This window comes from Sesamum indicum, linkage group LG7 (assembly GCF_026168435.1).
Source record: "Sesamum indicum cultivar Baizhima isolate 11 linkage group LG7, ASM2616843v1, whole genome shotgun sequence".
Taxonomy (NCBI): Eukaryota; Viridiplantae; Streptophyta; class Magnoliopsida; order Lamiales; family Pedaliaceae; genus Sesamum; species Sesamum indicum.
In genome coordinates, this window is record NC_142663.1 from 10,624,794 (window position 1) to 10,766,364 (window position 141,571).

A 141,571-nucleotide genomic window follows, 5' to 3' on the forward strand; every position below is an offset into this window, starting at 1 on the left:
AATTTATTAAGAACAAGAATTAGCGACAAAAAAATATTCTAAAATTGTCACAAAAAATAATCAGTGATACATATCACTATAAATGGATCACTAATTATTATAGTGATAACCCTACGTATAATATTTATCATTAACAAATATATAATGTTGTTATTATCACTTAATATATAATTTTTAAAATAATTATAAATTATCATTCATTTTTTGTCATAAATATTATACTATAAATAATGCCCTATGCAGTGCCAAATTTGCATTTATGGTGTAGTCATTTTATGCACAATTTTAATGGATCCTCTTCTTCATGAGGTTTCCCGTGCAAATGGGCCCCATACATGTGGGAGAATGTGCTCCTGACACTGTTTTAAAAATTCAAAAATATTAATAAAATAAAACTTATTAAATACTTTTTTTTTTTTCGTTAGAAGGTACTAAAAATTTAAATGGGAAACTATGAGCAAAATCAAATGTTAACTAATACATGTCCAAAATAAATGTTTTTCAAGAATATTTTAAAAGTCTAATCTATAATTGACGAGGACGATACACTTTAGGGGTGTAAAATATATTTAACCTAAAAATAAATAACATGTTTAGTTCAAGTGTCGTTGAAAAATGCTAATTTCGTTTGAAATCAGCACATATTACGCACGTGACTTCATTAGTTCGGAAGTTGTTAATTTTTTGATTAGTTTTATTGATGTGGCATTTTGACTCTGATGACATTTGGACTAATTGTGCTAATTTTTTGTTTCCTTAAACTATAGTTCTTAATTGAAAATTTGAGAGTTGAGAGGACTAAAAATGCAACCTCTATGCTATAGGATTAAAATTGTATTTTTCTTCCTTACGTTCTTGATAACAGAGTTAGGGCAAAAATGCTACATTAGAAAATTAATCAAAAAATTAAAATTTCTCAAAATAAAAGGGCTTTATGTCTGCTAATTTCTAGCAAATTTAATATTTTTTTCGGCAACATATGGACTAAATATGCTATTTATATTCTTTACTTATAGTCTTCAAGTGCAAATTTAAAATAAAAAAGAGTGATACCATCGTATGATTATACAACAAAAAATGCATTTTTCCCAAATCATAATTATGCCTCCAAGCAAGGATTAATGGAGAACTCAACAACTGATTAACCGTCCCAATAATTAGTTAAGTAATATTAATTTAATGCAAATCAATAATTTAAATTGAATGAATTATTAAACATAATTAACCTGTAAGAGTCTGTCTATTTAGCTAAAACTTATTAAATATAGGCATAATCAATGAAAGAAAATAAATGAAAACATATGCGATTGTCATATATGTCTGATTACAGTACATTTAAAAAAATACAATTTTAGTACTGTAATTTATAGAATGTATTTTTTATTCTGTACAAATTAATTTTAGCAATTTAGTTCGAAACTTTAAATTTTAATAATTTTTAATTTTTTTAATCCAAAAATTACATGTAACTTGCATATTAGATATCATAAGGTGACTTGGACGATAAATGGGTTGTTTATTTCCATGTAGTACATCCTAATTTAGTAAAATTTAATTATGAAATCCAGTTTATTCATTGCAAAAACCCATTCTAATAATGAAATCATATAATCTCCATTTCCTTATTTACAAATTTCTGTTTTTAATAATGTCGCAATTACTTCTAACCTACCAAATCTCGTATGTATATATATATATATATTCGATTACGGTCCTTCAAGAAAAATGTCCCAAATATATTGTAGGTTTGGAATCAAATTTTAGTTGAAGATTTCTTGGACAAGAATCAATCCTGAAAGAATGTTTAATGCATGCTAAAGTTATGTTGCGATTTAGATTTTTGATCATATTTCTTGTTTTATGAGATAATACAAACTAATTATTTTATGTACTGCTAATTTTTGTTATTTTTACACACCAAATTGTGTCTCTTCTCTTTAGATTGGGTGATGTCAATTCATATGCAAAAATGGTTATTTTGCTACAAAATGTTTCCCCTCCAAAATGGTGAAATCCATAGTTTTATTAGCAGTCAACTAATGGCACGGACCAAAATAAAAGGTGGGGTAGCAAAATTGCTTAAGCTGGAACATAGAGTACTAAAACTGATTTAATGTCATATCTAGGAAACATGAAATTATCCCATGTAACTCCATATGAATTACTCACAATTTCAACATAATTGAGTACTGTCAAAAAAATCATGTTTATTCCAAAATTAAAAATATACGCATACATATATGTATCCTGAAGATATTCGAAATTGTAAGATAACCTCCCCCCCCCCCCCCCAACCCACAAAGAATCAGCATACATCTATGCATTCTTTGATGACAAACGAATCCCAACAACTTAAAATATAATTCTTGATCCAGAAATTTGACGGAATATGCGTATAATGAAGAGAAAAAAAGGAAACTAATTGATTACCATTATAAAAGGATATGCAAAGAAACTTGCAAAACCCTAGTCATTTAAATCAGACAACTTATGGTGTGTTTTGTACTTCACCTTTCCACAATAATCAGACAAATTGCTGGTTCAAGATCAAGTATCAATGGGACAAAAACTGGGATATTCTATTAAGTTTACAGAATGCTAATCTTATCTGATTGAGCCTTCAGTAATTGATGCAACCCTGCAGACACCGGCTGATGTTGTAAATGGCAAATCTTTGTAGCGGGCCACCAACTCTTTATCAGTATGCAAATCCACTTGAACTGTTTCCCACACCTTCTTCTTCGGGTTGAGGACATCATCGGGCAAGCCATCAAACCCTGGGAATGTTACTCGTTCACCGACAGCAGCCCCCTGGGGAGGCTCAACCAACTCAACCTAGCAAAGTAAAATCCATTGAATTACTAGTTCTTTACACTCTTTTGTCCAGTAGAACCACTTCGATGGCACAAGTTTGTAAATCTACAAACTCTTCCAGGACAATCAAAATTATCAACATTATCCACAATAGAACTAGTCTTTAATCAGAGGAAAGGCAAAACCTTCAGACAAGATTAATCAGTCATATATGGCAAATCTCCGCTTTGCTCTAGTGCATCACTATTAAGAAGTTGTAAAATGTTATGTGACTCAATGTTTTCCAGCTAACAGCTGTTAGAGAACTTGTCTTTAAATTTTATGTACTTTTTTCACTTCCACATTTGCACCAATGCGCAGATATACAAAAAAAATTGAACTATATAGTTGCTCACCTTGGTGTGATCACTGTTAGAAGCTGCAAGGACCATTGCTTGAGACTTTATACCCCTCATCGATGCTGGCTTCAGGTTACAAAGAACACATACCTTCCGATTCTGATGCAGATAACAAGGTCGTTCAAGTGTCAAGTAGAAGGCATATTTTGATGAGTATTCATGTAATCTATATGATATATGAAGAGAAAAATCTGCAGAAGTGAAGGGAGAAACCTGCATGTCTTCAAGTGGTATATACTTGACCAGGCCACTAACGACTGTGCGGGGCTGTGGTTCACCAACATCAATCTCTTCCACATATAAAGAATCAGCATCAGGATGTTTCTGAGCCTTTGTAATGAGGCCAACTCTGATATCTAGTCTACTAACAGATATTTCAGACTCGGCAGGAGCTGAAGCCTTGGGCTTTGAGTCAGCAGATTTTTTTGGGCGATCCTTCTTTGCATTATTACCATCTGTATAAGAACAAAATGAACGTGAATAAAGCTGATCTGTGTTTAGTAATATTAATCAGGAACCCTAATTTTCCAATCACATAATCATTTTTGACCAATAATTTTCAAGGGTAACCAAGTCTGGATGGAATTTCTAAGATGATTCATAGAATTTCAAACATATTTGAGGTCCGCAATAATGCCCTTTCTTTCCAATAATCGCAAAAGGCCTAGGGGAAGATGATCTGAAGCTCTAGATTTTACTAAGAAGACTCATGTCTTTCTACTTAACCCAAATACTATGCATAAACACTATTATCTCTACTAATTAAACAGATTGTTTAATGAAAAATCTAAATAAAACATGGTCTGGACTGGACTGCCCCGCCCCTTCTTCCTTGCTTGTCAATAAATTAAAGTTCTTTTAGCACATGGAAGATAAGTTTCAGAAACAAGAGACTGAAGCCTGCTTAACAGAAAGCCTCCAGCTGAAGCCAAGGAGACTGCTCTGGTTCTGCAACCCTAGAAGAGACCATTGCTTACTTCAAACCTTGCAAATATCTATCATACTACTTTTTTGTTTCTATATGTTCCATGCATGTGTCTTGCTTAGAACATCAGTCTAACACTAAAAAATCCTTTACAACATTCTTCACCCTCTTAACTAGAGAAACGCCTTAGCTTGTTCGGTTCCATTTAACTGCAAGGTCTATTCAGTCTTAAAAACAAAATCAAACATATCCTGTTTTCAATTTTCTTTTCCAAAAATATTACTAAAGAATCCCAAGAGTATCTTATATGTAAACTTCAATTATAATATATTTTGAATATATATTTATATATATATTTAAATCATCATATCAATTAAAAATACACACATATATATCAATTATAATATTTTGTTTTAACTCACGGACCTGGGCAGCCCAGCCAAAACCCAGGCTGCCCAGGCCATCTTCTCCATGGCGTGCCTGGGCAGCGCCGAAAAGGCGCCCAGGCACACGCCATGGGCACCGTATGGCGCAAGGGCTGCGCCTCTCGAGCCATTGACTACGCTGCACTGTAGGAAAAGGTTTCTCTAACAGAGTCCACAAAATAAATGGAAAATGCAACCACAAGGATTGCTAAAGTAAATGAGCCTTTGATCTTGGAAGGTCTAGTCCACGTCATCAATCACAGAGAACAAGAAAGGGATTCATTTAATTTCTCCTTTCCGTCAAATTTGTGTACATGGATTTATCAACTTCATAACATTACTCAACACCTATTAGAACAGTAAATAGCACAATTATACATCGTTATAGATCAAGGACCTTGTTTAGACAGAACAGAAAATCTCAATAACTATTCCATTTTGTCTTTGTAAGCAGTTCATTCACTTTCCCCTCGCCCTAATTCTCCTATTAAGATATTCCTACCACAAGATGCATCATAAAACATCACCAGCATCATCATTGAGATGCTCTTTGCCCTGGATTATCTCTCCTATAAAGATATTCCTATCACAAGATGCACCAGGACATCATAAGCTTTGATATTAGCATAAAAAAATTTTAAAAGAGAAGGCAAAGTCTGTAATTTATGGCATACAATTTAACTAGTCAGGGAGTGTTCCAAAAACATATCTGCTGAACCAAAGCACAAACAAGCAAAGCAAATGAATCATTGATATACAGAAGTTCATGTCAATAATGTGAAATTACAAGAGCATGAAAAGATGAAAAAGAAGATCCGGTTCATTGAATTTTTTATGCAGAATGAAGGCTTGGATATAACAAATTTCATATCTATGGTATGAAGGTGACATTGGGCAGAACACGAGGTAGTTCGTAAATGAAAGTTAAAGAAAGAGAAAGAAAAACGTCACCTGAAACTTTTGTTTCCTTAAGTTTTCCAGCAAGTTTTTTGGCCTCAGATTCAGCTTGGGCCTTCACAATTCTATCCGCTTGACTTCCAGCAAATTTCTCCCTATAAAACTCTACCTCCTCATCTTTCTGCATATTGTTAGGTGCATAGTTATAAGTCAGAAAGCAACAACAGAAACTTATAGTTCCCGCACACAAGCAAATTTATTAGATAACCAATAGACAGGGGACAAATGAAGAATACCAGTTCTCTGAACAACGGTGCAGGAGTCCCAATTTTATGACCAGCAGGTAGGATATCCCAAGGTCTTTTAGCCCTTTCAACATCACCTTTCTCATCAGAAAGTGAGAGTTGTGTCTCAAGTGGCAAGTTGAGCTGCTTAAGTACCTATGTGGTAGTGGCAGCACAACATAACATGAGTTGAGATTGTGTCTGACCAACCATGATGCCTCTCAAAATCAAAATTGAGGCACTAGTCATCATTAACTTACCCCAAGGGAGAAAGATGGCATAAAAGGCTCTAGGAGACATGCAAGAAGGTAAACTAGTCCAGCCGAAGTTTTCATGACCACAGAACAGGAAGGCCGATCCTCCTTGTAAAGCTTCCAAAATTGGCTTTCCTACATGATGAAATATGAAGAAATGAGTCTTATGCTAAAATAGGGTATCACAGGCAGCACTTAACAAACATTAGCATGATAATTACGCAGCACAACTTAAGCAGATTAAGAAAAGCTGCAAAATGGAAGAAGATGTACTTGCAAATAAGCATTTCCTTCACCAGATACAGTCATAGCAAGCTTCAAGCCTTGTTTTAGTTTCACCTACATCAGATGACACTGCAATGTTATTCATGGTAAAACAAGGGTACTATCGAGGATAAATTGCATCCCAAGAATAAGAACAATGGCTATTAGTCATTCGTTACCTTCTCCATTGCTTCTATATACTGCTCGACATAACTACCCACTTTCTCTCCCAATGCTTTTGTCAATGGATGAGAATCAGCACCCTGAGCATCAGGAATGATTGAACCATAGCCTGAAGCTGAATTAATGAAGAAAAATATATTGAGGATCCTTTTCAAATTCAAGTTAAATACGAAGGGCAACCCATTAAAAGGTATAAATATTCAAGAAAATAATCGAGAAACAGAAAACAATTAGAATAGAGTTCCTCATTCTAATAAAAAAGAGATAGAACTATTCTGCATCTATTCTAAAAATTTCTTATTTCTCCCATCCCAAAAATTTCATAGAAGAACAGTCAAGCTGTTTCAGCTTCTCTTTTCCTTCTCCAATGCAGACTCAATGAAAGTTTATCAAAAGAAATCTTTACTGATTTCAGTTTGCTAGTGCAAACAAAGATGATCATCCCTTGCAAATATTTCTTGGCTGCTTTAGTTATAGAAATCTTTTACAACGGAAACCCAGATTTGAGTCTTTATTCAGGAGCGAATAGAAGAATTTTCGGGGCAGAATAGTGCTAACTTGAAGGAGTCTGGATATGAATAATTTAGATTTGGATGAAAGTCGTCTATGATACAGCATCTTATGACTAATTGGATGTTCAGGAAGATGGATATAATCCTCAAAAGAGACAGAAAAATACTCAAAAGAACATTTTTTAAAACAAAATCTCTCTTAAGTAGATAACACGCTAAAAAGTATAATTCAAGATTAATGCTACAGTTTGTATGAGCAAATAACATGACATCTCAATTTGTACTTGCCTAAGAGGAACAGCCATCATATGACATAAAAAAGCAAGTGTATAACTGGAAAGAAATAAATTTGATGTCTGACAGAAGCCTATGCATGCTCAAAACAGATGTTACTTCATTCTCAGAGCAAAAGAATGGACAAACAAGGAGGCAATATAAGTCTAAGCCAGTAGCTGACTTCACTCCTTCAGCAGGAGAGTGGGGGAGGGTGTGCCAATTGCATGAATTTAATAAAAGCAAATTACATGACGCTAACTTAGGCATCATTTAACATTCTAGAATACATTGACTCAAATTATAAGATCCATTTTAAGGTACAGCCAAGACACTGAATATGTTAAACAATTTTAGTAATACCACAAGCTTGAAGAAACTATTACCACCATTCACTTCACCAAAAATTCACAAAGCAATTTTAGCTTTTGCACCTAAAATGTTCTCAGCCCTGTCATTGTCTATTGTTCACAAACACTTACGCTCCCACAAAATTTTATGGACAAGGATCTTTTGAAAGAGTATAGTCCCAATCAGATATAGGAACCGTATTTCTCGCCTCTTTTCTGTGGACTAGGAAGTTTAAATCAGATCCACCACAAGACAGAGGGTTTGGCAGTACTTAAAATAACACCACCGTTATGAGAAGTAACTTGCACTGCGATCTTGTTTGGAAGAATCACATGAATTTCCAGCCGGCATAAACATCAGACATAAAGAATAAGGAAACAAAGAAACTAATATAACATGAAATCTTTATGAAAGGCCATGTTATGCCACCTGGGTCTTTGGCAATGAAACTCAAGACTCGGTTGATAAAATTTCCTAGATTGCTCAGAAGCTCGCTATTCAACTTTGCTTGCAAGTCAACCCACGTGAACAAGGTGTCTGATACCTAAAATCAGAATTAACAATACTAATGAATCGTTAAGTGAGCGCCCACTCTGCAGGAATTGCAAGTGGGTGGATCGGTATAGTAATCCAGTGGCATACAACACAAGAAAAAGAGTCACAAGAAGCCCACCTCTGGCCTATTTGTCAACAAATAGTATCTCCACACCTCCACAGGGATATTTGTGTCTTTTGCATCATTTCCAAACACTCCCACACCCTTACTCTTTGAGAATTTCCCTACAGAATAAAGCCATGATAACAATTTGACAACAGTAAGAAGCTAGGAATGCGAGCCTTCTCTTGTAATAGCTTGCAATTTATATCTTTTATCTGCTATTGCAAATCTAACCTGTTTCATAGTTCAAGTATTCTGTAACGCTGATGGTTTTCATGAAAGTCCAATTTTCACCTGTTCCAAGAAGAGTTGAGGGGAACATCACCTATAAAACAATTACGAGCCAGTTAGGAAGTGAAAGATCACACCAGTTATAAAGATGCAATTTCATTATCTAAACCTGTCAAGAAAGGATGAAAACAAACAGAATATAGTATTACATGCAGGTGGTCAAACTAAATTGAAAAGTAGGATATTGAAGAACCATTTCCACACTGCACATCTCGAAAGAGAACATATAATGAATCAATAGATTCAGCCACATCAGCACTCAACACTTATCCTGTAAGCCTGTACAATTTTTCAAAAAAGCTAAGTTTTGAATTTATTGACTTACAGTATGAAAAGGCACATTATCCTTGCCCATAAACTGGAACAGTTCCACATTTTCAGGATTCTTCCACCACTTCTCCCATTCTGGTGTGTGGCATGACGTGATTGAGACATATCCAATAGGCGCATCAAACCATACATAGAAAACCTAACCATCACATTGCAAACAGAACATATCATGCTACAGGAAACAAATTGGCAGGATATAAAACCTGTATTTCTGTTAAATAGTCCATTCAAAAGTTAGTGCCCAGCAACAGAGTAACTGCATACTTAAGCCCACAAGTTTTATCAATTACTTCACCTTGTCCTTGAATTTCTCGTGTGGAACAGGAACTCCCCATTTCAAATCTCTTGTGATACACCGTGGTTTCAACCCTTCTCTAAGCCAAGCATGTGTTGCTTGAATAGCATTCTGACTCCATCCTCCAGCCACAGACGTGGTGCGAATGTATTCTTCTAATCTATCCTTCAGCAGAGGAAGCTCAAGAAAAAGGTGATTTGTATCACGGATCCGTGGAGTATTACGGCAGACCTGATCATGAAACAAACCCAGAATTTAGATATAACATTCTGCTCTTACATCTTTTGCAATGGAGGTGAAATTGGGGACTTCCAATATTGTTGTTATTTGATGTGAGGGGAGTAACCAAAGTCACAAGGCACCTATATTTAAAGATAATTGTTTCGATATATATCCAGACCTTGCATTTTGGGTCAAGTAGTTCTGTGGGATTTAAAAGCTTCCCACACTTTTCACACTGATCTCCACGTGCAGAATCATAATTGCAACCTGGTGTTGGACAATTACCCTCCACAAGCCGATCAGCCAAGAATCTTTTGCAAGTATCACAATAGAGCTGCATATAGATTAATTTAAAAAAAAAAAAAATCACTTGATGAACTTCACAGTGTTGCCAAAAGTTTGGACAAGCAGATGGAAATCGATGCTAAAAAGGAAGAGAGGGCAGGCTCCAAGATAACGGAGTAACCATACACCTTGAAGTGAAACAAACTTTTCAGGACCAACAGCGCACCTGTTGCATTGTATTTTCTGAAAGCCAATTATTCTCCAACAACTTTTTAAAAATTGCTTGACAAACTTCAGTCTGCTGTGGACTTGAAGTACGCCCAAACTCATCAAAGCTTATATTGAACCACTGATATACGTCTTTGTGAATAGCATGATATCTACAAAAGAAAGAAAATCGGACATCATTAAAGTTCATTGAAGGTACTGGAAACATTCCATTCTTGAGTCGAGTCACAGTCATCTAGAAATGGCAGTTATTTGCAAACTATTGTTCCAATGGAACAAACAACATTTATCAATCTGACGGGTCATCAGCTGCTCATCCAGCTTGAATAAAAATGTACGTGGTAGATAAATCCTATAATGTGCAAATACTAAAGTCTCCTACAAAGTTAGAGTAACCTATTATTTTGCTTTCTAGCTTAAGCTCTAAGTCTCATTTCCTACCATCACATTGTTTTGCACTTTTCTTCCTTCTCACCATACAGGACGAAATACAATAATTACAATTTGTATAGATAAGGCTATTGCATGCCAGTGTAAAGAATCATATTTTGAGGAAGTACACGAGCACTTCAACTTTTTTAATCCAAACGGAATAATCAAAAGCATGTACTTCAACAGAACTAATCTTTATCTGGAACCAAATTCCTTATTCATTTCCTTCATCCATAAAACCCAGAAGCCAAAAGGGAATAAAAGAACCTTCTAGTAACAAAAAGGAAGCGAAGTATAATAAAAACAGTAAACGAAATAGAAACTGAAAGTAAAGCAATATACTTGTCACAAATTTCCTTTGGAGAGCACCCTTCCTCCATTGCCTTAGTCTCAGTTGCAGTCCCGTACTCATCCGTACCACAAATGTAAATCGCATTATATCCTCTCATCCGGCAGTACCGCGCAAATACATCAGCACTCAGGACGCCTTCCAAAAGGGGTTAAGAAAAAGCAGAACTTTATTTCTCAGAAATGCAAATGAACTACATACAACCAAGAATCCCACACCATTTCAAACATGCAAACCAAAATCCAATTTCACAAACTCAACACACATAATCGCCTGCAATCACAAACATGCAAATCAAATTAATTGCCAACAAAACAGGGAGTATTACATCCGATGATGTTGCCGAGATGGGGAACGTTATTGACGTAAGGCAAGGCGCTGGTGATGAGGATATTCCGCTTCCCAGGAACAGGGAGCTTCGTGGCGGCGGGGGCACTACTGTCGCCCATCTTCAGATCTTCGGATTTTCTTCAATATGATACGAATTCTTCTAGGGTTCGGAATGGGAAATGGAATCCAAATATATATAAAGAGAGAGGGAGAGAGTGGAGTCTGCCGTCTGCTTATAGAAAGCGATATGGAGAGCCAGTGAGCGAAGTACAATGTTTTGGTCTGGACAAGATTTTGGTGTTTTGAGGGTTTCAAATAGGGTTCTCACTCTTCAAATTCTCTCCCTCTCCCCCTCTCCCTATAAATAAATAATTATTCCATTACATTAATATTTCAATAAATTCAATAATATATTAAATTTAATCAATAATAAAATAATAACTAGTTATACTTAAACCCTCTTCACAAAATATAATTTTACACTTTTCCGCAAAAAAAATTTAAAATTACACTCATCTTTATAAAAATTTACTATTTACACATGACCCTTTTTCAAGAAAATTTGGACAAGAAATATACACATCAGCACAAACTTACATAAATATTTAATTTTACCCCTTACTTATCATTCATATGTAATAATCTTGTACTTATAAAGAAAAAATGTAACAATATTAAGCTCACTTCACATTCGCTCCATTTTACAGCTTTAACTGTAAAAGTCTCACCAGAACAAAATTCTCCAACTTATTCTTTTTTCGAAGGAGTAAAGTAAAGAATTCCCGATGGGGCATGACGGGAAACCTGAGGTCAACCAATCCCAAGGGCTTACTCTTCCAGGGCCTTCCAGCCCATCAGCCTCTTCCATCAGTATCGAGGATTCATTCAGGGTACAGGTCATATCGGAAGCTTGGGGCGTGACTCCGAATGTAGACTTAGAATGCTCTATAAAAAAATAGGATCGTTAGAATGAAAAATGTATATATATTGCATTTGCTCCATATATATAAAATATTGCATTTATCACCTTATAAGTACAAAATTATACATGATAATATTAAATAAAGAGTAAAGTTAAAAATTTACGTTAATTTTTTTATTAATGTCAGTATTTTCTCTCCAAACTCTAACAGACAGATTCAAGTGTAAATGAAATTTTTTTGAAAGGGTGCAAGCATAACTTCAAAACTTTTTGGAAAAAAGTATAATTTTATATTTTTAGAAGTAAATTTTTAAATAAACTCATGTAAATTAAGACAATACTCACACATTTGATGGGATTCGCGCCAACCTTAACATTAGGCAAAAATCATTAGTGAATTCTTTTTTCTTTTTCCATTTTTCAAATATCTACAAAATAATAATAATAATAATTAAAAACAACACCAGCATATTATGGATTAAAAAATTAAAAAATAATAATAATAACATTAGATGAAAGTGAATTGGAATATTTTATATTCTTGTAGGTAGCTCAATGTTATTCTTTAATTTACTTAATTTTTTCTATTGATTGAGACTTTTGATATATTTTTCGATTAGTCAGCATCAAACTCATGCACATTGCACACCGCTATTTTTAAAATAATAAATGGTACTAAATTATGAATGCCTAGGTTAAACTTACATGAAGAAATTGGAAGTAAGAAGTTCGAGTCTCGTTTGACGTGGGTATTTATCTCATTTAATATGAATCTATTGTACTGTGATTTTATTGATTGAATCGATATATTTGTTGATTTAATAATATTGATGTAATATGTAATTATCTTTTAAAAAAATAAAAATTCAATTCGATTCTAAAATTAGCTACTAAAATAAGCGAAAAACAAAATCAGATCAGAATATACTGAATTTACATGTTTAATAATACATAATTTTTTAAAGCACGAGATTGTTTAAAAATATTATAGGCACATTAATATTTCAATGTATTTATAAAAATTATAATAAATATATATTATTTTAAAAATAAAATTTTAAAGTATTTAGATAAAATAAGACGATCAAATTCGTACAATGTTAGTGATAGCAAATCTATGATTAATTTGATGGAGATTTTAAAAATTTCAGAAAATAAGTTAGGAACTCGTTCCATTTTTTTTAAAAAAGTTCTTATGCTCCGAATGTTTTATTTTATTTTTTTGTTCTTATGCTCCTTTTATTTTTTTTTTAAAAAGAGTTTTTATGTTCCTAACATTTTATTATTTTTAATTTTATACGCTCATTTTTTAAAAAATTTTACCAGAACACTTTCGTAATATGTACTTTCAAACATCTTATCATATATTTCAAAAGCTTATAAAAATATTTTAAAAAATTTATATGTTCACGCGAACTTCTTCTATAAATGTGATATTAAAATTTTAAACGTACTAAAAGAAAATTAATATTTAATTATAGCTAATTATTATGGTGAAAAATAAATAGTCATAGTAAATAATCATTGACCACAATCACGCAATGATTGTGAATTTTGCGTGTATGACTAAAATATTTATCATGATTAAGAGTCATGATAAAAGTATTTGTCATGGCTAAAAGCTATGGCTTATATCTATAACAAAAATAATTTTCATAGTGAATAATCTAAATTTTTGCACCGATTTTTTTAATTATAATTAATAATAATTATTTATTATAATTTTAATTCCTAACCAATAGTAAATTTTCTTCTACTCTTAGTAAAAATAACACTGGACGTATTATAATATTTAACTATGGTTAATTACCATGATTAATAATAAATCATCGTAGCAAATAGTTATTTACCACGGCCATGCATCGTCTGTTGGTCGTTCTTTTATGAAGATGGCTAAACATGTGTTATGGTTTTTAAATATTTTGACCATGGCTCTAGCTATATCAAATAATTTTTTCATCATGAAAAAACTAGTTTTTCATCGATTTTATTTAAACATAGTGAATAATAATCATTTACCACAATTTTTAGCCATAGCCACTAATATTGTAGCCAATAGTAATTTTTTCCTAATGCAAGAGAGATTATAAGTAATATTCTAACTTGTCCGTATGTACTTAAAATTGTATTTATATATTTTTTACAAAATGAGTAAAAAATATTTAATTTGTGCTATATCAGAATTAAAGTAATAAATACTTAAGCCTATAGCATTGTGTTTGTTAGATAAGAATCAAAGTGACCTAAACTTAAAATAGTGTATTCCTCTAAAAAAAAATAAAATTAAATAGTGAATTATGCTTTAAAATTCATAATTTTAACGAATTAAATGCTATTTGTAGACATCAAGTTTTTGAAATAAATTACCAATTAAAAATCTCAATAAATTGGTTAATAATTAGGTTTCAAATTAATGTTCATAATAAATTTGGAATTTAAATTTGCAGTATGCGTCGATATCAAATTTGGACATGTCAAAGTCAACCGTATTAAAGGTCAACAGAAATGAGCCAAACGTACATGCTAACACTGTTCATGCCTATGAAAAACGGCACCTACCACATATTACAAGACACTACATATACAAAGCAAATCCAAGCGGCTCAAATCCAAATTGAGCAAGTGCTTAGCCACGATAAAACTCTACAAGCGTAAATGTTTCACGTCTTTTTTTATATGAAACTGTCAAGACCTTAATATAATATTTTAAAGTAATTCGTGATTTTCTCGTACAAGTTCAATGGAAATTATGCATCCGATTCAAAATACATTTTCAGCCCCTGGATCGACACTTATAGAGAAGAATCAAGAGATTATTTCATTTCAAATATGATAATACTTCCATTTTAAATTTATAAAACTCATTTGTCAATTTATAAAGTTGTCGGAATAAATCATATGCTGCTTGCGATTTTGACATTTTTGTCTTTTATCTTTCTAGGGTTTGCAAAAGAGTCGTGCACCTTTTCCACATTTCACAAAATTGGTCCTTTTGGTGCCGTATTTTGTAAAAATTGTCGAAATAAATCATGTGTTAGGTCATTTTTTTTTCCCGTCCATATTGGTAAAAGTGAACCAATCAAAACAAAGCCCAATTAAATGAACCACGTGAAGCACAACTGATTTATTCAGGCTTTTTGCAAAATCCGACACTGAAAGGACCAAAATTACAAAACTAAAAAAATAAATCAAAATCACATGATCACAAATATATTTAAAACCATAGCGTAAATTACAGTCATAATACACTACGAAAGTATCTTTCTTTCACGTTAAGTATAACTAATGCCGAATCCAACTATCCAAGTTTGCAAAGATGCTAATGTGAAAAGCAAAACACTATGCAAACTTCCTTTATTCTCGAACCAAGGGTTAGTAAATTACATTAACATCCCTTGAATTTAAATTTAAATACGTAAATAGCTCTTAATTTTTTATAAAATTACAGGGATATACCTCCTTCAGAGAAACTTTGTGTAAATTTTTATTATTAAATAAGAAATATACTTGCAATTACAACAACAACATAAAAAAAAATATATTTGTAATTTTGCGAAAAATAGAAAATATATATATATTTTTACCTAACCTCATGACGGGGTATAATGTAATTTACCCTTTTTATGATTCCTAAACATGACTTGTGAACCCTAGAGGGTGGAAGTAGTATGTAAAGGAAAATTTTCATGCAAAGTAATTATATAAGTAATAATTCTAGTGGATTTGTGAATTGTTGCAGGTGTATATAATAATGTTAATTATAAAGTAAAATATTGATTTAATTAATTCAATAATTTGTGGTTTAATATATATAAAGCGAAAGTAGGAATATAACATAAATTATGACACATTCATATAACATAAATATCACTAGGAATATAGCATGACAAATGCCATTTAATATTTTAACACTTTTTACATATAATTTTTTTTTCAATATAAAAGTGGGATTCTCAACATAATACAAAGCATATTGTCTATAGAATATGTATCTATATATGTTGTTTGTAATTCAAGATTCCCATAAAATAATCACTTTATTCTTCACTCTTTTGATTTATCAAAATTAAACTATCATAGGTTTTCTTTTTGTCCAAAATCTATATCTCAATCTCTTTCTATTTTGTAGGTAAGTTGAAATATTTAAGAAGATAGTATTAAGTTAAAATATAGCTTATGTTATAAACGTATGTATTGCATGAGAATAAATTAGATGTATTTGAAAATAACATTATCCAAGATAGGTTTTCTACAAGATCAGAAACTCTCTTAAACTCGATCAAGCCCATAAAGTCAAAACGAGTCCCTAATAGGTTGTAACTCAGTCAAGCTGACTCGTGAGCTTTGGCTGAGTTTGAAGCTGGACTCGAGCCCACTCACACTCCGAGTTCTGCATATTCTGTTTTACCTGCTCATGGCAGGTCAACTGCCATCAATTTAGGAGGAGTTTGTTGGATAACTTTTTTATATGATGTGTCTCACGAAAACACAAAGTGCTATCCCTGTTGTCCGTTGAGTCATCCTACTGGATTAACCTGATTTTGGACCTGCTAGGTTAGTATAAATAGATGGGCTATAGGCTTGATACCTTGCTCATGAGACATCAGGATCAGGCATATTATTTTAATTTCATATTGGCCTCGAGATGTTAAATGAAATGAAAATTAGAGTTTTAACTACAATACAATATTGTAATTAGCAAGCAAATCGCTCGTCTCAGTGCTATTACAACTGAAATCTCATGCATAAGGGAGTCAATTGAATCAGTTTGAAGTACCAAGCTTTAGTGTACGTGCAATTGATGTAGATGATCTGGACATTCACAAGAAGGATCCTTATCCAAGCAATCGGTGTAGCTACTAGTCCTCCAGAAAGGTAAAACTGTTTTAGTCATTATTCACAGTAGAAAAATACATGTCGTCCCGACCACCTATGAGAAAATCTCCTTTAACCCTATGCTAGTAGGCGTCAAAGAACTTTGATAGACAATGATTGATCGAGATAAATGGTTTCTCTTTGATAGTTGAATGAGAGCAAATGGAAGCAAGAGAGGAGACATGTGTTGTGTGTTATGTTATGTGTCATTCTCTTGTGGCCAAAGCCTCTATTTGACTTAATGAATGTATCAAAAATTGGTGTGTCAATTGAGTTTGTAGGTTACCTATTTATATTAGAGTCACAAAGACTTGTAATTCATTTCAATTGTATTTTTTATTATATCATTTTATCAATTAATAATAAGATAACTCATGATGAAATGAACTCAATCACATAATAATCTCTAACTGTTAATAAATCATTTTTAATCCTTTGTATTATGTTGGTGGGAAAATTCTTGCCCGAATCAGATTTGGTCAAACCAAACCAATTATAGAGCTTGCTATGTGATAGATCACTTTCCCTAAACTGTATATCAGTCACACGATAAATGTATTATACTTGCCATACGATTGGTTCAGATTCAGCCAACTTAGATCCGAACTAAAATTTTCATGTGTTGGTGTTTTTTTTCGTAAATGCATCACAAAAAGGTTGTTGACAAAATTTTGAGTAATAAAGTTGTCCTAAGGTCAATAATTCATATAAGCATTTAAAAAAATCACTATTTACTACATCAACAAGAAAGGTGGACAATCATCAGCATATCAAGAAATCATGCAAGAAAATTAAGCAACAAAATTGGTAGATTTGTTTGTCCAATCCCTTTAGCCCTAATATGACTATTTTTAATTACAAATTGATGATATTTTTTTAGTATGGCATATTAATTTTCTCTTAATGGATTCAATTCAAATTAAAATTTTGCAGTTAGTGTAATAGTTGCATTGCATTTGAACCCACTCCAATTTTTTCATACCCATCCAAAATAAGATCTAAAGAAAATCCACAGTCACATGCCAGGAATGTGCGCGCGTATCAGATTTCAACCTATTTAGAAACTCAAAACCAAAGAGTTCCTAATAAAGGAGACTTAAATTATTAAAATTCTTCTTTCAGAATCAATCAAAAGTGTATAAAAGAACGATAAAAAAGAAGGAAAATCAACGTATGTGCATCTCATTGCGCATACGAAGATATATAATTGTTGATATATACAATGGTAAAAATATGCATTTATCCACCAAAATTTGAAGTTTTCTCAGTGCTTATGGAAGACGTTGTTCAGATCTGAATTTTCGAAGGTAAATACGTATTTATGATTTTTGTGTGCATGCAATGTTTGTCATTTATTTTTCTGAAGTTGCATTTTGATTTGTGAAATTGATGATCTATGTGCATATTTCTACATTTCTTTTAATTGGTGAATGTAATGTAGAAATTCATCAACACTGTCATCAAAATTCGTTGAATTTCTCTTTTTCTCGATTAATTGAGATTCGGAGTTTTTTGTTCAAAAATTTTCTGGTTCAAGAATTGATTATGAGGATTAAAATAAATAGTTTAGTGGTAGATTTTAAATTGTGGATTATTGATTTCTACTTCTTTTATTTATATTTGTGTTTTTTCTGAACGATTTTGAGTTTGAATGTTAGTTGTGACATATTGATGCTTCTGAAACCAAACACCGGAGATTAATTATACAGAATAAAGGAAGTAGATTAACAGTTTTTTAGCTGCATAATTAGAAGAAAATTACATGTGGTTTAGCTTAAACTTAAAACATCAAACTGTTCTGAAAAACAAAGGCCCTCTTCAGCAAGTTTTAGGGTTAGAGTATTTTATATTGTACTTCATATGTTGTCTGTTTATTAGGTAATGTTGTCTTTGGGATTTGGTTTAGAATCTATCCTTGTTTGATTTCATGTTCAAAGGCCAATTTTTAATTTTATACTATTTCATATTGTATGATTATGTTTGATTCGACTTTTCTTTTTTTTTTTTTTTTCTTTTTGAGATTTAACCATATATTTTCAGAACTTCATTCTATTCGTATTCCCCCTCCAAAAGAAAGAAAAAAAAAACTATCAGATCTCTTTGTACAAAAAACTAAAAGAAAAAATATTACAATTCCAAACACAATTTCATTCTGTCACGTCTTTTGATAAGAAAATCTATCAGAAATTATTCTTTTGTTATCGTGTTAATTATTCATGTAAAATAAATCAATATATATTCATATACATACATACGTACCCTTTACGTATTTCATAAAGTTGGATGGAAAACAGAAAAAAAAAAGCGACTAATTTATTCAATCTCAACCGAATATATATACCTTTAGATTTTATTATATAATTTTTGGTTAGTATATGTAAAGATAATGCGTATAAATGTTGGTTCCCCTGAATTTAATTTATTTGTAACTAGTCCTGATATTTTAACCTTGAACTAGTTGCATTTTGCTCATATGTAGGAGCTAAATAAATACTGAGAAATGGAAGATAGATCGTCAAGTTTTTGGGGGCCTGTTACATCTACACATGAGTGGTGTGAGTCAAACTACGTCTACTCTTGCTATATTGCAGAATTTTTCAACACCATGTCTATGATTCCAGGCATCCTTTTGGCACTATTTGGGCTTGTCAACTCATTAAGACAACATTTTGAGAAGAGGTTTAGTGTCCTTCACATATCAAACATGATACTTGCCATTGGGAGCATGTTGTATCATGCCACCTTGCAGCGATTGTAAGTTTCTTTCTTGTCTTATTTCCATTATTATGACTGCATGAGTCTATATCAATCAGCTGACAGAACCTTATCATTTTCCTGCTAGTAATCTTGTTATGTAATTCCAGAAGGGATATCTTGCAATCCTCTTCTGACAATGATTTAGAATTCTTTTTTCAGGCAACAACAAGGTGATGAAACACCTATGGTGTGGGAAATGCTCCTTTATATCTACATCCTCTACTCACCAGACTGGCACTATCAGAGTACGATGCCCACATTCCTGTTCCTCTACGGGGCAGTATTCGCGGTCGCTCATTCGCAGCTTCGTTTTGACATTGGTTTCAAAGTGCACTATGTGCTGCTTTGTCTTCTTTGCATTCCACGGATGTACAAGTATTATATTATCACGGAAGACATATCAGCCAAGCGGGCTGCAAAGTTGTACCTAGTCACGCTTCTGCTGGGGACGTTCTGCTGGTTAGCTGACCGTCAGCTCTGCAAGGACATTTCACGATGGTTTTTCAATCCACAGGGGCATGCATTGTGGCATATTCTCATGGGTTTCAACTCATATTTCGCCAATACGTTCCTGATGTACTGTCGTGCTCAGCAACGGGGTTGGGATCCGAAGGTAAAACACTTGTTGGGAATTTTCCCCTATGTGAAGATTCAAAAACCGAAATCCCAGTAGAAAGATAGTAATCGATCCCTTGCAGCAGCACGAACTCAGCGCGCTTTCGTGTTAGTTGACGAGCGCAAGTTGTCGTAACTCAGTTTGTCTGAAGAATGCAATGTAAATGATAGCTTGTAGGAAAATTTCGTTGGTTAGTGGTTAAGAGTTTCTGACTGTAAAATTAGCATTTTGGTGATGTACCATACATATGGCTATATACCGTTAGTGAGCATTCATGAAGTAGGTATAATTAATTAAATTTTTCTGATCTTTGAAGGATTCTCATTTGTTTCTGTTGTGGGCTGGAACTTCTGTTTGAACTGGGAGCACCTGTTGGAAAATTTTCAGCCCTTTGTGGTCTAGTTAGAGATATGTCTAGACAGCGTCAAGCTATCCTCTTCCCAGCATCGATGCTCATAGAAGTACATACTGTGCTTTATTAACCTGTAAATATTATTCTTTCCCACTTGAACATAAAGATGAGGAGAGCATTCCTATGAGATACCTTCTCATATAAAGATATGCCTGAATATATATATAGCTCAAGGCATACAATACAAATTTATAACAATAATTATTGAAAAGACCAATTCAGAACCAAAACACTGTTCAGTCCATGATATACTGATGATTATGTCTACAGAAAGTTATTTATTCCAGCTCTCCAACAGCTGATGTCTGGCTTATGTGCGCATACAAACCCCAAAGACAGTATGATTGTAGGAGATTTATAGGGGCTAAAGGTAAAACTTTTGACACGCCTATGCAGGCATAAAACTGCTCTATAGCATTCGTCAGTCTAACTTGTTGATCAGAATTCCAGGTGAAAAGATTCAGAGTCGGACATAATCACAAATGGCGTCGAGTGTCTTCTTCTCTACTTCAGATGGACCAATCCACAAAGAACTTTGTCTTCGCAGAAGCTCATTCTTCTCTTTCTTCTTCTCCTGAATTTTCTTCTCTCTCATTCTCCAATACTCAAGCTTCTCTGCTCTTTCTTTCATCTGCACCATACCAGAAGAATTAGAACATAAGGAGTGATGTGTCTGCTAGTACATTCCAAAACTTTGAGAGGAAAAAAAACAAAATCAAAGACTGTAATGCTGACATTCTGATTTAGAAAGTTGTACAATCAAAGTTTTTCGTTTGCGTTTTCATATTCGATATGTGCAATGGAAAGGAGAAATCATAAACAATATCAAAAGATGTCTCAACGGCCTCCTGATCAAAGATTCCACTTAACTGATCAACTCATATTGCTACTTGGTCAGTATTAAAACACCTAATTCCTTATACAAACATATGAAAGCTTCTTTCCGCTCAAGAAAATTCTGTTACAAGCAAATGCTCTTGAGCATGCCACCTAACCGAACTCCACATGCTTGCTCCAATAGCATAGTACATGGGTTCAACCATCACTAGCTTCTTTCCCCTTCTATTTTTGTAAACTAATTGGGTTTGGTAAATCCTTTATTCGCCAGATTCATCAGTCAGATGTGCAATTGGGTTACTTTAAAGGATAGTTTCAGTTAGTTAATTCTCAGAGATATATCAAGCAGGCCATAACTTGCAACCAAATGATAGAAGAAACTAGGGGAAGGTATTAATTAATATACATAATCCTATCAGGGGTGTTTCTCATTGCATGTGGTAATATGCATCATCAACGAAATAATGACAATAACTGGAACCATAAGTGTTGAAGTAGATAATCTCAAGTCCGTGCATTTTTCATATCACCTGTATTACTATGAGTAACTCATAGCAAATGGCAACCTTAGTCATATAATCTGAAATTAGAAGATCATATTAAGCATAATAAAGATCATTTGTTCAATCAACCGGTTCTACTGAATTGTAATTCAAGATTCTTTAGTTTTTAATCAGTCACTAACTTGCTGAGACACCATCAGTCATTTGACTAATGGTTTGAACCAATGATGAAGCATTTAAAATGTACTTATATTAGATTAGTCACTACAGAACTCTGATTACAAATGCCCTGAGTTTCTTGCACAATGAAAAAAATTCTTGTCAGAATCATAGGAGCACAAGTTTACATGCTAAGAAATAGTGATTTTGTCTTACTGAACTTCTGAACATCTTATTCCTGCATATGACACGGACCAGAATAACAACTGAAAGAATGAAAACAATCTCACCCTAATGCATTAGCAAGACAGGATATACTCTGTTAAGCTCACTTCATACCATGTTAAATGACTCAAACAAAACAGGTAAACCAGTCCTTTTCGGGCTCAAGTAAAATAAAGCAACAATCATGCCTTATGCGCCACCCTAAAAATATACTCATAGGACAGGGAATTAGAAGCACATACTATTTCCACAAATGTAAGTCTATTTGTAGTAGCTAACCATCCAATTCTCAATCTTGTTGCCGGAGATCCCAAAAATTTAGTTAATACTACCAAACCACGTAACAAATTCTACTATGATTCAAATTATAAAGCCAAATATCAATCACAAAAAAGAAAAAAGAAATTGACAAAGAGGCAACATTTTTCAAGAAGAACCAAAACGAAACAACACCCCACCAAAAACGGAATGTAACCAGCTCCAGGAGCAGAAAAGAAATTTCACATACCAACATCTGCCTGAACTCTTCTTCGGCAGCCTTTCTCTCAATAGCCTCCGCCTTCTTCTTCGCATCCTTAGCCGCTTTCCTCTCCTCGTTCGCGATCCTCAACGCCTCCTTTCTGGCCTCATCCTTCCGCAACTTCTTGATTCTCTGCAGCTCCATTTCTTTAATGTACTCCTTACGCATTTCCTTGACTTTGCGGTCGTAGTCGCGCCGTAGGAAGGCCAACTGCGCGGCGGCCTGCTTGGGATTTCGGGGGTGCTTCCAGGAGCTTATGTAGGAGTTCGGAGGGAGGAACTCGTGCTGGATGCGTTGGGAGGATGGCGATTCAGATACGGTGGTTGTGGGGGCAGTGGAAAAATGGCGGAGGACGGCGGATTGGGACGGGACTCGCCGGAGTAGATGACGGGAGAGCGACATGCTTAGAGGTCTGTAAGAGGGGAGGTGCTGAGGGTTTTGGGGACGACGCCAAGGTGTTCTACGATTTGATAACAGTCGCGGTAACAATTACAACTTGAAAAATTATATTTATGAGTCTGATATTATTTTTATTTAATAAATAAATTTTATGTTATTTAAAATTTATTAATATTAATAAAAAAATTAAAAATAAAAAATTATATATACTGTCGATTAACTTATTTCTAACTTATCAAATAAATTTTTTTTTATTAAACTATCCCTATAGATCTTCACACGCTTATGCATATAAAGAGGTATACTTTTAGAAACTTTCAACTTTTCTTACTATTTAATTTACAACATTTTCTATAATTTATTCCCACTACAAATATAAAAGTTAGGATAAATTACAACAACTTTTCCTGAACTTTTGTATATATTATATTTGCCCTATAACAAATATAAAAATATTGCTAGAGGAATACTGACTAAAGTGTAAATTTGAAAGATTATATAAATTTTTTGTTGATATGAATATTTTTGTCAAAACCCTAAAGGAAGGAGGTCAATTGTGAACAGAAAATTCTCCGAAAAGTAAAATTTTGAATTTTTTTCCTGAATTGAGAATGTAATTTTATATTTATAAAAGAGGTCTAAGTGAAATTAACCGAAAAATGTACAAAATTGTCTGTATCTCTACCACCGAGTACAGAATTTGGCCCATCTCTTGCAAATCATATGGCAATTGGCACACGTAAATTGGTAACTGAAAGTAGTAGATCGTTAAATTTTGTGTAGTAATATCAACATCATCTACCAAGTCACAATCCTTATTATGCTCGAAACCATCCCTATGGGGTTTGCGTTCGACGGTACCCACAAATGCGAGTGCTATTTCCGTTTCTTATTGAGCTAACCTGATCGACGTGCTCTCAGAACATTTCACAGGAAAAGAAAAGGGCAACCGTCAAAACAGCATCGAAAGTCCTCTTATATTCCAAACTCCTACAAAACTTCAGTTGAGTTCATGAAAAATCAAAGATATGCACCACAATGTTTCCAATTTACACAAGTCATAGAGTCTAACGTTCAACACTTACCTATTAGTCCTTGCATCGATTCTCTGTAGACCTACATTTACCAAATTGTCCATTGTTCTACCATATTTGTCTCAAGGGGGGGGCATCCACTCATAGAAGTGGATTGTTATCAGACGAATTGCTTCAGGAACTCCGTAGCAACAAGCCTCCCTCGTGTGTTCACAGATAACTTCAGTTCACTTATCTCTTTATCAATATCCTGCGGTTAAAAGAGAGAAGAATCAAGGATCTAATAGCCTTCACTCAAGTAAGATCACAAGCAGCAGGAACCAAATATAATAGAAATGGAATTGCTTTATACTAGCAGCATTAGAAATCTATTGGCGCCAGGGTACAATGGCCATGAAAAATTCATGCATTGAGATATATACATATATAAATATATGATCAGTTGAATTTCACCTCACTTTTACAGTAGTTTATTTCATCTAGTGAGCTCTCATGAGATAATATTATTTTACATCACTTCAGAGAATACAAATTTGGATGTTTTAGGAGAAGAGAAACATTAGGCAAACTTAGACAACTAGGCAAATTTATCTTCTCAATGAGTGGTAAGTTGTGGCCGTTATATCTCTTCTTAGACTTAACATATGATTATAACTTTGCAGAATGTGGTTATACAAATTCTGCAGTACAAGCCAATGAAAAGTAATTTACAGATTTTAGATATAGAGAAAAATTTAAACAACAGATTATCGCTTTTTCTTCCTCTCATTTTGTTAATAATTTACCGAATACGATGAGTGAGATCATTTAAATTATAGATATCATCACCTTTTCTTTTTCCTTTGTAGTTTCTGTATTTATCTTTTTCCTGTTCCTTCGCGTTCTCTGCAATTATCTACCTGATACTATGGTGATATCCCTTTGTCTTAAGCCAGAAATTTGTCAAATCAAAACAAAGAAAGATACAGCTGAATCTAACGCCTTTTTCTCCATTAATCAAAAGATGACGCCATACAGAAATCTACTGTGAATTCCTGAAATAATTTAAATATTCATCTTGGTTTTCAACTATACAACAGAAAATTTCTGCATCCAAATACATTTCTCGAACTTTAAAGTTTAATTACATTAAAAGTTGAGAAATTTACCTCCATGAACTGAACAATAAAATCTATCAGCTTCTGCTTCTGCATCTCCTCGCAGTGATAATTGGTAATGAGAAAACTTATGTCATAACCCTGAGAAAGCAAACCAGTTCAAAAGAATAAAGATTACAAGAGTATTTCCAACAACAGATTGGCTTAACAATAAAAGCAAAAGCGAGACTAAAGGATTATAGTGTCCTTGAGTAAATATCCTCAATACGGAAAGAGGCAGTGTTCTAAGCATCTCTCCAGCGACCCTAAAGAAGTGTGGGTAGTTTTCGGCATATGAATTGGAGAGAGGGTTTGGAGCATATGGCAATGTATGGTATCAACCCTTCATTCAGAAGCATGCATTATAATGCTTACTCATCAAAAGTACAGAGAGACATTTCCAGTACCTCTAATTGCAAAAAACTATTAAGAAAAATCCAATCTCATATGCATTGTGGCTACGACAATTTCAAAGAGCAATGGAAAAGATAATGTTGGGGGACTGGATAATTCCAAAAGTCAATAACCTATGCTTATGATTGTCTTTTTCTCGCTATTATCAACATTACCTACAAAACTTGAGGCTACGATGTGTAGAAAAGGATCTCAAACACAATAGGACATTAACCAGAACAGTTGGTATTATCCCATGAATAAGATTTGACTTGTCAAGAACATAAAAACGTGTTGGCAACAAATGATGCTTCATATTTTACTCATAAAATATGAATATGCATCATTCTAGCTCATCACACTACCAAAAAAGCAGTCAAATGGTATAGAAACAAGCTTAATTGGATATAAAATCTACTTTTGCGCAAACATGACCAAATTCCCAATTTTGCCCACTAAATGTCCTTATAATTTTACGGGAAAAAGGAAAAATGGTACAGATTTATCATCTTAATAGTGTAAACAGTGTACAGGCTTCTATGAAGCAATTTAAACACTATATTTAACTTGAGAAGAAAATATTGACAACAAGAACACATAAGAATTTATACATGTAAATTGAAACAATCAAACCCATGTTTTTTATTTTCAATGTAAATCATGACAATGTACTAATCCCAGAAGAATGCCAAATACAAGTACTAATAATGATAATGAAACTGGTGATGATAACAACAAATAATAAAATATTAGATCAATCATTTACAACTGAACCTTTGAATCCAAATAAATAATGATTCTGTTAATTAAACAAGGTGAGACCAATCTTCAAATTAAAATTAATGGTTTCCAGAAGTTCAATGTGCATTTTACCTGTTACTCTATTATTTTCCCATTAGTATTCAAGTGCCATCATGCACTCTCTTATATCAAAATGAGAAAGGAAAGCATTCTACATGATAAAGATTTTGTATACATAACAGACGTACAGTGCAATCACAAGCTATATTGATATCACAATAAGTGTTTCATTTCCAGCAGGTTATTACTTTTCTAGTGGCAGCATTCATTGGTTTAGTAAAATATTGGAGATGCAGTATATTCAGGATCAGCATATCACTGTTCTGCAATAAAAGTTGAAAACTAAAATTGAAAGAAAAATGCAAACCTGAACTGGTTTTCTCCTCAATACTTGAAATGCCTCCGCTCTCATAGACAAAAATCTAAGGAACTTCTTTGTCAGTATGTTCTCAAGTTCATCTGCCTGCTTAACCTGTAATAGAAAATACAATAAAGACTTTGAAAGGTTTTAAGATAATTATTAAGATTTAATATGTGATAGAAAGAAATATGAGCTGTGTAATTGGCCCTCTAAATTTGGTTGAGCTCAATTGGGAGTCTTAAGTCATAATTAGGGATCCTTGCAAGCATAAAAGAAATGTAGGATGGAGAAAATAGATTTTTAAGTTCCTTCTTATGAAACCAGGATGCAGCTAATTTCACTTCATATTGTTATCTACATCCCCTAAGAGACAAGCTATGGATGTGATTATAGTGTTATACAAATTTGTTTGGCGAAGAGAACTCGCGGCATCCTCGTGTTTCCAGTGGTTCCTGCTATTTACCAAATACCTAAACCACATCTGTCCATGTTACGCCATCTTTTCCCAGTCAGAAACTATAATCTACTTCATCACTTGATCAACTTAAGGCCCATGTACTTTCCATTATTAGGTTGTATTAGCAGTCCAATACACTCACTTAATGTGTTTAGTTGCATTTCGTAGGCCCCTTTCAAATACAAGAGCCGGTACTAATTACTGTTTGGGTTGAATAACTCACCCACCTATAAGCGACCAACTCATATCACAAAGTAAACAGGAAAGACATGCCTAGAAATTCAGTAGAGTAACAATTCGCACAAGGTCACGCAAGAGTATTCCAACATGATATGTACTTACTTTTAAATTCTTTACATTAGCCTATCAATGAAATCAACCAACCCCACTGAACTCAGTAACTCGTTAGAGGCACAAAAAATCATCAGTTATTCCTGTCAATTTTTTTCTACACATTTTCCTGAAAAGGCCTCCAACTCTCATAAAGCAAACACAAGGTGGAGTCTTGTTAACATAAGACCAAAAGTAACCAAAAGTCCAGACAACCTACTATAGCCATGCAGCTGTCAGCTGACCAAAAACAAACTATTGTCATGTAGCTGGTAGTTGTTTCTGTAGATTCTGGATGAGAACGATTTGCATCTACATAACATTGTTATATTGCTACTTGTCAACAACTCTGGTTTTATGCGTTTCTCGCTATGTTCTCTCACCCCCCTTCCGTCTCAGTTTTATCCCCTCATCGACAATGCATCTTGGATCAAGAAACACAATCCATTTTGCAAAGTGGAAATACTCCCTTTGAATAATGTATGAACCAAGAACCCAACCAAATACAAAACTCCACCAAATAAATATACATGACTTGTACCACCAATATGAGGAATAAAGTACACAAATCTTCACCAAGCCATGGATGTCATGGGAATCACTATCAGAGAACTCATGAAATACTGGAAGATATAAAATAATAAAAGCAGAAGACAAGAGACAATAATTCAGACGATTTAACTCTCAAATGAGCTAAGAGTGGAGTTGAGTCATTCTCAATTAAAATAGAAGTAGAACTGATTAATATAAGAAGCTTACCACTATTTACCTTAAGGCTTATGCGCAATGAATTTATAGATGTTTCTATCAAGCATTTCTCAGCCTCATTTCTACAGATCGTAACCTGAAAGATGGCAGTTGCACAGAGTAAATATAGTCCGGATTAAAGAACGGGTGTTTGACTGAGATATATGATCATTACGGACAAGTTGACAATATTAGCAGCGGGCACAAATTTAAAAAGGAAAAGAAGACATACTTACATTCAACTACTGTTAATACATAAGACCATTCAACAAAGGCAAAAGAAATAGCAAAAATGAAAGATACACGTCAAACTTTGGACCAGAAGGAGCAAAGATAACAGATCCGTCCCAACTTTAACTCTTGATATATTATCTCTGTGGACACAAATTCAGAGGATACAAAATGGACAGTTGTAGCTTTAAATTAGAAGGAAATAGCATGACAAGACAAATTTACAAATAACGGAATCATAATTAACATGACTAACCATGAGAAAAGAAACTATCAAATGCATGAAAGATGTCGTCATTGGTAAAGAAATTCCTTAAGGAAATTATGGCTCATAAACATGGAGAAGGATGGATCATATTGCCATAGTTATTCTCATGTAAGCCAACAAATCCAACTTGAGTAACTATGCCAAGGCATTTATTTTCAGGCCAATTCTTTGTTAGCCGTACTGGGTTCAGAAATTACTGTGCAAAAATCCAGCAGTAAATGGAAAATCTCAAAACTGCCCCTCCCCCACAAGATCTTCTCTGTCACTGACACAAGTTCTTTGACTTAGTAACAGATAGGGACCAATGTGAGACTGACCTAGTACAACGATTACATATGGAAAACAAAAGTAAGCATATTGCTAGGAGAAGAACGCTTACAGGATTCATAAGAAGCTCTGGACTGGTCCTGAAAATCACAAAGCAAATATTGAAATCTTCCACATGTAATTGTCTTTATACTTAGGACTACAGCTAGACACGAATCTGATCCTACCAACCAAATAAAAATTCAGATGTCATAGCATAAGTCATAACATATTAGAAAACACACAGTTTTTGTAAAGCAATAGTAACAGATAATTCATACTTCCATGAAAAAGCAACGTGCCCAAGTTTTAGTTTACTGCCAATTCTGCAACTGATGCAGCTTAGTTAGTCACATAAAAAATCCAGTGAGGTATGCACCACAATTCGTACAATTCTAAGATTTTTCCCTATGCTTCAACGGATTACTATACATTTTGTCAACCATGATGATGTCATGGTTCACATATAGAAGATACAAACTGGCATTGCAAACTACCTCAGTACCCATTCGACGGCATAATAATTCTTTCCCCATACTCGTTCTACAAGTTCTCATCAAAAAATGCCTTGCATGCATAAGAGACAATCTCTTCAGATTCACTCACATTAAATTTCTAAGTCAGTGTTGGATTTTGCATTTTACTCTTTCAAGCTTTGAAAATTAATTCCCTGTTCTCCCTTTCTTTATACATTGAAGCCAGTCATAGTTGACAAGAACTCTCATCCGCTTCGATCGCATCCGCCTACTCTTTAACTAGTTTTACCTCCCAAATTCATATTTCAGCAACTCAGTTAATCTAATTGCACCAATCTTAATGCATCAAATACTAAAATCAAACTGCTTCATTCAATGGGAAACAGAAGACGAGAAAAATAATCATAGATACTTGCAATTGAAAAAGAATCATACTTACTTGAGTTCAACTTCCGGTTTGTTGTGCCTTTCAACTTCCTGACAGGGGAAATTCTACCAACACGGTGAAGAAAAACATTAACAAAATTAAACGAACACACATTTGAAGAAAAAACTATAGAAATTACACGAGCGTTAGCCAAAACATCATTGTTTTTCAGATATTAAATGATGAAAATGAAGAGAAACACACCTGCAAGCACATGGCGGCCTCCAGAGTGTTGCGAATACAGGTTAAGTACAATCGCAACGGATTTGCCTACAAAAGTTGAAATCAAGAATTTTTACATTGAACAAATTAGTGAGAAGTGCATAATGATGTTTACAAGGAAATCTCACCATCAATTGCGTGATCAGAGAAATGGATGGATGGATCTATGATTTCCCGACGGATTTTTGACAAATAAACGCCGGTTTGGGTTTCTACTTTCTACCACTCTCTGCTCTTCCAATATAAGTTTCTATATTTCGAACTGTATTAATAAGAAAATTAAAAAGGACTAATTCTCTGCTTGTCCATACCAATAATTCTGAAAAATATATATTTCCATTAATAATTTTATATTTCAAACAAAAATATAATAATATTAACCTCATTTTATATATATACCATATATATTTTTTATAAATATAAATATATATATAATAATATTACATGAGGACCAAAATTAGAAATTTATAAAATTTTATTTATTAATATTAATATTTTTCATCGAAATTCAGAGAATAAGGTCATATATAAATAGGTATTTTTCGAAAAGAGTATAAATATAATTCTAAAATTTTTGAAGATAAAAATATAATTTTATATTTTTAGACGGAGTTTAAGTGTAAATAATGTTATTGATTTAAATACATGCATCAGGTAATCTCTAAATATTATTAATTAAATAACAAATATGTTGAAAAGTTAAATACAAATAGATAATCAAGTTTTTTTAATTAAAAGGACAGTGTAATTAAGCACTAATTTTGTAAGTGTAGAGACTCTTTTCTTGGTTATATTAGTAATTAGTATAAATATATATATATTTTGGGAGTTGGTGACAAGTGTGAAGCACTCTTCCATTCTCCAATGGGGATCATTAGGAAAACAAGGGTCAAACAGTAAAAATCCGACCTGCCGGATTCGAACCAGCGACCTAAGGATATCAGCTTAACAGACTACAGTCCTCCGCTCTACCAACTGAGCTAAGGTCGGATGCTGGTCTGTGGATGAGTAAGAGTTAATAATTCTCTCAATTAGCTAGGGAATAGATTAATTAAGAAAATATAGCATAGGGGAAAATGCAATTTTAATCCTGTAACTTACCGGGGCGGCGATTTTGATCCTGCAGAAATTGATTTTTGCAATTTAGTCATGTAACTTTAAGATTTGGCAATTTTCATCATTTTCAGGCTAATTTGCCTGAAAAATTGCACGTGACTTGCACATAACTCAATTAAATTGTAATTTTAATCATGTAACTTAGAGGGCGTTGGCATTTTTGGTCCTTTATAAAATTTATTTATAGGACAAAAATTTCAAATAAATTGCAATTTTCTATCAAATTGGCCGAAAAAGGACCAAAATTGTCAAAATTATAAAGTTACATAACTAAATTACAAAAATTAATTTGTACAGGATTAAAAATACCACCCTATTAAATTATAGAACTAAAAATATCACCCCCTAAATTACACGACTAATATTACAGTTTTTCCCTACATTATATGTACTCAATTGCTCCTGTAAAACACGGGTTTAATTTTAAAAAATCTAAGAAGGTGTAAATGTAAAGGTTACTCTTCTCTCATTCCCCCACCTCCTTCCCCTTGCCCTACAATAAACCTATCACTAACTTAACCGCTTTATTTCAATATTTTTTAATCACAATCCGACGTCACTTACCATTTGAACATCAATAATTGATTTTCTTTTCAAATAATACTAATATCACAATAATATTTAAGTGATTCCTATAATTTTTATATGATTCAAAGCGATTTCTTTAGTTGTCCAAAACTATTTTGTTTGCAGTAACTTTAAAGCGAAATTTATTGAAAATAATGGGTTTTGATTTTTGCAGAATATTTATTTCTGGAATTGATTCTTTGGTTCCTATAACAGTTTGTAGAAACGCGTTTCTTACACGAGGAAAATATGTTTGATGTCATTTAAAAAAAAATACTTGTGTTTGGTGTCTGAATTGCAATTGTACAATTAAGAGGGTATGATTCAACTCGAAATATGCGACCACATTGAACGACCTCACATGTAATTTCCCCACATCGGTGATGGGTCCTGACTCCCGAGGATTGAAACACGTATGTTAGGCTCGTCGGGTTCATCCCAAACTAAGACCATCCGACGTTTAAGTTAGTTCGAGTCGAGATAGAAATATACAATCACAAGGTAAATAGTCAAAAACAATTAATGCCAGTTACCTCAAGTGAATTGTGCCTGAGTATTTATAGGATCCAATTTGACACTGTAGATCAAGTCACGTGTTGCCATCAGAGTGCCTCTCAACTCTAATCGAACGGTGCATGATTCTTCTTGATTTATTGGGTCGGACTACCGGTCAAAATGCGGGGCGGATCCAGGTGACCTGACCTGCGACTTTACGCGCGGATCTTGCTGTAATACTTGTTTTACCCTTAATAAAAGAGTTTTTTTTTTTTTTGTGTGTGTGTCTTTTTAACAGGTAACCCCCATCAGGGTGTTTTACTAATTTTTTTTAAAACATCTTATAAAATATTATTTTTATTACATGTCTAATATTAATTTAGTGGCAACATATTTAATAAACATATAAAAGATGTACATAAAATTATCCAAGTACTTGCACATAATCTTAGTACAATATATATACTTCCAAATTAAATAAATAATATTCTCAATTGCTAGAAAATATACAATTTAGAATATAAAAATAAAATTCAAATGTGTTATATATATTAAATAATAATTTACTCAAAAATAATTAAAAGAAATACTAAATTCTTAATTATGCTCATTTTTAGATAGATAATATGATATACCATTATATGTGTAGTAAAACATATAAATATACTTAAAAGTTGTATTTATTTCACTCAATCTTTTTAATTTAGTCAATTTATATAATATATACGTGTGTTCATCAGTTCGGGTCAATTGATTTTTTTAGGCAATTTGTTTGTTTATATTTTAGGGATAATTACACCCCTCCTATGAGATTTAGTGTAATTATATGTTAAATTCTTGTGAATTGGGAAATTATATTTAGTACTCTTAATGTTTATTTTTATTTGACAAATAGATCCACTCGTTAGTCAAAATTCACTGAATTTGCTAATATTAGCACTGACACTCCATATTACTTGATATTAACTTATCACTGACTTATTACAAGTTAAATAAATACTTTTCTGATAAAATTATTCCTGTATATGTCATATGCAGGTAGATTACCACCCTTATAAGGGTAGTTTGATTAAAAAATATTTATTTTTGTAATGAGTAATCGATATTAAGAATTTAATTCAATTTTTTTGTTAATATTAATAAATTCGATAAATTTTAATTAATAAAAAAATTTATGTATTAAAAAAAATAAATTAAAGAATATTAAGAATTTCTTAGTTCACGAAGAAATCTATATATGAGAAGATATAATTATACCAAACCTCAGGGAGCATAATATAATTATTCTATATTTTATGGTTCGATTTTTAAATTTGTCCCGACGGTGGCAAGCTAACAGGATACCATTTAACCCATCCAGTTAAGCCGGAGTGACCCGACCCGCCAGCAGTTCTGATTCGACTTCTCATCAACGGATCTCTCTGTCTCACACACACGCCCGCAGGTTCTTGCTTGCTGATACTGAAGAAAGCTGCTGAATGTAAAAAGTTTGGATCTAGCACTACCAGTAACAGAAAATGAGGAGGTAATTTGTTCGAATATATTTGTGTATCTGATATTACTGATTAATTATTATTTAAATGGAGTGCGGATCTGCTGATAGGATTTTTCGTGGTTTCCGCAGATTGGGGCATAGGCATCAACTGAAGCAATCAGGAGTTAAGGGCATGTTTGGAAGGCTATCGGTTGCTGTCATTGTGCTGGTGATCTGTACTGTTTCGCTTTTGTCCACTGTAAAGAGCAACACTCGATCCTTGTCTCAATCGGAGGTACGTATTGTTACTTAATGATTCCTTTCGAGTCATTATATGAAAATTTTAGGTTATTTTTGTTTGCTTTGAGGCATGGAATTTTCTTTCTCGTTCTTTGGTTTGTTCTGCTTTGTTATTATTTTAAGTTCTAGTAGTTAGAAATTGGTTAATTGTGTAATGGAACAATGTGTCATTTGGTTTAACTCTATTGGTCTATTACTTTACTGCTTCATTGGAATGGCGGCAATTGTTCATGTTAAACACTGACAGGTTAAACTTAGAAACTATAGTTATTTATGTTTTATGGTAGATCTGATATATACATATGCTCAGCATTATCCCTTTACATCTTACCAACACTTTATGCAAGTATGTATTCATTTGTTTTGCTTTGTTGTGTATGAGTAGGTTGATGTGGATATGCTTTGGGGACCGGCTGCTTCTGGTGGGTGGCGGCCATCATCTGCTCCAAGATCTGAGTGGCCCCGTAGGTTTTTCAAATTTGTTTAGAATTAATCTCTTTTGTTGAATTCAAGTGGGTTCATCTCGAGACAGTTTTTGTTGTTTTAATCGATTGTCTTTCCCATGAATCCATGAGCTTCTGTAGATGCACCTTCTGTGCCAGACTTGTCTGGCTGTACTGATTATGGTTTTATGTCTATATAAAAATGCAGCTCCTCCAACAGAAACTAATGGCTACTTACGAGTCCGTTGTAATGGTGGCCTGAATCAGCAGAGGAGTGCGGTATGCACAAAATCTTGTTTTTATATTGTATTAATACTCCTGTTCTTCTTTACAACTTTCCTTTTCTGTCTTTACGTGGGCCTTGAGCTGGTGATAATTAGTATCTTGAACCCTTCATATTTTGTGATTTCAAAAGTTTTTCTCCTGGGATGAAATTTCTCTGATTAGTGTAGCTTAAATGTACTCTTGATTGTTTATATAATTAGCTTAGTTTGATTCTTTTGATTAATAGGTGTACCAACTAATGTTTATTTCTTTAGTGTTTGCACTCACATTGTACCACTAGTCAATTACGGAAATACTTCAGGTTACTTATGGATGCCTATTCTTCTTTCTTAGGTGATCATTCTCTAATTAATTTATATGGCATGAAGAGAAAAGTAACTTTTATAATTTGTTTGACAATTGGGTTAGTCTAGAATTTATTTTTTCAATTATGTTCTATGTTTGGAGGTGTGTACAAATGAAGCTTGGGGATCATTACTCTGGTCCTCTCTTTAATTACTTAAGAGGTTCTGTGTTCATGGTATAAAAGTTCATCTTTAACTCTTCTTATCATACTGCTTTCAGTGAATTCATTGTTACAGTTGGAAGCATTTGGTTCAAGTTTCTGACAATGGTATATGTGTTTCAACAACAACTTGCATTTGATAGGATTATGTAACTTTAAGATGAAAGCTTAGTCATGTTTAGTTTTATTCTTCTCCTGTCCCTTTCCATTATGAGATAATTGGCAAATTGATTCTATTTTTTGTAAAGACTTTTGAATTAGACCCTTTTTCTTTGTCACTGAGTAACCTATTATAATAAACCCTTATGCTCCTTCTCTGCTAACACCTAGTCTCCTAGCTCTCGGAAATTAAACTTCAGATCTGTTAGCTAGCACATAAGGTATGGTAGGGTAATAATTTCTCATTTGTTTCCTAATTATATCATTCTCATTTGGAAACCTAAATTCAGGTATAATTAACTTGTTATTCCTATTTTGTGAGAATGCTGCCCTTCGTGTGTGCTTTTATGTCTAGACGTGAGTTTCTTTGTCTTGCCACCATGTCTAAATGTCAAATTGTCTTTACTTGGTTGATTGTCAGATATTTGTTTATGAAGCACATATGACGCCATATCCATGAAATTCAAATTGGCCTAATGGGATAAGATGGCATAGTATTTTATTATCTCTTTTCCCTTCTTTATTATTATAGATAAGGCCAATTCTCATCTTCAGTTTATCAGTTGGTGGCAAACATTTGATGTACTCCATCTCACTCCATGAACTTTTGTAATATCTAGATTTGCAATGCTGTTCTTGCTGCTCGAATCATGAATGCCACACTTGTGCTGCCTGAACTGGATGCGAATTCCTTCTGGCATGATGACAGGTGCCTGTTTCCATATTGAAAATACTACCTTTTACCTATAGAATATTATAATATTTGTTGTGTAGATTCACATGAGATTTAGGCATATTTTACTTGAGATTTCTGCACCTCTGGTTTCTTCCCATGTATTCTGGAATGTGAGGAACTGTGGTCTCAAAGTTAATTTGATATTTATTGTGGATTATGTGATTTTGGGATATTTATTTCTGCATCTCTGGTATTGGTGGTTGTAGCACGATTCATAGTTTAAATTCCTCTTGAAAGCTTGAATCTATGATGCTATTTTAGAGCCTTTTGATAATTTAGTAAGAGTAATGGCTTTGTTTAAGTGGATTTGGGTCAGCTTTTCTGGTGGTGAATGGAATGTATAATCAACTTATAGTTAAAAATGTGCACTTTGCTCCAAGAATAAAGTTTGATATATGTTGAGTCATTATCTAGGTTCAGAGTCGGTGAAGCGGAAGTGAACCTAATGTTTTGAAATGTTTCCGAAACTTTTGACATTGCAAAACTTCCAAAAGAAAACCTCATATGCATTTTCAACTTATTCCTCTCGTCATTTTAGACCATTCCATTGACTCAATTTAATTTTATAGCAGCTCAGTCGTGATGTATTTTAATATCTGTTCCTCTGTAGTGGTTTTCATGGTGTCTATGACGTTGAGCATTTTATCAAGTCATTGAGATATGATGTACAAATAGTGGAAAGCATTCCAGAAATCCGGAAAAATGGGAAGACCAAGAAAATTAAAGCTTTTCAGGTGGAGCTCATGATTAACGGATAAGTTTCTAAATAGGATTTATTTTAGATTACATTTTAATGCAAAAATTCTGGCACTCAGATGCGGCCCCCAAGAGATGCTCCTATCAGTTGGTATACAACAGAAGCTTTAAAGAAGATGAAAGAGCATGGTGCTATTTATCTTACACCTTTCTCACATCGTTTGGCTGAAGAGATTGACAATCCTGAGTACCAGCGGCTAAGGTGTAGAGTGAATTATCATGCTTTGCGATTTAAGCCTCACATCATGGAGCTGAGTAACTCAATAGTAAATAGGCTTCGTTCGCAAGGTCACTTCATGGCCATCCATCTTCGCTTTGAGATGGATATGCTGGCATTTGCTGGGTAAGTCCCTACTTTCTTACTGCCACTCCTGAAAATATTGTTCCATGGAATTGAAAATACATGTCTGAACCACCACCCATGATCTCGTCATTTGAGGCCCCTGGACATTTGAATCTCTAGGAAAAGAGCAAACAAGGGACACAAAAAGGGAAAAAAAAAAGTAAAATATTGAGGAAGAGAGCCTTTTCGTTAATTTCTCCTGTAGCCCCATATCTTTAGTTGTTTAGGCACAACTCAGTTAATTGAAGTGATTGCTAAACCCCTGATCAGGCATTGGCACTCTTTTCTAGTGCAAGGTAGGAATCCACCATATTAGTTTGACTAAAGTAGAAGTTACTGAATCTGGTGATGTTGGGGCATGGTCTACGTAGAGACAATGATAGCCTGAAATAACAGACATATGTTTGTGCGGAACTGAGTATAAATCAGTAAAATAGCTACAGAGACTTGATATCTACATGGCAATGATGTGGGATTCCAGAATCCTCGCTCAATATTACATGATAATGGTCTGGGGAAAGAAGCTTTTTGGCAGAAAATAAGAATGTTTTTTATATCAAAGAAGTTTAAAGTTATTATATATCTCATGTAACTTCTTGTAGGTGCCTTGATATATTTACTCCAGAAGAGCAAAAAGTTCTGAAGAAATATCGAGCTGAAAACTTTGCACCAAAGAAACTTGTTTATAGTGAGAGAAGGGCTATTGGAAAATGCCCTCTAACTCCAGAAGAGGTAATTCTTCAATTTTGGCTATTATTTTTGCGATCTTTTCCTCTGGTGGGTGCTATATCTTGGTTTTAATTATTAAATAACTACATTTACTGCAGATGTATATACTGCCGTGATTTACGTGAATTTCTCAAAATCTTATAATCTCTGATATGATAGACACTACATGTTGACTAGCAAAATGTTCCATCACCTGAAAAGAAATAGGATGCTTATTTGCTACCAGAAATAAACGTGGCAGGACTGCTCGTCATCTCTTGCCTATATTCATTTGCTTGTCGAAACTTTTGTTTTTCATCTCCTTTGATAAATAAATCAGAATTGCAATTTGCTTCATCATTGGTTGCGTGCTGACTGCTTCCTAGTAGTCTTCTTGGTTAGCACTGTCATTATTCAATGACATGAAGAATTTTGTACAAGTGATAGAACTTTTAGTTTGCACTCCTTGAAATAACTCTTGCTTTCTTAAATATGCAAGCTCTATTCCATGAGGGTACAAATTTTCTAACTGTTTACTTATTGAAGGAACAAACATTGTCCTCGATATTCCTATATGCAAAGTTGTTGAGGTAAAAATTTTACTGTCAATTTGCTTAACTGCTATCCAGAACAATTTTGGTGCATTTGACTTTGTATTTTTTTTATGAGGACATGTAAATCTTTCCCTTAGAAGAGTGGCAGTAACCGGGTGAAGGTCCAGGGAATGCATAGTGCCTTTGTAAGTGGCAACAAATGTGTGCCGATGCAGTAACCGAGTTTAGATGAATTGGTATTGGGTCCAATTAATTACTGGGATTTGTTCCTTTAGAGAACTCATAAATAATCTAGGATAAGTGCCTAAAATGAAGGATCCATATCAAACTTATATAGAGACTACTGATACCTGTATGAACTAAGAGGTATTTTCTTTAAAGTTGGCTTGTTTCTGGTAGCATTCATTAATATCATAGCTGATGAATGACGGCATTATCTTGCATATCAGAACATAATATAAAAATGACACATTGGACTATGCTGATCACTGTGGAGGTAGTAGGCAAACACAGTTCTCATTACAATAAATGATTCTCCAATGACTTGCAGGTTGGTCTTATCTTACGAGCAATGGGGTTTGACAACTCTACCAGAATATATTTGGCAGCTGGTGAACTATTTGGTGGTGAGCGATTTATGAAGCCTTTTCGATCTTTATTCCCTCGGCTTGAGAATCATAATACCTTAGACTCTACTGGTGAACTGGCGAAGAATACACGTGGCCTGGTCGGGTCTGCTGTAGATTATATGGTTTGTCTGCTTGCTGACATATTCATGCCAACATATGATGGGCCAAGCAACTTTGCAAATAATCTTCTCGGCCACCGCCTCTACTATGGCTTCCGTACAAACATACAACCTGATAGGAAAGCTCTTGCCCCTATCTTTATTGATCGGGAGAAGGGGCATACAGCAGGTTTTGAAGAATCTATCAGGCGTGTGATGCTGAACACAAACTTCGGTGGACCTCACAAGCGGGTCTCACCTGAGTCTTTCTACACAAATTCATGGCCTGAGTGCTTTTGTCAGATATCAGCTTCCAATCCAGTGGATAAATGTCCACCGGATAATGTTTTAGATATCTTGGACAGCCAGTTGAAGACCGGAGGAGTTGATGACTCAGAATCTGTCACATCAAATTCAACATCTGTGGCAGATAAGTAGGTTTTTACATCAAGAACTAGGTGACATGGCCCGTAATCCCTGCAGCTGCTACATCATCATGCAACTGGGCCCACTAGGGGGTATTTCTCCTATTCAGGTGCTTCTTTCCCACATTTATATTTAGACCGATAGCAATATTTAGTCTGTCTAACCATGTTGACAGCATGTCTCCTTTTATCTGCACATAAATTCTGTTTTTATCTGCACATAAATTCTGAAAGACACCAAATTCTGGTTGCATTGCCCGGAAATGACAGATTATTTTACTATGTACCGCCAACCGTCAGGCTTGATTGTTATAACTTGTTTTCTGAGATGTTTGCACGCTTGCTGAAATCCTTTTTCTACCTCCCCAGGCCCTTTTATTAAGCTAGTGCCATGACTTTGAAGAAACTAAGGACAGTGGCTGTAGGTTGCTCGGGAATGGAACTGCGACACAGGTAAAGAGTATTGTTATAGCGGATAAAAGAATCCTAGTGGTATTTTTCAGATGGATGCTTTGTTTACAGATTGTACTAATAGACTGTAAATGACATGATTATTTTTGAAGAGGAAATGGAAATACATTACTCATGGAGGAGCTGGTAAAAACCGACACAAATTCCCAAGTAGGGTGGTGTCTAATTATGCTTACTTTTCCACAGAACAAAACTCATCTTCCTCCAGATCTAGATTCTAGAAGAAGCTTTTCAATAGTGCGGAGAACAGAACGTCACGCGCAATACATTGTGTTTCTTAGATATGCTAATCAGCCTGTGAAACTGAATTGAGACGGGATGCGAAGAATATGATTGTGCTTTTTTCTATAGCTGTGTGCATAAAAGAAGAAAGTAGACTTCATGGGGTTTTAATTCATGTCCTCTAAAATGAAATTTTTTCAAGAGCTCTTGGACTTGTTAACATTGGCGAGTGTCCATTGGAAGCTCGAAAGTACCCGTAAATTTATCACATTTGTCCTGGCATCAAATAATGGGTAAATTATATTTTGTTCTAATTATATAAGCTTGAAAGAACCGTAAATTTATCATTTTTGCCTTGGCATCAAATAATGCATTTACTCTTACTGTTTGTCTTAGTGAATCTTAATAAAAAAATTACAAAATTTATATTCACTCCTTAATTTATTTATTATTAATTTATTACATGTTATATAAATTTTTTCTAACCAAATTATTCTTATAAAAGTAAAACTATACCGAATCACAGACATTAATACAAAATAATGTATAAAAGCAAATTGATCATAAATGATTTGTTCAACTAAAAAAAAGTCAATAATAAATTAATTGGACATAAATATAAAATTTTATTTAATTTTCTTATTAATATCAATAAAAATATATATTTATTAGACGAAAACTAACCATCACAGAGCATATAATATTTCAAATTATAAGAAATTTACGTAATTATCCCATTTAATAGAGTGGAGAGTGTTTTGATAGTTCGACCTAACCTCCAATGATGAAAATGCAACTGACCCTAAACCATGCAACCGACTAATTTTTTGTAAGGCTGTATAGTTTGATCACAAGTTCATAATCTAGACCTGAACTTTTGACAAATAAAAGATCCAAAGTGGCCAATTTCCACAGAATCTCTTAGTTTTTCTTTCCTCATTCTCATGTCGTTGGTTGTTACACAAAGGTCCGGAAGTCTAAACCAACTGAAGAATTCCTGGAAATCACTATCAAGTTACATTTACATCCTGCAACTTTACAATAAATAGAATAAATAGACGAAACGGCTAAAATATTCTATTGAAAAGCCTCAGCCCGCTGGGTGAACTCGCAACTTGCTGGCAACATAGAGAATGTGGCTAATGTTCGAAACTGGGTAGTTCTGCAGCAACTTAAGATTAGACGTGAAGTCACCTGCGAGTAAACGCTTCCGAACTATCACCAGCATTGCACAACAAATACGGAGCAGAGTTTCCTGCAATTTTATAATAGTTTGCCAATCAGGTCAACTCCAATTTCAAATTCGTATGAAGTAAGGAAATAAGCCAAGGAACAAGAACCAGGGGATATGCAGATTACACTTGTGCCTATAGTTGAATAACAGTTTAGGACCATAACTGCAATGAATCTAAGATAGGAGTAACCTAGTTGCAAGTTGATTCGGAAATGGTTCAGTACATTATTCTAATTTTCCTACCTACCTACTTGCACACTTCCAGAAGTAATGGAATAGGCAATGTCAGTTATTGAGCACGGAAAGGGGATATTACTGAAAAATTTCACAGTTCGGAAAACTATGTTGCTCCATTGGCAATTATGTTTTACAGTATAAATTATGTTGCTCCATCTCCAGATGTCTTCAGGGAGTGTAAAACATAATTACTCCATCAGCAATTATGCTTTACGCTCCCTGAAGACCTCTGGATATGGCCAAGGGGAATTTCTAATGTAAAACATGACTTACATAAGGGGTGAGTGTAACTTTCCAGATCGAGATCTTTGTTATGTGTGCAAACCATAGGAATGTCTATGTAAGTAGCAATAAATTTCCAAAGTACAGTCATCCATATGTAAATGGACTGCTCAGCGAATAAAAGGTTTAAATCCATCAAACAGCACATTTTATACAAGTTTGCCATCCAGGGACAAGGAAAACAGTCTTGTCATTATAACCAGGACACCATGGTGCAAGAACTGAAAATGTTTTGAAACAATGAAAGTAGGGGAATAACATAACATGTGACAGTTAGTGGGACCAAAAAGAACATAAGAAAAATTGATGGCATCCCCTCCCTTGAAAAGACTGAAAGATATGACACGTCATAACTTTCCAGTAGTTGCATGTTGGATTTACTTGTAAAGAAAAAGGTAACTTATTCAGGAAACAAGTATTTGAGGAAAGACCAACCAGCATGTCATACAGATGACTATGGATTTTTTTTATAGGATTTCAATTTCTTTCACACACCTATCAATCTTTAGAAGGCACACTTAATATGAGACTTCCAGCATTGGCGGGTACAAGATGAACATATGTTGGCTCACTGGCTGCCTTTGCAGTTAGACTATTTCATGACTACCTGTCACAATGGACCAACATCAAAGTTGCAACATGGCCTAGCCTCACCTTTGATAACTTTCAAGTTTGAACCAGCTTCATTCTGTTGACTGGAAAAGGCCTAACAGACCCTACTACCCTATATGCTGCTGTATCATTGTTCATCTCTGAAGTTAAAAGTAACTAATGTGTCTTTAGATGGACCTCTTATCTAGGTCTGTCACCAGTGACGGTCCAGCAATTATCTTAGTGGGGACTGAAACTGCCATAATTGAATATGCTCCAAGCATCTCATCACATTCTCCTCAATTTATTTCGAACAGGCTCCAATTTGTTCACTTGTCATCATGTCCACTTCTTCCTTATCTCTTCTTGATCTAGAGTAAGCTTAGCATATCATTTTGTCTAGCTCTAGTTATGTAACTTATGGATGTCATATGAAATGCTTAACCTTAATGCTATGTTTGAATTTGGTTTTTGTGAGGAGAAAAATTATTTCCTCGCTTAAAAAGGAGGTAACTTTGTATTTAGTGTTCTAGACATTTTGCTTTCCTTTTACCTTTTTCTGACTAAAACCAAAGGTCCAACCATCAGCCTAAAGGAATTAGGATGGATGCAGGCATCAGATCCTGATTCCTGTCTGCCTCCCATTGAAATAACATTCCTTTTCTTCTAGTCGATATACTTTAAGGGATGCAGAAGCTTCTAAAATAACTACAACAAAATCCTTGTTTGTGATCTACAGTTGATTTTATATCATCCAGTTTTAGCAAATTGCAGCGTGGACAAAATTTCCAAGTCTTACGAGCAATCGATATCATCAATGTAAAAATGCACAAGAGAACCATCCTACAAGTTGAGTTTCATGTCTCTACTCAAAACAAATAAATATTCGCTAAGGAACACTTGTCCTGTACTCTTTCCATTTTTTTACTCAATGATAGCTTGACACTCAAAAAGATTAAGTACCAAAAACTCTACCTAAACAACATGCAAATTAACATGTAAGGTTAGATAATATCGACCTGCAAATGAAATAATTGATTAAAATTTTTTACTTACTTGAGGACCATCAGGGTCACTCAGAAGTGTGTCCCAGATTATGAGACTGTCTGCAAAATTGAATTCTTGGGTCAGAAGGAGAGTAATCCACCTGAATGCATAAAATTGGGGATTGACCTGCACATTCAGACACACTATATGAGTAAAAGAACCATGCTCAAGAATTGAGATAAACAAGTCAACCAATTCAAATGCATAAACTGAAATCTTTTACAGCTAGATAAATAAGTACTATCCACTTTGCTGATACTCATAAAACTTGAGAGCAACCATGTGAAATGCAATGAAGTGAATTACTGAACCATCAAGGATTGCTTTCAAGTGATGGTAGTAATTACTGAATAACCTTTTTCTTGTAGTAACGAGGCATGAATTTCTTTAGCAGATTAACGACCAATTAAATTAAGAAGCCAACTTAATTAAAGGGCATATAGCCAGTAATTGCAATGATAAAAGTAGAGATAGACTACAACTTTATTTGTCACAGGGAATATTATATATATTATCAATATTTCAATCCATCCTCATTCTTATGTGGGGCAATACCCTTTCCCAGAAGTTATGAAATCCTAGAATACGGCATATTAAACTAAAACTGAAATCAACACTATCATTTAATGAATTAACAGAAGTTCAACATTCCAAGTGTTTCTCAGTTAACAGACAACAAGGTGTCCTTTAGTACTTCCACATTAAACAAATGTCCGAAAGGCCTCCACAAGAAACCGTCACTTGATGATTAACTTAATATATCCCTCAACCATAGCCAAACAATAATATGAAAACAAATGTGTCTGAAGATCCAGTATCTTTTGCTACCAATTTCATGTTATAACTAATGCAAAAAGGTTGCTAGCTATGGTTACCTGTATACAGAATCCTCTCACATATACAATTCACATTACCTTTGAAGATTGCAAATAGAGGGCTCATAACATGAAGGTAGAAATGAGTATGTATAGAATCTTACTTTTGTTGTCATCTCAAGGTGACGCCACAGCTCCTCATCGTGCTCCTTTAAAAGACGTGATAATCTTGTAATGGTGGCACGGATTCCCACTACACTGTTATCAAGTTGTTGAACAAAATTGTCTCTAAATCCACTCAACAACTCCACAAAACAGAAGAAAGCGTCAGCTTCAGCAGAAGCCTGCAGGACTTGGAAAAGGAAATAGTAACTGAAAAAGAAACCTCTAAACAATATTATAGTGTATGAGAATTATCGAACCAAAGAAAATAATCACACAACAAAATCATTTTCTTCCCACTTGAAGCAAATGACTTTTCATCCTGAACTGCTGCATGCTATGATCAGAAACTAAAATAAATTACAATTGTGTTAGCTGTGTTTCCTAAGCTGCTCCATCCACAGTTTACCTTGACTTGTCATGGACATAGATTCACCTTTCTTTAGAGGCACATTAATCAGGTAAGATGTCATTAATCAATGTGAAATTAAAATCTAACTCTTTCCTTGTTTCAGGATCCTTCTTATACAACCTCAATCACTGATTAAACCTATTTGCAGCATCTGTGTTGATTATTAGTTCCATCTTCACTGCTCCTACCGGCTAAGTAATTTCAGGATAGGAAAAGCTGTTGCAAAACTGTAACTTCTCATTGCTGGATACCAACAAATAAACACTTTTAAGCTGATGGACTCTTATGGAAAATGTATGAGTAACATATAAATTGGCGGAGACCTATTTATGCATGTTTCTCACTTGTGACTAAGCAAACAGCGATCGACAACTCAACATTCCAATGATTTGGCATTACTGATACTCCTCCAAAAGAAGGTCACCCATGTTTCATGATTAGGCAGGCCGTTTTGCTAATGTCTGAGACTCTTGAGTAGATCCTACTATTTGAAGATCAAGTCAACAAAAGTTCTATAACCATAAATGCAACCTTTGGTTTTTTCCAGGATAAGTGTCAAACGCCTTTAGACACTCCTAGAGGATCTATAGACTGTTTCCCCTTCCAACATTAAAATCCAATTTTTCTCCCAAAGCTCCAGCATGCAACACAAATTCTTCTAAAGCATATGTGTTCCCTTGTCATTCAGTATTTCACCTCTTTCCTCCTCACTAAAATGCTATTATGAACACTGTTGAAAAAGACAACAATCTAATTCTTTCATCATCTTTGAGAATTCTCATATTCACTCTTTCTTCTCTTCATCAGTTTTTCTTTGTTCATCTATTCTTGTATGCTGGGAGATCTAGTTTTATTGATCCAAGTGTTTTTACAGACTCCTTCCAAAGACAATCTCTCACTACAACATAACCCATAAAATGCAATTGACAGCAGATAAGAAAATATCCTAGCATCCCCATCATCAATTCCCATATCTTACTCCCTAAACTTAAACAGAACACGTAGAAAGTACAGATCAGCAGTGATTTCATCTGAAGCAAACACCTATTATCCCAGAAATAGCAAGTGCAAATTAAGAGGGGTCCCTTTTTGCAAAGGAGAAACTCAGTTGGGGCTCTGAAGGACAGTTCATCAGGAGGTTGTTTGGTTGAAAGCAGGAAATAACAGATGCGTTTGGATATGGCAAACGGGAAGTTTCAGAGGATCCTCCACTTTTGTTTTCTCTTTTGTCTTTCTACATCACCATTATCATCTTTGAGGTCGCGGATAAGGAGTATATTGTGGGAAGCCGATCACCATATATATATATATATATATATAGGTAATGCGAAGATTCCATATATTAGTGAAAAATATGCAAAGAACTCGAGGCATTCTGTTGACATCATTTTGAAACAGCAGAAAATGCAAAAGGCACTAATTCGATTTGGAAAGGTACAAAAATTTATGCATACTTCAGCCAGAATAATAACTTAAGAACTGTATTATCTTTTTGACCATTTGGAAAGACAGCACTTGATGTCCAACTGTACCAGAAAAAGATTCAATTACTTCATTTCATCATAATTAAAAGTATCAGAGCATGGAGTCAAAATATTACCGCATTTTCCTCAGTAGGATCATTTTTTAACACGAAGTACAGTGGGGCCAAGATTTCATTCATCCCTTGCACATATCTTATTCCCGGATTCAACTTTGCGAATACAATCAATATGTTCTTCAATGCCTCCTGAATGAAAGATGCATAATGAAAATAAAAAAGATATACCTATGTAACTTTAACAGCTCCAAAGAAAGAGCAGAAGCAGACAAGTAAAATTAGGGTTACTTGGTTGGATTTAGCAGAAGTTGAGTCCCCTGAGAAGAAGTGTATGTCTGGATGAGTACGCATGACATCTCGGTCAATCTGTTCCATGATCTCGGCGTCCTAGAAGTAATATATAGGAGCTTTAATAAGTCTTAATCTTTGTGTTGTTCAGATGCAGAATTCCAATTGCACTATTGTTTAGACAACTGTTAACTTAAAAGTTCAATTGTGCAGAATAAAGGATGGTAATGACAATGGACGTAACATCTATTTGACATGCTATACAATTCTATAAGGAAAAGGTACCTGGAAGAACTGATTCCATATGCTACTCTTCCCAAGACTTAAGGGATGTTCTCCATGACTTATCTCTGATCTCGACAGGTAACCTGGACTGCCGCGATCCACTTCATGGTTCTCAAGACTTGCCTTTTCCAGCTTCCTTGCAATCTCTGACTGACTAGCCATGGAAACATTTAGAAAATGTCGAACGTTTGAAATGTGTGGTGGAATTAGTTTTATTTAAGAGCAGAAATACAATGCCACAAATGATTAATTTGCTTCAGGCAATACAGATTTTTCCTACTAAGCTTTCTGCATGTTATGTATCTAAAAAATGTTAACATTTTAGTATGGTAAATCATAATCTAACAAAACAAATAAAATCTCAAACAACTTAGGTCTCATTTACTTCTCCAGATTGGGCCGGATATCCAACCCAATCCCGGTGTAATATGGTGTTTACTTCATTTTGCTCCAGCCTATTATGAGTGGCTCCAGTGCAAAATTGTGGTGAACTAAGTCAGGATTGGAATTACACCTAAAGAGGTGGGATTTTAATTTGGCCCACTCCATGTAATATAAATAATGTTTTTGCTCTCCAAAATATCCTCATCATCAGCCAAGCATTTACCCATTCCCCTACTTTTTCCCTAAATTAGCAATAAATCAACAGAGATGATTCTCGTCTGACCAGATTGTCTCTAGATCTGCTCCATCAAAAGCTTTGCAGAGTTCTTCAATGGCGAAGAAACGAAAAGTCCCTTTTTCTCAACAGACCAATGAATAAAAGCCCATGACAATTCGTGAAGTAGTAGAGGAAGTAGAAGAAGAAACCTCCGAAGTAGAAGAACGAGAATAACAAGAAGAAGAAAAATCTGAAGCAGCATCATCATCAAAGGAGAAAGACCCGAATCCTAGACCTGCTTAAAGAGGCTGCCGGAAAAGACCTGAAACTCCTATTGAAAATCGTCTAGGTGGCGGATTCGGACCCTATCCACTAGAAAATATTTGTACACTGACTCAGTTGGTATGACACTTCCAAGCAGCTTGACTAGACCCATGGGGATGGATCAGGCAACAAAAGTTTCGCGATTATTACTTATAAGTCACCAGAAGAGTTCAAGAAGGCAACAGGGAGCTAATTAAGGTGTTTGAAATTGTCAATTGCATCGCAAAAAGTTTGTGGAGAAAGACAACAAGAACGAATTTTACAGCAGCGTGAGAGAGGAAGACAAAGAGTGGCCTTCCATTTTCTTTTCTTCTTTTTGGGGAATATATAAAAAGGGAAAAGATTTACTAAAAACCCCGGAAAAAATTGCTGATTTTTTTTTTAATAATGACCAATTGGTCTTATTATGAGGTAACTTTGACATTTCATAATTTTATTCCAAATGAACTGCTTGCTAGTAAACATGAAAAAAAATTATTACACAATAATTCAATACTTGATCTAACAAAGTAAACAAAATATTATAAAATCATATCACTACATATCCCAAATTTTATCAGGCAATAATATATCACACCTCACATCACACAAAGTAAATGAGGCGTTAGACTAAGAGTTACGAAGCAAGCATCAAAGAAGGTGAAGGTCGTTGAAAATATAGGCTCTGCTTTAGAAGAAATAACACCCTCTAATATGAGACTGCCTGCAGTTGGTGGAAAACAATAAACAGTACAACATTTTGCATGCAAAGAACCAGTAAAATGTCATTCGTGAAAAGGAATCGCACTTTAGAGAACAGTTATGCCTGCTTATTGTCCAATACAGTAATTTTCTGCACTTTCAAGAGCAGTTTTAGTCAGGATTCACCCAACACTGTACCTTGTAAAGGAATTTTATTCAACCAATAAGAGAACAATGGTAAATTTTCAGAAGCTGGTACTAGATTTTAGAAGCAGATTATCTAACAACAAACACAAAAACAAGGAAAAACAAGAAAACGAAAGGCACTGTGGCACAACTTGTGCACTCAGGATTTCTTTTTGTGCTTTTCCAAAGATTTATCTTATTATTAAAAGGCCCAAAAATACCCACTTGCAAAACATGTAGCCTATTGTTTACCTTGACAATATACCTCATAGGAAAGCCAAATTTCTAATTTTTATTTGTCTACCTGACTTTAGTATGGCATATCCTAGGTAAAGTATATCTCAGAAGCAGAATATATTGTAAAACAATATTCAAGAACTTACAGGGTTCATTAATAGCTCTTCTTTGAAATTCTTATACTGAGACCTTTTCTTGGCCACTTCTGAAGGCCAAAGAGAGCGATCAGTTGGTAGATACCCCAATAACAACTGCAAAGAGTTCACATGTACACCTTAATCCAGATTTCAAAATTTTACGATGTCGAAGAAACAAAAAGTGAAAACACAAAATTTAAGAGTCATCCCATACACTAAATAGCATCTTAATTGTCTAGCTTTCATCAATTAATTATACTTTCTTAGACAGACTTATAACTTTCTAAAATATGAAAAAGGTTTCACTAGAGTCTAGTATCTTACTTTTGCGTGTTATGTTAAAGAAACTCATTTATTGTTTAATAATATTAAGAAACACATATAGCCCATAAATAAGAAAAGAAGGAGAGACTGGTGCATTGATTCTGGAGATGAGCCCCTACTGTCCGCATTAGCGTTAATTATTGCTAGTGTAAATTGGTCAAGTTAATAGAATGTTTGATTTTAGTATTTGGAGTGTCCATCAAATGGGATTGTGTAACACTAGTTTTTCCCCTTTCCTTTCTTTCAACAAGTGAATATTTGCTAATATGTACATTGGGCGTACTGATTATTCACTCACTGCTTTCTGTTCTCACAGTAAAGGCAAACCTCACAGGAACCAGAAACTATCAATGTCACTATCACGAAAAATCTCTCGAAGAAATGCTTTAATTGATTGTGCTTCGCAAAAACTTTCAAATAAGCCTTCGTTATGACAGGCAGTTTATTGTTTCCCATCTTAATCTGATAACGCAATGCGGCATTGTGTTATTATTGATTTTTCCATATGTCGCTTCACAATATACAGTACAGCATTGCACTTCAATTTTACCAGTTAAAAATAATAAAGGACTTTCTCCCAGAAAAGTACAATATCCTTACTGCCTAAATAAATATGAAGTTTCAAAACATGAATAAAACACAGTGAATTCAGTGTGACTGTTGAGAGATAAATATAAAAGCTCATGCATCATCCCCAGAAAATGTTTTCAGGATACAACCATTATTTTCTAAAATTGGAAAGTGCAACACCAGTTGTAAACTGAAATAAACTTCGTTATCCAACAATCATCTTGCATAAAAGATGTCCATAAAGATCACAGCATATAATCTAACAATTCCATACCTTCCAAATCGTTGCGCGAATACCAGCTCCATCAGGTATGCCTTGTGATGCTAGCTTCCGCAATTCTCCCATATTTATAACCTTCCTCGACAACTACAGTTTGAAACAATAAACACGCAAAAAGACGGAAAAAAAAATGTAACTATCAACAGGAAAGCTAAATGAGAAAAGAGGCGCTGAAACAAATGACATTTAGTAAAAACGAAAAGAATAACGCCAGTAAACCTCTTGTAAAATCTGAGCCTGCCTAGAAGTATCCACAGCAGCTGGAGGCGCCACTGAACCGGGACCAGCACCACCAGAGGCCGGAGAATTTGCTGACGAGCTACCATTTTCATCATCACTGTCACAAACACTAGTACTATTTCCAGAATGACCACTCAACGGATTCCTAGTTTCCCCTTTTGCAGCACTAGTAGCGTAAGCTGAGGAGGAAGCCGGACGCTCGGCCGGCCTCGCGACGGCCGGCGGTGGCACCGGGACGGGAGCCTCGGCAATAGCGGGGGCGGTGGTTTTCGGCGCGACGTCCTGCGGCGTAGGCGGCGGCGAAGGAGACCGATTAGGAGATGACCAGAGGGAGCTGTTGAGCCAATCGGGGACCCGTTTCTTCATCATAATTAGAGAAAATTGGGGCAAAATGCGAGTGGATCGAAGAGGGAGTGGGTAGGAATTAGTGAAAATCTGAAGAAAGTGAAAATGATTGTTGATGGAGGTGAGGAGTGACGATGTATCGTGGAAGTATCGATACAAACAGCGAATCTATACGTGCATTTCGACTTTGGGTGGGGTTGGGGTGCGGAATTGGGGCAGCCAGGTGGAGCGCTGGATCACGTGAATTGCACATATTGATGATTTGACCTTTAAAGAAAAAGGGGGAATTGCTTGTTTAGTCCCCCACAATCCCAGGGTGTCAAGCTTCCTCTCAAATTTGCCAAAACAATTCTACTCCTCTTTATTAACTCTCCATTGCAAAAATGGTCTTGAAAGACACTTTGCTGTGACTTCTCACAAAATTTGAGTCCCAAATCAAGTACCAAGTTATTAGTTAGAAAGTTGACAAAAACACATGTATGAGTCAGTTCTACTATAACTATTATTAATTGAAATAAATTAACAATAATCATTCATATCGCATATCAATATCTAACAAAAACTATTACAATAATCGTATCCTGATCATTCATATCGAATATTAATATATAAACAAATACTATTACAACAATCGTACCCTAATCGATAATATCAACACATATTATTCATTAGAATCAACGCACCTACTATTCAATAAACATAACATTCTACACATAAAGTAGAGTTCGAACTCATGACCTTTAAGGTTATGAGTCTCAAATTCACCAACGGGGCGCCACATTGGCCTATTAATTTATATTGAAGAGGATGCACAATTGCACATGACAGATCATCGATTTCAGTTGTAATGAACGGAAGGAATCATCCAAAATTTGTCCCTCTTTTCTCATATTATTACCTGTTGAAATTCATATAATATTACATCTCGAACAAAGGTAATTCTAAAAGTTCACATGGATTTTCGTTTAGTTTCTAATGCCATGGACCGTTGCTAAATGGCCACCCACGATGACGGGCTTTCTTGATCAAGAGTTGATCAAGAATTATTAATTAAATTAGATCTAATTAATAATAGTACTGGACAACCCAAGTCTAATTGAAAGGTGACCTAAAGAGTCACACACAGATCACCGAAAAAGGATGAGGAATTAATTCCATAAATAATTGAATTATTTGTATACGAGAGCGATCCATTAAATAGATAAGCCCAATTATAAATTGATTGAATTAATTTATATTGGGCTTGACCTTATTATTTAATAAATTGAACTTATTATTTAATAAAGGCTTATCGGGGGTTCATATATTTAATTAGATTAAATATATGATGAACTTAATTAAGTGGACTTTAATTAAATTGAATTTAATTAATTGTGCCTGGTATTTTAATTAATTAAAGTCGGCCTAAGCCCATCAATTAAGTTAGTGGAAATAATTAAAAAAAGAAAATTATTGACTAACAAAAATTTAATAATGAATATAATACATTAACCATCTAATTAACGTCATTTTATTTAAATTTAAATCGATTTGAAATTCGAACTAATTTTTTTTTCCAAGCCCAAAAATGAAATTTTTCATAAATGAGGTATCCAAATCCACATTTATATATATATAATATGTTTCAACATACCCATCATGTGCTAGAGCCCGTTTGGTGCTGAGTAGGTTTAATTTGCATTTTATGTATAGCCATTTAGTTACCTTTATAATTATTTAATGCGATTAAATTCTATTAAAATCATGTTTCGATCAAAGTTACACTTTGTAAATTTTATTCCCACCATAATTACTTTTCGTCTAATTATCCATTATATTTATTAAGTAATCTTTTAATTGGTACATTAATAAAAAAATTGAGAATTAGTGCAAGAATCTAATTACATTTTGCATTTGGTTTAATTGTAAATTTAAATATCATAATAACTTTTTCCAAATCAGTAAATTTTAAATAAATCATGCCGTGATTAATTATGCAACAGCCGACTCAAAATTAGACCTTAAAAAAATCTAGTAATTGATACTGAAGTCTCATAACAAGTACGATTTATAAAATTAAATATACAAGCGTTTATTTTTTTTAACATGAATTAATTATATTGTAATTTTTGATAGTTTGATTGTTATTTGAAAAATATAGTAATATATTAATCGATTTCTTAATATACTTACATAATAATATAATTATAGCTTCTATAATATATATTACCGATTATGCATCACCAAATTACCTCTATTTGTAGTTATAATTATAAATTAAATTGTTAATGAAAAAAAAATCTAAATTCGAACAATTATTATTTTGAAATATTAGAACCGGCCAACGGCTCAGGCTAACACACTCCCCAATCCCATCCTTTTCTTTATCCTTCATTTGTTCTTCGATTTCTGTGTGAAGCAAGCATCCATACCCACTCACACACACCACTCTCACCATTTTTTGGCCCATGGGCAAAAATCAAGACCCCCCTCAAAAAGGGGGGATAAATTATCTGTTTTTCATTTTATTTCACTGGTGAATTCATAAAAAGAAACAAAAAAACCTCTGCTTGCCTTCTAATCTTCCTTCATTTCTATTGAAGCCCAGGTTTCTTGCTGCTTTTTGAGTAGACTTCGTATCTGGGCTTTTGAATTTATGTCTTGAGTGTTGTTGTGTAGCCTCAAGGCTCTGAATTTTTCCCTTTTTTTTGGGGTGGGAGTGGGAGGTGGGATAATTGGAAATCTTGGAATGGAGATGGGACAGGAGGTAGTGGTGGCGGCCGTGGGCACAGGGGCGAAGCCGGGGAGGATGGGGGCTCCGCCGCCAACTTCCTTGGCACCGGGGTTCAGGTTTCATCCGACGGATGAGGAGTTGGTGAGGTACTATTTGAGGAGGATAGTTTGTGGGAAGCCGTTCCGGTTTCAAGCAGTTACAGAAATTGATGTGTATAAATCTGAGCCTTGGGAGCTTGCTGGTATATATATGAGATAAATAATGTTTTGTTCATGTGTAAATGAGATTGAATTAGATGTATTTTTATGTTATTTCCACAATTTTCTTGTTGCATGAGAATATCTGTTTTTCTTTTTTTGGTGGAGGAACAGGGTGTTCCTTGGCTTGTTGATATGGCTTTTATGGTGTATGGTTAAGTAGTCCGTAAGAGGTTTGTTTTGTTGGATGTTTTTCTTACTGATGTTGTATAGTTGAGTTTTACTTTGTACAATTTGTTGGATTTCAGATATAAATGAAGAATTAACTGCAAATAAGTCTTATAATGATGGTTTTCTGTTGGGTATGAGGAAACATGATTTTAGTACCTATGGCATGTAATGCTATGAAGTGAAGTGCCGGAGATGAATTAAGGTTAAAGATGAGATTTTTATGAACTTGATATAGTTAGATAAGAATTCAGCGGGAACTGAGACAACACCAAGTTAGAAGACACATATGTAGACTGCGTGCCTGTTTACACGATTGCAATCTCTGTGGTGTAAAAAATGCTGCGAAATGAAGTCTGGGAAAATTGGATGTTTTTGGTGTAAAAATAGTTGATAATGAGACGTATTATACCAGTGATAGAGGATGAAAGTTCAGTGTGAACTTTCGAAAGGTTATAGTGATTGATGGGCGCGGGTAAGTGGGGATGCCTGTTTCTGTAATCATGCTTGGCTACTTGAAAATTGCTGATAAGGGATTTATGTTGAGTGTTCTTTGCATTCGTTTGGAAGTAAGTCTTAATGTGATCTGTTTTTGCTTTTCTCTATTTTTGTCTATGAAGATCTAGATTCCTTTGGATCAAGAATAATATTTTTTTATGTGTTTTTGCATTAAGTAGATTATTCATCGCTGAAGACGAGAGATCTAGAGTGGTACTTTTTCAGCCCCGTGGATAGGAAGTACGGCAATGGGTCTCGGCTGAATCGTGCCACTGGCAAAGGGTACTGGAAAGCCACTGGGAAGGATCGATCTGTACGTCATAAGAACCAAACCATAGGAATGAAGAAAACACTTGTTTTCCACAGCGGGCGAGCTCCTGATGGAAAGAAAACTAACTGGGTAATGCATGAGTATAGGCTTTGTGATTCAGAATTGGAAAGGGCTGGCGTTTCACAGGTATGAAATGTAATTTAGTTTCAATTCAGTGCTCTGTTATTTTTATTTTGCAGAATCATCTTTTGGAAAGTTATGAATCTGAGAAGTTCCATTTTGTTGTTTTGTGAGGGAAAAGGATGCCTTTGTGCTTTGTAGAATCTTCCAAAAAAGTGGTCTGGGACCACCCAATGGGGACCGATATGCCCCTTTCGTTGAAGAGGAATGGGATGAAGATGCAGCACTGGTGATTCCTGGAGGAGATGCCGAGGATGATGTTGCCAATGGTGATGAAGCACGAGGGGATTGTAATGAACTTGACCAGGTTTATCATCAGATCTTTCTTTAATGAATGAAGTTCATTCCCTTTAGGGGTATCACCTTTTACTTCTACAAAGTTGATATGATTTGCATCTCACTTTTATCTGGCTACATTTCTAATAAATGAGTCGATAAATGTTTCATCATGCACTGCAGCACCGTATATGTTTTATTGTGCCCGCCTACTAAAATCAGGACTATTGAACTTATGCCTGCACTGAGTTCAAATTTATGTGTGCTGTGCTTTGGGCTTTATTGCGGGGGAAGTATGAATCAGAATCTTTATTTTTGGATAGAATATCCGCACAGAAGACATTTTCTTTTTCCTCCAAACAGAAAAGACATAAAATGATCTAGAGTGAGACTCTATAGTCTAAGTCTATTCACCGCAAGCAAATTGAGTAAGATACAGGGGATCCAGGCAGGTCTGTGTTTCATACATTAGCAACACTCTAAGATGCATCTTGACTGTCTATCTACTGTTTTATTAGCTCGTCGGTTGCTGATCTTACATATTGAGTTGTTATATTGATCAAGAGGATAGAGGAAACGGAACTTGGTAACATAATATGTCTGTCAACGTGGACCAAAATATGCCTGCATGTGATATTTGTGGATTAAGATTGTACAGCACAAATGTCGATACAGTTCACCACTTCATCTCAGTATGATATGGGGTCAATGAGAAAGAGTCCCTTCACATGGGATTAAACATTATGTTTCTTTTTCTGGATGTCTGAGAATAATATCCTGTCCAAAGATAGGATTTTTCTTCCAAAAAGTCAAGCCTTCTTAAGTTACATGATTTGACTGATAAAGATTCTTTGCCACTACATTTTGAGAGGATGAAAGTCTAAAGTTGCAGCCGATGCTTATGTTGTGTGCTCCCGTATGGAATTTGGTGCCAATTCAAATGTGGAACTTATAGTCAACCAGAACTATCTCATGATCTTATACCAAGACATTCTTTGTATCTAAAGCCAATGAATTCTACAGATCTTTGTTCATTTCAGGGAAGTTATGGTTTACTAGCTTGATCTTGTGGGGATCTGATAAAAGAGGTGAACAGGAAAACTAGGAAGAAAATAATTGCGTTGTAAACCAGAGCCAGTCTACAGTTTTGGTGATTCATTCTGGAAAAAGACGACCTGAAAATGTTTAAGAAATAAGGATATAGTTAGCTAATAACTGTTCCTCATTTGCTCATAGGAGTGTACCATTGTTGGAGCATGTTGATCATCTACTGCAGTAATTGAGCTTGATATGGATGTATGATGAAGAGTTAATATTATGTCTCAACATTTTACTATAGTGCATCTAACTCCTCAGTATCTTGAATCTTTCTTGCATGTTGGTTCACTATCACCTAAATCAGCATTGCAGAACAAATTAGTCTGTGATTCGGGACCTTCTCTGAGTGTTGCAATAAGATGTATTATATATTATGTTACACGTACTCATCATTTGCATTGTTTCTAACCAAATAATTGATCATCCAATCTCTTACAGGACACTAGCCCTCTTAGCATTGCTCCTCCCCAGGTTGAGAATCCAATTGAGTTCCCAAGTCTTCCTTTCATGTGCAAGAGGGAGAGATCGAGCGAACCTGAACCCCTCTCATTAGCTCAAAACAGCAAAAGATCAAAGCATGATGATCCAAACTCCAGCCATGCAAATGGGTCTGAAGATTCAACCACAACTAGTCAGGATCCAACTACAATGATGATGACGAAAAATATTTCTGCACTTTTAGAATTTCCCTTACTACAACCTGTTGGGTCGAAGGAAAACCATCCTGCCAACCCGCCTACGTTTGACTCCTCCAACCTTGAGAAATCTGTGCCTCCTGGGTACTTAAAATTTATCAGCAATCTTGAGAATGAGATCCTGAACGTCTCCATGGAGAAGGAGACGCTCAAGATTGAAGTGATGAGGGCACAAGCAATGATAAACATTCTTCAATCACGCATCGACATCTTGGCCAAAGAAAACGAGGAGTTCAGAAGACAAGCCTAGGAGCGCAATATCCTCTACCGCTGCTGTGTATTCTAGTTTTGTAGTTGCAGAAACCATCTCTGTTGGCCATTTTCTTTGATTGCAAATACTTTTGTCTTTCTTAACAGGGACGACGAGTTCTTGGCCTTGAAGAGATTTAGCTGTTTGCGGCATCCATTTAACCTATCTTTAGTTTAGTTTAATCTGAACGATCAATCTGTCGACTATGTCTTTTCTCATTCGAATCAAATTGACTTCTGAGTATTGGAGTGATGCTCCTATGCTTGAATTTTACCTGTAATGGCAACTCGTCAGGGAGGGGGTAGTTTCGGGATTATATGTCATTTATGTTTATGTCGTGTATCAAGTCCCTTGGGCAAAATTGTACTTTTGGTCCTACATGATAGATGGTGTTGTATTTTTTATTTTACAGTTTACGAATTTAATACATTTGGTCCTATAGGATGAAAGTTGTGTAATTTTAGCCCCGTAAAATAAAAATTGGTCCTAGCTAGCTGCACGATTTAACCTGCCTGCTCAATTTGTTTCTGAATCTTTGAATTTGGGAAGTGTTGTTTGTGGCGACGTACGCACTTATTTTACCCCTTTGTTGATGTGTCGTACTAGTTATTTTTTTCATAAATATGGAATAACATTGTCTATGTTTACTCCATATTAATTTACAACTTGTGTTTGCAATTTAATTAGCATATATTCGGAAAAATTGTACTTTTTATCCTACACGATAGAGAATGTTATACTTTTGATCTTACAATTTATGGACTAGTAAGTTTACTCTTATAGGATAAAAATTGTAGAATACTTAAGTACTTTTGATCCTACAGTTTACGGGCTTAGTACGTTTACTCCTGTAAATAAAAAGTTTTTGCATTTTTTTTATCCCAATTACCACAACTTTTTAGCTTATAAGACCAAATATGAGAAGTACGTAAATTATGAAATTAAAAGTACAACACTCTCAATCGTATGAGATCAAAAGTATAATTTTTCCCAGAAAGATTTCTGTATTCGTATTTAAGTATTATGTCTGGTACTACATAACAATTAGTTATAAATCAAAGGGGTAATTATATTTAGATTCCTATAAAATATGAAACTACACTTTTTTTTAAAAAAAACTTTTAAAATTATATTACATCCCTTTTGAAAATTCTTCATTTATAACCAACATTCTTCTATTAGAATTTGAACGAAAAATATTGACATAAAAAAAATTATATAAACCTTCACTTTAACCTCTCATTCAACATTCTCTAGCAATTTTTAAGGGGGTAAATATAGCATATATATAGTTAAAATGTTGTGATTGCAATAAACAATTGTTCCCAAATTATGGTCATTAGATAAAATAGATGTTGAATGGAAAAATTAATATAACTTTCATTTTTAGAGGAAGTTTAAGTGTAATTAACTCTAAAAGAACAATGTTCTGTTTAGCTGGAATTTTTAATTATAATAAAAATATTCTAGTAAGTTTGGTCCAATTATACTTATCATGTCAAAGTAAACGTTTCTCAATTTAATTAATAACATATATATGTTGCAACGAATTCTTTTATCACTAAATTTTGTTATATTCTATTTATTTTTGCGTGAAATTTTCTTTCTAATTTTAGTAACGATGTTTATACAATTTTAGTGGGTAGTTGTCAAGTCAACTGAATTAACTTGTCAGGAGTTATCATATGAAAGCTTATGGGGCTTAGTCAATATGATTGGTACTCCTCAACTCCTGTAGTATGGGATCTAGTTATTAGATTTGAGGAACCATAACAGACACATATATGTGGTGGTTTATCACTATAAAATAACAACGTTTTAGATACAGATTTTTTCGTCTCTAAAGTCTATATTTCCGTCGCTAATAATATTAGAGACGAAAAATATCTGTCTCAACTTTCAAATAAACTTGAACAAGATCAGTCTTAAAACCGTCTTTAATTCAATCTCTAAATTTGTGAAACTTTCTAAGATAATACCTCAAATTCAATCTCAAAATCCATCATTTCGTATCCACCTTTATTTCCATCTTTGATTATGTTGATTCCACTCTAAATTCATTTCTCATTTTGTCGCTAAGGGCAATTTTCATAGATCATCAATCCAATGAGCAGTAAGACACATATAATTTAAATTATAAATTAATGTCCACGTATCAGTTGTGTTCTACACACATGACTTTAAAAATTGCACCTACAGGCGACATTTGGAGGCCCACACATGTCCCGAAGAGATCGCTCATCTAGTACCTTACAGTACGAGGAGGACTAGGTGGAGTTCACCATGCATGCTCCCTTATAATAAGTTAAAATATTTTTCCTTATTCCAGAAGCAGACATTGAAATGATTGAGGAACGCATCTTTTTCGCATCTCCCTCGTCTGATGTCCAAATCACGTTTGTCTTGAACTGTTGCTTAGCTCTTGACTTTTATATTAACACTAAAGACATTCAGTCCCATTCGATCATCCATTGTTATGGAAATTGCCTTCGCAATATTCTAAAATTACTTCTCAGCTCGATCGCCCCAATTGGACACTAATTTTGAAATCTTAATCAGGTCCTGAAGCAAGTCTTGAGTCTTAGTTGTTTGGACTAGGTCCCAATCTGTTTAACTTTTTTAAATATTTTTTATATATTATATATATAATATTTATATAAAATATATTTGAACATATATAAAAAATATGTGTAATTTATTATACTTACATATAATGCATTAATTTAATATTTTATAAAGTAAAAGAATTATATGAATAATTTATAAATATTTAAAATTTATCGAGTATCAATATTTAAGTATTTGCTTGATTTTTTTACATAAAAAATTACGGATCCTAGTCATATCGGGTTACAGTGCCCCCGAAACTGCTGGAGGTGTACGCGTGCATTACCGTGACCAATGCCACATCACAGTCTCGTGACCGACTGTGACCGAACAGGCTCCCAATTTTTATAACTATTTGAAGCTTACTTTTCTTCCTCCTCTAAAGTCTTAACAGCAATGGCGATGGCCTTTCTCCAAGTCAATTGAACCCCACCATCAAACCCAATTTGGATCTCAGGAATTCAAAACCTTCATTTGTCTATGGGAATGGAGTCGGAAACGGGCAAGAAGAAGTCATCAGTGTCGTCGAGTGTGCTGGGTCCGGGTTTCCGGTTCCATCCGACGGACGAGGAGTTGGTGCAGTATTATTTGAGGCGAAAAGTCTGCGGGAAAGCTCTTCGGTTGGATGCTATTTCTGAGATCGATGTTTACAAGGCCGAGCCGTGGGATCTTCCCTGTATGTATTCCCATCTCAAACCCCTATTTTGTGGTTTTGAGTGCGTATATGTGTGTGTTTGTATATTCGTGGATTGATTGGCAACATCTGCGTAGGTGACTTCACAGATTGAATTAACATGGAACAGGAAAAAGCAATCAAACTTTCTAGTAATTTCTATTTTTCTTGTAAAGATTGCTGATATTCTATTCTTAGAACTTCCAAGTGTATATGGTTTGTTTATTGATTTGCATTTGACCATATATACATGCTCATCCCTATGTATAATCAATCATATGCATGTATATATGGCTTAACCAAGGATAATTTTTTGCATCACATGTGCAAGTTTTTTTAATTATGCATTTTCTTCTGATATTTACATCCAAATTTGAGATGATTTTTTAGTGTGGTTCACTGTAGACATGTCAAAGCTGAAGACCAGAGATTTGGAGTGGTATTTCTTCAGTGCGCTTGACAAGAAGTATGGTAATGGAGCAAGGACAAACCGGGCGACTGAAAAAGGATATTGGAAGACGACTGGAAAGGATCGGGCTGTGTATCACAAGACACAGATTGTAGGCATGAAAAAAACTCTTGTTTATCATAGCGGACGGGCCCCAAAGGGTCAGAGGACTAACTGGGTCATGCATGAGTACAGGCTTGCTGACTTGGGGTTGGAGGCTTCTGGAATTGCTCAGGTGGGTTGTATTGGTTGCATGATCATGTCTCATGAGTTTTTATAGTACCTTTTGAAGGTGCCTGAAGACATGATTTTAGTTGGGAGCATTAGCATGGATGATCAATGGCCAAGAACCTTAGTGATTACCTAAGGGTAGGTGTGAAGGAACGAAAATAGTATGATTACAGATTACTGATTGTGGGGATTTGTCAATTGAAAATGAACAAGCAAATATTATATCCTAGCTGGAGTTGATATCATGATCTTATTGCCGTCGTACTATATCTCTAATCAACAATACATAAAAAATAATATATTACGCCATTTGTGTCAAATTTATTGCTTTCGTTTCTTTTTGGGCTTGTCCCAAAGTAAGGCCGCTCTTTCCTAACATGGATTTGTTTCCGCAAGAACTACTAGTTCATTAAAGTAATGATGCAATATTATTGATTTTCATCTCTTTTTTAATATGTCAAGTCTCATCTGAAATGCATGTGGAGTCAAAAACATCTGTAAAAGTGAGGAGCTTTGGCCCTCGTTTGATGGAAGCTCAAGCAAGACTCAGATGTTGGTCCGGGTACTGTTTGAGTTGGTTCTCAAAAGAGGTCAACCAGGGAGGGAGATGGAAATGCACATCAAGCCTGCTCCTTGGAACCAGGCCTGTGGGCTTGAAGGCACCCCCCCTTCCTTCAGCTGGCTTCACCCTATCTATTCATCTCTTTTTTCAAATGGATATTTAGGCACCCTTTCTTGTTCATGGATTGAAGTATTATGGTAATTATCATTGTCATCATTAAATAACAAATATCAAAGTACTCATGGCATTCGCATTTGTAATACCAATCTTGACCTAATTGGTAGTACTTTTTTGGAGAAGGATGCCTTCGTGCTCTGCCGAGTCTTTCAAAAGAGTGGTTCAGGGTCAAAGAATGGTGAACAGTACGGCGCACCATTTGTGGAAGAGGATTGGGATGTCGATGGTGAGTTGGAATTAGTTCCTGCAGATGAGGCTAAAGATAAATTTGACTTTGCTGATGATACCTGGTTGGACAGCCGTGATCTTCATCAGGTTTATACTTTTACGAATTCTGTTTTTTCTTAGTGAATTTTTCCAACATGTATTGCCTCTAGCACAAAGCATCTGCATGCAAGTACAGATTCAATCCTTCTGTCTACTCCCCCTTCAACTGCTGAAGAAAAGAAATAACAGTAGAAAAAGGATAGATAAATGCCAAAGCCCCTATGCCTGATTATTATCTTTGGATTTCTTACATGGATCTGAACTTCGACGGGCAAGAATTAAATTTTCATACATCAGGAGTTCTACTATGCATTTGCCTCTGGTAAACTACAAACTTCAGATACGTTTTCTATTTTCAGGATATTGGGTCTTACACAACTGGGGGGAATATTTAATGAAAAATCAACGTAGAATGTTGCATGAAATATATTAGCAATAGATTGTGGTATATAATGCAGTACTTGGAACGTCAGTTATCTGGTATGAATTACATGGTAGAAGGTTATTTTTGGCTATTCTGGACGAGTGGATCCTAGCCTTTTTGTTGGGTAAAATCCTCGTGTTTCCTCAGCCCATCCTCTCCTTACATAAATTTGCAATATAAAATTCTATCCTCTTTTAATGAACTATCAAGCACTTAGTTAATGTGGGTTTCTTATTTTACTTTTCTGGTCATTCTTGTTGAGAATTGAAGTTTTTTGTTGACATATATTAATCAAACTGTTATCCTTTGTCTGACATCCCATCCTCATTTTCCATTTCCCAGTGATCAAGTATGAAATGAAAAAGTTAACTGAGTTAAGGAGACTTGATATTTGGCTTTCACCTAAAAGTCAAAACCTAAGGGTAAAATCATCTCTAATTTGGAATTGCTTTTTGCCAGCTACTTTAAATTGCTTTTGCATTTGAGAATCACGAATTCATATCCAGTAATTTCGTCTCCAATGACGCATATGGAATTTAATATGAGAAGACTGTCTTCTGTTATAGCTGTAACTTCATAATAATATTACGTAATATGCGTCTTTGTGCCAGATTCTTGCATCAGATGTTCCATCAGACAGTGCTCCTCTTCTAGTGAACTTCCAACATGCAGATTGCAGCTACATTGAGGAAACCACAGTCTCTACAAATGATACCCAAAAGCTCTTGGGGTGTAATAATTTGCCTGCTTCATGTGAGACGGACGTTACACCAGACAAGCAGTACATTGGTGAATGCGGCAAATCTAGCCGCTCCCAGAATATGGATTATTTACTTGATGAAGCATTCCTGGATTCTTCTGATAACCTGCAATATGGCGATGGAGGATTCATCGAGACTAATGATCTCTCGAATCCCATTGAAACTGATAGTGCTGCCTTTGATATGCTTGAGGAATACCTTACATTTTTTGATGCCAATGATGGTAACTCATTGGACTTTGCATATGATCCCGCCCTGATGCTTGGGAGTGAGGATCTTGTTCCTGACAAAGCAAAGCTTCCTCATAAGGTAACGTTACACCTTGACTTTCTTTATTTTTCCATTTTCACTTTCAAGTACAGTACTCTAACGTGGTATTTTTTTTGGGGCAGGGACTATGTGAAGGTACCGAGAAAGCTATATTGCCAATGGGAAAACTTATGGATGATATCAACAATGATGCAGCATCAGTGTTTGATGAGAAACAGTCGGAAAATAATCAATCAGGTCCGAAAAAAGTTCATCCTATTTCTGATTACTCTAGTTGTTGCCTAGCGGTGATCTTGCTCTTATATGGTGTGGCAATCTTACTTTTTTATGTATGTTGCAGATTTTCAGTATCAATTTGTCAGGAAGGCGAGTCAAATGTTGGGAAATATCCCTGCTCCGTCTGCATTTGCTGCTGAGTTTCCTTCCAAGGATGCCATTCTTCGTCTCAATTCCTCAACTCAATCTTCCAGTTCAGTGCATGTCACATCAGGCATGATACAAATAAGAAACTTGAATACGGATGGTGCTTTTGCCAAGCATGAAAACTTAAATATTCTCCTATCTTTCGGTCTTTCACGAAGTGATGATGGCTCTTCCAGTTTGGAATCAAGTGTTAGAATACTTCCAGGGAAAGTTGCTTCTTCCATCTCTAAGGGCTGGTTCTACTTCATGTTTTTCTGGGTCCTAATTCTCTCCGTCAGCTTCAAAATTGCGACATACGCCAATTGAAGTCAGGCAGAGTGGACTCTGGTGCCACCCCCTAATACCATAGCATGCGCTAAAGGTACATCTCAACATGCCTGATGTTTTCTGTTTTAACTTAGTTAACTTACAGATAGCAGAAATTTTTTTTGTTATTTCGTACTGGTTTAGTAGTTAGGACAAGGCAAAATTTTGTTTTTGTTTTATAACTATAAGGCTGTCATACATTGCGTCGTTCATCTATTTAAACAATACATTTAGTCCTTCAATTATCATGTGTAAGACATTTAGTGCTTACTTATAGTATCGACAAAAATTTAGTCCCTCAATTAAACGTAGAAAGCATGTAATGTTTTGGGTATGATGCATTTAGCCCTGAACCTGGTGGGCTATTGAGAATTTTTGTTGGAGTAAGTGGTGTGATCTTCATCTCTGCTTTAAACTTAGGAAATATGGGTCAATACACTACACATTTTCTCATCCCCAAACAAGAACGATTTCTGAATTCTCATCATTTTCCCCTTTTTCTCTAGCCCTAATTTTTTCTTTCTGATCAAACGGAAGACCGGATCCTTTTCCTTATTCTTAAATTGAGTCCCAATTTCTCCTTTTAAATCGTACCCGGCTATTGATTGGTACTCAAGCTGAATTTAGATCAGTCCTCTGTCACATTTTTAAATCCAATCGACTTTTGTTGTCAACAAGAATCTTAATGCAGTGATTAATGCCTTTCTAATGACATTGGACAGGAAGAGATTTAGGATTGAATTGAAGAAATAAGAACTTTTGTCGACTATTTCATACAGTTATCCGCAAGTGGTCTTAGGCCTGCCATGGAAGCATTCACATGAGTTGTTTCTTTCCCTCCAAAGCAGCTCATTTTCGGCATTTTCTTTGGTGTTGCAATTTAGTACATAGAACATTAAGTGTGTATTTCTAATGGAGAATAATTTATACCGACAATATTTGAAATTAAATTTAATTACACAAACCTTCTTTACCATTTATAAAATTATAATTTTCATGGTAAGTATACTCCTATTCAGGAATAAAATTTAAAAAACACCCCCTAAGTTAAATTAATTGACGCCCCTCAAGGGGTGTGATTGTAATTTATAGAAATTAAAGATATTTGTATAATAGACTTAATCTCAAAGATGTAATTATCCATTAATTCTAAGAACGTAAAAATGTTTTTCATTCATTCACCTAGAGTTAACAAGTTAATAGACACGATGATGCTAGCATGATCCCCTCGGAATGCATACTACTACCATCACAACATCATAATGTAATATACTTATGAAGCCAGTGACACTTAATGTTACATTACATTATACAAGAAAGACGCATGGATGAAACGAGTTGAAAATTTGTGGCATGGAAGCTCCAATTGCCCCCATTATTGTATACACTGATGGGAGTTGCTTTACATTTCTCCTGGAAGCATTGTATCTCCAGGAAGATCACACACAGCAATACCCTGCATACAAGCACAATTGTTGTCCAAATTAAGACCAATACTAATGAGATTCATGTAGCAGCTATATGATTTCTCGACATCATCATCAAATTTTGAAAACGGTACCTCTCCTGTAAGATGGGCTACACATTTCTTCTCAGCAAGCAGCTCTGCTTCCGTCTGAAAACGGCAACATGTACCCGGAATTATGTAATTAATGCAGTATAAATGATTTTGAAGGATGTGAAAATCCAAGAATAATATTCTTTATGAATGATTGATGATGAAAGATTTTCTATAGGATTTTTTTGATACAGATTGACGCTGTTAGCGGGGACGCTTTGCATTCATATATTAATACTTTGTTTGTTTGATAAAGAACTGCTATTACAATATCCTGTTTTTAAGATTAAGGGATAGTTACACAGACACCCCTTGGAATATAATGAATTACAGTGTTCCAGGGGCCGGAAATGCCTGGCAGGATGACAGTATAGCATGTGTGATCGTTCTACGGTGGGTAGTTAACTATGAAAGATGGGGTAGTTTGTGCAATTTCACTATAATTCAAGGGGTGTTGGTGTTGCTATCCCTGAAATTTTTAACATGACTATTTAAGAGAGTTACTCCAAGAACATGTACAGCTCCATAGTAAAAAGCCAATGAATGTGTATGTGTTGTTTATCAGACATCCGAGAGTGGACAAATCGAAATAGGCATACCTTCTTGATTCGACTCCAAAGGTAGTCATCAAATATCACATCCTTGACAAGTTCATAATCACCGTCCCCCTGCAAATTGTTGGAATCAGATGTCCGAACGTTTGAAATTCATGCAAATCCATGCAGACAGTTGTAGCAAAGCGAGAACTCTATTTCGGTACTTACTTTAGATCTGCATGGCATACTGAAGACAATACCGTCTGCTATACCATAAGGATTTCCAGCAGTGTACACCTAAATTTGGTTGCAAATTCGGAAAAGAAGTACAAGTAACATCACAATTGATGAACGAATGAAACATGCAAAATCCTATTCAATCGACATAACTGTTTATGATACAAGAGAAACAACTCAGATATCCTGTATGACTAATATTGCACGCTCGTAATAACACACAGGAATAATTACATACGCACCCCTAAGGCTTAGTCATATTACTCAAACAACTCATGTATCCTTTATGACTAATATTGCACGCTCGTAATAACACACAGGGATAATTACATACGCACCCCTAAGGCTTAGTCATATTACTGAAAACTCTTTGATTCAGCATTATAGACTTTTTGTTGAAGACTGGATGACAGTAGAATTCTGCAATTTAAAATATGACGGAAAGGGGTGTCAATGATGTTTTTCAAAATTAAAGGTTATTTTTTTTGTAATATGCCAAAACTTCAGATTGTCTAATGTGATTTTCCCTGTCTCATTACAGTCTACAAGAATGCTTGCAATGCAACATTAGGACAAGGATAAACTGCTAACTGATCCAACTTAGAAACAATTTATTTATCTCAAGTAAGGATTCGACGAAAGAAAGAAACGAGGAATTCTCTTTTGAATTGTGACTCTCCCACTTTACTTGTGGCATTTCTTTCATTTACTTCGGAAGTAGCTGCTTCAGCTTCAACCGTCAAATTTACCATGTTCCCTTTCATTTCTCATCAAGGGAGAAGTAAGATAGCTATAGGGGCCATAAATCGTTCATAATTTTGCACTGAAAGCCATAACAATTTTTTGATGAAAGATTAACTCCAAGAAGAAAATATCAAGTTACGATCAACTTACTCCTGACGAAAACCAATCTCCCTCAGGTGTAGGAGTTACAAGAGACCTTATTGCATCGACAATCGAGACTGCAGTTGATGCTGCCGATGACCTTCCCCATTTCTGAATAAGGACGCCGCCTCTCTGAACATCAATTTTGATTGCTCATCAGTAGAGATTAAATATCACTGTTGGCCACGTAATAAACCTTAGTTTTGACTCACCTTCTGGACCTTTTCTGTGAACTCTTCTTCTAACCACTTAGTATCTTTGATAACTTCTTTGACGGGTAAGCCGTTGATTTTAGCATTTAAGAAGTCGGGAACCTGAAAAAGAAATATATGGAGCATTTTTAAAATACAAGACTGAAATTCTGAATTCTAGCTGCAAATTCTGAATTCTGGCTGCAGTCGATTAAAATGACCTGAGTTGTCGAGTGGTTTCCCCAGATGGTCACGTTCGATACTTGGTCGTAAAAGACTCCTGCCTTCAGGGCCAGCTGCATAATGATAGAAACGATAGATGGTTTGATTTTATAGGTTGGAGGAAAAATAGTCAATTTAGACATGGATGGTGTCGATGGAGTTGGCCTACCTGACATTTTGCTCTATTTTCATCTAACCTAGTCAAAGCATGAAAATTTTTTGCGGGAATATCTGGAGCATTTTTCAAACAGATCAATGCACTTCAAAGGAAAGAAAGAAAATTAGTAAGACGTCACAGAGAAACGAAGAACAAAGAAGCAAGCAAAAGAGGTAAGTATCACTTTACTTGGTATTGCAAGGGTTGCCGACGACCATCACTTTCACATTGCGCGACGCGACAGCATTGAGTGCTTTTCCCTGCAACGGTGTTCAAATGTACATACAACTTTATTAACTTGGAATTCTTGTGTTTCCGACGATCATGAAACGTAAATACACCAAAATTACTAATTCTTGACTTTGGCATGAATATTATGAAAAGACAAAGGCACCTGTTCTGCAAATATCTGCCCATTTATGTCAAGTAAGTCAGCCCTCTCCATTCCAGGGCCACGGGGCTTTGCTCCAATCAAGAGCGCCCATTCTGCATCTTGGAACACTTCGTAAGGATCGATGCCGATACTCACTTCCCTCAATAAAGGAAACAGTGAGTCCTCGAGTTCCATTGCAACTCCTGAAATATTTCCGTAAAGGCAAAATTCATATTCAGCTAACAGAAGATCCAACCACCACCATAAGTCAATGCTTATCAAAACTGTTTAAGAATAGTTAAATGTGTGATCTAGTTTCTGAGCTATGAAGGCATACTTGTAAAAAGAGTGAAAAAATTTGCATGGATTGGTTACTATGACAGGCAGAAGTATCAGCTTTCTGGGAGAGACAATCATAGAAACTAGGCAAATCCGTACCTTCAAGTGCTTGGAATGACCGTTCAGATCCCAATAATTTTAATGCAATAGGTTGATCTGGTCCGAAAACTTCGCCAGAAGCAAGCTAATGCAACAGAACAATTACTGCTTAAAACTTTCAATACTTCTTGAATAAAAATATAGTCTTGATTCACAATACATTCATATAAGAGAAAACTGCAGTAATTTGAATGCAGTTATTATCTCTTGCATAATAGTTCCAGACTTTAGGTGATTATTGTGTTACAATCAAATACAAGTAAATTGCTTCAGTTCCATTTTCAAAACGAATATCCAGCAACCAGTTCTCACTGGAAATTAAACCAAGCAGTGAGATAAAACCAGCTTTTAATGGATACCAACTCCAACAGTAAGGCAGTAAATTTAGAATATTAAAACATGCTTTTCTGCATTATCACGATATTCGATTATTAGAATCTAATATTAATTTAGAGGAACAAAATTTTTACTTTGAAGAGAAGATGATTGGATATCATCCCTGCAGCACCTGAGACAGCAATGTTAATCAATTTCTTCCAGGATTTTGTTTCGTCTTCCTGCAATCCAGAAAAGATAGAAAAAAATTCTGAATCGTCACACTTTACATTAGGAAATCGCAACGCAGATTGAAACATGAGCAAGCAGAACGGGCAGTCGGCAAGCCAAACAAAATTCCTACAACTCCAAATTTAAATGCGAGTTTGTTTATCCTTCTCCAAGCTTGCTTCCAAAGAGTTTTAAGTTTAATTATTGCTGCAGGCCCTTAAGATATAAAGGTTGGCAACTTCTGGATATAGTGACAGTAACACAGAAGCAATGACAATGCCGTAGAGCAGATTCTGAATGATAAGACTAATAAAATTTCTTGTTATCATTTTAAATGGAATGATAACAACACTTTCGATACAGACGAATCCATCATTGACAAGTACGTTTGGCGAAGCGCAGTTTGCTTTCTTATATGATCCCAGAAATTAAAGCACAATCTGTTATTAGATGAAACAAGAAAACTGTTATTTTATTTTATCCTTTTTTTTATTATTATTAATTTTTTGTTTAATGCAGCCAAAACCTAAAGGGTGTTCATAGTCTGCCTCACACTCAAAACCAACTATCAACAAGACCACGCCAAAACTAAGAACCTCGCAGGCAAAACTAAGTTCTATAAAACAGTAAAAGATCACATAAAACTTCTGCCAAATGCAACGTATGCACGAAAAAGCTTACAGCTTTGAGATCATAAGTGAGACAGAAGACCCCAAAACAATCGGGTTTCTTCTTGAGTTCCACTGTTTTCGCTGCTACCGGGGCTTGAACTTCACTGCAAAACAGCAACAACAAGAATCTCATCAACTTGAAAATTCAACCAAGAATCTCATCAACTTGAAGTTCAACCAAGAATCTTATCAACTTAAATTTTCAACCAAGAATCTCATCAACTTAAAGTTTCAACCAAGAATTTCATCTTACACGTTTGTATACCCGGATACAGTCAAAGGGGACTTACTTGGAAGTCACAGAGCAGCTGATTCTTGATATCTGGGGTTTCAGGTAAACACGACGGCGGCTGGAAACGCGGGCTGATACGTATGAGAATTGTGATGAATAATGAAGGGCAGTTTTCGTATATGATGAAGAAGAAGGGGTTAACTCTGCCACCGCCATTGAAACTCCGGGCAGCAGAGAGTGTGTTGCAGGCTTGCAGCAGGGGAATTTCAGTATGTGTTGTGTGTGTAAGTTGGGACTTGGGAGGGAGAAAAAGAGTAAGAGAAGTTGTGGATATTTGAACTGGGAGTTATAAGGCCAAGCGAATGACACTTGTCCGCAGAATCTGTGTGTACTGTATCTATCTCATCTCTAAAATCTTCTACTCTTTGGACTTTTCTTGTACTCTTTTGATTCACATACATAAAATGCTCTTCAATTTTAATTTATTTGTCTGAACTTTCATTAATTATATAATAAGAACACTATACTTATTTTATAATTAATTTTATAGTAAATGTATTATATTTAATTAGTAGTTAATTTAGTTCGATCAAATTTGATTTGAACATGAATTTTTAAATTTATACTTATTAAACACAAACTTAATCACGTGCTTTTATAATTATACTTCAAATTAATTTTTAAACTAAAATAAATAAAAATTATACATTGGAGGGAAGGTATTTATAGCAACTCAACACATTTTTTTAAAAAATTGATTTATTTCTTTTATAATTTTTTTGTACTAATTATTTTTTGTATCTTTCCACCTATCAGGATACTTAGATAACTTGTTTAACAAGCACTTCCACATCGGCTTGCAATACAAACGATATAAATGAGGGAACTCCAATTATGAATTGAGTTTTAATAGTGATGAATGCTTATAGCCAAGGTTGATCCCTGTCAATTATATCTTTTCATATGCATTATGATGTGAAGACGTATGAGGATAATTTGATCATTAAAAAAATTATTTTATCTGCAATAAACCAGTAATAAGTCAATCGGAGGTAAATAGACTCTGTTCTGATTCTTTTATTAATATCAATAAATTTGGTAAACTTTTTCACTAATGGAAGGGCTTATTGTTAGATGAAAGCAAACATCAGGGGTGCCAAATGTAATTTCTCAAACATCAGGGGTGCCAAATGTAATTTCTCAAACTACATAGGTTCTATATGTAATTATACCAAACTTTAGAGGAGGGGAGTGTAATTATCCCTAAGAAAAAGCCTCATGTTTAGTTTAAGGAGAATAAGTAGAGGAAAGTAAAATTGAATGTATATGAATCTCTTTTTGGAGTATTTTTGTACAAAATTGGATGAAAAATTAAGAAATATCTAAACATACCCATTTTATTTTTATTATTATATTACCTATAGATATTATTTTACTATAAAAAAGACTCTTTTTATTTGAGATACAGGCATAAAAGAAGATATCTTATTTTTGTTTTTGTTTAATACATATTTTTATTAATAAGTTTTTAGGTTTAATGTTTAAATTTTTAAATAATTTTTAAATTATTTTAATATTAACTTATTTATTTTTTGAAACAAAATGATTAAAATGGTTAATTGGTACAATTACAAAAAAAAAAAAAAAATGTTCTTCCCTTCACTGTCATTCTTTTTGTATCAAACACGTGGAAGTATTTGAGAATTACTATTTTTGTCTATTATACCAACCAAATTAAAGAAAATTATTATTTTTTACCATGCCCCTTTCCTTTTCACGTCCCCTCTTATTTTTATTTTTTTTTCTTTCGTTGAATTAGACGAAGTTACATATTTAAGAGGTTTGAATTTTTATGATTAAAATAGACAAAATTGCATTTTTCCATATAAATATGGAATATATATTGATTAAAAAGTTGAAAATATACAAATTCATCTCTTGGAGATGAGTACTTTGTACTTTTCTTAAAAATAAAAAGATAAAATTTTTTTAAAAAAATTCAAATATTCTTCTAGAAGTATAGTTGCTAGTGAGCTTGATAATGAAATGAGTGTAGATGCAACACTTACCTCAAATTCCATGGACAAAGTAATAGATACCAACCGTATAAAACAAAAATTAGAGTAGTCACTATCACAACAAATTAGCATTTTAATTATTTTATGAAAATTTTAAATACAATACAAGAAACCTTATGAGGCATAATTGCATGCATCCTTGTTAATATACAAAAACAAATAAATGATTTTTATCTTTAATTATTTTAAATTTTTAGATGTGATGATCGTTTAATATGATGGGGAGTCGGAACAAGTAAGAAATTCTGGGTTCGAATCTCTTTGTCACACATTTATAAAAAAATATTTGACGTGCAGGATTTGCACGTGAGGGGACACATTAAGATATTAAATATTAGAGTAAATATTATATTTGGTCCCTTAAGTTTTAATTCAGAATTACGTTAATCCTTCAAGTTCATTTCTTGTTTTTAACATTCTTAATTTTTATCTCAGTTTGGTCCCTCTTGCCATTTTCTGACGAAAATGTGGCTGAATTTTGACTCTTTGGAGAGTAAAATGGCCAATAAGTGATTTTATCACTTTCGTCCCTTAAGTTTATAAAATTGTCAAATTGATCATTTTTAAATAAAAAAAAAATAACTTTTTCTATATTTTTATATGTTGATATATCATAATTATCTTATATGAGTAATGAAAACTTTGAATTCTTGTGAACATAATAATAGATTGTTTAACTTAAAATAAAAAATCTCCTTCTTTTCATTGGTTAAAAAGAAAAAATTATGAAGAAATTTAATAAAACTTATCCAATATACAAATATAGTTAAAAAACCTAAGTCGGTAATTTTTATTTTAAGAGTTGAAGATAAGTTTTGAAAAGTTAAACTATAACAATATTTATTAAATATTTGAGGCGTATATCATACTTTTTAACTAGATTTTTTGATGGATTTCATATACATATAATTCATTTTTTAGAGGTTTTTTAAATACATAGTTTCATTTTATAAAAAAATTTCTGTAATAACTCAAAACGAATTTTATATTCAAAATCCGACCAAATAATCTAGTTAAAAGTACATTCTACCAACTTTTTCTTCAGAACCGTAGCTATTAATATTTAATAAATATTGTTAAGATTTAATTTTATTAGACTTATCTCTAACTCCTAAGATTAAAAAATCGACTTAAATTTTTTTAACTATATTTTCATATTAAATAAGTTTTATAAAATTTATTCATAATTTTGATTTTTTTTGCCAGTTTTGAAAAAGAAAAAGACTAATTGTTATATTAAGTTAAGTAATATATTATTATGTTCACAAGAGATCAAAGTTTTCATTTTCATACAAGATAATTACATCATATTCACATATAAAAATATTAAAAAAATATTTTCTTTTCTAAAAAGGACTAATTTGATAATTTTATAAATTTAAAAAACTAAAGTAATAAAATCAAACTAAAATGGACCATCTTACCCTCCAAAAAGTCGAACTTCTGCTATATTTTCCCCGAAAAATAGTTAGGAGGACCAAACTAAAGTTTAGAAATGCTAAAATCAAAACTAAGATAATTTTAAACAAAAATTTAATGGACCAAATATAGCATTTCTCCTTTACATTATATGTAATCCATGCAACATAACAGTGGAGATATCTGTTTCAACCTCCCGAGTTCAGATTTATTTATAGATAAATTTATTGACTTGTTTGACAGAAACAATTTATTACATTATTTGATATATCAAATACAAAGTTTAAATACGTTACATATTAAAAAACAGCTAGTGTTAAAGTATATGATCGTTCATATCTATAGACTCAATAATACAATTTTTTCATCGTAAAACTTCAATTTTACCACTCGAACTATATTTTTTTAATGACGAGATAAAAGAAGGTATAGGAAAGAGCTTGACATTTAGGAATCTTTGATCGAGTTTTCTACTACCATTTTGCTCTCACTTGTGAGTGGGAGGATCCTGAATTCCATTCTTACATCTACTAGAAATTATATTAAAAGATGTATTTTCTTGTAAATGATATTTAGTACTTTGTGGTGCTACTTGCTACTTGCTCATATTCATTTTTATTTTTTAAAGATAATTACACCTTCTTTTTTCCCAAGTTTGATAAAATTACATACAAAATTTCTGCAGCATAAAAAATTATACCTAATACTTTTAAAGTTTGTTTGGTCCAATAATTATATCCAAGTTTACAGAATTTGCTTATGTCAGAAAAAAATTATATTAAAATTCATATTTATTCTCAATTGACTTATTATAAAGTTGATGCAGATTACAAAATCTTTTATGATAATAAGATTTTCTTGTTCTTGTTTTTTTTTTTTTTCCTCCAAATAGTGATCTACAGTTCACTCTACGTACACTTGGATGGTTGAAGAAATAGGGCTTCCCACCAAGTGAAGACATAAATGATAACGGAAATTTGAGCTCCACAGAAAGTTTAAATCACCTCAACATCTTGAAAAAGTCAATGCTCAAGCATAGAAGAGTTGCAGTTGTCCTCCGTTTTTTGTCTTCTACGACTGTGAATTTCTTTCTTTCACATGGTAAGAACAATCCACCTCGTGAATGAATAAAATGCAAGTATAGAATATTTCACAAATGGATAGATTGGGCAATCTTCCCCATACATGAGGTTTTCAAGCCAAATCACCTAAGAATTGCAGGATGTTCAATTATTCAGAAACACTTGCTCCACCAAACACAAAATGTCTACATTAGGTTTTCAAGCAGTGCTAAAGAAGTCATACAATCTTCTTCGTCGACACATGTAAGTGTCTTTAAGTTGGCAGCATTACATAACTAAATCAATAAGGAATAAATCTGAATATTCAGTATCGGCTATGATCACATGAAAAAGCAAAACATTTACTCTGAAAATGTAATTCAAGAAAATAAAACATGAATTGGATGAAGTAAACAAAAAGTGATAAGAGAATTCTTTTTGTATCTAGCTTTCTAAGTCATTAAATGGCACAAGAGCAGAAAGCACTTCAAAACTCACTCTAGCATGTATATTGACTGAAGTAATGACAGCTCCAGGTATATTCAGATGGATGAAGGACAAAGTGGTGGCCACTGACCTTAGCAAGTTCATGGTCGGGGCAATATGCTTATCCAGCAACCCACTTCCAAATGCCACCAGACCTCTGGCTCTGGACTGTTGCAGCAAGCTCCATATCACGTTCAAATGCAGATTTTTCTGCCCTAAGGGCTTGAACTTTTTCTTCTAATGATGGCAATGATTCAAGCATCTTCTGTAGCTCGCCTATTTGTGCCTGATAATGCCATAGTATATAGATGGATATCAAATATTGGTTCAGATAAAGAGATACATAATTTAATCATGCTTCTGCAACTTCTGGACTAAAAAATCAGGGTTATTCTGACATTCAAAAAAGATTTCAGGAAAATCCAAATGACCAGAAAAAATGGAAGTGGCGGCTAGAAAGTACGACCTCCAGTTTGGCGCATCTCGATCGCTCAGCAACAAGTTGTCCTTGCACTGAATGTAATTCCTGCAATCAATTCACGAAGATGATAAGATTTGTAACAACTGCTATTGGAAAAATGAAACAATTTGTTCCGGCAAAACTAGACCTTGGACAATTCATTATAATTTCCATTTGTCTCTTCAATCTTGGTCTTTAGAGCAGAGATCTCGTTTGTAACCTCAATAAGTGATAATTCCAAAGCCTTCTTTTCTTCCTTGATTGAATTAATTTCAACTGAATGATCCTGCTGAGAGTTATCCACTTGGATCACCTTAGGATTTGAATCTTCTTTTTCAGGGAAATCCAAACTTTCAGCTTTTGCCAAGGCATATGCAGCAGTGACAGAAGCTGCGGCAGCAGCAGCTGCTGGTGACTGCAATATCTTAGGATGTAAAGAATCCCTTGGTTTGACCCGCATAACAAAGACCTGAGAAGAAAAAATACAGGGAGCATATTGGAGCTAAGTAAACATTAGGACAAGAAAGTGAAATGAAAAATAATAGAAGTGCAGACATAATGGATTTGATATGATGCAAAATTACTCCTCATTATTAACAAATATTAAATAGCATTGTTATTCTCCATGGAGTTAATATTGGATAAGGTTTTAACTTTTCGTATAAAATTTTGGATCCTATACCTTTTTCTGGAAATTCCAAATAACTGAGAGAACAAATTTTCTCCTTCACCTTTGACATCTATAAAATTCTAAATCACTTCTGAAATTAATATGTTCATTCCAAAGAGACTTTGAAACAGCCAGAACTGAAGTTCAAGATGGGGATACTATTCAACTCTGCAGCTTCTCAGTTTTTTTGATAGATAAATATAGCACGAACAAGAATTAGCAAGAATACTCGATATCATAATTTGAACTAGTTAGTTATGAAGATATGCCAAATGGAAAGGTCTGAATTACCCTCACTTCACTAATGAAAATTTGTATCAGTAAAAAGTAGGATGATAAGCTAGCGTTCAGAACAGAAAAGTTTCACCCAGAATTTACTATATCTACAAGTTAAAAGTTGTATGAGCATGCAATTTTTTTAATATGGAAATCTCATGCTAGATACATTCCACCTTCCACATAAATAGAATAGCCTCATTCATATACCATAAATCTGCAAAATTACTAGTACAACATAACCATCTCTGCAACTACCTAGTAAGATCTACTACATCTACAAAACCCTATTTGTAAGACGAACCAAACAGACATCTGCCAATCTGTTAAGCATATGCACCCGCTATAATCCTTTCTGAAATGAAGATAGATAAACTTGTAAAGTAATGTAAAGCATACCTCATTGTAGTATTTTCCATTGTACCCACCAAATGTAACCAAAAAATTCTCACCACCAAGTGATGCAGATGAGATGCTGATTCCCTGTTTACAGCTTCATATTAGACTTTTATGCAGAAATGAAGTTAAAGAAATCTGTAGGTGATACAGAAAATAGAGCACAACGTAACACGTTAAGATATGCAGAATGCTTTTGGTTTACATAAATTGCTGGAAGAACCACTCTTATGTATTTAATCATAAGAATGAAATGTGAATACAACTCCTTTTTCTGGAGAAAGCCCTTCCACGGTCAAAGTCAAGTTGTATGCGGAAACTGAGTCAGATCTGAAAGCAATGAGTCAATCATCTTCCATGTCTTTGAGGAAAGGAAATGCAACTTGATGTTTTTCCTAGTTGCACACCTTTCAAGACAAATACTGACAGTTGGATACTAATTGTCAATTATACAAATGCCCCAGCTTTTATTCAACATATATTAACACCTTCTGAGTATCGATCCCCAGCACAGAAACTCAATATTAGAGGACTGGGAAGGTAGTGTAGTACCTCACTAGCTAGTGGATCTCTTCCTTTTACACTTGTGACCACAGATACAACAAGCTTGGACAAATTTATAACAAGAGTCTCCAATGCACCTGCAAACAGAAACGGACTTTCATCTCAACCCAGCATAGAAATCTAGTTATGAACGGAGTGCCACGGCGCATGGCACAAATGGAGCAAGCCCGGGCATGACGATGAAATGGCGCGCTATATGCCGCCAGGTGAAAGCCCAACCCTTTTAAGGCTAGGCTAAAAAAAATTGAGTGAAGCCCAATTTATTTGAAGATGGGCTTCAACTAGTCCTGAATGAGGCTTTTAACATTTTTTTTTAAAAGAGATAAACAAACAAATCAGGAAAAGGAAAACCAGAAAGGATGAGAAAACCCTTAACTAATTGTTTTACATATTTCTTTTATGGTATAATGGTTAATATAATTTTTAGTGTTTATATTAATTTTTTGGACATTATTGATGTTAAAAGATATATAGTTCAGTTTTGCAAATATGAGCCGTGCTTTAGAAAGGCACAAAACACATACCGCGCCATGCACTATGGCTTCTGGGCACCTTTAGGCCATGCACCTTTAACAACTATGATAGTTTATTTTTTATCTTTTAAAAAAAGCATAAGCTAATGTGAGAAATAAATAAAATATCACACAAGAACTGGACTCCATCCATATCTCACTTACCGCTTTTATTATCTCCACCACCCACTATAAACCAGTTTCCTTTAACTGCAACACCAGCATGACCTGCTCTGGGAGTCACCAGATCACCCTGCACTTGTGGCTGAGACCATTCCATCTGAACAATAATAAAACAATCATAATCACCAGCTTCTATGAATTAAGGCCGTGTTTATTTTATCAACAAGTCACAGTAGATCTCCATGATAGACTATTCTGCCAAATTAACCCCTAAAACATACCGCCGTCCCACAGACGTCAATGCCCTAAATTTAAACAGCAATTAAGTGAATGGAAAATAATGTATATTAAGAATAATTACAACGTTCTCCCATGAGATTCGATTTAATTGCAAATATATCTCCCATGTCAAAAGAAATTACAGTTAGTACGCTTGATATTTGTTGTGTGACAAATAGATCCAGCCACTAATACTATTGATGGAATTTTAAAATCAACATGAAAAAGAATGAGAATCCAATTTTATAATTGATTTGATACCACCATTGAAGATGTCTTAAATGCAGATAAAAACCTCTAAAGTTTCCAAAATTTCATATACATCCCCCAACATTTCTTGTCAACTTATATATAACTCCAGCAGTAGTTGGTTACATCTTGGCATCTCATATTGGTAAATAAGAAATTTAAACCCCTTGGTTAGCCTAAATTTGCAGAACTTACCAGTGAATTGTGACCATTTCTACAGATATCCCTATGACACTAATCCATTTTGTGTTAACTTTCAATTGCCATAAAATTTAATATTTCCAACTTGTCGTAAAATTTTAAAACTATTTTATGTTATATTAATAACTGCATTTTATGTTATTTCAATTAAATTTAGCACTTAGAAGATTAATTGCACAAAATCTCTTACATTTTATTTTCAATCACTTCTATATTTTACTTTTAAAAATTAATGAGCACCAATATATTGTTGTTAATAATCATACAAACAATCAATCAACAACTTATGTCCATGAACCTTACTCTGATATGTTAACTTGAATTTTTTTAGATTTACAGCAAGCATGATGTATGCGAGTAAGAATAGAAGAGAAAAGATAGCCATCCAAATTTATATTCAGATCTAAGTACAGATTTTAGACTTGAATGTGATTGGTGATTTAACTTGGTTTAAATTCAAAAGTGCTTTTAGTTGCCTATGAATTTTATTATTTCTTAGGACAAACTTTAAACTATATGGAGTCTAACCACGAAAAGGGAAGATCTAAAGGACGGTAATATATAAATTGACAGACGTTAGGAGATCTCCCTGTAATTTGAAAAAACCACATGGGAGGGTTTCTTTTTTAAAAAGAGGCAAAAATGCCATTTTATTTAAAAACGTTGGGTTTTTTTAACAGTATCAAGTGTCTAAGAGGTGGATGCAATTCCCAAACCTAAAGCATTCAATCTATATTTAGTCAAACCTCAAGAGATGTCATTGTTAATAAGTTTCCTATAATTCTCCCGTTAATGAGAAAGAGAAATAGCATGAAGGTCCAATAAGAATATGCATCCAATAAAGAGAACTTATAAGCCGATCTTATAACGAGGAATTAACAGTTTTTTACATTGAAGTAGGCGCATGATGATAATGCAAATGATGTGAAATTAAACAATACAGAAACAAACTCCAGAAAAGCAGAGGATGTAGCAATCTGGCTAAAATGTAATTTAGTTTCTTCTCATACAAAAGCAAGGATATATGAGATTCTTGGGGTAAAAGTGTTAAAGTGTTAGTTATGGGGAACAGATTATAAAAAATGAACCAAGAGTGCGGCTGTTTTGCTATTACCTAGAGGTTCACCTTGTGTATGGATTTCTGTTCACTCAGATCATTCTTCTTCAAATATGTACGAGAAACATAGAATAAGCCTATCAAAACTTCACTGTAGCATTGATAATGCCCCTTCTGAAGTCCGAATATTAACATGCTTAAAGCACTATATCAATTAATACAAGAGAAGCAGCTTACTGTTTCCAGATCCAGCACATGGAGGTCATTGAAAAAGACAGAATGAGAGCATCCACCAAAGACAAAAAGATACCGCTCAGCATGTAGTGTGGCCACATGATCAAATCTGGGGGTTGGAGGTGTCTGTCTGCCAAAGGTAACAAAAATAAGAGCTTCTTCCATGAATGTGGATGTAGTGTTCAGTGGTGTGAGTAGATAACCTACGTAGTCTCAACAGCACTCCATGTCATTGTTTCCAAATCAAGAACGTTAACATCATTTAGTAATCGTCTATTCCAGTCTTCTCCACCAAACATGATAAGTTTAGAGCCAAACAGTGTAACAGATTGCCCACTGCGAGCCACCTAATGAAATACCATAACAACACCTAATAATTACATTGTTAAATCAAAAATAAGCATCCATGTCATGGGGACTACATGAACCTGCTGCATTCATGACCCGTCAAATTGCCAACAAGGATATAGTTCAATAAACAGCACAGAATGGGTAAGAAGGAAATAGAATTTTTAATGAGAAGTCAAAAGATTTCGAGTTTATTACCGGAACGTTTCCAAAGGTCTCAACAACACCGCAATTGTGCGATTCAAGATCAATGAACCAAACTACAGCACGCATCAAAAAGTTCAGAGTTAAAAGTTTATAATAATAATCTATTTCGATCTTTGGCACCCAAAAAAGTTAAACAAAGACTAAAATCATTTTACGCAGGATCGGAATGGACCAGATCGGAGACTTCTACACCCCTACCCTGGATTCAGTAGAAAGATACCTGTTACCCTGTCAGCAGTATTCTTCGAGAGGCCAGCAAGAAGAAGAAGTCTCGTTTGCCACTTGATCTGGACATGAAAATTTAGGTTTACGCCAATCAAAAGTAGATAATGATAATATATTGATATCATCTCTGAACAAACTAGGGTCAGTTTGCAGTATAAAACTGAAACATAAAGAATGAATGCTGCAATAGGAATACTAATACACAAATCCGAGGAATTCAAATATGCAATTCTATCATACCATACTATGACCAGAAGTTGCTGGAAAACCTTCGAGTGGGATAGCATCCTTACTTTTCAGGTCATTGGTTTCCATGTTCAATTTTATGGTTGACCACGTCAAACTTTTCAGATCAAAAACCTTAAAGCATTGCAAGAAAATAATAAAACCCCTGAAATTGGAAAAGAAAACTTCCACAAGTAACATTAAAGAACAATTAGCAATACCTGAAAGTCAGATAGGTATCTACCATTGCGACTACCACCGGTAATGTATAACTTCTCTTCGAATACAGTTGCAGCATGCTGGGGGCTCAAAAATATTGCAAATTGTCAATTCAAAATGAGCAACTGATACCATTTTTTGTCCTAAAAGGGGGAAAAGAAATGAAAAGAAAACATATGAACTCAGCATGCTTAAGTTGCTGATGAAAACAAAAGACAAGAAACAATTCCGGAAATGGATAAGGACATAAACTTATAGAATTTAAATCCTTAGCTGAATACCACCTTGTACCGAGCACCAGGGCGCTGACCAGATACGGGGAGTGCTTCCCACTGATCATAGCTTAAGTCCAAATGCCAATTTTGACTGTCTGTTCCCATCAGAGCTATTCTGCCATGCACTAGATTTTATCAGCTCACAGAAAGAACAAGCATCACTAGCAGGGTACAATAGGGCACACAATATGTCGAATTAAAGCCAACAGATCAGTAATTAAAATATACCATTAATGCCAAATATTCAATTATTTCTATCAGGAATAAATGTACATTGCGAAAAAATACATCAATACAGACAATTAAGACTTCTATTTTCATCCTTATTACTGAGGAATGAAGATACAAGTTTGTCAAATCCTTTATAACTAAATGGGAAGCAAGAAACTGCTTACATTTAAAAAAGGAAAGATTGAAAATAAACAAATATTAATAAAATGGTTGGACATGGCAGGTTTTAAGCTATTATAAACGAGAGGTATCATCGATATTTGTGCCCATGTTAATATCTATAAGAGAGGTAAGAGAGGGATTCAATTGAAAGAACAATTACATTTGACCAAATCCTCTCCAAGTGTTTTACCTACCTCACATCCAAGTTGTGATGTATCACGTCATCCTAGGTATGGGTCCGATGGACTCTGATCAACACCTATGCTTGGAACTTGGGCTAGAAGTTTTCTTTGTCATCCTAGTGTTTTTTAAGTTGTCACTATTGATAGCGCATAATACTTATAGACTAAAAACCTAGTGACAACAAAAATCATCACTAATGTCTTCTAACAACATTCTTTTCCCTATACTCTAATCACTATTTTGTTACCATTGAACTTTTAAAAATTATAATTATAACAGACAAAGTTTCTTCTCACTATTTATAAAATTAAAATAATGAAAGTTTCATCCCCACATATATATCATCACTATAATCCTTCTCTCTCTCTCTTTTTTTTTTTTTTTCTTTTTTTGGAAGACATGGAAAAGCGGGGTAACAAATTGGGAGAAGGCAGATGTATGGGTAGCATAAAAGAGAGAGAGAACCACTGTGTCCGGGAGTGAGGGATATGAATTGAAGAGGAAGGAGGAAAGGTTGCGTGTTGACAAGTTGGATTGCCAAGGGGAAAGACAGAGAGGGGGTGAAAAGAGAAGAGAGGTAGTGAAGGAGAGATAGAAGAGATGGTTCGCAGAAAAAGGCGAGAAAATGCAATGGGGAGATGAGAGAGGAGTTGGCAGTACCGGGGAGGAAAATAGGATAATGCTCAATAAGCTTGTGAGAGGAAGGAAGTATGAGATACAAGTAGAAGGGGCAAAGAGATGAGATGGAGCACAAGAAAGGAGAACAAAGAAGAAAGAAGAGAAAGGAGAGAGAAGAGGGAGCCCCAGGAAGAAACAAAGGGAGAGAGGAGGAAATGGCTGTGGGAGGAAAAGGAGGGAGTAGAGTTGTTATGGAGTTCAATTTGGCCATTTTTCAAATTGTACCCAATAAGAAAAATTATGATTTGGTCTACTCTTAAGAGCTCAATTTTAAAATCCAAACACTTTATACATAAAAATAATCAGGGGCTCCCAGTAACATTATTCATTCAAGATATTATATGTATTTAAGATAATAAATTTTAATTATGTTTATATTACAAAGACACTCCATCACGTATCAGCATTACAAATAGAACTCTTCAGAAATATATAACATTACCAAAACACCTATGGGAATATGATCATTTAATCAATTGATAATCAAAATTATTATTTCAATCAAATTCAAGAGCAAAATGGTCAATTAATAACTTATATATAATTTTTTTAACAGAACACAAGATGGGAGATTTTTGTGCTAATTATGAAAGATGGAGAGGAAAGTTGGTAATTTGATTTAATTCATCCTAAATAAACTTTATTTTGAATGAGTTTTTTGTCTATGAATTTCCCAGCAAATTCCCCATACTTGATTTAAGGATTCTTTAATTCAGACAAACGCAAACCTCTTTCCATCACACTGTTATAGCACAACCCACAATTCTCTACACTGTCATGATTTATTCTTCTTACTTACCCCACCTCACCATAGTAGATGTAAATATCACATACTCAACCTGCATCACTAATTCCAGTCCAGACAAGCTCCCTCCAACTCACCCAAATCACATCCAAATGAATTTAAACTCGCCATGTGGTTTCCGCACTCAAAACCTCACTTAACTAGGAACTGGGTTTCAGCTAAACCATTCTAGAAAAAATCTTCCAACCTCAATCAAGCAAAGTAGCGACATCCTCATGATCTATTCTCTTACTTCATCTCCAGAATAAAAAATGCACAACTCATCAAATCATCACCGTCAACAGAATCAAAGAAGACTAAATCGGAAAAAACAACAACCACATGATACAGCTACCAAAACAACAGAACAAATTGATCAGCAACCACCAAAATAGAAAATTCAAAAGCGCGGAGCTCTTACAGGACACTAGAGGAAATCCGATCGAAGCAATGGCACGAGACCGGACGGTGAAGGACGCCCGATCTCTTGTGGGAGAAAACGTAGCAGATCCGTGCACCGACAGAAGAGGCCGATCTCTTGTGGGTTCGTTTGCTATCTTGCTTGACGGATGAGGGGGGGGGGGGTTTAACGGCACTACAGTGAACTGCAAAACTTGAATATAGTCAGAGGGGTACAATGGTCTTTGTAGCATTTTACCTTGGAGGTATCAACTATCAAAGCATTCCCAATTCTCAGTACAAAATGAAAATGACAAGATCATTATGGGTTTGAATTTCATCCAATGTTTATCTTTCTTGATTGCAAGTTGTTATATATAAACATTTGTAAATTCATTTTTTTATTTTGTTAGTTACAATATTATACGTTTGTTATAAGTATTAAAATGCACAAAATCGTACCTTTAGTTTTAGTTATAAAAGTGATAATTTAAAATATTATTTTATAAAATCGCTAATAAAAACCGCACCAAGAACATCCCTAGAATATAGCGTAACATCACATACATGTTGATGGGACTTAAACTGAAAACATTATAGTCACATGGGCTCAATTTCACGAATTGGGCTAAGCCTTATTAACAAAAAAAAAAATTACTTTAAAAATAATAAAATCATATTTAATATTGATGGGACTCGAACTAACAATCTTACAGCCACAAAGCCTCAATTTCACTAATTAACAAAAGAATCTGCTTTAAATATAATAAATCATAAATAATAGATAGATACTAAAGATGTTGATATTACATTTGCTGGCCCTAATGATACCTCTATTTTTTTTATTTTTTAACTCTCTTGCTCCCGCCCTCCTATGTTAAGGGCATGATATTAGCTAAAATTGAAATTTTAAAATTTAAGGAAAATAAAAGAGATAAATCCAGTTTAAGTACGTTATTAAATTAATTTTGATATTAATTGTTCTAACTGTATCAATATTAATACCTTATATTTTTGGAATTGATTATTTTTCATTCGTGTGAAAAACTAATGGTTGAACTCTTTTGTGGGTTAGAAAGGCCATAAACAACTTAAGAATAACTCATTTAAACAAATTCATTCTTGTTAGCGATATGAAAAGTTATTTCTTCAAAATACATAAACTTGAAACAATTAAATGTTTAAACCTCCGCTGTAGTTTTACTACAACTAAATATTTTATCAATTGATGGATTTAAGTATTGGGAATTTAAAATCTATAGTTAAAATACATCTGACTTTTTTGGCTTTATAAAATGAATAAGGGATTTAAATCCTCCATCAAATCAATTAGATTTTAAATATAATTATACTAGATTCGAAATCTTCTCGATAACCTAGTCATTTTAAATCCTTTTGAAATTCTCCAAGATGCTAGTCAAATGAATTTGAAATTCTTGATGCTCTCTTCTTGCTTATCTGTAATTTAAATTGTGAACATTTAACTTTCAGAATAATTAAATTTCGCATAATCAATCTTTTAAAACTCAAGCATAAAACCCACCAGATTAAAAATTATAAATCAATTCTTTAAACCAAATATGTCAAAATAGATGAGTACATCAATATTCTTGGATAAGAAAAAAATGCCCTTAATATAACACTCATAACATGATTCTGGACATTTTTACACGACAAAGATAGTCTCTGCTTCAGACAAGAGTACCCTTAGGTTTGATTCAAGTACACCTAATGATAGACACAAAGATCTCAATTCAGTTAGAATGTCATGATACAAAAGACACCAATCGAACCCTAGTCCTGATCTGCTTCTTCAATTTCTTCATCCTCAGGCACACCTCGAAGATATAGGACGTTATTGCATCTGAAATAAGGAAAACCCACAGAAGATCTGGTCAATGATCTGAACTAGAGAATGAAAATACTCCACACATCGCGGAGCAAACAGTGCTCCATATTGTAATGGTTAATCGGACAACTGCAAGGACAGAAACTTTTCCTGCTACATTAAAAGAGAGTTTTTTGGTTCTTGATAGTGTCAACTTTTGTATGTTAAAATAAATCAAAAGCTGAACAATCTCTGAAGTCTGAGGTAAAGAAAATGCTCATAAAATCATTTTAAAAACCTATGCTTGGCAATAGAAAACTATGCATTTGGAAATCAGAAAATGATATACTCAAGAACTAAGCAAAGAACTTATCCATAATATTTTGCACAAAGAGAATTAACCATGGAAGACAACCTGATCCAAATCTTGTAAACAAATATTCTTAAGCTGATCATGGCAAACTACGACATCCATGTACCTCAAGAATATGAATACCATAGGTACTTGGGTGACAATTAAGACAAAAAAATTAAAGTAAATGCCTGGTTCAATACCTGATCAAGATCTCTCCAAGATTTCCAGTGGATTGTCCATCAATATACTCTTCAGCATTAGCGAGCTGCCAATATACCCATTAATCACAGTAATGCTAAACATAAAACTGCTTGGTTTGAATAAATATATCCAAGGGAGCAGTACTCCCACTCAAACTCTTGTTCAGCTCCATTGATAATTAAAGAAAGTTACCCTTTTTCAGTTATATATTTCATATCATTTTCATTACTGTTCGAAGATGGTTGGAGGCATTAAAACTTTAGATACCCCTCATCCTTCACTCTCTGTGTGAATGATAATGACTCCTGTAATCCAATAGTTGCAATAACTTGATGAAATGATGCAATCCACAAGAATTGATAGAACTCCATCCATAATCTCAAACCTCATGCATCTTATAGCACATGAATGCAGGTGATCTACCACGGATTCAAATTTCAAACATTTTAAAGCAGGAGGGTCAAATGTGTGGTAGGTTGCATACACCTTTATAACAATACATCATCAAAAGATTGTTTCGAAATAGTTTCAAAAGCTGCATATCTAGAATCATGGACCGGCCAGCAGATAAATCAGCAGTCGCTTGAAATACAGCAAACAGACCAACACTGGTCTGGCCTTAAAACAGGCAAGTTCTGGCCACTACATACAAACATGAACAATATATTTTTACCACAAATGAGCCTACAATGTTAGATATATTTGCTATCTCTCGATATCATTGCAGGAGTATCACAGAGTTAAGTATTTGGTCATACTTTCAATTGAAAATCCAAATCAAGTCGATGTGTGTTTTCTCTTTTGCATTTGATCACAGCTATCGATGCATAAACATAACAAATCAGAGAATATTCAATTTAGCAATAGGTACCTGCAAGTTCATGTATGAATCCACGGAGACAAGATAACCTGAAACAGAAGCCAGAAAGAAGAAAAATCATCAACTTGTTAGAAACTTATCAAGAAATGCGTACAAATGCAGGAACAGAAATTAAAAGTTTTATTCGACAAGTGCCAGAAAGCTTGCTACCTTTGTATTCCATTCCCCATTTAAGTTTTACCATCACAGGCTTCCCAGTCAAATTGTTCAAGAAAGGCTTTGGATTAACCGGTACAGTCTGAAAGAACAATGAATAAATAAGTTTCAGAATACACAAAATGATAATCATGTCCAAAACTAAAGCTTAAATCTATGCAACATTGCAACTATATCATATGAATACAGCAACGGTTAGTCATTCCAGCATGAAGTCTCTTCCTACTCAGTATTGACAGCTACAACACAAACAGCAAAGAAAAACCAAAAAAAATGACAATTACTTGCCTTCTACAGTCCATTCATCAGCTGATGGCAGAGCATGTTCAGTCCGGCAACTATAACCCAACTGGTGAGTAGACGTAGACGTGTAGATACTATATATGTTGGAAAATTAAAGGTGAATATGGAATCCTTGAACTAGAAGACTCCTACACCAAACAAGATGGATGTTTAGTCGAAGGGGGCGTTCATAATCATGGCTTAAGAGTTCTAAGTGATCTGTCAAATGCTAGAGGTCAAATTTTACTATCAAATTCCAGTCGTTGGGTAGGCAATATCATGGATATTTAGTATGCATTAGAAATACATTCCTATATTAGATACATTAACTTATTGCATGCTATTTGTCCAGGTTATCTACTACAAGTTAGTCCCCAATTCCCCACAGTCCATGATAAAACTCTGACCTGGAATCCAAGTTCTCCTTAGTCCTGCTATTAAGTATCTCTGGCTGCTTCTTCATCCTACTCTCTTTTACATCATCTCACATCACAAGATCTCTTCAACTACCTCTCTGGATCTTCCAAGAGCTGAAACCTCCCGTTAAAATCCTAACATTGTTTGCAGCTCTTTGCGTTGTTAAATTTAGGTTATACCTTAGAAGCTTTGATGTGCACAAAGGAAAACCTGGTGGTTAACTTAGATTCACTCTTCTTCTTCACTAGCTTTCGCAGTTGGATTTCTCTCAAAACCATTATGAAATTAAGGTTCAAACAGAAATAGGTAAAACAGATTTAGGCCCGAGGAACCGGAAACAGGCAACACAACTCATCATATTCAAAACAAGAACCAATGCGTAATTTAGGCATAATACTCGTATTAAGGTGAAGATCATTTACGCTGTTGATTCTATGCATTTAAGAACCTATTTATAACAGCCCAGTCATGACAGCCACTGCTTCAGGGAAACCACTTAATCTTTACAATGCGCAGTACCTCTAGTATTTTGTAGTTATTAATCGTACTACCAAAGATAAGAGAAACTATAGTAAAATAAATGTGTTAAGGTCCCAGAGCTAAAATCCTACATGGTTACAGGGGACACAAGAATGAATGACAAATACATGTTTGGGTTCTTCATAGTAAACTCATTGAACCGGAATTTTTCTTTTTCTAAAACCACTGTTTAAAATTACAAGAGACGCAACTCTAATTCCAATTCTAAGTCTACAATCCCTTAACGGCAAATGCTATGCTTGCACAGTTAATATGATGTTTTGTAGAATCCCATTTTTTAGTGCAGGTGTCAGCACAGAAAGCCTACTGCAGAATGGAACATTTTCAGTGGGCAGATGGGAGTATATCAGCGAGACAAAAATTTAAATATATATACCACATGACAATTCTTAATTTATATAGAAACTGATAACTCAAATTAACAAATAGTTTTCAGAAAAACTAAAGCAAGTAGCTCCATAACCCAAATTTTCCAATCTGTTAACGTCAAACAATAGCCATAAATTAAACGAATCCTGGAAAACATGAAAATTTCCAGAGGAATAATTAAAAAACGAATCCGAAGTAATTTCCTTCCATCGGTTTTTTCCTATAGCAATAATCTTGCAAATTCTGAAATCTCGGAATGACTTAAAGCAACATAATACTTAACTGAAGAAAATTAAGGAGAGGGACTTACAGCCATTGCGTTGGTTGTTGCCTTCTTGGAGCCTTGGAGGGAGAGAGATTTCTTTGGTGGGCAAATGTGGGGGTTTAGGGTTTTTGGAGCGCAGAAGGGACAAATGGCGGCGTATGCCTTTTGTTTTGGGATTGTGTAAAAATATCAAGAAAAGAAAGGCTAAATTACACTTTGCACCCTATAAATAACTAAAATAGGCACTTTCCACCTTCAGAACAAATATTTGCAGATTTTCAATTTATATTGACATGTTGGATTTTCGGCACTTTTCTAGAAATCAATGGCAGGAGGAAAAAATTATAAAAACAAAAAAGATAAATTGCATAACACCCCTTTTATTTTGGTAAAATAGCGCGAAATCTTTCAATATTAATTTTATAGAAAAAAAGACTCTTGTACTTTATAAAATACAATAAAAAACTCCCCTTCTATTAAAAACAAAGGGAGGGTGATTGACACTCACCTATTGTGAGTGATTTCATTTTTTGCTTTTTTGAGGATTACTTTAAATGTACAAATATCCATTTTGCCTCTTTATTTCATATTTAAATATATTTTGAATTATTTTATTATATATCATGATGTATAGTGGCACAAGAAGGTCTAGCTTAAGGAGAATAAGGTTCAAGGCCAATTAATGCACCAACACCAATAGTCCACAAACTTAGGAAGAGGGGTACATGGACCCAAGGCACCCCTGACTCGGCCCAAGAGCACGGCCCCAATAAGGATGACTGCTCCAATGTCTAGACCTAGCCGTCTCCACGTGGCATACAGTTGGCTTGCCAAGTCTACTACCTCGTGAGCCTGGAGGATGCGGATTCAAGGGAAGTCTCTCTAGAGTTTTGGACTCCTTGACGATTGGCACTCCTAGGACTCCTTAACGACCAGGAGTCGTTGCCAGCAATAGGTCCCCCTCAATCAGAAGATACAAAGTCAAAAAGCAAATCATAGCCAAACTAACCATCCTTATCCTTCTCCTGCCGAGAATAGAGGAAAAGGTACAGACCCCTATCGACCAGGCGGGGCACCCAGGCGGGGCACTCTCCCGGCTCTACAAGCATTGTTTTTGTTCATTAAGCACTCTTTATCAAGAACTTAGCCTATTTCCTCTTTAATTCTATCATCATATCTCAATTTCTTACTATGTTTATTTTCTTTTACGATTATCTTTGTTTAAAATCAGTACTAATTTGGACGTCAAAGTGCTAATGTATTGTTTTGTAGGTTCCGTCTTCTAGGTCCTTACACACATTTCCTTAGATCCAAAACAAAAGTCCAAGTTTGTTGGACCGTGCTATTTCCGCACGCATCAATTGGCACCGTGGGGGTAACACAAAGTTGAAGACGTGAGTAACAATGGAAGCACTTATCAACACACCAAGCAAGCAAAAATCCATGGAGGTACCTACTAACACCCCGGCCTTGCAGGTCGTCTCAAGGACATCCTTGGCCCCTACCAGTGGAGCACCAACCCCAGCACCCTCTAGGCCTACAGATCCAGTGACTGAGCCTCCACGTCGCAGTACTTCTTCTGATACTTCCTTGGGGAAGTTGTCCCCATCACTCCTGGGAGCTATCCAACAAATGATCTCGACAGTCATTCGGGAGCAAGTGGCAGCACTAGTCCCACTCGCATTGCAACTTCGTCTAACGTAAACGCCCCAGAAGTAGAACGAGCCTTTGAGGAGTGCCTGTAAAGATTCAATGCCGTTGCACTGGAGGTGCCCTCCGCTGTCCAAGAGGTCAAGGCCAACGCCTTTTCCCAAGGACTCCTGGATGGAGATTTCTTCAAGTCCTTGGCTAAGATGCCCGTTGTCAATGATTAATTACTGTAACTATGTATCTTTAAATATAAAATTAGCTATGATTAAATGTACTTATTGTAATACATCGATCTATATTTGAAAATATTTTGAGCCAATTAGTCAATAGATAATAAAACAATAATTTTACAGTTTTTACTGAATCAATCCATCAAAATTCATAAAATCCAAATTTAATATAGATTTATTGCTTTATCCATCTCTAAAATATAATAAGCCCAAATTTATTATAAATTTAAATTTGAAATTCAATCATTTGTTAATTTATTTGGGGTTTTAGTCGGTAACTTATGTTAAAAAAATTGATGTGAAAATTGTAACAAATCTCATTATTATAGATAAATATTTTAAGAAGGTTGACATGGTTAACACCAATTACGAAGCGTGGAAATTGCATAGTGATGATAGAAGTGGGCAAAAGGAGGAAATGATGTTCTCCGTCAGTGGATTATGCAGTTATTCTCAAGACCTCTACAAATAGATAATATAATATATATATATATACGTTCACATGTATATAATAAAATATAATAATAAAATTAAATTCTAACGACTATTAAATAAATAAAATAAAAATTAAGCTTGAATAATTTGATTAAATTTAGTGCGAGTTGAACTTGGGTAATATTTTCTTACTAATATTATCTTTAATTATATTACGATTAATCTTTAATTATATAAATTGAACCACGACTATGTTCCACCAACAATATTGTAACATAAGCAAAAAAACATGTTTAAATTAAGAAAAATAATAAAAATCTATGATTTTCTAGACATTATCCTAAATAATTAATAATTACTCATTCAATTCCAAAAAATTGATATTTTATCTAATTTTTATTAGAACCACTACATAGAAGTAATTTTATTACTAAACGTTGTGGCACGTCGTTTCTACATATATATAATAAATATTTTTTTACGCTTTAAAATATATTATAAATAAGAGTAAAATATATAAATCAGTATATTATATTAATAAAATAAAAGAAATAAATAAATAATATTTTGTCAATTAATATAAATTTTGAAAAGTTGAATGAGTTAGTTATTTTATTATGAAGGGGCATTTTTTACTTAAAAAAAAAATAGTATGATGGTGTCATTAACAGCCGTTTGTGAGTGTTGATGGACTTTTCTTTTTATATTAGTATAAATATAGATAATTTTTATCCAACCTTATAAGTACGCGTTCTTGAGTATTTATTATTACAGTCAAGATCAAAATTGAAAATATTTCCCGTGCCTTGGCACGGATTTCGTACTAGTATATATATTTTATGTGCAGAATTTACATCTAAAGGGATGTATTAAAAATTAAATATTAAATAGTTATTTTTATACTAATTTAAATTTTTAGATGAGGTGGTGGTTTAACGACGCCCACAATTACCGTATGAAAAAGACTGACAATTTTGACCTTGCTTTGAGTGGAAACGACCTCTGTGTGTACGCGTAGAAATAATTAACAACTTTGATTATGACATATGTATATATAATTGCTTGAATGTTTATCATTAATAGTGATAGTGATGATGGTGATGAAGAATCCCATTAATCTCTTGACCTCAAAACTCCAATTTGAGATGTTATGGATGACAACCATGTCCCATTTTTTTCATTGCAAATATTGAAAAATGTTTCATGAAAAAAGAAATATATATTTTTTATCCGATAATTGTGATGCAGTGACACTTTTGGTCTACTTCGATAATTTTTCAATTAAAAATAATATTTTAAAAAAACAACACATGGGGTTGTCATGTGTCTTTTTTTCTCTGTAAAATTTGCATTTTTTGATAGAAATGTACTGTTTTTTAAAATTATTGTCTTCAATTATAATTAAAGTTAATCAATGGTGTCATTTTTTAAATTACGGGACAGAAAATGAATTTTGCACAAAAAAATAATAATATGTGTTGAGCCCATTAATATAAAATAGTTCAAAGGGATAATTATACTTTTCTTTCTTAAGATTTGGTGTAATCACGCGTAGATTCTCTATGATTTGAAAAATTACATCTAGTTCCCTAAAGTTTGCATCTATCTAACAAATAAGTTCTTCTGTTAGCCAAAATTCTTGAATTTGATGATATTAACAAAAGATCGAATAAAAAATCAAATTTTACCTTATTACTACAGCCAGATAAACCTTTTATGATCAAATTACCCTTATACATCTTCACATCTGAATGCATGTGAGGAAACATGTCTTCATCATTATAAGAGTACGTAATTTAGTCACAAAAGATTTGTTTGACCTGTAATAACTCACTCGATGGTAAGTATCAATTTCTATTCAATTTTTTCTGTTAATACCAATAAATTCAGTTAATCTTGACTATCAGAGAGACCTTTTGTTAGATAAAAGCAAACTTCATGAACACTAGACGTAATTTTTCAAATCATAAAAAATCTACATGTAATTATACTAAATATTAAAGAAACAAAGTGTAACTATTCCTAATTAAAATTAAACCCAATTAATTAATAACAACATATGTAGATCATGTGCGAGAAGTTAAATGCTATTCATGTGAATAGTTTTATATGATGAATAATTTAATTTATGATATGATTGTATTATAATTTAGTGGCTCACATTAGATGTTGCCAACTTATATATCCACACGATCATCTGTAAATAACACTATCACCATAAAAGAAATTGGAGATTTGTAACGATTTTTTTTTGGGACGGCCACATATTCTGTTACGTATTTGTAGTGGATTGGATGTGATGATATCATGAAAGGGTTCATAAAAATTTATTATTTTTGTAACAATCAAAATCGTTGAAGAATCCGTTATAATTTCTTTGTATCCGTAAAGTCGTTACAATTTGTAGCAATTTTTGTAATAATTTCCAAAATTAGGGACGGCAACTTTTCGCATTATGCCAGCCGTTACAAACACATTGCATAAACTTGGCTGTTACTTTTTCCCTATGGTTTTTGTAACGGTTTGTAGTATTTGTAACGATTTTAAGAAAAAATTAAAAGTCGTTACAATTATCGTGGGAAAAACCGCGAGAAAATGTACAATAAGAAAGTGTTTACAAAAATCGCATCAATAGAGACGACTTTTTTTATAGATGGTATTACAAATTCCAAAGGTGGATATGATAATGTCTATATTTTTTAACAGCTAATTTACAAAGGCTATATTAGTCATTCCAAAAGTCGTTAGAAAGGCCATTACAAAATATTATTTTTTTTAAAATTCAATCATTGATTTGTTCGCAGGAGCTATTCGTGAGGATGATGGAGAAACGCCAGAGACATCAAAACAGTGATCAAGACCTCCAATATCCTCTCAAGGTTTAATGGCCCCAAACAAGCAATAGGTGTGGCTGTCAGTAGCGGGCGGCCAAAAGAGGGGTCGAGTATTCGATCTCGGCTCTGAGGCCCACCACACGGTTGCTGGACCATCACAACCCAACAATTCCACTGCTCCATCGCCCTCGCCTCCACAACCGTCGTGCCCCGACCTTGATGATTGGGTATCGAAGCTAGAGGAGTGGATGCAAATGATGGATTCAACCTGGCCAGATCCTCCAGCGCCCTAGCCTTTAGCTGATCCCCAGTAGCCGACGGAGATGAGGACGACGAAGTCGCGACTTGAGGGGATGCTAATTTATATTAGGATTTCTTTTTTATTTGTAAAAATACAATGTAAAAACAATATTTTTGTTTTTGTAATCAATTATTTTTATTTTCTTGATACATGATATATTTTTATTTAATATTGCTTAATTAAGAAATTAAAATTACCTAAGTATAACAAAAATTTCAATAATTTATTTTAAAAAATAAATATTAAAAAAAATTGTCATTGTATTTGTAACGGCTTTTGAAAGATGAATTACTGTCATATAATCTTGAAGCCGTTACAAAAATCGTGCAAAAGATGATTATCAATTTTGAAAATTACCGTCCCAAAAGCCGCTACTAAAGCAGTATAAAAATAGTAATGAAGACAGATACAAAACCAAAACCAACATATGCATAAAGTGTTACAAAGACTGTTGAAAAAAGAAATCAAAAACTTGATACAAAATCGTTATAACATAATGCAAGACCGTTGCATAGTAAATTAATTGAGTCATTCCAAAAGCATATCCAAATTTAGTTTTTTTTCCATTCGACTACAATTGTAACGGTCTGGAGTGGCTGGTAAAAAGACTGTTACAAATTGTAACAATTTTCAAGCAAGTTTTTACAAATATTTTATAATGCCCAAAAAAGCTACGGTAGAGGTCTCCGTCATAAAAATCGTTACAAATTAAAAAAACAATTACAAATGAATAACGTAGCCTTTACAAAAATTGTTATTATAAAATAATTTTTTATAGTGTATTAATATTTGACAATCTTTACAGTTTGATGATTTCACGCGTAATTGGTAATAATTATTTTAGAAATATTGACAAACCCCCTTCCATATCTTGATAAACTTGATTACTAACAATTTAGTCAGTTATTTTTTTTGGTAAAATTACTCTTTTGGTCCTATAACTTTAAGTTATTAGTATTTTTGTCATGTAACTTCATTTACACATTCAGTCTTCTTGACGAATTTAGTCCTGAACATTTCGGATTTGGTCATTTTTGACAAATTTAGTCATGTATTATCAATTTTAGTCCTAACGACTCATAATTACAGGGCAAAAAATGATATCCATCACAGTGTGAAGGGGACCAAAATTGCCAACACAGAGGACTAGATTTGTCAAAAAAAGACCAAATGTGATATGTTTAGGACTAAACTCATAAAAAAAAAGACTAAATGTGTAAATAGAGTAAGTTACGTACAGGACCAGAAGTACAAACGGCCTAAAGTTACAGGACAAAAAATATAATTTTATATTTATCTTTTTTATATTGTTCATCGAAAATTATGATAATCATAAAATTTTAGTTTGGATTATTTAATAAGAGGGTGTTTTTCCATATTTATTAATATTATTTTGTAAGTACATACGCCTTATAAGACATTATAAGATGCAAAATTTCATTTTAAAAAGAATTTTTAGAATTGTTTGGATAGAATAAGATGAAGGTGATGACAGAACTCATAATATGTACTAATGCCAAACTTGCAATTAATTTAAAGAAAACTGAACTAACATGTTGGTTTTTTGGAAATAATTTGGGAATTCTTTATAATTTGAAAACAATATTTTTGAACCTCATAAGCTCTTTTCTAAAAAAATTACTAAATATTCTGCAATACTGTGTAAGATATTTGCGAAGTGATTGGTAATAATTCCCGAAAAAAGAGTTTATAAGCTTCAAAAACAAAATGTGTATGTGCTTATAAACTCTTTTGAAAAATATATAAGAGTTCTGAACTTATGTTTAACATCTCAACATATTCATTTAAATTAATCACAAATTTATCATTACTAATATATAATAAGTTGCATTATCTTATTTTCTCCGGACAATTTATTCTTAATGTAAAATTTGATATTTTATGCGCTTTTAAAACACCTTATAAAGTGTATGAATTTGTAAGATATTTTAAATAAACGAGTTATATATCTCCATTTATACAGAAAATTACTACAAAATAAAATTATAATAAAATCAGAAACATTCAAAAGAAAATGAATGCATATATGTGGTTGGGATCTTCTAAAAATTATAGAGTAAATTATATCGATAATTCTTGAATTAGATCTAATTACATAAACACCTTATGCCTTTTGCAACAAGCACACCTCTTGACACTATAGATGTAATTAGAAATACACCTCCTGTTCAATGACGACATTTTATATAAATACCTTTTTGGGTACATTACACTAATACCATCTCCGACACTGGTTTATAATTTTGTAATATATATAATATTTGTATAATTAGACCTAATATCCAACGTGGGTAATCAGAAAGGGTTCATGAGACGTGAAATGAACAAATAAACTTGTATGAAAAAAATTTAGCAAATTGCCCCCATATGTTACGAAAAATGAAGCAAATTACCCCGTATCAATGGATTAGATAGAGTGTATAATTTGCTTTATTTTTCAAAAAAATAATTTATTATTTTATTTTTTATAAAAAAATTATTTATTTCTTGTATAACAAAGAATAAATTGAATTTTTGAATGATGAGAAATCCACCAAACTTTTGATTTAACAAAGGAAGTTGAAGGGGAAGTTTCGTCCATAGAAGAAAGAGGAGATGATGATGAGGTTTTATATATAATAATTGCAAAGAAGATTATGAAGTGCAAAGTGCAAGTGAGCATGCGAGTGAGTGTGAGTGTGGTGTGGTGTGCATGTGATGTGATGTGCCCACCAAACCTACAGATTAGTTCAAGTTGGAGAAGACATTTGTCATTCATTCCTTCACACCTTTTTACATATATATGACCAAAACATGAAAACAAACCGCACTAACACCGAATTTTGGGGTTGGTGAGTTAGTGGGGGAGATGTCAAGTACAGATTTTGTTCCCCACCCCCATCCAATCTAAACTTAACACATTTTTCTTTATATGAATTTAATTACGGGAAAAATACAAATCGGTAAATGTTATAATTGGTCCGTTAAGTTTGTATTTTTAAATTATTTTAATCCCTCAAATTCATTTCTTGATATCAACATTTCGAAATTTTAGTTTTAGTCTCTTATTGATTTCATCTGACTGTTTTCCCCGAAAATATGATCGAATTTTAACTTTTTAAAGGTAAAATGGTCAATTTTGATTTGATTTTCTCATTCTGGCCGTTAAATTTGTAAATTTATCGAATTAGTCATTTTTAGACGGTGAAAAGTACTAGCTTGTGTAATTATGTTTATGGTGGAAAATGTAATGAGATGGCTAAAAATGCACTGTGGTATTAAGTACATATTGTATGTAAACTAACTGTCGTAGAAAATAATGTATGTGATGTAATAAAATGAATTTGTTTCAACTAAAATAGCCCCCCCCCCCCCCCCCCGCCCCTTAAATAGTTGAAAAGTGTTCTTGTTTGTTCGAGCGATGAAGTTCCCGGTGAAGAACACGGCCATATTGTGCAAAACAACCTCGATGTGTAATTTGTTGTTTGGATGCTAAATGTGCAAGTTTTTCTGAAAAATACATTAATTTGTCTCAAAATACGGTCTGACCGTGTTTAATTTTTTATTTTAAAAAATAAATAAATATAATGATAAAATTGCCCCTATAGACTAAGTTATCTGTCGGCCACATTACCATTTTTCAGCCATATTTCCAGAGAGAAATAGTTGGATGGATCAGATTGAGACAAAAACTAAAGTTTAGGGACACTAAAGTGAAAAAATGAACTTGAGTAACTAAAATGCTTCTAAATACAAACTTAAGAGATCGATTATTCTATTTACCCGACACAAATTGTATCGTATTTATAATGAAATATATATTATATATTTAAATCCTACAGTATTTTTGATACGATATTCCACACATCTTTTGATTCAAAGTTTTTGTATGTATAGGTTTAGTGAAATGTCGACGATAAATAAGTAAACTACATCAGTAGTGAAATTCAATTACATCGTGCTGATATGATGTGTTATTTATAAATAAAATTCAGTATTTGTATTATATTTGATGCATATGAAAATTTTCTCTTATATTCTATTAATAGTATCATGTTTCAATATAAAAAATCTCATATCCTATTATTTTATCCATATTTATTATTATTTTTTTTCTTTATTCGAACTTCCTATACTAATAAAACTCTTTCCTAAAGATGAAATTTTTTGTCAAATTTGTCTTCAATTTAATATGTATATATATATATATAATGTGATGTTTACTAACTTGCAACTATAATGCTTTGTAATAACTAAATCTAATCTCATCTAATTAATCAAGTTATTTGACTTGTAATCTATATAAATATACATATATATATATATATATATATAAAAGTGATGAAATGTGAAAAGAAAACAAAGTGGGAAATGCAGATGTAGAGGCATTGATTGGTCCTGCCCTTCCTCAAGTCAAAGTGGGACAAAACTTTATTGTCCTAATATGAGAATTTGCATGAGAAAAAAGATGGACAGGGAGTCGTCCACTCCACCACCATTCCCCATACCCCCCCAACCACACCACTATCTCTTTTCTAGCTCTTGTAATGAATCCCATTAGACACGTTTACATTTTTGTCAATCTTTGTAATTTAATGAAATATACTCAATCAAGAAGCTACTAGAAAGCCATGCAACTTTGCTAAAGTTGAGGTTGTGTACTCCTATAAATAGGGACCTTACACCAACGTTTTTGTGCATGAGTGAATTACAATTTGAAGTACTACACATTCTCGAGATAGGCAAGAGTTGATATATTTTTGGGTAATATATATTGTTGCTACTAGTATATTGTGTGTGTTTGGAAAATGGCCCGGCATTTGAAGGTTGTGAGTGTTGCATTCTTGGTCATGTTGTTTGTGGACCTTGCATTGGGAGCTAGGGTCGGGAAGGCAGTGGGGAAGGGAGGAGGTGGAGGAGGAGGAGGTGGTGGTGGTGGAGGTGGTGGTGGGGGGAATGGGTCAGGTTCAGGGTATGGGTCGGGGTATGGCTCTGGGAGTGGCTCTGGATATGGAGCTTCGGATGATGATGGGGAGTATTATGAGAAAATTGGAGCTGGTGGAGGGGGAGGAGGTGGTGGCGGTGGTGGAGGAGGAGGAGGGTCTGGTATTGGTTCTGGGTCTGGATATGGGTCTGGATCCGGGTCTGGGTATGGATCAGGGTACGGGTCGGGTGGAGGTGGAGGAAAAGGTGGGGGTGGTGGAGGTGGAGGTGGCGGAGGCAAAGGAGGAGGTGGTGGTTCAGGGAATGGTTCGGGCTCAGGATATGGAAGTGGTAGTGGCTCTGGATATGGAAGTGGAAGTGGGGTTGGAAAGGGTGGCGGTGGAGGAGGAGGAGGAGGAGGAGGAGGCGGAGGCGGTGGAGGGGGTGGTGGAAATGGTGGGGGCAATGGGTCCGGGTACGGCAGTGGATCAGGTTACGGTTCCGGGTATGGTGGTGGAGATGGGGGATGGGAAGAACCATGAGACATGAGGCTTCATTTTCCTGCACATAAATTTACTACTACATGGGATTTTAGTAATATTCTTGCAATAAAATTGCATGGCTTCACGAACTTCAGTTGGTGAGCTTTGCATGTATAATTTTACTCACTACATATTGCAATTTTCCTCATATTATATTGTTATTGTCATCATTGTTATACCTCGTACTACGCAATAAATATAATATTTTCCTTTTTTTTTTTTTTGAATTTTCATGGTGGAATCATAGCCGCTATTTTAGATCCCATCTAAATCTTATATTTGTGTATTTCACATTTTATGTATGTGAAATTATTGTAAATGAATAAACTGAAGCAATAGGATTTTGGAGAATTAAAGAGCATTAATAAACCGTAAAAACTCAATCTCCACAGAAGTTAATGAAATAAATAGATGGTCATGGATTCTACAGTCCCAAGCTATGGGAGGACCGTTGATATATATGCATATATTATATAAGCATATATCTCTAATCAGTACTATCTTTTGAACCGTTGATATATATAGCACTATATGAAATCTGATAAATTCCTTCAAAATTTAAAAAGGGTTACGGTCGCAAACATGTATAAGTATATTGGCAATTGGTTTATTAAGATATTAGTGCAATATTACAAAAATAAGTCTACATACAGATATATTTATTAATTCTTAATATCTATTTTTGAAGATATACTAAAGAATAATTCATTCAGTTGTAGAAATACATGCGACGAACAATGGATCGGGAGGCAATGCCATAATGTGTTGAATGCGGTGTAAAATAAGTAATTTATCCGACGCATCAAACTTTGTAATATTGCAAGTTATTGACACGAATAATCAGAGTATTCAGTCTCTACCATTTGTGATTTGTTGGATGCATTATGTATACAACTACTTGAACCAATTTCAGAATTGATAATGAAATCACATTGACCAAACGCCCACACTAAAGACCTTCACACCTGAGAGCTGCCCAACCACCATACATCATTTGCATAGGTTGTCTACACAAACTCCTCAAGAGATTTACGAGATAACTTTCTGTTGAAACCAAATTTGACCGACCACGTACATGTGATAAACCACTTACCGAATAATTGATCATTCTGCGAAATTGCGTGTATAACACATTCGTCACTTGTTCATCCACACATGAACGAGACAACCTAAACTGTTAACCAGATGGGTTCATGGTAAAGATAAACACAGGTAAATAGACGTCTCATGTTCAACGTTCAACATCTATCAACCAAAGCTGATGATCACCAAATGACAAGTTGGCATCCAAGATTATGATAACCAAGCCCGATCATGGCTATCCTTCTGATAACTGAATTCTTGAATCCAACAAAGATCTCAGAACAAGCAGTGAACTCAACCACAAAAATCAAGATAACCAATTTGCTATTCAAGCTCATAATAAATGTTGGTGTAGGGAAAATGAGAACAGCAATGGGAACTAGTAATGACACCACCAGATATCAAAGTTCAAATTCCAGCACAACTTTCAACAAAAAGGGAAAGAACAGTACAGCTTGAGTACACTAGGCTCTCAAATGAGAGCTCTTGAGAGGAATGAATCAGTATTTGTAATTCACAGTCAAGTAATCCTACAATAAGACACAAAAAATTAATACACAGGGGTAATGTGAAGCTATCAAATAATAGCTAATGAATGGTTAACAAGCGATTGTGACTTTTGGTAACACTACAAAGTACAGACTACCGCGATTCATCTGATGTAATCATCTTAAATTAAAACTAAAAAGTTACCACCAATAATGGAAGACTTGTGAGTGTAAATGCAAAAGATAATAATTCTACAAATATCAGTAGAATGGTTTATAAAACATGAGTTCCTTCAGGCATAGGAACGTGTGCGTTTGTATGTGCAGCTGGTCTTAGAAATCACAGACTACAATGCAGAAAAGATCCAATTGTTGAGCCATCAACAAGTAAATTTCTCGCATCTCTTTATTTATGCCAGGTGACTAATGATGCTTATATGCATCACAGTGCAGGGCATTAAGGAAAGAATAGTAACACTAACATGTCAAAGGCATAATCAGAATCCTCTAGTCTAGATTTAGCGAATATGTCACTTGGGCATAACAAATTACACCAGTATACAGACGGGGAACATTAAATGCTTATATTTGGTCAATGGAAGCAATTTTTTTTCAGCCAGCGTCAAATGCAACATTTTTCCTGCCATCAGTTCTAGATAACGGTACTCTTCAGTGAAACTTATATCCATCCTCTTGCTTGAATCAGATCATTCGCTTAATTTCACCATAATAAAAGATATGGACAAATCCAGGATTGGCCAAACGCTGAACGAAATTCCAGGTCATCCAAGACTAAAAATCTTAACAAGATTAGATAAGAAGTTGAGGACTACTCCGTCATCTCTCAGCAACTGAAGCAACTTTCCGTGATATCATGGACTCCGCTATACGAACTGATCTTTGAGACCCTGTGATGGTGACTTTCCTGCAAGAAGGAGCAAAGGAACGAAGACATTGCTTTCTTATTACACACCCAAAACATTTGGAAATGCCAGCCATTTTCATCTGCCCTTACCTATTCGATGTCCCAGACATGAAATCACCCCTATCAGAAATCTTTATCCTAGCTCCACTAAGCTGTGGGACAAACAAGCACGTAGTTGGTAAACAACCACATGAGAAGGACAAAACGAGAACCTAAATACATACCTGACTGATCTCCATAATACTCCTTCCACCACGTCCAACAACTAAGCCAACATGTTCATCTGCAATACCAATAGTAACCGAACTGCTTCTATCTTCCTGCAGTAGCACATTGCACTCACGACTCAGTAAGTCACACAAACAGAATATGAGAAACTTGGAAGGAGGCTAAAATGACATCTCTATCCCGGCAGTATAATCAAAACCTTAAAAACATTCAGGAGAAACTGAACCGCAGAAGCAAGTAAACAGTTACCATAGTTACAGTTTGATTATGCAGATTGCAACTCTAAAGCAATTCTACAATAAGATGTAATAATAATCCCAGTCAAATAAAACAGGGGAAAGGAGAATCCATTAGAAAATAACATGAGAGGAGGACCAGTAGGTTTTCCTCAAAAGCCCACTGCTACCGTAAGAGTGCACATTTAAAGCCACGATTTCATAATCAGCTACTTGTAAGCCATTACAAACGTATTTAAATAAGCAACAATCTATGCATGAACAGGAAGTGAGTCAAAAAGTGGGTTAGTTGTGGGGCTAAAAAGTAAAAAACACTTCAGAAATAAAAAGAAGCCAACAAAGCAAACAGCTAGCAACACGACAAAGAAATATTCATCAAAATTATAAAAGATAATCACACACCTTGTTTGGAACCCTGTTGTTCAGGTACTTCCCTCCAACTCCAACCCCATTTGGTGGTCCATAGTTCATCCCACTGTACATAAGTGCTGGAAAAGGAGGTTACATGAAATGACTAACCATTAACTTTGAGAAACAGTTAAACATTTAATAGATAAAAACATCCAAAACAAATAAAAGACAAATAAAAAGGATATAACCTTTCAATCTTTTTCACTCCAGATTACATTATAGGTTTTCTTGAAAATACACAGTTTTGCTTAAGTACTGAACTCGCCGCAATTACCTTGACAAACACTGCCAGGTAGCCGTCTAACTGGTATGAGCTATATTGAAAAGGCCACAGCTTTTATCCATATCAGAACTTATAATGGCAAAATGAATATCCAACATCTTTGATATTCTTTCACTTCCAGTTGATTTAAATTCCATAACCGATGACAATTGAGAAAAAGTGGTAGTTCATATCAATGTCATATTTACAACAAACTAGCTGCTACAAGAAAATGATCATGTTAAAATATCAAAGATGTTAAGCATGTAACCCATACTGTAGTTTCTTTTCTTGTCAGTGAAGATTCTAACATACTTCATTGGGTGATTCAAACTGCTATCAAGTAGTTGTATTGGGTACTTTGTTCATGGTGCACCAGACATTCTAATAGAGCAGCCAGCCTCCTGTTTCATTAGTTTATCACTCCTCATCGATGGACTATGATATGCTGAAGATGTTGACTTATGGAACTTGAGTTTGTTATACTTTCTCCATTCCATGTTTTACAGGCCCAATTTGACTGATATGGAATGTTATATGAGAGCTGTAGAGGAAAATGTTTTGTATAGTTTTATCACCTTTTCACCTCTAAAAATAGTAGTTGAGAGTTGGTGGTATGTCATAATTACTTTTAAGTGAGTTGGTAGATCTTTTGGGGGCTTTTGAGAAATAGAGATTTAGTCCTGCCATTTTAAATGAAAGTAGCGCAATGAATTTGGAACAGAGGCATATGTAATGCATATGCTAGTGACCTGTTGGACAAGTCAAGAAATAGATCAGATCAATTGTTTAAATACTACTAAATTGCAAAAGCACTAATCAGATTTGTGAAACTTGCAACTCAATCAGATCTTTCTCAAGACTAGATACTTCTTTATTGATTCAAATGATGACTGTCAATCTTCCTTGTTCACAGTTGTTTTTCACATTTCTTTGACATGACCGGTAGTGTTCTTAGAATGTTTTTTCTACTGTTTTTGTTGAATAAAAGCATGTTCGTCTACAATTAAGTCAGTGGTGCAACCATCTGTAAAAGAAGATCTTACTAGTTACACAATCTAACTTCGACTAGAATGGCTGATTCAAGAAACTAATATCTGGATCCTTGCTGTAAGGGAAATAGCTAAAATTGTTGACAGTGCTGAAGATTGCTTGGGTATAAAATAATATGGAAGAGATATGGTAAATCACACTTAGAAAATGCAAAAGGGAAGGAGACAAGTTACACTTGGAAAACTAGTACCTAAATAAACGCCAACAAAATGAAAAGAAAAAGAATAAATTTCATTTGGCAACTAATACCTGGATAAGGGAATGGAGCATTAGCAGACTGCTGATAATATGGGTCCTTCACCAATTTCAGTAGGACCAACTCAATCGCCCGCATTTGTTCTCCTAAAGTACCAGTCACTGTCACTAACCTATCGTGCAACCCAGGGTAATAGATATCTTGGGGAGATATCTTAATGTCAGCTCGGGAGTCCTCAATCAATGACCTGTTCCAACAATTATATGAAGACACAGGAACATTCAGATTAATAAGTGTGAATGGCTGAACATAACAAATAACCATTCAAGCACGTTTTATTATGTGAGTGCCAGTATATCTTTATGCACATATGTCTTAAGCATCACACCAAGAGAAAAATTTCAGGTAACATCAGATTTCTGCTTCACTTTGATCAAGGAAAAAAACTAGCTATTTATGCTGATTGACTTGAGACAGTATGGCCATTTTTGGGATTCTCAAAACTCTTTACCGTACGATAAGAGGAAACATTACATTCATTTCAAATCTGTGAAATCTTAGGATATAGCACACCCAAACTAGTGTCATTACTCGACTAATAAAAGATCACAAGAACCATGGGTAATTAGAGATAAATAAAAGCCACATTTTTCCTAGTTAGGATGTAGAAAACCATTTTACCAAGAACTCAGTTCCACCCACCAAGACTTACAAGACAAACATAAAGCCAAGTACTCTATCAAAATATTTACTCACTAAACAAAATGCAATGGAAGTGCGACCAAGAATAGGTGCCAAAGTTGCAGTGAAAGATCAGGAGAAAACCAATTCAATAGCACTTACTTCATCCTTACACACATCCTAAAAGAAAAGGGAGAAAAGCACAAGGTTTCGGGGATTGAATAACTTGTAATTTATATTCATCCTCAAAAGAATTACAGATTTCAATTGGTATACTCACCATTTGTAGGTTTCAAGGAGGTCGGCATAGTTCAACACAGTTTTCCTTTTAGGTTAAAGGTACATTCCTATTTGAGTAAATAACAGACATGAATTCACCCATAGCTACAGCAGCAGTGAGCAACAAAGTAGTGAAATGATATCCATTTTGAAGATTCTCTGTAAGTTGTACTTAAATCTCGGTTCATAATAGATTGCCGGAAAACACACTTTGCAAGAAACAAATATTCAGGCTCAAACATTTGCAACTGCTGGAACAAAAAGTGCAGAAGTAAATTCTCTTTTCAGCATTTAGGTTCAGGTAGCTAATTGTTAGATGAAGCTCCAAAGCAGCAAAAGAGTACATCAGTGTCAATTGCCAAATGCAACTTTTAGAAAGCATACATAATTTTTCCCTGAAGGGTGATAGCAATTGCAGCACATAAACAGTGACTCATTAATTATAGCATATAAGCTAAGCTACTGCAAGAACATGCAACCAAGAGGCAAGATCAGAAAAGAGAAAATGCGATGATGAATTTAAGTCATTCCCTTCAGTGGCCATTAGCAAACAGAAATCTTAAAGTAGAAACAAACCCAAACAGTTACATCTTAACAGCATGCAGTGCACCTGTTCATATGGAGACAAGAATATAAGGCATTCTTGCAATATTATTGCTATAACGTTTTAATTAGCTAGTAACCACCTTGAGTTTACAAATATAATATTGAGTCACAGGTAGAATTGCAAATAATACTAGACAATCGAGGATGACCACTTCAAAATGCATCAAGTTATGAGATATGCAAGCATCCAAAAACTTTGCCTGGCCAAACTCGGCCCACCCTTAGCATGTTTCCAGATGGTCTGAATAGGGCAGCAACAACCCCCACCACCCTCCCCCCCCCCCCCCACAACCCAATAATGAATGCATCTCCACGCCCAAACTCCCCCAAACCCGTAAAATAATGCATATTATTTACTGGAATTTTCCTCCAGGCTTCATGGATACACAATGGCCCAAGTTCAATAGATTGTACTTAATGATCTTGAACACAAATTTAAACCCGGTAAGAAGTTCCATTGCGTCAACGGGAAAACACATGTCACGATATTTTGAAAGCTTCGGACTCAAATAGCCACCGGTCATATTTAAATTTCATGAGAAGAAAGAAAGAAAATATATGACAAAATGACTATGAAGGACAGTCTCATACAATACTTTCAAAAAGACCAACATATTTAAATTAAAAGGTAAAATGTAGCTCTAATACCAGCAAATAATCATAAACTATTAAGTAAAGAAACTAACCCTATGGCCCTGTACCTGCCAAGAGAATTTGCTAAGCCTTTTCAAGCTCAAACTTGACTCGCAAATTAATCTTCTTTTTATATGCTCAACCTCTCTATTACAAATAGTTCGTATGGACTCACACTGAAGCAGGCTTCAAGCCAGCTCGCCTGAACCAGTAATCCCAGTGCCTACAGTTTACAAGAATCTCTATATTCTCATGTTTAGTTAAGTTAATTCCAACATGTGAGAAGTTGCCATCACATTTAGCTCCTCCGTGGCAAGCTAAAATAGCCACTTGTTATAAAAGAGCCCGATTAGACTTTAGGAGGGGAAAAATGGTCGAAGGGCCGGAGACCATTATGGAGATGTTATGACTGTTTTCTCTCCCATGCTTGGCCGTCTTCAAGTAATGAAAGTTCTTTTTTTCCAACCAACCGTTAACTTTTTTATTTCCATGATGGCCCCATATTACAGAACTTCTAAGTTGGTGTGGTTCAGAATTTCATGCTCCCCAGTATTTGGCCACAAACAGGTTAACTTTCTCCATTGATCATGTTTATAATAAAGACCACAGATTAATGGGTTAAGGGCCTGCCTCCCTTTCTCATTCATCATTAAAATTGTCAGTTGTTGCGCCCATCGTCTCATCAACTTCAATGACTTTCACGTGAACACACTGTAAAGCTAATAGAAGAATTTTACCAACTAATGAGTTGGAAACAGTTAAGAACAGCTACAAGGAGAAGATGTGACTATGTTATGAAATTTGGTAATCCAGTAAATTCTCTTGCCATTTTCGCTGATGGTTAATGTTGACATCTCTCTTATCCATACTGAAACAACCATTTCTCAAACTCAATTCTGCACTACTTGTTTAGAACAAGAAACACGCATTAGTCTCCAGCCTAGAAAACTTTCTGAAACCACCAGCACCAGCTATGCTGGTCAAATGATTTATGTACCAAGATCCCACCAAACAAGAAAAAGATCACGTCATACGGTCACATAACTTTTTAAGTGCTGGGATGCTAAATGATAGTTTTACAATTCCCTACTTTCTGTGGATCTTTGCAAGCAGAGCAAGAACGAAAAGCTGTACTTCCAGAGGCTCTATGCTTCTTCTTTAGAACTCCAATTGTTCAACAGATCCATTGTAATTCCTAGTCAAGCTACGGAACAAGTTAAGAACTTTTGTGACTGAGAATACAGAAGACAAGGTAAAGCCACCATCCACAGTTTGATTATTTCAAATTCACAATTGCAAATAGAGGAAACACTAGTTATCGCAGCATTTGAATGAGGAAATCAAATCAATACAAGCAAACATCATTCATAAAGCAATAAATTGAATACACTTTTTTCTGCAGCCTAAAACAGAAAATCAGAATAGTTAAGATTAAATGTGTTGGAATAGTCAAGAACAAAGTTCAGTTCAGTTTGAGAAGAATGTAAAATGAGCCAAATTGATAATTGGAGACCACATGTTCAACAAATTAGCCTTTAATTTACATAAACTGAAATCTACATTGATTAAGTATGCCTTTAACATCAACGAGGAGAATTCTAATACAAACAAGCAGGCTTACTTTATAATGGCTCCGCCCTTCCCGATTATTCCACCACACGAGCTATTGGGCACAACCAATCTAATTTTCGATTCTGGATCCATTTCACCTCCGTTCTCAACGTAAAACTAGCAAACAGAAAACATCTCCTTAACAATATATTCATATGCTTATCTGGGAAAACGATTAAAATCACTATGTCACCTCATCCAGCAATTTAGAAAGAATGAGATCAACCGCCTTTAATACGTCATCAACTGTTCCAGAGACCATGACAATCCTATCAGATGTGCCGGGAAAACACTCATAGCTGCGTGACAACTGGACCCGTGCTCCAGATTGTGACTGAATGTCATTTATTGTTGAGCCACCCTTTCCTATTACAGAACCAGCTTCAGCATTTGATAAAAGGAACCTAAGATGAGTGCCCTTATCTTCATTGCCTGTGCAATATCAACAAGAAAGAAATTTTAAACAAATAGAGGGGTAAAGAGATGTCATTAGGAGCAGTTATCAGAAAATAATGAAATATGCATCCATAAAATGAAGTTGAAGGAGTGAACGTAATCATGTTTCACTACAATCTTAGAGCATCCTTTTGGACTTTAAGTTTCTTTTTCGAAAATACAAAAACATATAGCAGGAGATTTGGTTCCAACCTACAATGAAAATCACCATCAGAAGAAGTAAGATAGCCCTTGGAGCAACAGATTTCTCATTGCATTTTTCTAGTCATTCAACAAATAGTCCAATGTATTATGCTACAGAATAGGGCAAATTTGGAAGTTTGCTCAAGTTTAATAAAGGACTTCCAGCCCTCATATAATCCAGATTCCAGATACTAAGAATAACACCAAAGAGCAGGGATGCATACCTTATGCAAAAAAAAATTGAACTTTTTGCTCACACCAAATTGTTATGTTGCATAGACATGAAATCTCACTAACAGATTAAGATACACAACCAGAATACTTGTTTTCACATAAAGGAACTGTTCTCCATTATGGTGCCGTTCCAAACAAAACGTAAAACTATAAAATAGAGTAGCTTTAGTACATAAAGCTAAATCATTTGAGTCAGGTAGACGTGAAATTCAAGGCATAGTAATTGACAAATGACCAAAGCATATCATTGTAAGACTGGAATTAGAGGTCCAAGAGAAAATAGTGTGCAAGATATGTAATGCATGAAGTTGATCGAAAAACAAATCCCCAGAATAAATCTTGAGAAGCTAAGTAAAAGTTCCAATACATGAGTAGTGTAGTCTAGCTCCAAAAAGATTATACTCCGAACCAATATACTATAATATTTCTGTATTCAGATTTTCATGCATTTGAAGGCCTCGAAAGGAATGACATGACCAGACTAAGTTCTGTCTCTATATCTGATATGCAGTTCCACCTGTCGCATGGCAGTTTCTCATTCTTTCAGGAGTAAAAGCCCATTGCAATTTAGAATTTAACAGAAAGGCCCCGGCAGTCACACTAAATTTGCCCGCGATCAGATAACAGATAAAGTTTATATAATTAAAATAGCTTAACTGCAAAAAATGCCAAGAAAAGTTAATGATACAATTTTCAATTACAAATTGAAAGTCGTGTCTCATTCTCATTTTGACTCTCTCCAATTTTCCTCCCAAAGTTTGACGATATCCTCTCCTTACCCCAATAGATCCAATTTTTTTTGGTTACAGATGATAATTAATTAAATATTCAGGGGCAAACAAAATGATACAAAGATCTCATGTCAGAATTGGAGCAATAAATATAAATTAAATAACACAAATGATATTCTTAAAGCACAAATGGTTTTTCCCTGACAAAACAAAAAGCAAACTTTCTAACATCATAATAAATGTAATAAACTCACCTCATAAAACTGCAGAAGGATGAAAAACTTATCACTATTCCATTAGCATAATGGTTTAGCAATCAAATACCAAAACTTAAAAGCAATGCTTTACTGAAGCAATATATTCTAACTTAAGTGTTAGTAATAGATTTCTAAAGATAAGTTGGTCCCACCAAAAGCTCTCATTTAGTTTCAGGAAATCATTGTTAAACCAGTTTCAGCATCCAAAGCTGCACGCTTACAACAACGGTAATAATCACTAAAGTCCACCAAACAAACTTCGGTCTGATAAGCCAAAATTTTCACAAAATCACGGAAGCTAAAGATTACTAGGGTTTCAACCACAATAATTATCACGTACAACAAGCATAATATTAACCAGGTTCGCATTGTACACTGTACGCTGGAAAGCGATAAAGGCAGTAAATAGAAACCAATTTCCATATCGAAAAATCATTTTACCGACATAGCATATCCAGGACCACAGATCTTCACAAACGGAAACCCCGCATTTATGCATGTAAAATTATGAACACATTTCCACAAATGCGTCAACAAAGAGGGAAATACCCGGAGGCGGAGTCGATTTGCGAGGCGAAGACTGAGTTTGGCGAACCTCAGACGACGGCCCATTGCGCACAGATTCACTTCCTTCCATTGCCATGCTTTTGGCGTATATATCTGCTTATGCTATAATTATAAATATACGGGTATATGTGTATACGACGCGTGCGTATGTAGACAGAGGAGGTCAGAGCATCTGAAACCTAGAGAGAGAAACCCAATGTGATGTGTTTAGATTGTTTCATGTGTGTATAGGCTATAGATACAGTCCGGTGTGTATGTATAGAGAGAGAGAGAGAGAGAGGGAGAGAATTAGAAGGCGTTTAGGTGTTGAAAGAGCCGCGTAAACTGGAAATTGAGGAAGGGGTTTGAAGAATGAGCTGAGCTGTTCGAGAAGGAGGGCTCGAGCGTGTCCTCTCCGGTGTCATATCCTGCAGTGTTTCCATTTTTCACCGTAAGTGCTATTTCTAACTACTGAAAATACTTAATTTTGTTAAGTCTAAAAAGTATAGAAATAATACGGACGATAAAACTCTTTTTCATTGTTATTGTATAGTTTGATATTATTAATCTTTTCTTTGCACATTCGACTGTTTAATTATTCATATTCTGATAATGGTGAAGAGTAAACTTATTTTTTTTATATTGTTAGAGACAGTGTGTACGTCTTGAATTTATTTTTAGAAATAATTTAAAATAAGTGTTGTATCTTTGATGTTGTATCTTTTGGGACAAAAATCGTTGTTTATTATCAAAACATGTTATTTTTATATATATTTTGTAATATATATGTATATATAAATATTACATGTTTAATATTATATTTTTGGGAGAAAAAGATCAATATTTATTGTCAAATCATGTCTTTTTTATATTATATTTATACATGTGTGTGTATATATATTATATACAGAAAATCCAAGACAAGAAATCATACAGATAATGTGTAAAAAAAAATAGACAAATATTAAGTGTATTTTGACCCATCCCAAAAATGGTCAAAAACAAAACCAAACAAAGCCTTTCAAAAAGTGATTTTGGTAGATTTAAATCCCAAAAGTGATCCTAGAAAAATAGGTCAAACAGTACACGAGGTGTTCGCAAAAACTTAAATAAAGTACTTTTTAAATTATAATTTAAATTAAGCTGAATAAAAGTGTTTGAAAATACAGCTTTAGCTCAAGTTTCTCCTGAATTAACCTAAATTAAATTATTAGTTGTAAGTTTTTAAGAATGTGATTATACTCCAGCTTAAGGCATTTTTGTAAATAAGTACAATTTTACTTACAGATTTTTTTGCCGTAATTGTTTTTTTGGTATATTTTCGAAACAATTATCCCAGTATTTGCTAAAATCTACCCACCTACTATGATCGTTAGGCAATTTTGATACATAAGTTGGTGATGCACTAATTTTTTTACCAACCATTTCAATATCTATACTATATATAAAGGGATAGCACTTCTTTAATGTCTTTCTTATTTTTTGTATGCTATTTTTTTTTTTCTTTCTGCCCACTTACTGCCGCTTTTTCCCTACTATCTACAAGTAATAAAATCTATTTCTTTAAAGTAATTATTTATTTTTAGTTAATATTTTTTCTCTTTCACTCCAAATATTCTCTTTCAAAATTATGTATCTTTTAATATAATTATTTTCGTATTATCATTTTTCCTACTATAAAAGAATTTAATAGATAATATTTAATTATTCCATTTATAGCTAGTAACTGTTATTTTCAAACACCCCCAACTTTTAGATCTTATTAATCGATTACCCACTTTTTTTTTCCTTCTAAAATTAAACACTTCTGAAAAAGTGTAAGATTTTACAAGCACCTGTATCAAAAAGGGTTAGTTATACTTAGACCCCAGTAAAAATGCAAAACCACACCTTTTCTCAAAAATTAAAATTATACTTACACCCCTTTGAAAGTTTACTGTTTAGATTTGACTTCTTTTCGTTAGACTTTGAACAAAAAACGCTAATGTTAGCAAAAAATCACATAAATTTTTAATTTTACCCATCATTTAACATTTTTATATAATAATTTTGTGCATATAAGGTGAAAAATGTAGTAATGTTCACCTCGCTCCACATAAGTATATTACATTTATCATTTTATAAGTACAAAATATATTAGCGTTATCATTTTTCGTCCAAATTCAAGTGAAAGTATAATAGGTGTAAAGGAAGAATTTTTGAAGAGTGTGTAAGTGTAATTTCAAACAAAAAATTAAGAAAAAGTATAATTTTATATTTCTAAATGTAGTCTAAGTGTAAATAACCCATATAAAAAAATTGTATTTACGATCAACATACAAATTTGGTCTGCTGAATCACAGGACCAAACAGACATTATATCAAATTGCCGCTTATAGATAGATCATTTTACAAAAATGCATATTTGTATGTAGTTTGGGTTCGATTTGGTTCGGGTTAGACTCCGACATATCATCGTCTCTATATATCTAACTATAGTATTTATATCGAGAGCTAAAGACTATCGAATAACTTATTTGTTGTACATTATTCGTGTAGACTAAACTATTCTTATATAAAAAATAAAATGACTAGTAATTGTTCTTTTTTTACCCCTTCTCTCATCCTTTTTTTTTTTTTATTGTCTATCTTTATCTTGTTATAATTTACAAGTTGAAAGAATCGTTACGGGCCGATATTTGACTTTTTTTGTCACCTGATCTAACACAAGCATCTCTTTTTATTTTTTGAAATTGTAATTGTTATTTCTACAGTACTTCCAACATAAAATTTACTGTGATTTTTATTATTTTTAGTTTAATATTATTTAGATATTATAAATCTAAAAATCTTTGTTTGACCAAAATCTTATTATGAAGTCAAAGATCTGTCTTATTTTGTGATTGCCTCCAACTGCCCATCTAATATGTAACAATACTAGAAAATTTATTTGAATTGACTTTGTTACAATAATAAAATATTTCTATTTACTTTTGAATTATATATGTATGGTAAAATATGATTTTAATTATTTAATTGCATAATCATAATAGATTGGTTTTTATTACTATTTTTTATCATCATCCTTAGTATTCTCAATCATATAAATAGAACTACCAAAGTTGAAAATAGCATATTTCATACAACATTATAGTTAGAGAAATAAAGTATAAAATTATGAAACTCATTTTATTGTTTCTCTTCATAATACTTAGTTTTTTTCTTCATACACTTGTTGTAGTGAGTCTTATCTGTCCCTTTACTAATGAATACGAGGTGTATATCATTAATAATCTACCTCAGAATTCTGAACCATTAAAGTTGCATTGTGCATCCAAGAATAACGATCTGGGAAATCATGATCTTTCAAACGGTCAAGATTTTCACTGGAGATTTTGTGAAAACTTTTGGCCCAACACTCTGTACTTCTGTCACCTATGGTGGGGCCCGAAACTGGAGAGGAGTTTCGATGTTTTCAATAATGATGTGAAGCCTAAATGCACCACAAACTGTTATTGGGTGGCAAAAGAGGATGGCATTTATTTTTCTGGTGACATTTCCAAAAAGCCTCCGACCTATATATATCCCTGGGAAACTTCCGGTGGCCAATAATTGCTCTATATATTTATACTTTTTTTTATATTGTATTTTGATTGAAGGATTTGAAAATATCCTTAATAATATAACAAATCATTTGAATTTGTTTGAATAATTTTAAATTTGAAGGATTTCAAATCCTTCCATTTTAATTTTGAATTATATTTTGTCGAAAAATTATTAATTTTGTTTATATTTTAAATGGAGTCATATGAAAAAAAAAAAAATTCAAGTCCTCCCCTCAAACTTAAATTCGTCAACCCAAATACACCCTTATAATATTCGAAGACGTTGTGTGTATGTACCATGCCAAGTGCGAAGAATTCAAAAAGCATCTATAGATTTGCTTTAATCTTTACAATAATGACGTCAGAATTGTATTTGAATTAATAAATTTGGAATCATGAATTTTAAATTCATAGTAACAAATTTTTGGTCGATAATTTTAAAATCTTTTAATTTTAAATTTGAACTAGTTAATTATGTCATATCATATCATATTATATTATTTAAAATGTAAACCAATAAATATTTATATCTCTCTCGTACATGTCATATGAGATGGATAAGTTAATTTGATCTAATTTTCCACGTACACTTATTTGTATAAATATAATTAGTTAATTACATTAACTTTCAATAATTATTCTTTCTCATCATTAATTTCTTATTCTTTTAGTCCATTCATTTATGTTAAATTCTTAATTGTTTTTTATTATAAGTTACTTTTTACTCTTCATTCTTTACAATTTCTTTCAAATTTTACATTAGTTAGTTTTTATAATTTAAGTAATTTTAAATAAAAATCTTCCAAAACTTTTTGAAAACGGGCATATTCAGAATCAATGTATTCAAAACATTTTTTGCAACTCTGTTTTTTAATGAATAACTTTTAAATCTACAAGAAAATTTATATCTCATTCGAAATTCATATTGTCATAATTTACGGAATCATCTTAATTTATTTTTCTAATGTAAATTGATAAAGATATTTTTTATTTTAACACGTTTCTTAGAAAATATAAAGACTAATTTTTTTGATAATACAATTTAAATAAATAATCACGACTCAGTAAAATAATGATAACAATTTGATATATATGACCCAAAGAAATTCAGTAGAAGAAAAAAAGAAGAAAACCCAACAGTCTAGATGGGGCCCATGACGAAGGGTCCAAAGTTTCTCCATTAACCCAATAATTCATATGAATGAAAGAGGCCAAGCCACTCTATGATTTGGTCAAGTATGTGGCTCAATAATGATGATCGAACTAAGGCCTATACCCAATTGTCCACACATGGCATCCACTTGGAGCCACGCAAGACACTTCGCCAACATGGAACATACGAGTCAAAGGAGGTCCCCTCATTGCTCTGGAGTCCTGAAGTAGAGGGACTCCTTATTAAGTAAGGAGTCCTCACTGGTGGAGAATTCCCCTCAACTCGAAGACATAATTTCCTCAACAAAATTAGCAGAAGATAGATCGGATTAGAGCTTAACTAAACAGTTTTTTTATCTACTTTTCCCCAAAAAGAAGACAACGTGCAGAATCCCACCAAAGAATGGCACCCCCTTATAAATACAGGTTTGGTCCCAGGCGATCCTTCAGACTCTGAAATCTTGCTATCAAATTCTACTTTACACACTCTTTGCACTCTGAACATGATTTCTCCTACAAATTTGATTATCATTTATCATTTTTCGTCCAAATCCTAGTGAAAGTGTATTAGGTGTAAAAAAAATTTAAGAAAAAGTAAAATATCACATTTTAAATATAGTCTAAGTGTACATAACCCATATAAAAAATTGTGTTTACAATCAAAATACAAAATTTATCTGCTCAATCATAGGGCCGAACAAACGTTATATCAAATTGCCGCTTATAGATAGATCATTTTGCAAAAATACATATTTGTATGTAGTTTGGGTTCAATTCGGTCCGGATTAGACTCTGACACATTGTCATCTCTATATATCTAACTATATTATTGATATCGAGGGGAAAAGACTATAGAGTAACTAATTTGGTGTACATTATTCGTGTGGACTAAACTACCCTTATATAAAAAATAAAATGACTAGTAATTGTTCTTTTTTACGCCTTCTCTCATCCCTTTTTTTTTTTTATTGTCTATCTTTACCTTGTTATAATTTACAAGTTGAAAGAATCGTTATGGGCCGATATTTGATTTTTTTTGCACCTATTTTAACACAAGCATCTCTTTTTATTTTTTGAAATTGTAATTGTTATTTCTACAGTACTTCCAACATAAAATTTACTGTGATTTTTATTATCTTTACTTTAATATTATTTAGATATTATAAATCTAAAAATCTTTGTTTGACCAAAATCTTATTATGAAGTCAAAGATCTGTCTTATTTTGTGATTGCCTCCAACTGCCAATCTAATATGTAACAATATTAGGAAATTTATTTGAATTGACTTTGTTAGTATACTATAATAATAAAATATTTCTATTTACTTTTGAATTATATATGTATAGTAAAATATGATTTTAATTATTTAATTGCATAATCATAATAGATTGGATTTTATTACTATTTTTTATCATCATCCTTAGTATTCTCAATCATATAAATAGAACTACCAAAGTTGAAAATAGCATATTTCATACAACATTATAGTTAGAGAAATAAAGTATAAAATTATGAAACTCATTTTATTGTTTCTCTTCATAATACTTAGTTTTTTTCTTCATATATTTGTTGTAGTGAGTCTTAACTGTCACTTTACTGATGAATACGAGGTGTATATCATTAGCAATCTACCTCAAAATTCTGCACCATTAAAGTTGCATTGCGCATCCAAGAATGACGATCTGGGAAATCATGATCTTTCAAACGGTCAAGATTTTCACTGGAGTTTTTGTGACAACTTTTTGCCCAACACTCTGTACTTCTGTCACCTATGGTGGGGCCCGAAATTGGAGAGGAGTTTCGATGTTTTCAATAAAAATTTGAAGAATAAATGCAGCACAAACTGTTACTGGGTGGCAAAAAATGATGGCATTTATTTTTCTGGCGACATTTCCAAGGAGCCTTTGACCAAAATGTATCTCGGGGAAACTTCTGGTGGCTAATAACTGCTCTATATATTTATACTTTTTTTTAGATTGTATTTGGATTGAAAAATTATAAAATATCCTTAATAATATAACAAATCATTTGAATTTGTTTAAATTTGAAGGATTTCAAATCCTTTAATTTGAATTTTGAATTATATTTTGTCGAAAATTATTAATTTTATTTATTTTTTAAATGGAGTCATATGAAGAGAAAAAGAATTCCAAGTCCTCCACTCAAACTTAAATCCGTCAACCCAAATACACCCTTATAATATTCGAGGACGTACTGTGTATGTACCATGCCAAGTCCGAAGAATTAAAAAAGCATCTATACAAAACTATAGTTGAAATAGTAGGATTTTTTTTTAATCTATACTATAATGACATCATATAGAATTATATTTTTTAAATTGATGATGATTTATTAAATTGATGAACATGAAATCATGAATTTTAAATTTATAGGAACAATTTTTTGGTCTATAATTTTAAAATCTATTAACTTTAAATTTGAACTAGTTAAATTATATCATATTATATTACTTAAAATTATAAACCAACAAATATTTCTATATCTCTCGTACATGTCATATGACATGGACAAGTTAATTTTGATCTAATTTTTCACGTACATTTATTTCTATATATATAAATAGTTAATTGCATTAACTTTCATTAATTATTCTTTCTCATCATTAATTCTTATTTTTTTATTCCATCCATTTATGTGAAATTCTTAATTATTTTTTATTATAAGTTACTTTTTACTCTTAAATCTTTACAATTTCTTTCAAATTTTAGATCAGTTAGTTTTTATAATTTAAGTAATTTTAAATAAAAATCTTCCAAAACTTTTAAAACTAGATTTTGTCCTGATATTAATTAATAGATACCCGATAATATTTTTATTTATCTTCTTGATAAGTTATTTTTTAATAAAAAAGAGGGTTAATTATATGTTGTTGTTTGAACTATGATCGTTTTTACTCTTTTATCCTCTTTTCATTTTATTAAATTTATGACTATTTCATCATGTTTTATTTTTTTTTATATGAATATGTACTTATTTTTTTATTTTGTTTAAGAGGTCCTATAGCAAAAACTATAGTGTTTAACATCAATTGTAAGTAAAATATTATTTTTAAATTAATAAATTTACAAATTCTTGAAATTATAAAATTTATATTTATCTATTCAAATGTTATTGGATGATTAGACCTTCGACTCATTTAACGTAATGAGTGAAGTGATAATCATAAAAATATGATACACAATCGTATATCGGTTAACTTATTTTTATGCACATCACAAAAAAAAAAAAAAATTCTAAAAAGGTTTCCATCTTTTAAAAATTTTGGGTTTGAATGTGTTAATCCGTAAGCATAGAATCAAAAGTGGCATGACTCTATCTACTAGAACAAAAAAGTGAGATTTTAGCCTTTTATAAGATGCGTAATATTATTTTACCGAAGCATATTAGGAACTAATTTTTAAAATAAAATTTAAAATGTTATAAATATCTCATACAATGCATGAGCTTAAAATCTTTTAAATAAGCTTAACCAAACGTACTCTAACTTAAAACTCTGTATTTTTCTTACAGGAGTTTAGAAAATTATAACATTTTATTTTTTAATCCTATATACTCTGTTTTAAAATTTTGGTAAATATGTTATAAATTCTGAAGTATTTTATAAAAGATTTTGAAAAAACTTATAAAATCATCCAATAATCTCTGAACTCAATTTATTGGTAGACGGATTAAGTATTAATCATCCAAAAATGAACTATATTCGATGCGTGCAAAAAACGCATGGGTTCAATAGATCTGGACAATCATTTAAGTCTTGGATCGAAGCGAATGCAAATCCTAAAGGGGGAACTTGCAAAAAAAGGCATTAGCAATACAATACCCAAGTTAGTATTCAATTCAAGACGAAATAGAGCAAAATAGTAAGTAAATATGATTAAGAATCGAGATATAGTAAATCAATTTGCTAAAAAGTGTAAGAATACGTGATACTATGCTTAAATAAAGCTTAAGAAAGAGGTTAAAGAGTAAGAGAGGTGTTTAGAGAGTGAGAGGAGCGTGAGAGGAGTATCCCCGTGTAGAGAAGTAAATCTGTATTTATACAGGGAGTGTTTTGGTGGGCTGCCACGTGTGTGGGCCTTTTGGGCTGAGTGTTTTGGTGGGCTTTGATCATAGTTCTAGTCGGCAAATGTCTTGGGCCTCCTCCCTTCCTACTGGGCTCCTTGGACTGTTTGTTTCTTTCTTCCTTTTTGAGCACATTGGGCCTTTTTGAGCTAGTCTATTTTTATGCACGTCAATAATATTATTCAGAAGCACATATAATTAATAATTACTTTATAGTAATTAATCATTTGACTAATAGGAAAATAACTAGATATTTAGTTATCAAAGTGCTCCATCTGCACCGTCCATTATCCGTCTAATGAACGGCTCAGGTCCACGATCCGAGCTCCTGAAAATCCGCCAATCATATACCAGCAACAATTTATTTCAAAGTGCGGTGCACGAATTAATCAGGGCCGTGTAAAGTTTCATCCAATCGACGGTTTAAAACCAATATCCGTGTTAAGCGAATATCAACCAATAAATATTCAACTCCAAAATCCTATATGAACCCTAAACTTCCTCACAACTCCCTCCCATTCCTCACACTGAAGCAATCCAGATTCTCTGAAGAGTAAATTCTCATTTTCAATGGCACCAAAGGCGGAGAAAAAGCCAGCTGAGAAGAAGCCCGCTGCCGAGAAGGCTCCGGCGGCGGAGAAGTCCCCGGCGGAGAAGAAGCCCAAGGCCGGGAAGAAGCTTCCGAAGGAAGGCGCCGCCGCCGCGGGTGACAAGAAGAAGAAGCGGATGAAGAAGAGCACGGAGACGTACAAGATTTACATCTTCAAGGTGCTGAAGCAGGTCCACCCTGACATCGGGATTTCGAGCAAGGCCATGGGGATCATGAACAGCTTCATCAACGATATCTTCGAGAAATTGGCGCAGGAGGCGTCGCGGCTCGCACGTTACAACAAGAAGCCGACGATTACATCTCGCGAGATCCAGACCGCCGTGAGGCTGGTGTTGCCCGGCGAGCTGGCCAAGCACGCTGTTTCTGAAGGAACAAAGGCCGTAACTAAATTCACCAGTTCTTGAGGAGTATGGTCTCCTTTTTCTTTTTAATCAGAAAAAAGAATAATTTTACTATTTTTCCCTTTGTTGTAGTTAGGCTGCTGTAGGGTTTAAAGGTGGGGCTTTACTGTTAAGAGTCTTCCAGTAGATCATCCATGTAAACATCACTTTTCTCTTCTAGTGAATACTATCTCCGTTTCTTTTACATAATTTTGTGGGTTTTGATTTCTTCTTGAAACTGGAAATTGGAAAAATCAAAGAAGAAAAGAAGACGTAAAGTTTACTTCCAACAATTGCTTACGGTATACTCGAACCCCAAGTGTCGTAAATGAAGCATTTGTCACTTTAGAGTCGAAGCCAAAGTTGTAAGATCACTAAGAAGAAACGGTGTAAAAGTAAGTTAACTGGAATTGTTATTCAAGAAAAGGAACGTTGGTGTGTATAGTTGCAGTTGTTCTTTGTGTTTTTAGTGGGAATTTGAATGTCAAATGGTGATGGGATTGACCCCAAAATGATCTTTGACTACCAGTTGTCTTGAGCGCTTTGCATGAACAAGTATACAAGAACTAGAGTCTTGAGACTGCAGAGGTTCTGTTGGCCATTTTTGGGACTCAATTCTTAGTTATAGTACTGTTAGACAAGAGTGGTGCTAGTTCTGTAAATTTGTTTTTCTTAAAAAGATATTGCATTGTATGATAATTGACCAATCCCACCTGAAGCATGTTGGTTTTCATACAGTCAAATGGGGTTCATATCTGGGAAGAAGCAAGTGAAGTCAATTCTCCAGCTGATATGGAAAGGAAGCCAAGGGAAAGAGAAGGCCAAGACTTGGTACTCCTTTTTCACCTCTCCTGACTTTAGTATGTATATAGCATTGATCACTTCCACCCAAAATTGCTAATTAAAGATTAAGACAATTTACTGAATTGAAAGTCGCCCAAGTGAGGAGGCATCAAACACCGTTAGCACAGATTAAATGTGTTAAAAGTGGGAAATTCTTGGAGGGGTTAAGTGGAGGAAAAGTATGTAAGCGCTGCATATAGTTTCTTGGAAGAGTGTTTGCTTTAGACTATGTTAGTAGTTGGAAACTTGGATTTGTTCTTTGTGAATTCATGGAATTTGTGAAAAATGGGTATAACTCAAAATACACATTGGATTGTGTATTAGTTAGGTATTTACTCGTATGTATTCTTGAAATAGGATATCAAGTGTATAATAATAATAATAATAATATTAAGTGTATTATTATTAATAATAATAAATGTATTATTATTACTACATTTATTTATAATAATACATTTATTATTATTGTTATTATTATTATTCAGCAAATTATGGGGTACAATGGTCACTTATTTCTTGGTGCAACCTTGGGACTATTTTATACCACATTTTCAGGTGGTATTAGTTATTCAAATATAAAAGTAATTAGTATAGGACAATGGTTTTATATTAGGTTCCCATACAATAAAGTGAACCTTGTATTAACATGTATTAATTTTTTTTTATACAGGCTTATACATCAAAATAAACGGGCTTTACTCAAAGTAAATGAGGTCTTAGACCATAAAATTTCAATTATTTTAAAAAATAAACAAAATTATAATTCATACTTTATAAGAATATTTTAGTTAGTTCAGCATAAAAAATAAACGAAAACTTAATAGAGACTAACATATTGGATTAGTTTGTTAAATAATTACTAAAATAAACGAAAACTTAATAGAGACAACATTTTTGCATAGTGCTTGGGTTCATATTTTTGAGCATTTTGTTTTGTTGGGGAGATAAATATGTATTGGGAAAATTAAGATGCAATTGTACAATTAAACCACATCTTACATAATAGATGTGGTGCCTTGCCATCAATATATTTCAAACCCAGATAGGATTGGATAGAAAATTGCAGCTATAATAAGTTGGAATATGAGTATAAAAATAGATGGTGGGCCAATTAAAACTCATCAAAATCAGCCACTTTTAGAATCGGTGAACTCATTTAAATTAAAAAATGAAAAAAGAAAATGAAGAAGAAATGAGATGTAATAGAGGCGGAACACACATGAATCAAACAAGTTAATGCTCACACCATCTTTTACTTTTATAATTAAGCGGCAGATGACTTACAATTGTTTTCATCCACCACCGACGATGCCTCTGCAATGCCAAGTTGGCCATCTGAAAAATGAGCAAAATTGAAATCTTAATGTGTTTTTGGGGTTACATGGAGACGAGAGATATAAATTATATAATTATTAATGTCAAGTAAATATTTCATTTTATGATAACTGACCTAATAGTACACTAAGTTTAGTAATATTATATGCATATATATATATATATCAATATAATCAAGATATTTTATAACACTAATTAGAAGAATAAATACTATATGAGTATTTAGTTTTAATAGTAACTATATTAAATAATGACTCCAAATATATAATTATGCTACATGAAAATAAATTATTTTGGTTAACATGAATGATACAAATTAAAATAGATATATTCTAACTAAAAAGAGATTATTTTTATGATTATTTATATGTTTCTTTAATTTACAATTTTTCTACAGAAAGCATTTGAAAAACACATATGCTAGAAATGAAAATATAATCCATAAGTCTAAGTGGGATCAACTGCATAATCAGTACAATAACACTTACAATGTGGAGGATTTGAATTTTGATGTAATAAAACTTCAGTAGAGTATACAAGAAAATATCGAAGTTTGCGTACCAAACACCATCACATAGGAAGATAAATTAAGGAGGCAGCAGGATATTATTAAATGATAACTTAGCCAAGAAAGTTCAATCCAATGCTTTTCTTCAGAGTCTAATAGGAAGAGAGATTGCCAGATTTGTGTCGCTAATAACTCAAATTAAGAAAGACATCTGAGCCATCTGCACTGTTCACTTCTTAGGGGGATTGAGCTCATGGAGGTTTAGCAACAACTCGTCGGAGTTCAAGTACACCTTGTTGCTTGAAGCTGCAATAGTGTGTGAAATTTCCTTAGATGCTTCGATTCTCCTAAGTGTTATAAATGCTGGATTGTTGGCGATAGCTTGACCGATCAGTTGGGCACTCTTAGCCTCTCCCTGGAGGCAAAAGGAGAAAAATTGCATTTGATTCAGTATATAATTGATAAATGACTTCAGATAAAACAATTTGACCCGGTAAAGGCTCAGCTTGACATCATTGGACTGCATAAAACATAGCAGAATAATGCGCCAGAAACCACATATCAATACCAATGAACTACTGTCTAAGTGCAAGTATCTTGTGAGAATTAAAGATAAAAGAGAACATTAAAAGAATATCATACCCTACACCTGAAAATGACGAGTATTCTACTGTTGATCAGTTAATTTGACTATTTTTCTTAATGAAATAATAAACAATCTAATCAATTTTCCAACTACATTCAGAAGTTTAGGTCAGAAAATCCATATGATAAGTTAGTCACAATATTAAAAAGTTTTGACTTTGAACCGTAACAAATCAAGTCTTTACTTTGGCACCGATAGAGCATAAAGTAAACCATTTACCTGAGCTCTGATTATTGCACTTCGTTTGTCTTGCTCAGCCTTCTCAACGACGAACTTGGCCCTCTCAGCCTCTTGGGCAGCTATTTGTTTAGCTTCAATTGCAGCAGTGAATTCCTTTCCAAAGGTCAAGCTGGTAATTGACACATCATCCAATGCAATGTTGAAGTAGGCGGCTCTATCGGTCAATATCTTCCGTATTTGCCTACTCACATTCTACAAAGTAAAAGCATCCTGTCATTCCCGCTTCCATGACATTATGGAATTTCAGAATCTTCATGATCCAAACAGAGACTCAATCTAATGCCATGTGAACTCATTATGGAAACAAATTATATAAAGTAATTTTTGCAACTTTGTCATCAGGAGGATCCATAAATGCGATTAATTAGAAATTGCTTTACAGAAAAACATTCCATTTATCCTTGTCCGTTTATAATTTGATCTCTTCCATGACATTCTACATTATTAACTTCGTTCTTGATAAACTTGAGTTAGCTAAAAGTGAATTCATCTACCAGGTCCATATTCTATGTTAATATATCTGACAGAATACACACTAATGCTTCAGCAAGATCATGTCTAGGCTCTAATACAATGTGCTTTTCCCTACAAAGATGAAGTAAACCATCAATCTTCTAGATTTGCTTGAGAAAATAAGCAAGTATAATGTTAAACAAAGGTTTCATATAGTGTAACAATAGCATAACCATACTTCTAGTTACCATTGCTCCAAAAAAGGGAAAATGAAAGAGCCCCACTAGTGCCTGTACTTACTTCTCTTTGGGTGATAAGTTGGCTAGCATTGTACTGGGCTACCACAGCTTTAAGAGTCTCATGAATGATTGAAGGCAAGACTCTCTCGTTGTAGTTTTCACCAAGGGTTCTATAAATAGTAGGTAACTGATCTGGCACGGGACGGGTGAGAACCCGAAGACCAATTTTTACCTGCAACAATCCAAAAATTAATAAAGCACATACTAAAACTCAAGGCACCCAACCCCTCAAAAATGCAAAAAATAAATTGAACAGTGCCTTATTAACTAAATAAAAAAGGAGATATACTGTGTTATCTGATGAACCTGCCTCAGGATTTCTGAGGAACACCTAAACACACAACACATGAGATTTGAAGGAGCATGTTTGGCAGATGTAAAAGAAAGCTTCTCTCTCTGCCTCAACAAAACAAGCAAACACAATTTAAAGCAGCACAGGTGGAAAATGGTGTCTAATCAACCTAAATATCTCCTATATTGTGTACAAGTGACTTCCTATCTTCACGCACGAATACAAGACATTTGAATCATTTGACAAACATATGACAACGCATTTCAAGTAGAGAGTAAATATCAAACTCTCTGAGTTTCCAACACCATCAACTGTCAGCCAGCACAGGGCCCTACTAGAATGTGAGTTCCTGAGAGAGAGAAAGGGGGTTTACCATCTGAAGGTCACGACTGCCTGACGTGCTCTCAACAAGATGTGGTCGTGCCCTAACATCATAAATGACTGGCCTTTCAAACCATGGGATCATAAAATGTGTTCCTTCAGGATACACCTGTACATTGAGCAGACAAGAGAAGTCCATAGACATACTTTGAAGAATACCTTAAAAAGGATTAACATACTTTGGCCCAAGTACATCATTTGACAACAGCTAACAATATACAGAGAGCTTTTCAGTACAAATTATATATACTGTGTCATATTAAAACAAGTGATCTAGTTCTCACTAATCTTCAACTAGAGACCTCATACCATAGAGGAAGACAAGTTTGCTAACAATAATCAAGGAGAATAAAAATTCAAGCACAACCGGCATGTCAATTCCATATATTCTAGATAAAGTTTGCTCTCTTGGAGCATTAGCAAGATGTACACTGAAATTCCAATCAAAATTCACAAATTTAATACGAACATTGTGTTAATTAACAAATGAAGTAACACATAGCAGGCAACCAAGTACTGCAATGACACAGCAGCAATTGATAAGCAACTAGAAAAACATTTCTCTCACCAACATGTAGAACTCTGTGGTCTTTCATATTTATGAATAATTACTTACAAAGTATAAGGGACATGCAGGCATTTACCTACTGAGCTTACCTGACTGTTTCATTGGTGATTAAAGTCAGCAAGAATTCGACAGAAATGCACATATCATGTCATAACAAGTACAATTCTGAAATTTAGTATCATGTCATATGCTATAGATTAAGGCAAGACAAAAACCTTATCCTTGATTCCGACAACACGGTTGAAAACAATGGCGCGATGCCCTCCCTCAACATTGTAGAGACTGTTAGAAAGTCCATAAATGCCGAGACCCGCAACAACTCCCAGCTTGATTAAAGCAGAAGCTGCACCTCCACCAGGCATCTTCGGAACATTGACATTCTTCAAATTCATTTTCTAGACCGCTGCATAATAGCAAAATGCAAATAGTGGGATCAAAATGTTCCTTCCCAAAATGCGTACCATCAAACAACAAACCCCTTCTCCAACCAAATTATCTACTAGGTAGAGTAAACCAATGGAGAACAACCCACCAACTAAAATTATAAGCTACATAGCATCAAATATTACACCTCAAAACCTGTGACGATAAAGAAACATACGGAGTTCAACAAAATTACCAACTACAACAAATACAAAAACGAAGAACACATTTATATGTATCAAGTACTCCATCCTTTAAAACCCTTCAAGGAAAAACAAGAATGTTTACCCAATTTATCAACAATAACCAAATCAAGTAACCATCTCTGGACTGAAAACGTATGCGTGCTTTACGCTCAGAGACCCATTTTTTATAGCAAAAAATGAATTCGACTACCGAGCATTGTCTCTCACCCCGAGAAAAAACCCCCAATTGAACTCAATTAGATTCTGCAACGCTCTTGCATATGGTTCGAGAGTACGAGAAAGATGCTCTACAGGAAAAAGATAAAAAGAAGCGGATCTACATACCTTGACGGAGCGAAAAACGAGAGCAAGAATGGAGAAAAAGATGAGCTGGGAAAAATGCGAAAGAAGAACAGCACACGAGAAGGGTTTTAGACAGAGAGTCGGAGAAGGGTTTTTCTTTCCTCCGTTTGCCTAATTTTATTTCCTACTTAATTACACTTTCCCCCTCCATTTTTCTTAAATTATAAAAATGCCCCTTTCATTTAAAATATTATTTAATCCATGCACTTATATTTTCAAAACTTGTCAATTATGCTTTTGTAACAACTATTTATCCCTTTTATTTTCTTTAATAAAGAAAAAATATTTTATTATTTAGAAAATAATATTTCTTTTTTCTCTTGCCTTTTTTTTTCCTTGGATGCATTATTTTTGTTATTTATAATTAAGATGCTTACAAATTATGTACTTTTACGAAATCTATTATTAAAATTTAGTTATTCTTAAATGATACTTAAGGTATCAATTTTTCAAAACTCAAAACGAGGTCCAGTCTAATTAATTTAATAAATCAAGCATAATCAGCCAATTTTAACCGATTCAAATACAGTTTTTTGATGACCCATATAGCTTAATAGACATGTCAGTTGTAGTCTACGCCTCACAAAATATTTGATAACTTATGCAATGATGAAAAATATATGATAAGATTTTTAAGAAAAAATATTATAAGATAAAAAAAATACTAAAAATTTATAAAATCATGTTGAATAAATATTTTAATTTAATATCTTACAAACTTTGTAATGTTATCTTATGTAAAGATTTCAAAAAATATTTTTAAAATAAAATTCAATATTTCATAAACTCTAAAAACATGCTATAAAATGTATAAAAATTTATTGCAAATAAGCTTATCAATCACCCTCTAAATAATTAACAGTGTTTTGAGAGGTCTAAATAAGTAATACTGAACATTACTCTTTAAATTCAATTGTTAGAGATATACAGATTTAATTATTTTAATATTATTAAAAAATAATTAAAATAAAATGTATAACACTTATGTGTCGAGCTGTGGACAAACAGAAAAATGAAGAAAATAAATATAGGGCCGAGTTGTGGACCAGGTCTGCGACTCCAGTTACATAATTATACGCCATTAGACATCGTTTTGATGAAGACGTAATTATATCAAATAGTTTGTTTTGATATGGTACAAACTATACATGATTGATAAGATTCATACAGAGTTTTTGATTTGAGATATTTGTGATTTTTATTTTTGTTTTTGTTTTTTTATCAAAATTTGTGGTATTTTGAGATATTTATGATATATTTTCACATCTTCTTCTTCAAGCTAAAGTGAAGAAAAATGCTATATCGCTTCGGTAATTTTTCTAGTCAGGAGGGATAAGATTTTTGAGGTTTAAGCATCAATTTTCCCTCCATAAACCAGCAACTAATGTCTGGAGGCAGTTTTTTTTTCCCTTTTCTTGTCCGTTGATTAACGACACGTGGTCAACATGTGCTTTTGCTATAAATACTTAATGGCAGAAGACTAAAAGCATCCAGTTTTCAGGATTTTGAAATTGGATGTGCTGAACCCATAAAATATGAGATCAAAAGTGGGTACGACTCGATCTAGTAGGACTAAAAGTATGATTTTACTTTTATTATGAGTGTTCAACAAAATAGTCGGATTGTCCCAGTATATCAACCCAATCCAAACCGCACCACAATTAGTGGGCTAAGAGTGGGTTGGATTGGTCTTAGACTAGTAAGAAAAATCGTATTTTAACAATTGGGTTTAATTTTATATTTACGTAGACTGCATGGATTGCGTTTGACCATGATGATGACGACGATTATGATATATTATAATTCTTCAAATGTTTATACAAAAGTTTTGGTAATACATAAACTAACATTCAAAATAATAATAATAATTACTGACGTGTGTAAAAATCGCACAAATCCAATAGTCTTGGATTGGTGTGTCTTTGGCCGAAGTGTATGTGGATCGTGAAGAGAGACTTGTAAAAAAGCGTTAACATTCAAATGCTCAAGTTAGTATTTTTGCTCGAGATTGAATAAATTCAAAAGGTAAACAAATATGATTGAAAATCGAGATATGATGAATAAATTTGATGAAAAAATTAAGAATATGTGATAATATGCTTGTAGAGTGCTTAGAGAGTGAGGGGACCATGAGAGAGGTGTCCTTTGTATAGAGGACTAAATATGCATTTATAAGAGGAGTGCACCCCATCTATATCTAGGAGTGTTTTGGTAGGAGTCCTCTTTGTTTTGGGAGACCCCTCGCTTGCGTGGAGTCCCAGCCGCCAAGGAAGCCCTTTTTACTCATGTTGGCCTTCTAAAGCTAATGTGGTCCAAGGTGGCTGCTAACACATAGGTCAACTGGATGACACAGTGGAGTGTGGGTTGCCATTTGTGTGGGTCTTTTGAACCGAATGTTTTGTCGGACTTTAACCATCGTCCGAGTCAGGAGATGTCGGGGCTTTTTCCTTCTTCCTGAGCTTCTTGAGTTACTTAGGCTGTTTGAATCTACCTAGTTAGACTATGGGATGTCCAGAGAGCATTATAGGCGTGGATTATGATTATTTATATGTTTCTTTAATTTACAATTTTTCTACAGAAGCGTTCGAAAAGTTTCTAATATTCATTAACACATAATGCTGGAATAAGTACAAGAGTGATCAATTGCACAGTGTACGATAACACTTGCAATGTGGAGGATTCAATGTAGCCAAACTTCAGTAGAGTATATAAGATAATGGGAGTGTTTACAACAACTTTTGTTTTTAAAAAGTGATTTTTATAAAAAAAACAATTAGAAGTTTTAGTAGAATAAAAAATAGATAGTATCTCTAAAAAAAAATAAAAAGCAAATAAAAACTAAATTGAATAGTAATTGAAGAAAAATCACTTCTATAATAAATTTAATTGATGAAAGGCTACTTTGTTCCTATGTGTTAAAAAATACTATTTTTTGCTTATTATTTCACTTGTTACTTATCACTATAAACTATTTTCACAAAAATCATAAATTTTAGTTCGACTAGTATGTCATATTTAGATTTTTAAAAATATTATAAAAATATGTTTATCACTAAGTAATATAATTATTGATTCATACACAATAATTAAACTTGCATAATTGCAAAAAAATAATTAATTTATTAATTAATCAAATAATAATGTGAAAGAAAATAATATTATTAGATGATATACAATATTAAAATAAATTAAAAATGATAAAATTGAATTAAGATTATTATAATAAAGATAAACTAGTAAAAAATAAATTTAAATTTATTTACAAAAAAATCAAAGCAACTAAAAACACTCCCAAAAGTGCTTCTAGCTTTCGGCCTAAGGGCATTTTTCTTAACTATTTCATAAGCCGAAACTAGTAGCCCAAACAACTCAAAAGTGCTACTTTAAAAGTTCAAAAGCACTTTTTTGAAAACGTGCGCCGACATCCCAATACCGAAATCTGGGTAAAAAACACCGTAACATATGAAGATAAACCGAGGAGGCAGGATATTTTTAAATAATAACTTGGCCCAGGAAGTTGAATCCAATGCCTTTGAAAAAGAGTCTACTATTTATGTCACTAATAACTGAAATGTTAATACCAGCAGTTAACCTGGTGGGATAAAATCCAAATTAAGAAAGAAGTATTTGCCATCTGGACTGTTCACTTATTAGGGGGATTGAGCTCATGGAGGTTCAGCAACAACTCGTCGGAGTTCAAGTACACCTTGTTGCTTGAAGCTGCAATAGTGTGTGAAATTTCTTTAGATGCTTCGATTCTCCTAAGCGTAATAAATGCTGGATTGTTGGCGATAGCTTGACCGATCAGTTGGGCACTCTTAGCCTCTCCCTGGGGGCAAAAAGGAGAAAAAAATTGCATTTGATTCATTATATAATTGATAAACGACATCAGAAGCTTGACATCATTGGACTGTATCAAACTACCAATAAGGCGCCAGAAGGGATACATCGATACCAAATGAACTAACCACTGCCTACAGTGCGATTGTGGCTAATGAGAATTAAAAAGTGAACATTAAAAGAATATCATAGCCTACACCTGAAAATGAAGACTATTCTACAGTTGATCAGTTAATTTGACTATTTTTCTTAATGAAATAATAAACAATCTAATCAATTTTCCAATTACATTCAGAAGTTTAGGTCAGAAAATCCATATGATGAGTTAGTCACAACTCACAAGATTTAAAAGTTTGACTTTGTACCGTAACAAATCAAGTCTTTACTTTGACATAGATAGAGCATAAAGTAAACTATTTACCTGAGCTCTGATTATTGCACTTTGCTTGTCTTGCTCAGCCTTCTCAACGACGAACTTGGCCCTCTCAGCCTCTTGGGCAGCTATTTGTTTAGCTTCAATTGCAGCAGTGAATTCCTTTCCGAAGGTCAGGCTGGTAATTGACACATCATCCAATGCAATGTTGAAGTAGGAAGCTCTATCGGTCAATATCTTCCGTATTTGCCTACTCACATTCTACAAAGTAAAAACTTCTTGTTAATACCACTTCCATCACATTATGGAATTTCAGAATCCGCTTGATCCAACAGAGACTCAGTCTAATACAATGATGGAAACAATATTAAGCTTCATAAGTAATTCACATCCGAGTTTCAATACCTCACTTACAAAAGCTACCATGTCATCCTTCTAACTGCTTGACAAAATAACCATTCAACAAGTCGAAATTATATAAAAATATTACTTTGTAACTTTGTCATCCAGAGGATCCATAGATGCAATTAAATAGAAATTGTTTTACAGAAAACATGCCATTTATCCTTGTCCATTTATAGTGTGATGTCTTACATGACATTCTACATTATTAACTTCTTCCTTATAAACTTGACATAGCTAAAAGGTCAATTCATCTACCACGTCCATATTCTACATTAATATATCTGACAAAACGCGCACTAATGCTTGAGAATGAATAAATGCATGATCTACAAAGATGAAGTAAACCATCAGTCTTCTAGATTTGCTTGAGAAGAAAATAATTTCCAAAATAAGCAAGTATAATGTTAAACAAAGGTTGCATATAATGTAAGAATAGCATAACCATACTTGTAGTGACCATTGCTCCAAAAAAAGAAAAACGAAAGAGCCCCCCTAGTGCGTTTACTTACTTCTCTCTGGGTGATAAGTTGGCTAGCATTGTACTGGGCTACCACAGCTTTAAGAGTCTCGTGAATAATTGAAGGCAAGACTCTCTCATTGAAGTTTTCACCAAGGGTTCTATAAATAGTAGGTAACTGATCTGGCACAGGACGGGTGAGAACCCGAAGACCAATTTTTACCTGCAACAATTCAAAAATTAATAAAGTAGATACTAAAAGTCAAGGCACCCAATCCCTCAAAAATGATAAAAATAAATTGAACAGTGCCTTATTAACTAATTAAAAAAAGGAGATATATTGTATTATCTGATGGACCTGCCTCAGGATTTCTGAGGAACACCTAAACACACAACACATGCCATTTGAAGGAGCATGTTTGGCAGATGTAAAAGAAACCTTCTCTCTCCGCCTAAACAAAACAAGCAAACACAATCTTAAAGCAGCACAGGTAGAAAATGGTGTCTAATCAACCTAAATATCTCCTCTATTGTGTACAAATGACTTCCTATCTTCACACATGAATATGAGTAGTAAGCTAACATTTGAATCATTTGACAAATCATATGACAACGCATTTCAAGTAGAGAGTAAATATCAAACTCTCTGAGTTTCCAACACCATCAACTGTCAGCCAGCACAGGGACCTACTAGAATGTGAGTTCCTGAGAGAGAGAGGGGGTTTACCATCTGAAGGTCACGACTGCCTGATGTGCTCTCAACAAGATGTGGTCGTGCCCTAACATCATAAATGACTGGCCTTTCAAACCATGGGATCATAAAATGTGTTCCTTCAGGATACACCTGTACATTGAGCATACAAGAGAAGTCCATAGACATATCTTGAAGAATACCATAAAAGGATGTACATGCTTTAGCCTAAGTACATCATTTGACAACAGCTAACAATATAGTGAGAGCTTTCCAGTACAAGTTATATATATCGGGATATATTAAAACACTTGATCTTGTTCTCACAAATTTTCAACTAGAGATCTCATACCATAGACAAAGACAAGTTTGCTAACAATAATCAAGGAGCATAAAAATTCAAGCACAACCGGCATGTCAATTCCATATCTAGATAAAGTTGCTCTCTCGGTGCATTAGCATGATGTACACTGAAATTCCAATCAAAATTCACAAATTTAATACGCACATTTTATGTTAATTAATAAATGAAGTAACACATAGCAGGCAACCAAGTACTGCAATGACACAGCAGCAATTGATAAGCAACTAGAAAAACGTTTCTCTCATCAACATGTAGAACTCTGTAGCCTTTCATATTTATGAATAATTACTTACAAACTACAAAGGATAAGGAACATGCAGGCATTTACCTACTGACCTTACCTGACTGTTTCATTGGTGATTAGGAACAGCAAAGTCAGCAAGTATTCAACAGAAATGCACATAGTACTGGGAGGTAATCGAGAACCATAACAAGTCCAATTTTGAAATTTAATATCATGTCATATCCTATAGATCAAGGCAAGACAAAAACCTTATCCTTGATTCCAACAACACGGTTGAAAACAATGGCGCGATGCCCTCCCTCAACATTGTAGAGACTGTTACCAAGTCCATAAATGCCGAGTCCTGCAAAAACTCCCAGCTTAATTAAAGCAGAAGCTGCACCTCCACCAGGCATCTTCGGAACATTGACATTCTTCAAATTCATTTTCTAGACCGCTGCATAATAGCAAAATGCAAATAGTAGGATCAAAATGTTCCTTCTCAAAATGCGTACCATCAAACAAAAAACCCCTTCTCCAACCAAATTATCTGCTACGTAGAGTAAACCAATGGAGAACAACCCATCAACTAAAATTATAAGCTACATAGCATCAAATATTACACCTCAAAAACTCAGACGGTAAAGAAACAGCCAGAGTTCAACAAAATTACCAACTTCAACAAATGCAAAACGAATAACACATTTATATGAATCAAGTACTCCACCCAAAAAACCCTTCAAGGTAAAACAAGAATGGTTTTACGCAATTTATCAACAAAAACCAAATCAAGTAACGATCTCTGTTTTTCCAGACTGAAAACGTATGCATGCTTTACACTCAGAGACCCATTTTTTATAGCAGAAAACTAATTCGAGTACCGAGCATTGTTTCTCACCCCCAGAAAATACCCCCCAATTGAACTCAATCAGATTATCCGACGCTCTTGCATATGGTTCGAGAGTAGGACAAAATGCTCTTCAGAAAAAAGATACAGAGAATCCGATCTACATACCTTGACGGAGCGAAAAACGAGAGCAAAAATGTGGACTTGGGAGAAAAGAAAAACAAGAACAGCACAGGTGAAGGGTTTTAGAGAGAGAGTCGGAGAAGGGTTTTTCTTTCCTCCGTTTGGGCAACCTTATTTCTTAGTTAATTACACTTTTCCCCTCTGTTTTTCTTGAATTATAAAAGGGCCCCTATTCACTTATATGTTTAAAAATTGTCAATTATGGTTCCGTAGGAACTATTTAGCCTTTTTTTAATAATAAATAATAAATATTTAATTATTTAGAAAATATTATTTAAACACCACGAATCATCCCTCTTCAATTATAAAATATAAATTAAAATTTGTACATTAATTTACATAAATAATATTTTTATTATTTAATACCATATATTTTTGTTATTGATAATTAAGATGTCTACAAATTATGTACTATAATTTTCTTTTAGGAACTCCATCATTAAAATTCAATTATTTTTAAATGATACTTAAGTATCAATTTATCAAACTTAATACCAAGTCTAGTCCAATTATAATTTAATAAATCTATCACAATCAACTAATTTTAGCAGATTAATACGTGGACTAAAAAAATTCCAAATATATAAAAAATTACCCTCTAAATAACTACAGTAAAACCTCTACAAATTAATAAACTCTCTAAAATAATAAAATCTTCCGATCCCGACTTGGGTCTTTGTAAAAAAACATCAAATTCGATAAGATAATAAGAAAATAATTTTTTGAAAAATTTCTTTATAAATATTAGGTCCCATTAAAACTCTAAATTAATAATTCGTAAATATTACAATTATAAATATTATGGTAATTTATTAAAATATAAAGTCTGTAATGCTTTACGCATTTGATCATTCATGGATGATTTTGCGATACCTTTTAAATGAGAAGACATGAGTGGGTGTTATGAATTATTTTATTTTCATGTTGAGATTTATATAATATATGTTTCATTCATTATGCATGAATATATTCAATTAGTTATAATAGTTATTTAAGTGTAACGAATTAATGTAAACAAGTATATTTAAGTAATTCCAATAAATTGATACATGCGTCTGTGAATATAATAGTTAATTGTATACAATGAATTGATATTATACATAAATATATTTAATTAGTTACAAAGAATTGATTGATGCATGAATTTAATCAATAAAACATGTATAAATTCATTTATTTTCAATACATATATACTAAATTTACTGAATTTAAAAAATCTCTCTTTTAATTAATAAAATATTAATTTATCGATAAATTAATATCTCTCTAAATTAATAAAATTTCATGATCACAAAATTATTAATTTATAGAAATTTTACTTAAATTACTAAACATCACTCTTTAAATCCAATTGTTAGAGATATTGTGAAGCTTTAGTTACGCATTCCAGTAGATCAGCAGTGGTGCTACACGGGATGATGACAAATTCCAGAAATTAAGGAATTTCCATTGATTGAATTTGATTCACAACAACAAATTCTGCACTCTTTACATCAAAATGACAAAAAGGAACCCTAAACCTTAGCCCTAATTCGGAAACCCTAATTTCAGAGCTACACATAAAGCAATTCAAGAGCTGGTGAACTTGGTCACAGCCTTGGTTCCTTCAGAGACGGCGTGCTTCGCCAGCTCCCCCGGCAACACCAATCTCACGGCGGTCTGGATCTCGCGAGAAGTGATGGTCGGTTTCTTGTTGTAGCGCGCGAGACGCGACGCCTCCTGCGCCAATTTCTCGAAGATGTCGTTGATGAAGCTGTTCATGATTCCCATGGCCTTGCTCGAGATCCCGATGTCAGGGTGGACCTGTTTCAGCACCTTGAAGATGTAGATCTTGTAGGTCTCCGTGCTCTTCTTCATCCGCTTCTTCTTCTTGTCCCCCGCGGCGGCACCGCCCTCCTTGGGAAGCTTCTTCCCGGCCTTGGGCTTCTTCTCCGCCGGAGCCTTCTCCGCCGCAGGGGCTTTCTCTGCAGCCGGCTTCTTCTCGGCAGGCTTTTTCTCCGCCTTGGGTGCCATTTTTAGAGAGAGAAAGTGGTAGAGCGAGACAAGATTCTGCAAGTTTTTTGGGTGAGGACTTCAATGTATGTATGCTGATGAAAGAAATGGTGGAAAGGTCGGGCGGGTTTTATATAAAACCAGGGGTACGCCATTATTGGTCCGAATTTGGACGCGCGGATATTGGATTCTAACCGTTGATCAGAATTTCAATTTACGGTAGAGATTGCAAGATGGAGGTTGCGCATTTCTCACTTTCGAGGAAATGGATTTGAGGCCTGGGCTTCGAAATCTTTTGAAATTCTCGTTTGGCGGTGAAGAATATGGGGGTGGGGGGGATGTTTTCAGTTCAATCGCCAGGTGGACTCTTGGTAAAATTAAATTAAAATTATAGTAAATTGAAAATTTAATATTTTAAAATATTATATTAAAAGATAAATTATAAAACACTCTTAAAATCTGAGAGAATTATAAATATTTAGTAAATGTTTGGAGCAAGTGTGAGGCCATCGAATCCAACATTCCAAATAGGAAAGGAAGCTCCATTCCAATTATCCAACAACATACAACAGGTTTCAATAGATGTTGAGTCGACAAGATACTCTTTCATGTAAAGAAAGAATTAGAAGCATTCATTACATAAAGAAAGTCCGACTGTGGAAAATAACGAGTTTTTAGAATACAGTTAAGGAAAGAGTTGGATTCCCAAATTATTTGCCGCGATTGTTTTGCTAAGAGGGCAAGAATAATTAACATGTTTACGTCAACTTAAATATGCGTCCAAAATGTAAAAATTAGGCAAAAACAACAAAAAATAAATCAATTAATTAACTAAAAATTAATTGAGATGGTTAATAAATAGTTAAAGGCATGAAAATCAACCACGAGTTTTGTCTTCTTCGTTTTCTTGAACAACTACATGCTTTGATTCATTTATCAAAATTTTTGTCCATCCATTTGAGGATTCAATCTAGAATCCTTTTTAAGAAAATCTACACCATACCATGAAGTGAATTCAAATCCTTTGCTGGGAAGAAACGAGATCGGTAGTGATAGAGGATAAACAAATTTCAAGAATAAAAGAAAATACCATTCCAACAATAAAAGGAGAATATCGCTTCAAAAGGAAAGTTTGAACACAAACTTACCAAACTATTGTGATTCGGCATATTAGCAAAATACCCCCAGTAGATAAATTTTAGCCATGTAAAGGGGTTAGGTAAATGACGAAATTGTATTTCGCCTTCACCTATCCTAAATAGCATATTTTTGTAATAGTACAAATACCCACCTTCATTTGAGAAGGAGGAGGATTTTTTTTAGGGAAGAAGAATTATAGTGTGAAGTGTATTGAGTCGCACCCCTGTAATACAAATCTAATTGATCTCGCTTTTTGGCAACATCAACTTGGCACCGTCTGTGGAAAATTGCAATTCAACGTGACTTGAATATGAACACTAGATCAAGAGCGCGGAACAGGAATGGAAGCTAGGAGAGCTCGAATGGAACTCCGAACACACGCCCCAAGAGGAAGTCCAACAACCATTCGGTACCAGAAGGGGTAAGGACAATCGGAGACTTAAAGAGCAGGAGGAGCAGGAGCGAACTCCCGAGATGAATCCAAACACTCTCGGGATGCATGTGCCTATGTAAATCCCCATTGTAACACTGATATTCAGAGGCAAAATTGCAAACTTAGTTACATATATAGAGTAGGGCCATTTCAAATTTGGTCATCCCCAGGCCACTTCATGAGATTTTAAAATGATCCCATATTACACTATAGAAATGGTGGATGGAGGACAAAAATGTTGCACATAAAGCAAAATAACATGGACCATGAAATCAACAATAACCCCAACAACAACCGGTTCCTACCCCAACAACAGTGTCCATGACGTTCAAAGCTTTCCAGCACTCCCCCAAAGCATTACACTGCAATTTGAGACATTTATGGACTGTGAAACTCACTTTTTGTCTCTTTTCCTTCTTGATTTTGGATGCCTGAGCACGAGCAAGAAAATGAGGAATGAGTTTGAGAAGTGGGGAAAAGAGAATGGTTGCTCTCCTTTAGAAGGAGGAGGAAGAACGCTTTTCCCCTCCTCTTTTCTCATGCCTTTTCCCCTCCAATTCTAGTAGATGAGTTTAATTACACATAGATTTCCTATAGTTTGGAAAACTAACGGAGGGACTTATTTGTTAGATGCAAGCAAACTTTAGGGGTGCTGGATGTAATTTTTTAAACTACAGGGTTCTATGTGTAATTACACCAAATCTCAAGGCAGGAGAGTATAATTATCCCAAAATAAATTATTTTTAGTATTTTATTTTAACTTAACGTGCCTATTTAATTCGATATGTATTAAAGGTTTACGATCCCATAATTATAATATTTTAATTGTGAATTTATGAGGTTTAGTAAATATTTCACTGTTATGTTTCATATATTTATGTAACTGATTTATAATTAGATTTATTACAATATTATGAGTTTTAATTAAGCTACTTGATGTTTTAGAACATTCAAACTCTTACAACTATTCAAAAGGCATTAGCTTTCTTCATTTGACATCGAGATAGTGAATTTTTTTGTGGATAGTTTATGAGTTTTAAAAAACACTTGATATCTTCCACAAAGTATTTTAAAGATTTGGTAACGTGACTATGAACTGATTTCTAGTCTGTTCGTGGTTGTGCACATGAAATGAGACACTGCATAGAGCTAATAGGATTTTGTCCTGAAGTTATGATCAACCGTTAAAACCTGTACATAGGGAGTTAATCATGACTTTAAGATAGAGACAAGTGTCGTGACTCTCCATCAGTACACTTTTCTAATTTAAAGCTTTATTTAATTTATGTTATCACTTTATATATATTATGATAATATATTCTTTTGATATTTTATATATGAGATTATTTAGAACATATAATATAAACACAAATCACATAATATCCGCAACAAGTGCCGCGAGGGGACCAAATGTGCAACATTTTTTGTTCAAATCTACCATTTTTAATGAATGAGTGTATGTATGGGTCATTTTTAAAATTGCGTAAAAAACTAGCATAGGATCAAGTTGGTAATGAGCCTATTATGTGGGACTGAGTTTGCAATTTTGCGGATATTGAGAATCATAATTCGAGAAATTCAAGATTCAACTGGGACAAATTAAAAGAGAAGCACATGAAAAATTATAAGCCCTTGGATACATACATATGAACATGGATGGGATGAAGAAAACGGCAGCCCTTGAGCGAGTCTTTCTCTTTTTAACTTCTCAGACAAGCTAAGCAACATCTATATTTATAGCCAATTAAGTTTAACTTCAACGCTCATCCTATATTTGTTTGATCAATTCGTATGCAGTCATTCATTACCCCACCATATATACGTACATTCCCCTCTCATTGCTTCCTGACG

At 33.9% G+C, this 141,571-nt stretch overlaps 17 protein-coding genes and 1 non-coding gene across 30 annotated transcripts; 6 read left to right on the forward strand and 12 right to left on the reverse strand.

Moving 5' to 3' along the window:
- Nucleotides 1-2,399: 2,399 nt before the first annotated feature.
- LOC105179608 (methionine-tRNA ligase, putative / methionyl-tRNA synthetase, putative / MetRS) lies at nt 2,400-11,335 on the reverse strand. The gene is made up of 17 exons (XM_011103252.3): nt 10,999-11,335; nt 10,664-10,808; nt 9,888-10,041; nt 9,555-9,710; nt 9,155-9,385; nt 8,855-8,998; nt 8,473-8,563; nt 8,254-8,360; nt 8,010-8,124; nt 6,441-6,559; nt 6,271-6,336; nt 6,004-6,132; nt 5,756-5,899; nt 5,514-5,640; nt 3,426-3,667; nt 3,210-3,311; nt 2,400-2,835 (listed from the first exon to the last, which is right to left on the reverse strand). Exons 1-17 carry the CDS (start codon nt 11,117-11,119, stop codon nt 2,605-2,607), a joined length of 2,424 nt encoding a protein of 807 aa, XP_011101554.1. The 5' UTR covers nt 11,120-11,335; the 3' UTR covers nt 2,400-2,604.
- Nucleotides 11,336-17,898: 6,563 nt separating this feature from the next.
- Nucleotides 17,899-20,441, forward strand: LOC105179607 (alkaline ceramidase). The gene is made up of 3 exons (XM_011103251.3): nt 17,899-18,104; nt 19,277-19,551; nt 19,714-20,441. Exons 2-3 carry the CDS (start codon nt 19,298-19,300, stop codon nt 20,225-20,227), a joined length of 768 nt encoding a protein of 255 aa, XP_011101553.1. The 5' UTR covers nt 17,899-18,104; nt 19,277-19,297; the 3' UTR covers nt 20,228-20,441.
- A 318-nt stretch (nt 20,442-20,759) lies between these two features.
- On the reverse strand, nt 20,760-23,329 carry LOC105179606 (stress response NST1-like protein). The gene is made up of 2 exons (XM_011103250.3): nt 22,815-23,329; nt 20,760-21,213 (listed from the first exon to the last, which is right to left on the reverse strand). The coding sequence occupies exons 1-2, from the start codon at nt 23,226-23,228 to the stop codon at nt 21,043-21,045; spliced, it is 585 nt and encodes a 194-aa protein (XP_011101552.1). The 5' UTR covers nt 23,229-23,329; the 3' UTR covers nt 20,760-21,042.
- Nucleotides 23,330-24,180: 851 nt separating this feature from the next.
- ARPC4 (binding protein) lies at nt 24,181-30,699 on the reverse strand. 3 transcript variants are annotated; one of them, XR_849324.3, is made up of 9 exons: nt 30,543-30,699; nt 30,397-30,462; nt 30,205-30,257; nt 29,363-29,390; nt 28,507-28,581; nt 26,957-27,061; nt 25,408-25,497; nt 24,311-24,509; nt 24,181-24,215 (listed from the first exon to the last, which is right to left on the reverse strand). XR_849324.3 is itself a non-coding variant. In XM_011103249.3 (8 exons), the coding sequence occupies exons 1-8, from the start codon at nt 30,543-30,545 to the stop codon at nt 24,420-24,422; spliced, it is 510 nt and encodes a 169-aa protein (XP_011101551.1). In that variant the 5' UTR covers nt 30,546-30,699; the 3' UTR covers nt 24,181-24,419. The 3 variants fall into 3 exon arrangements, 1 of the variants encoding a protein (XP_011101551.1); XR_849323.3 differs by having other exon boundaries at nt 24,181-24,223; XM_011103249.3 differs by having other exon boundaries at nt 24,181-24,509.
- A 618-nt stretch (nt 30,700-31,317) lies between these two features.
- On the reverse strand, nt 31,318-31,404 carry TRNAY-GUA (transfer RNA tyrosine (anticodon GUA)). The gene is given in 2 exon segments: nt 31,318-31,353; nt 31,368-31,404. It is a non-coding gene; the product is annotated as a tRNA-Tyr (tRNA).
- A 2,501-nt stretch (nt 31,405-33,905) lies between these two features.
- On the forward strand, nt 33,906-40,593 carry LOC105179604 (O-fucosyltransferase family protein). The gene is made up of 10 exons (XM_011103247.3): nt 33,906-34,117; nt 34,217-34,361; nt 34,752-34,830; nt 35,018-35,088; nt 36,379-36,467; nt 37,105-37,228; nt 37,310-37,593; nt 38,196-38,325; nt 39,406-40,117; nt 40,377-40,593. Exons 1-9 carry the CDS (start codon nt 34,110-34,112, stop codon nt 40,018-40,020), a joined length of 1,545 nt encoding a protein of 514 aa, XP_011101549.1. The 5' UTR covers nt 33,906-34,109; the 3' UTR covers nt 40,021-40,117; nt 40,377-40,593.
- Nucleotides 40,594-41,606: 1,013 nt separating this feature from the next.
- LOC105179603 (uncharacterized) lies at nt 41,607-51,753 on the reverse strand. 2 transcript variants are annotated; one of them, XM_088882831.1, is made up of 9 exons: nt 51,153-51,752; nt 50,928-51,020; nt 49,769-49,873; nt 47,594-47,743; nt 47,309-47,407; nt 47,081-47,209; nt 45,071-45,250; nt 44,101-44,217; nt 41,607-41,955 (listed from the first exon to the last, which is right to left on the reverse strand). In XM_088882831.1, exons 1-9 carry the CDS (start codon nt 51,540-51,542, stop codon nt 41,791-41,793), a joined length of 1,428 nt encoding a protein of 475 aa, XP_088738957.1. In that variant the 5' UTR covers nt 51,543-51,752; the 3' UTR covers nt 41,607-41,790. The 2 variants fall into 2 exon arrangements, with proteins under 2 accessions (XP_088738957.1, XP_088738958.1); XM_088882832.1 differs by lacking the exon at nt 49,769-49,873 and having other exon boundaries at nt 51,153-51,753.
- A 2,102-nt stretch (nt 51,754-53,855) lies between these two features.
- On the forward strand, nt 53,856-58,328 carry LOC105179599 (NAC domain containing protein 50). 2 transcript variants are annotated; one of them, XM_011103239.3, is made up of 4 exons: nt 53,856-54,472; nt 55,331-55,611; nt 55,727-55,912; nt 57,418-58,328. In XM_011103239.3, the coding sequence occupies exons 1-4, from the start codon at nt 54,247-54,249 to the stop codon at nt 57,922-57,924; spliced, it is 1,200 nt and encodes a 399-aa protein (XP_011101541.1). In that variant the 5' UTR covers nt 53,856-54,246; the 3' UTR covers nt 57,925-58,328. The 2 variants fall into 2 exon arrangements, with proteins under 2 accessions (XP_011101541.1, XP_011101542.1); XM_011103240.3 differs by having other exon boundaries at nt 53,857-54,472; nt 55,334-55,611.
- Nucleotides 58,329-60,893: 2,565 nt separating this feature from the next.
- Nucleotides 60,894-67,198, forward strand: LOC105179600 (NAC domain-containing protein 53). 6 transcript variants are annotated; one of them, XR_849321.3, is made up of 7 exons: nt 60,894-61,207; nt 61,595-61,887; nt 62,746-62,937; nt 63,925-64,383; nt 64,467-64,581; nt 64,685-65,128; nt 66,591-67,198. XR_849321.3 is itself a non-coding variant. In XM_011103241.3 (6 exons), exons 1-6 carry the CDS (start codon nt 61,012-61,014, stop codon nt 65,071-65,073), a joined length of 1,644 nt encoding a protein of 547 aa, XP_011101543.1. In that variant the 5' UTR covers nt 60,894-61,011; the 3' UTR covers nt 65,074-65,315. The 6 variants fall into 6 exon arrangements, 4 of the variants coding, with proteins under 4 accessions (XP_011101543.1, XP_011101544.1, XP_011101546.1 ...); XR_849322.3 differs by lacking the exon at nt 66,591-67,198 and adding an exon at nt 65,796-66,037; XM_011103241.3 differs by lacking the exon at nt 66,591-67,198 and having other exon boundaries at nt 64,685-65,315.
- Nucleotides 66,192-71,448, reverse strand: LOC105179602 (lactate/malate dehydrogenase family protein). Its single transcript, XM_011103245.3, has 14 exons — nt 71,178-71,448; nt 70,898-70,991; nt 70,141-70,227; nt 69,671-69,755; nt 69,254-69,435; nt 69,049-69,119; nt 68,872-68,962; nt 68,702-68,776; nt 68,502-68,603; nt 68,299-68,421; nt 67,396-67,464; nt 67,231-67,299; nt 66,635-66,688; nt 66,192-66,529 (listed from the first exon to the last, which is right to left on the reverse strand). The coding sequence occupies exons 1-14, from the start codon at nt 71,333-71,335 to the stop codon at nt 66,476-66,478; spliced, it is 1,314 nt and encodes a 437-aa protein (XP_011101547.1). The 5' UTR covers nt 71,336-71,448; the 3' UTR covers nt 66,192-66,475.
- A 4,416-nt stretch (nt 71,449-75,864) lies between these two features.
- Nucleotides 75,865-85,317, reverse strand: LOC105179598 (Galactose oxidase/kelch repeat superfamily protein). 3 transcript variants are annotated; one of them, XM_020691363.2, is made up of 14 exons: nt 85,143-85,317; nt 82,693-82,793; nt 82,411-82,488; nt 82,205-82,324; nt 81,960-82,026; nt 81,731-81,792; nt 81,392-81,531; nt 81,188-81,314; nt 79,207-79,321; nt 78,518-78,606; nt 77,969-78,052; nt 76,772-77,092; nt 76,630-76,689; nt 75,865-76,449 (listed from the first exon to the last, which is right to left on the reverse strand). In XM_020691363.2, the coding sequence occupies exons 2-14, from the start codon at nt 82,786-82,788 to the stop codon at nt 76,285-76,287; spliced, it is 1,524 nt and encodes a 507-aa protein (XP_020547022.2). In that variant the 5' UTR covers nt 82,789-82,793; nt 85,143-85,317; the 3' UTR covers nt 75,865-76,284. The 3 variants fall into 3 exon arrangements, with proteins under 3 accessions (XP_020547022.2, XP_020547023.1, XP_020547024.1); XM_020691364.2 differs by having other exon boundaries at nt 82,693-82,798; nt 85,143-85,279; XM_020691365.2 differs by lacking the exon at nt 85,143-85,317 and having other exon boundaries at nt 82,411-82,551; nt 82,693-82,798.
- Nucleotides 85,318-86,667: 1,350 nt separating this feature from the next.
- On the reverse strand, nt 86,668-90,618 carry RUXF (small nuclear ribonucleoprotein F). Of its 2 annotated transcripts, XM_011103235.3 has the most exons (6): nt 90,459-90,606; nt 88,829-88,971; nt 88,535-88,622; nt 88,376-88,413; nt 87,504-87,568; nt 86,668-86,984 (listed from the first exon to the last, which is right to left on the reverse strand). In XM_011103235.3, the coding sequence occupies exons 3-6, from the start codon at nt 88,566-88,568 to the stop codon at nt 86,915-86,917; spliced, it is 207 nt and encodes a 68-aa protein (XP_011101537.1). In that variant the 5' UTR covers nt 88,569-88,622; nt 88,829-88,971; nt 90,459-90,606; the 3' UTR covers nt 86,668-86,914. The 2 variants fall into 2 exon arrangements, with proteins under 2 accessions (XP_011101537.1, XP_011101536.1); XM_011103234.3 differs by lacking the exon at nt 88,829-88,971 and having other exon boundaries at nt 90,459-90,618.
- Nucleotides 90,619-100,534: 9,916 nt separating this feature from the next.
- On the forward strand, nt 100,535-101,546 carry LOC105179596 (uncharacterized). Its single transcript, XM_088882698.1, has one exon. It carries the CDS (start codon nt 100,672-100,674, stop codon nt 101,326-101,328), a length of 657 nt encoding a protein of 218 aa, XP_088738824.1. The 5' UTR covers nt 100,535-100,671; the 3' UTR covers nt 101,329-101,546.
- Nucleotides 101,547-103,268: 1,722 nt separating this feature from the next.
- Nucleotides 103,269-112,839, reverse strand: BTR1L (binding to TOMV RNA 1L (long form)). The gene is made up of 8 exons (XM_011103232.3): nt 112,431-112,839; nt 110,214-110,452; nt 110,031-110,137; nt 106,264-106,457; nt 104,691-104,776; nt 104,049-104,144; nt 103,915-103,976; nt 103,269-103,824 (listed from the first exon to the last, which is right to left on the reverse strand). Exons 1-8 carry the CDS (start codon nt 112,522-112,524, stop codon nt 103,737-103,739), a joined length of 966 nt encoding a protein of 321 aa, XP_011101534.1. The 5' UTR covers nt 112,525-112,839; the 3' UTR covers nt 103,269-103,736.
- Nucleotides 112,840-121,744: 8,905 nt separating this feature from the next.
- LOC105179593 (histone H2B) lies at nt 121,745-123,553 on the forward strand. Its single transcript, XM_011103230.3, has 2 exons — nt 121,745-122,263; nt 122,975-123,553. The coding sequence occupies exon 1, from the start codon at nt 121,817-121,819 to the stop codon at nt 122,258-122,260; it is 444 nt and encodes a 147-aa protein (XP_011101532.1). The 5' UTR covers nt 121,745-121,816; the 3' UTR covers nt 122,261-122,263; nt 122,975-123,553.
- A 1,282-nt stretch (nt 123,554-124,835) lies between these two features.
- LOC105179592 (prohibitin-1, mitochondrial) lies at nt 124,836-128,912 on the reverse strand. Its single transcript, XM_011103229.3, has 6 exons — nt 128,755-128,912; nt 128,017-128,204; nt 127,226-127,342; nt 126,562-126,732; nt 125,788-126,000; nt 124,836-125,337 (listed from the first exon to the last, which is right to left on the reverse strand). Exons 2-6 carry the CDS (start codon nt 128,191-128,193, stop codon nt 125,152-125,154), a joined length of 864 nt encoding a protein of 287 aa, XP_011101531.1. The 5' UTR covers nt 128,194-128,204; nt 128,755-128,912; the 3' UTR covers nt 124,836-125,151.
- Nucleotides 128,913-132,235: 3,323 nt separating this feature from the next.
- LOC105179591 (prohibitin-1, mitochondrial) lies at nt 132,236-136,300 on the reverse strand. The gene is made up of 6 exons (XM_011103228.3): nt 136,141-136,300; nt 135,395-135,582; nt 134,575-134,691; nt 133,900-134,070; nt 133,034-133,246; nt 132,236-132,601 (listed from the first exon to the last, which is right to left on the reverse strand). Exons 2-6 carry the CDS (start codon nt 135,569-135,571, stop codon nt 132,416-132,418), a joined length of 864 nt encoding a protein of 287 aa, XP_011101530.1. The 5' UTR covers nt 135,572-135,582; nt 136,141-136,300; the 3' UTR covers nt 132,236-132,415.
- Nucleotides 136,301-137,581: 1,281 nt separating this feature from the next.
- On the reverse strand, nt 137,582-138,257 carry LOC105179590 (histone H2B). The gene has a single exon (XM_011103227.3). It carries the CDS (start codon nt 138,166-138,168, stop codon nt 137,725-137,727), a length of 444 nt encoding a protein of 147 aa, XP_011101529.1. The 5' UTR covers nt 138,169-138,257; the 3' UTR covers nt 137,582-137,724.
- Between the last annotated feature and the right edge of the window lie 3,314 nt (nt 138,258-141,571).

Bases quoted from the DNA above. Each gene is read 5' to 3' on its own strand.
- LOC105179593 (XM_011103230.3), top strand. From the start codon at position 121,817: ATGGCACCAAAGGCGGAGAAAAAGCCAGCTGAGAAGAAGCCCGCTGCC.
- BTR1L (XM_011103232.3), bottom strand. From the start codon at position 112,524: ATGGCAATGGAAGGAAGTGAATCTGTGCGCAATGGGCCGTCGTCTGAG. The intron at 106,458-110,030 runs GTAAGCCTGCTT...TTGTTGGAACAG, and splicing joins AAGGGCGGAGCCATTATAAA to GTCATTGATTGAGGACTCCC. The intron at 104,145-104,690 runs GTGTGTGATTAT...GTGCTACTGCAG, and splicing joins ACAACAGGGTTCCAAACAAG to GAAGATAGAAGCAGTTCGGT.
- LOC105179608 (XM_011103252.3), bottom strand. From the start codon at position 11,119: ATGGGCGACAGTAGTGCCCCCGCCGCCACGAAGCTCCCTGTTCCTGGG. The intron at 9,386-9,554 runs GTCTGGATATAT...TTTCATGATCAG, and splicing joins TACTTGACCCAAAATGCAAG to GTCTGCCGTAATACTCCACG. The intron at 8,564-8,854 runs GTAAGTCAATAA...ATTGTTTTATAG, and splicing joins ATAATGTGCCTTTTCATACT to GTGATGTTCCCCTCAACTCT.
- LOC105179607 (XM_011103251.3), top strand. From the start codon at position 19,298: ATGGAAGATAGATCGTCAAGTTTTTGGGGGCCTGTTACATCTACACAT. The intron at 19,552-19,713 runs GTAAGTTTCTTT...TTCTTTTTTCAG, and splicing joins CATGCCACCTTGCAGCGATT to GCAACAACAAGGTGATGAAA.
- LOC105179598 (XM_020691363.2), bottom strand. From the start codon at position 82,788: ATGGGAACAGACAGTCAAAATTGGCATTTGGACTTAAGCTATGATCAG. The intron at 81,532-81,730 runs GTAATAAACTCG...GTATTTCATTAG, and splicing joins AGACCTTTGGAAACGTTCCG to GTGGCTCGCAGTGGGCAATC. The intron at 81,315-81,391 runs GTAGGTTATCTA...TACCTTTGGCAG, and splicing joins TGGAGTGCTGTTGAGACTAC to ACAGACACCTCCAACCCCCA.
- LOC105179599 (XM_011103239.3), top strand. From the start codon at position 54,247: ATGGAGATGGGACAGGAGGTAGTGGTGGCGGCCGTGGGCACAGGGGCG. The intron at 54,473-55,330 runs GTATATATATGA...TTTTGCATTAAG, and splicing joins TGAGCCTTGGGAGCTTGCTG to TAGATTATTCATCGCTGAAG. The intron at 55,612-55,726 runs GTATGAAATGTA...GTGAGGGAAAAG, and splicing joins AAAGGGCTGGCGTTTCACAG to GATGCCTTTGTGCTTTGTAG.
- RUXF (XM_011103234.3), bottom strand. The intron at 88,414-88,534 runs GTAGCAAGCTTT...CTTCTGTTTCAG, and splicing joins ATGGGGAATGGAATACAAAG to GTTATCTTGTCTCCGTGGAT. The intron at 87,569-88,375 runs GTACCTATTGCT...GTATATTGGCAG, and splicing joins ATTCATACATGAACTTGCAG to CTCGCTAATGCTGAAGAGTA.
- LOC105179600 (XM_011103241.3), top strand. From the start codon at position 61,012: ATGGGAATGGAGTCGGAAACGGGCAAGAAGAAGTCATCAGTGTCGTCG. The intron at 64,384-64,466 runs GTAACGTTACAC...TTTTTGGGGCAG, and splicing joins AAGCAAAGCTTCCTCATAAG to GGACTATGTGAAGGTACCGA. The intron at 64,582-64,684 runs GTCCGAAAAAAG...TGTATGTTGCAG, and splicing joins GTCGGAAAATAATCAATCAG to ATTTTCAGTATCAATTTGTC.
- LOC105179604 (XM_011103247.3), top strand. The intron at 34,831-35,017 runs GTAGGTTTTTCA...ATAAAAATGCAG, and splicing joins TCCAAGATCTGAGTGGCCCC to CTCCTCCAACAGAAACTAAT. The intron at 37,594-38,195 runs GTAAGTCCCTAC...AACTTCTTGTAG, and splicing joins GATATGCTGGCATTTGCTGG to GTGCCTTGATATATTTACTC.
- LOC105179606 (XM_011103250.3), bottom strand. From the start codon at position 23,228: ATGTCGCTCTCCCGTCATCTACTCCGGCGAGTCCCGTCCCAATCCGCC. The intron at 21,214-22,814 runs GTATGTGAAATT...GGTATGGTGCAG, and splicing joins AAGAGTTCAGGCAGATGTTG to ATGAAAGAAAGAGCAGAGAA.
- LOC105179591 (XM_011103228.3), bottom strand. From the start codon at position 135,571: ATGAATTTGAAGAATGTCAATGTTCCGAAGATGCCTGGTGGAGGTGCA. The intron at 134,071-134,574 runs GTAAACCCCCTC...GAATTGTTGCAG, and splicing joins GCAGTCGTGACCTTCAGATG to GTAAAAATTGGTCTTCGGGT. The intron at 132,602-133,033 runs GTAAATAGTTTA...TTTTGCCCCCAG, and splicing joins GTGCAATAATCAGAGCTCAG to GGAGAGGCTAAGAGTGCCCA.
- LOC105179603 (XM_088882831.1), bottom strand. From the start codon at position 51,542: ATGATGAAGAAACGGGTCCCCGATTGGCTCAACAGCTCCCTCTGGTCA. The intron at 49,874-50,927 runs GTATGGAATTGT...AACTCTTTGCAG, and splicing joins TTCGCGCAACGATTTGGAAG to TTGTTATTGGGGTATCTACC. The intron at 47,744-49,768 runs GTAAGTTCTTGA...ATGGCTAGTCAG, and splicing joins AAGAGCTATTAATGAACCCT to TCAGAGATTGCAAGGAAGCT.
- LOC105179596 (XM_088882698.1), top strand. From the start codon at position 100,672: ATGGCCCGGCATTTGAAGGTTGTGAGTGTTGCATTCTTGGTCATGTTG.
- ARPC4 (XM_011103249.3), bottom strand. The intron at 29,391-30,204 runs GTAAGTATGATT...TGTGATTTTCAG, and splicing joins AAACCGGAAGTTGAACTCAA to GACCAGTCCAGAGCTTCTTA. The intron at 28,582-29,362 runs GTAAGCGTTCTT...GCCATCTTTCAG, and splicing joins CAGAGCTTCTTATGAATCCT to GTTACGATCTGTAGAAATGA.
- LOC105179602 (XM_011103245.3), bottom strand. From the start codon at position 71,335: ATGGCGGTGGCAGAGTTAACCCCTTCTTCTTCATCATATACGAAAACT. The intron at 68,963-69,048 runs GTAAAGTGATAC...TTTCCTTTGAAG, and splicing joins GGCAACCCTTGCAATACCAA to TGCATTGATCTGTTTGAAAA. The intron at 67,465-68,298 runs GTAAGTTGATCG...AACCAAATTTAG, and splicing joins GAGATTGGTTTTCGTCAGGA to GTGTACACTGCTGGAAATCC.
- LOC105179590 (XM_011103227.3), bottom strand. From the start codon at position 138,168: ATGGCACCCAAGGCGGAGAAAAAGCCTGCCGAGAAGAAGCCGGCTGCA.
- LOC105179592 (XM_011103229.3), bottom strand. From the start codon at position 128,193: ATGAATTTGAAGAATGTCAATGTTCCGAAGATGCCTGGTGGAGGTGCA. The intron at 127,343-128,016 runs GTTTTTGTCTTG...CTCAATGTACAG, and splicing joins TTGTCGGAATCAAGGATAAG to GTGTATCCTGAAGGAACACA. The intron at 126,733-127,225 runs GTAAACCCCCTT...GGATTGTTGCAG, and splicing joins GCAGTCGTGACCTTCAGATG to GTAAAAATTGGTCTTCGGGT.